This window comes from Chiloscyllium plagiosum, unplaced genomic scaffold, assembly GCF_037043375.1.
Source record: "Chiloscyllium plagiosum isolate Xiang-an unplaced genomic scaffold, Cpla_swu_hap1 HiC_scaffold_13, whole genome shotgun sequence".
NCBI lineage: Eukaryota > Metazoa > Chordata > Chondrichthyes > Orectolobiformes > Hemiscylliidae > Chiloscyllium > Chiloscyllium plagiosum.
The window spans coordinates 45129960-45274138 of NW_028270151.1; the positions used below are offsets into that span (position 1 = coordinate 45129960).

Consider the following 144179-nt stretch of genomic DNA (forward strand, 5'->3'; position numbering starts at 1 on the left):
CAGGACGGCAAAAAGGGACATGAGATAGCTTTGGCAAATAGAATTAAGGAGAATCCAAAGGGATTTTACAAATATATTAAGGACAAAAGGGTAACGAGGGAGAGAATGGGGCCGCTCAAAGATCAGTAAGGCAGCCTTTGTTTGGAGCCGCAGAAAATGGGGGAGATACCGAATGAGTATTTTGCATCAGTACTTATTGTGGGAAAGGATATGGAAGATATAGAAAGTAGCGAAATAGATTGTGACACCTTGCAAAATGTCCAGATTACAGAAGAGGAAGTGCTGGATGTCTTGAAATGGGTAAAGGTGGATAGATCCCCAGGATCTGATCAGGTGTACCCTAGAACTCGATGGGAAGCTAGAGAAGTGATTGCTGGGCCTCTTGCTGAGATATTTGTATCATTAATAGTCACAGGTGAGGTGCCGGAAGACTGGAAGTTGGCTAAGAAAGGTGTTAAGGACAAGCCAGGGAACTATAGACCAGTGAACCTGATGTTGGTAGTGGGCAAGTTGTTGGAGGGAATCCTGAGGGACAGGATGTTCATGTACTTGGAAAGGCAAGGACAGATTAGGGATAGTCAACATGGCTTTGTGCATGGGAAATCATGTCTCACAAACTTGATTGAGTTTTTTGAGGAAGTAACAAAGAGGATTGATGAGGGCAGAGCAATAGGCATTCAACAAGGTTCCCCAAGTGAGACTGGTTAGCAAGGTTAGATCTCATGGATTACAGGGAGAACCAGCCATGTGGATACAGAACTGGCTCGAAGGTAGAAGACAAAGGGTGGTGGTGGAGGGTTGTTTTTCAGACTGGAGGTCTGTGACCTGTGGAGTGCTATAAGGATCGGTGCTAGGTCCTCTAACTTTGTCATTTACATAAATGATTTGGATGCAAGCATAAGAGGTTCAGTTAGTAAGTTTGGAGATGACACCAAAATTGGAGGTGTAGTGGACAGCTCTGCCCTCATCAATCCTCTTTGCTACTTTTTCAAAAAACTCAATCACGTTTGTGAGACATGATTTCCCACGCACAAAGCCATGTTGACTATCCCTAATCTGTCCTTGCCTTTCCAAATACAGGTACGTCATGTCCTTCAGGATTCCCTCCAACAACTTGCCCACTACCAACGTCACTTGTTAATTGGATGAAACTGCAATCTGCCAGAGCAATATTCAAATTACAAAATAAGATGGAATTTCCGCATAACATGAAAAAAATTAGAATGCAAAGAGCAAATACTTTTATTTTTCAGTTTTAGTAATGAGAACTTTAATAAATATTCAAATAGGCAGGTAAACCATTCAGGAAATCACTTTACTAAACATGACATCTTTTCCTAAATAGTTGTGGTGAACAATGTGAGGCATTATTGCAATAAATAGATAAGGAAGAAAAGCTGCAAATAAGAGAACTAATGGCTAGCATATTTACTCAGCATAAATTGATGGCTAGTTAAAAAAAAAATCAATGCAAGCAGAAGGCTTCTCATTGAGATCTAACCTTGCTAACCTTGGGTGGCACGGTGGCACAGTGGTTAGCACTGCTGCCTCACAGCGCCAGAGACCTGGGTTCAATTCCCGATTCAGGCGACTGACTTTGTGGAGTTTGCACATTGTCTGCGTGGGTTTCCTCCGGGTGCTCCGGTTTCCTCCCACGTCCAAAGATGTGCACGTCAGGTGAATTGGCCATGCTAAATTGCCCATAGTGTTAGGTAAAAGGGGTGAATGGGTGGGTTACGCTTCGGTGGGTCAGTGTGGACTTGTTGGGCCGAAGAGCCTGTTTCCACACTGTAAGTAATTTAATAATTCATTATCTCTGGTGAGATCACAGAGTTGGATATTCCATCATAATTTCATATATTGTTCCATATTTACAAAGAACTAGATCTAACATATAGTACATTTAGGTTTATTTATGCTCCTCACATTCGTCTCCTCTCAACTTACTTCATCTAATCCAATCAACATATGCTTCTATTCTTTTCTCCCTTTGTTGTTTTCTATCTTCATTTCAAATACATCTATGCTGTACCCCTGAAAAACCATTCAGGGTTCTCTTATGCTCTTTTATGTTCCTTGGATACACAGTTCAGGTGTCACTGTAGTAGAAGGATTTTCAGATGACTGAGGTGTCTTTGCCTACTCAGCACTAGATTTACAAAATACTCTTGAACCCTTTATTTCTATATACAAGGGTGTCAGCCTATCTTTGAATGCTACTAAAACAAATTCATGTATTTGATCTGATCAGTCAAATGTTCGACCTCCTATGTATGTTGAAGGTTTCTGGAAAATATTGAGCACTTAATATACCTTGGTGGCCATTTTGTTGAACAGTTAGCATTAACAAGGAGATCTAATACTGAATCAGCTGTGCCAGCTCAGCTTTCTAAAGATCACATTAGGAAACGTTTGACAACAAAAACCTCTCTATGTCAACCCAATGTCTAATGTTTACAGCTGTTGTTATTACCACTCTCTGGTTTTGCACTTGGACTCACAGAAGTGTGAGGCATGTTATGCCCAGTAAAGGCAAATTGTGTAGTGGACTGTCACAGAATGGAGGTGTCATCATTATTGCCAGGATACCAAGTATGGATGTGCATGAAGCACTGCACATGGTGAACCTGGACATCCAGACAATTAAATCAAAGCTTTCCACCTGTGATACATCTGTAAATTCATGTGCAACTCACAAAAAGTAATGTTTGTGAAGTCAATAGCACCCTGCACCAGAGACTAGCTTGCTATCCTTGTCAAACTGTATGTTCCCTTCATTTGTTTCACTGTAGTATGGGGGAATGAAACGTATTTGGTTCTCTTGAATAAATGAGTCTCCGTGGCCATCTTTTACAACATTGAACAAGAACTGGGAGAACCTGCAAATGGACAGCACAGTGGCTTGCTGGTTAGCACTGCTGCCTCACAGCACCAAGGGCCTGCGTTCAAATCAAGCCTCAGTGACTGTTTCTGCAGCATTTGCACATTCTCCCCATGGCTGTGTGGATTTGTTGGGTGCTCTGGTTTTCTTTCACAGTCCAAACGCGTGCAGGTTAGTTGGATTGGCCATGCTAAATTGTTTGTAGTATCCCGGGATGTGCAAGCTAGGTGGATTGTGCAAGGTAATGTGGCATTACTGAGATTGGCTGGAATGTTCTTCAGAGGGTTGGTGTAGAATCAATGAGCTGAATGATCTCTTTTCTGACTGTAGGGATTCTATGAAAACCTCTACTCAGGATCACACTGTCACATGGCATGTCTTGCTAATGTTCGAAATCTGGGATCAAAAGTCAACTTGTTCCACTACATGAAGATCCATGGCAGAAAGCAATGATCCTGATTTGGGAGACCAGCATTTTTGATTGCGTAGCATACACTGAACATTGCATCAACTTCTTGTTCACAAACTGATTGGACATTAAAGAGTGGGGGAAATGGTCAGTCGTCATCAGTTTTCTATTTATTAAATTGAGTTTAATATAACATATGCAGCAGGCACAGATGAACCTCTCCTTACCTGCAACATGAGAGTTTTGGCTATTTCCCAGGTTGGGCATTCCCACTCAAAGTACACCTCAGGTGAAATTCTCATTTGTTCTTAAATGATATATTTGAACTGTGTATCCATAAAATGATGTACTGCTGCTGTTGTTTTCTTTTGCTACACTAAGCAGATGGAAAATCAACATGAGGAAGTAAATAACACCTTTTAATGCACCATCAAGTTTTCTATAGTAAATGATGAGTAACCACTAATTGTCATCTTTGCAGTTTGTTTATCAACATAATTTCCAATAAGTAGTTGATGATTTACAGGCAATTAACTCATAACCAATCAAACAATAAACCACAAAATCCAAATGGATACCACAATCTGTGAATGCATTTGTCTTGATTTTATTCTTCCTTTGATTTCCACGGTATCATTCTGCTCACTATCATTTATTTCAGCAAAAGCTTGACATAATTGTGTAAAATAAAAAAATTATTGGTCATTTGCATTCATTTTCCAAAAGCTTCAAAATGGTAGAAACTCAGACTATCATTTAATAAAGTCATTCTGTTAATTTTACTAAAGAACAATTTCAATGGGAAGACCTAATAACCCCAGACATTGTGGTTTTGGAGTATAAATCTTTAAGTCTTTTAGTATTAGTATGGTCTGTGTCCAACTTCTTGTTTTAATGGAGCTGTTGGTGGCTGATCCATTTGCATAAGTTGGGTATGCCCTAAAGATTGCAGAAATCAACCTAATGTGATACATATCTAAGTAAGACAGGACAACTAGGATACAATAGCATAGTCGACATATTCCTGGTATCCTAATTCATAATCCATGGCTGGTAATCCAGAAATATGAGTTCAAATTCCTCAACAGCAACTGGGAAAGTTAATAAATTGAGAAAATAACTTTTTATCAATAAATGGTGACCATGAAACAACTAAATTATTATAAAACCCAACAGGTTCACTCTACCCTTTAGGGAAGAGAACCCAATGTCTTTATGCAATCTGATTTATATATAAACCCAGCGTACAGCAAAGTGGTTAACTGTCCTCTTAAATACCTGAGTAACTCATACAGTGCTGTGCACGGTGGTTGAACTTTTCCTCTTCATTATACAAATGATGATCAACTCCATTAACATCCAAGCATGATGCAACCTATGAAGGTCAATGTTGCTCTTTCCATGGTAGTACAAGCTGAAACCAAATCAATGTCTGAATACTGCAGCATGAAGTCAGATTGAAGATATGTAAGATCAGCTTGCTATCTTGTAGGCTCTGACTGCTACTTCATGACTGTGGATTACAACATGTGGCTTGAAAAGTGTCCATGAAATCCATTAATCAATTCCCAAATGAATTAGTAGGATTGTTGAAGTGCTGCTGAGGGAGATGAAAAATGTGTTGCTGGAAAAGCGCAGCAGGTCAGGCAGCATCCAAGGAGCAGGAGAATCGATGTTTCAGGCATAAGCCCTTCTTCAGGAATTCCTGAAGAAGGGCTTATGCCCGAAACGTCGATTCTCCTGCTCCGTGGATGCTGCCTGACCTGCTGTGCTTTTCCAGCAACACATTTTTCAGCTCTGATCCCTAGCATCTGCAGTCCTCACTTTCTCCCTGCTGAAGGAGATGGCAGTAGCTTCATGCAGAATGAATCTGCTCTCCACACCTATCTGTCCTCCCATCATTACACCATTATCATGCCTAGTAAAGGCATATCACATTTATAACTTTAAACTGTGGACCGTATTTCATATAGAATTTTCTGGAATGGTCTTATCTTTTAAGTTGAACATTAAAAGATGGCTAATGTGGTTGCTGATTGTCAGGCAAACTGAAATTTCTCCATGGGCACAGAATTATCTCAAGTCTCTGAAAAGTTCCTCATTGGATTTACCATTTTTTTATCCCCTATTTATAAATACTGAAACATAGTTCACCATTTTTCTGACTTTTAACACCTACACTTGCATTATCAGAAACTCGGTAAACTTCTATCTTCATAGCATAAAGTTATACAGCACAGAACCAGACCCTTAGGTCCAACACATCCATGCCGACCTTGTTTCCAAACTAAACCAAACTAAACTAGTTCCATCAGCCTGCATTTGGCCCATATCCCTCTAATGCTTTCCTATTCATGTACCTGCCCAAATGTCTTTTAAATGCTGTAACTGTACCTGCATCTTCCACTTCCTCTAGTTGTTCATACAACATACAAACAACCCTTTGAGTGAAAAGATTGCTCCTCATGTCCCTTTTAAATTTCTCTCCTCTCACCTTAAAAATATGCCCTTGAATGTTGAAGTCCCCTATGCTAGGGAAAAGACCTTTGCTATTCACCTTACCTTTGCCCTTCAAGAATTTATAAGGTCGCCTCTCAACCTCTTGTGATGGATTGTGAATTCAACAACTCAATAAAAATATTGAATTAAAAGTCTACAGGTGATTGTCAATTGTTGGAATAACCTATCTGTTTCACTAATATCCTTTAGGGAAAGAAATCTGCCATTGCTGACATACGTAGGGAAGATGTGTTGGGTAGGCTAGAGGTTATTAAGGTGGACAAATCTATCCCAGGTTGCTGAGGGAGGCGAGAGAGGAAATAGCTGAGGTCCTGACAGATATCTTTGTGGCATCCTTAAATACAGGTGAGATGCCGATGGACTGGAGGGTTGCTCATGTTGTCCCCTGTACAAGAAGGGTAGTAGGGATATTCCGGGTAACTACAGACCAGTGAGCCTGACATCGGTGGTGGGAAAGTTGCTGGAAAAGATATGGAGGGATAGGATCTATTTATATTTAGAAAAGAATGGGCTTATCAGTGATAGGCAACATGGTTTGTGCGGGGGAGATCGTGCCTTACTAAATTAATAGAGTTCTTTGAGGAAGTGACCAAGTTGATAGATAAAGGAAGGGCTGTTGATGTCATATACATGGATGTTAATAAGGTATTTGATAAGGTTCCCCATGGTAAACTAATGGAGAAAGTGAAGTCATATGGCGTACAGGGTGTTCCAGCTTGGTGGATAAAGAACTGCTTGAGCAACAGGAGACAGAAAGTAATAGTTGAAGAGAGTTTCTCAAAATGGAGTAAGGTGCCAGTGGTGTTCCACAGGGGTCAGTGCTGGGACCACTGTTGTTTGTAATATACAAAAAAGATCTGGAAGAGGGCACTGTTGGTACGTCAGCAAGTTTGCAGGTGACACAAAGATTGATGGAGTAGCAGAAAGCATAAGGGACTGTCAGAGAATACAGGAGGATATAGATAGACTGGAGAGTTGGGTGGAAAAGTGGCAGATGGTTTTCAATCCAGACAAATGTGAGGTGATGCATTTAGGCAAGTCTAATTCCAGAGCGAATTATACAAAGAACGGAAGAGCCTTGGGAAAAGTTGATGGGCAGAGAGATTTGGGAGTGCAGGTCCATTGTACCCTGAAGGTTGCTGGACAGGTGGATAGAGTGGTCAAGAAGGCATATAGTATGCTTGCCTTCATTGGGCGGGGTATTGAGTATAAGAGCTAGCAAATCATGTTAACATTATACAAGACATTGGTTCGGCCACATTTAGAATACTGTGTACAATTCTGGTTGCCACATTACCAAAAGGATGTGGACGCTTTGGCGAGGATGCAGAGAAGGTTTATGAAGATGTTGCCTGGTATGGAAGGTGCTAGCTATGAAGTAAGGTTGAGTAGGTTGGGTTTATTTTCATTAGAAAAAAGGAGATTGAGGGGGGACCTGATTGAGGTTTATAAAATTCCGACGAGTATAGACAGGGTGGCTAGAGACAAGCTTTTTCCCAGGCTGAAGGATTCAAGAACGCAAGGTCACACTTTCAAGGTGAGAGGTGGAAAGTTTAAGGGGGATACATGCAGCAAGTACTTCACACAGAGGGTGGTGGGCATTTGGAACACATTGCCAGCAGAGGTGGTAGAGGCAGGCACGGTAGAGTCATTTAAGATGTGTCTGCATAATTGCATGAGTAGGTGAGGAATAGAGGGATACAGATGTTTAGGAATTGACCAGCAGGTTTAGACAGTACATTTGGATCGGCTCAGGCTTGGAGGGCCGAAGGGCCTTTTCCTAGGCTGTAAATTTTCTTTGTTCTTTGTTCTTATTCTTACTTGGTCCGGCCTATATGTAACTTCAGAACCACAGCAAGGTGGTTGACTCTTAACTGCCCTGTAGGCAATTAGGGATTGACAACATATATTAGCCTAGCTAGCAATGCCCACACTTTATGAATTAATAAAAACATGGAAGCTAGCGAACTCAGGAAATAAATATTGATATTGTGAAAACAGTAGAGGAAGTGCTGGAGGTTTTAAAAACTTAAAGGTGAATAAATCTCCAGGATGCTGTGAAAGGTTATGGAAGAAATTGAGGGGTTCCTAGCAGAGATATTTATAACATCTACAGCTGTATATGAGATGTTGAAGGACTAGTGGCTGCCTAATAAGTGATAGTGATTACAGTTTAATAGCTTTTTTTAAAATCCCAGATTTTTATTGAATTCACATTTCACCACCTGCTAGTGGGATTTGAACCAATATATTTGATTACTAACCCAGTGAAATTAGCACCAGGCCACTCAAGATCTTCAAATGTTGGGCCTTTATATAAGAAAGGCTGCAAGGAGAGGCCAGGGAACTGTAGATAGTTAAGTCTGACATCAATGGTGGGTAAGTTAGTGGAGGAGATTCTGAGAGATAGGATTCACATGTATTTGGAGAGGCTGGGACTGATTAGGGATATTCAGCATGGCTTTGTGTGCGTGACATCATGTCACATAAATTCGAATGAGTTTTTTTGAGGACATGACCAAGAAGATAGACAGGGGCAGAGCAATAGATGTTGCTTACATGGACTTTAGTAAAGACCTTGACAAGGTTCTGCATTGTATTCTAGTTAGTAAAGCTAGATCACACAGCATTCAGGGAAAGCTTGCCAACTGGATTCAAAATTGGTTTGATGGTGCAAGACAGGGTGGTAGCAAATGATTGTTTTTGGACTGGAGACCTTCATACTTCTGAAGCTTCTCTAATGTCCTTCAGGGAAGGAAATCTGCCATTTTTACCTGATTTGTCCTACATGTGACTCCTGAGCCACAGCAATGTGGTTGACTCTCAACTGCCTTCTGAAAAAGCCTAGCAAGCCACCCAGTTGTATCAATTGTTAGAAAATCACAACAAAAAAATGAAACCAGACAGACTACCTGGCATCGACTTTGGAACTGGAAAAGACAATGGCAAAAACACAAACAGCCCTGTCGACCATGCAAAGTCCTCCTTACCGACATCTGGGGGCTAATGCCAAAAATGGGAGAAGTGTCTCACAGACTGGTCAAGCAACAGCCTGACATTGTCATTCTTATAGAATCATACCTTACTGATAATGCCCCAGATACCACCATTACGATCCCTGGATATGTCTTGTCCCACTGGTAGGACAGACCCAGCATAGCTGGTGGCACAGAGGTATACAATTGGGAGGTAGTTGCCCTGAGAGTCCTTGAAATTTCATGTGGTCAGGTTAAACATGGGCAAGGAAACCTCCTATTGGTTGCCATGTACTGTCCTCCTTCAGCTGATGAAACAGTACTCCTCCATGTTGAACAACACTTAGAGGAAGCACTGAGGTTGGCAAGGGCACAAAATGTACTCTGGTTAGGTGGATTCAATGCCCACTACCAAGAGTGGCTCAGCAGCAGCATTACTGATTGATCTGGGAGGGTCCTAAAGGATATAACTGCTGGATTGGATCTGCGGCAGATGGTGAAGGAACCAACAAGGGAAAAATATACTTGACCTCATTCTTACTAATCTACCGATTGCAAAAGCATCTGTCCATGACAGTATAGGTAAAAGTGACCACTGCACTGTCCTTGTGGAGATGAAGTTCCGCCTTTACATTGAGAATAACCTCCATCGTGTTGTTTGGCACTATCACTGTGCTAGATGGGACAGACTTCGAACCGATCTAGCAGTTCGAGACTGGGCATCCGTGAGATGCTGTGCCATCAACAGTAGCAGAACTGTACTTCAGCACATTCTGCAACCTCATGGCCCAGCATATTCCCCACTCAACCATTACTATCAAGCCAGGAGATCAACCCTGGTTCAATGGAGAGTGCAGAAGAGCATGCTAGGAGCAGCATCAGGCATACCTAAAAATAAGGTGTCACCTGGCGAAGCTGCCTAACAGGAATACATATGTGCCAAACGGCATAAACAGCAAGTGATACGCAGAGCTAAGTGATCCTACAACTAATGGATTAGACCTAATCTCTGCAGTCCTTCCACATCCAGCCGTAATTGATGATGGACAATTAAACAACTACTGAAGGAGCAGACTCCACAAATATTCCCATCCTCAAAGATGGAGGAGTCCAACACACCAGTGCAAAAGACAAGACACTTCTCCCATTTTTGGCATTAGCCCCCAGATGTCGGTAAGGAGGACTTTGCATGGTCGACAGGGCTGTTTGTGTTTTTGCCATTGTCTTTTCCAGTTCCAAAGTCGATGCCAGGTAGTCTGTCTGGTTTCATTTTTTTGTCAGTCAGATGTACCGAGTGGATGATCCATCTCAGGCTCATCCAGTCGTTCCAGCATCACAGATACCAATCTCCAGCCAATTTGATTCACTCCACGCAATATCAAGAAATGACTGAGAGACTGGACACTGCATAGGCAATGGGCCCTGATAACATTCGGACAATGATACTGAAGATGTGGACTCCAGAACTTGCTGCTCCCCTAACCGAGCTCTTCCAGTACAGTTACAACACTGGCATCCATCTGACGATGTGGAAAGTTGCCGAGGTATGTCTTGTACACAAAATGCAGGACAAATCCAACCTGGCCAATTACCATCCAATCAGTCTACTCTCCATCATCAGTAAAGTGATGGAAGGGGTCACCAACAGTGCTACCAAGCAGCACCTGCTTAGTGACACCAAGTTTGGGTTTCACCAGGGTCACTCAACTCCTGATCTCATTACAACCTTGGTTCAAACATGGACAAAACAACTGAATTCCAGAGGTGAGGTGAGAGTGACAGCCCTTGACATCAAGGCCACATTTGACCAAGGAGAAAGTGAGGACTGCAGATGCTGGAGATCAGAGCTGAAAATGTGTTGCTGGAAAAGCGCAGCAGGTCAGGCAGCATCCAAGGAACAGGAGAATCGACATTTCGGGCATAAGAAGGGCTTATGCCCGAAACGTCGATTCTCCTATTCCTTGGATGCTGCCTGACCTGCTGCGCTTTTCCAGCAACACATTTTCAGCTCACATTTGACCAAGTATGGCATAAAGGAGCCCTGGCAAAACTGAAGTCAATCAGTGGCAGGGGGCAAGCACTCCACTGGTTAGACTCATACCTGGCACAAAGGAAGTTGGTTGCAGTTGTGGCTGTTGAGGTTCAGTCATCTCAGCTCCAGGACATCTCTGCAGGACTCCCTCAGGGTAATGTCCTAGGGGCCCAACAATCTTCAACTGCTTCATCAATGGCCTTTCCTCTGTCATAAGGTCAGAAGTGGGGATGTTCACCGATGATTGTACAGTGTTCAGAACAATTCGCAACTCCTCAGATACTGAAGCAGTCTGTGCTCAAATGCATCAAGATCTGGACAATACCCAGGCTTGGGTCAACAAGTAGCAAGTAACATTTGTGCCACACAAATGTCAGACAATGACTATCAGCAATAAGAGACACTCTAACCACTGCCCCTTGACATTTCATGGTAATACCATCACTGAATCTCCCACTGTCAACATCCTTAGGGTTACCATTGACCAGAAATTCAGCTGGACTCAGCACATCAACACAGTGTCATAACAGCAGGTCAGAGACTACTACTGTGGTGAGTAACTCACCTCTTGACACGCCAAAGTCTATCCACCATCTACAAGGCACAAGTCAGGAATGTAATGGAATTCTCTCCACTTGCCCGGATAGATGCAGCTCCAACAACACTCAAGCAGCTTGATACCATCCAGGACAAGCAATCTGCTTGATTGGCACCACAACTTCAAACAATCAATCACTCCACCACAAACGCTCAGTAGTAGCAGTGTGTACTCTCTACAAGATGCACTGCAAAAATTCACCAAAATTTCTTCGTCAACACCTTCCAAACCCATGACCACTTCCATCTAGAAGGACAAGGGCAGTAGGTACTTGGGAACATTACCACCTGCAAGTTCCCCTCCAAGCTACTCATCGCCCTGACTTAGAAATATGCCACCGTTCCTTCACAGATGGTGGTCAAAATCCTGGAATTCTCTCCCTACCGGCATTGTCGGTCAACTCACAGCAAGTGGACTGCAACGATTCAAGAAGGCAGTTCACCACCAACTTCTCAAGGGCAAATAGGGATGGGCTATCAGTGCTGGCCAGCCAGTGACGCCCAAGTCCCACCAATGAATAAAAGAAAATGTAGGCAGCTTTCACATAGAACTTCAGCAAAGGATTTCAAAAAGGCCAGTTCTGATGCATCATTGCACTTTATAACGTTCACTTGTGTTGCGTTCCCTTCTGAATATACACTTCTATTTTTCAGGTTATTTTATATTGAAGGTTAAAAGTTTGTGCCTATTTTGTTAGTTGTTTATTTCCTGGGTAAATCAGTTCATGACTGTCAAGATTCCATTTGGAGCTTTTGATTTTTTTTCTTCCATTTTCCTATTAAATATTTCATTGGACAAATAGATTGTATGCTGGAGAGCACACAAATGGGAACTTTAGCCACATCAATATGCTAATTTTTTTAAAAAATGGTTGTATGAACTATGATGCACTCATTGGAATCTGACAATATGGCAAAATAAGCTCTCAAAAAGTTTGGTATGTTTCATCATCTTTCAGGGATGCATTAGAGCAGTTTGCTTTATATGCTATATGTAAGGACAGTGGGATGGGCCTCATGGATTCTAATGACCATTTCTGTATTCACACTTTCTCACCTTTCTATGAAAATATTACAGTATGGCAAGTCATTACAAAGATTTTACTTCATGATTCTAGAAGTCTCATATTTCATGGTTATAATAAAACTGCTATATGTAATGGTTTGCCAGATTGTAACTGCTCTGTCACAACCTTTCTGAGCAATAACAATGGAGCAGATTTTTGATGTTGTTGAATGATTTATAATACATGTTCCTTAAGAACGTCAGTTCCATTGTGCATGTAATTCATTACCTTGTAGTTGCATGGATGAATTGGGCACTTTTGTTTTTCATTAATTTGGATTTACAGGAAGGAAGGAAATAAAAAGGAAAATCTGACAATTGAAAGATGATAAGTTGTAACACTGTGCTAAACTAAGATAGTTCAGAGCCATAACAATTTGAAATATTCTACACTTCTGGTTCAAGAATCAAAAAAGGTGAAGTGTTTCAGATGGTTTACCTAGATCTGTTAATCATCACTTCCTTGGTGGCGTCAGCCTTTCTCTGCTACTGTGAATATTATTCAACATGCTTCATTCTTTTCATTATTTTTCTGAAAGCTGGTGCTACATGAAACTTATCTATGGTATGCTGGGCTGCAGCCAGGTTTGTCTCTTATCATTATGGGCTGCTTTGCACCGGATGTATTAGTAAGCATCAGAGTACATTATTGAAGCCAACTTTGCCAAAATGAGAACACAAGAATGTTAATTCTGTACTATATTTTTCTATTTCTAATTGTGGGTTAGCAGTTTTGAAGTAATGGTGATTTAATTTTGTTTGGTTTACTAGCTTTAAGTATTCAGAGGTGAGAAGTGAGTGGTGAGAAAGAGTCAAATTTCTAATGAGATTTTTTTCCTCAAAAACATGTGTATGCAAATGCACGTTTTGTTTATTTGTCCATAACATGACAGTACTGCTTATGAGGACCGAATTCCTTTTTCATTCCTTACTTTCCTTGAAGTGGTACTGAAGATCCATTTATTGAACCACTGTAGTCCATGTAAGTACACTGAGAGTGCTGCATTGAAGTGAGTTCCAGTACTTTTACCCAGTGACAATAGGGAACAACAACATAGGTTCCAAGTTGCATAAGACAATGATTCTCAAAGACGTAATGTTGAAGTATTATTAGTTACAACCAATCTGATGATGTAATACCATCTCTAGGCAGATAAACAGTTAGTCTTGCATGTGATCCTGATGGAGACTGGTAGAACATGCCTGGCTTTTGATAGTTATAATTATGCCCAATGAGCCGATGTTAATCATACCTGTTGCTATCATGCAATAAACTACCCCTTGTCATGTATACAAGTGTGTCTTATTAAAACTCGCCAGTGGTCTATCCTCAGCCATTGTTAATTAGACAGACACTGTAACCTTTATTCCTACCTTCTCTAGTCCGTCAAATTTACTCCAGTTATCAATAATTCAAAGTAATCCTTAAAATAGTGTATAACCAACTGTTCTTTATTGAAGAATGGCAGATGAAAAAGTCTGCTGTAATTGTTATACATCAAAAGCTTATCCATACAATTCTTAGAATTACAACTGACCCAGTTTACATGAATGTGCTCAAGGGTCAGATTGAAATAGATGATCAGTCTGCTCTGTCCCAACCTCCAGTTGTTGATTTGATGACATTTATTCCTAAGCCAGCTAGCATTGATCTTGGACACAAAGTCTCTTACTTTCCTTTCCTTGGAAGCAGATCATGTGATCAATCCGTGACACTGTCTAGTCTTCAGCGATTGATTAGTTGAGGGATTTTCTTATGAGGGGAGGTTGAGTAGATTGGCCCTGTACTTACTGGAATTCAGAAGAATGACAGACAATCTTGTTCAAACATCTATGTTTCCTCATAGTAGAGTCTAGAACCAAAGGACATGACCTCAGACTAAAATGTCACCCATTTAAAAGAGATGAAGTACAATTTCTTCTCAGAGTCACAGAGATGTACAGCACGGAACCAGACACTTTAGTCCAACTCGTCCAAGCCGACCAGATATCCCAATCCAATCTAGTCCCACCTACCAGCACCTGGTCCATATCACTCCAAACCCTTCCTATTCATATATCCATCCAGATGCCTTTTAAATGTTGCAATTGTACTAGTGTCCACCACTTCTTCTGGCAGCTCATTCCATACACTTACCACCCTCTGCATGAAAAGGTTTCCCCTTAGGTCTCTTTTATATCTTTCCTCTCTCACCCTAAACCTATAGTCTCTAGTTCTGGACTCCCCCACCCCAGGGAAGAGACTTTGTCTATTTATCCTACCCATGCCCCTCACAATTATATAAAACTCTATAAGATCACCACTTAGCCTCGGACGCTTCAGGGAAAATATCCCCAGCCTATTCAACCTCTCCCTATAGCTCAAATCCTCCAACCCTAGCAACATTCTTGTAAATCTTTTCTTAAGCCTTTCAAGTTTCACAACATCCTTCCAATAGGAAGGAGACCAGAATTGCATGCAATACTCCAAAAGTGGCCTTACTAATGTCCTATACAGCCGCAACATGACCTCCCAACTCTTGTACTCAATACTCTGACCAATAAATGAAAGCATACCAAATACCTTCTTCATTATCCTGTCTACCTGCGACTCCACTTTCAAGGAGCTATGAACCTACACTCCCAAGGTCTCTTTGTTCAGCAACACTCCCTATGACCTTACCATTAAGTGTATAAGTCCTGCTAAGATTTGCTTTCTCAAAATGTAGCACCTCGCATTTATCTAAATTAAACTCCATCTGCCACTTCCCAGCCCTTTGGCTCATCTGATCAAGTTCCTACTGTAATCTGAGGTAACCGTCTTCGCTGTCCACTACACCTTCAATTTTGGTGCCATCTGAATCTGTGGAATTCTTTATTGCAGATGCCATTGGGCCATTAAGTGTAGTCAAGGCTGAGATAGATATAGAGGAAATCAAGAAAGGGGAAAGGCAAGAAAGTAGAGTTGAGGCTCATCAAATCATTGACTGGTAGACAAGATTCAATGAGCTGAATGGCTTTCTACTGCCTAAGTTCATGGTCTTGTGGTTCACTTCCGTTAGGTAATTTAGATCCAAGGAAGATTGCAATGCATTTGTCAATGTGTAACTCACTAGAAAACATGTCTACTGGGGAATACTCCCAGAGATTTTTGATCTGATAACCCAACCAACTAATCTGAATTTGGGTGCTTCTATGGAACTGAAGGTAATACCAGCAATCTCCAACTCAAACCAGATATCTCCAAGATCAAGCAGTAAATAGCACAGTGGTGGAAATGTCAACAATCAAGTTATGTCGCAAAGCCATTGAGCCTCCAAATCATCTCTAGAATTATGGATTTTTATAGCCTTTGTCATGCTGTCTTTGTTCACAATGATTGTTTTTGGCTTGGCCAAATACCACAGTGCTGTTTCTTTTGTTGTCTTGCAGCTCTTATTGTCAGCTTATGTGGAATGCTACAATCTTCTTTTATATCGTCACATCTTCAGTCACAATGGATCCCAATTTTGTTCCTTAGCGTTATGAATTTCATTTCCCCACAATAAAGAATGCTAGCAATGACGATAGCAACGTGGCAATTCTTAAGCAGCTCTGTGAACAACTTCCAAACTGAATATTTTATTGATTCTCTCAATGTGGCTATATGATTACAGCTTACTCCCTTGTCTCTTGCTATTAATCATTCTGCCTGAAATGAAAAATAGACAGTCTAGACAGAAATGGAAAATACGGACTGTATAAATTTACTGGTAATTACAAAGTATTAACAGTTTGTGTTGTGAAATTGTAATGGAATGTTTGGATAATATAAACATATATATCAGTTTCAATATGATTGGATGATATATCCATATGTACTAACCTGGAATGTGAACTATGTGAATGTGATTGGGCAGAGATAGGGGTGAGGAAATCTGTAACCTTTGATTGGTAGTTTATTATCTCCAAAATTAGTATAAAACCTTTATTCTTGCAACAAAATTTGAGCTGTATGTCATTTTCTTGATGTGCACATCTCCCAGAATGCGCAAGTAAATGTTTTAATAAAGAAATTTGAGTCTATCGGATCTAAGATGAAATAAAGGGTTGAACTCACCCTTTCAATGCTGAATAAGTTTCTCTTTGGGAACTGCATGTACGAGTGACAGACATCCAGACTGCCATCCAATACAAAAAGTGAGAGTTACTTTCGCCTTGGCAGAAAGCTAATAGTTGCAGATTGGCTGTACATCATACATCTCACTTGATCTCCATTCTGTTAAGTTGATGAGGCAAGGTACATACTAGTGGCAGATTTGCTATTGCCTGTCTTCTGCCTGCACTCCATATCAAAATTGTCCATATTTTTCTTTTCTCAGTCTACTTACTGTGGCAAGTCTAATCCCTACCTACCAAGCCTCCAGTTGTGACAATCAGAATCCGGGTATAACCTCATGACTTGAAAATTACAGCTTATTCAGAACTGTTATCCTTATTCTATTCTGCACCAGGCTTCACTTACTTGTCCTCACTTACTGATATTAGCTGCCAAGCTCGATGTTCTCAGTATAAAAATGTCATCCTGTTTTAAAATCTCTTCATATCTTGTACCTTAGACCAGTTTTTACTTTAGAAGGAGGTATTTTTGAAGAGCATAGCAGATTCATAGAGCTGAAGTTACAAAATGTTGGGACATTGACAGGTGCTCACTCACTATGGTCTTTAACCAGAATGCCATCTGCATTGACAAGAAACCCCCATGTGACAGATTTGTTGCAAAGTAGACATTATCTACTTCTTTAACCCTGAACTCTGACTTCAAGCTTACATAGATGGATTTTTCAAGTTTTCTGGAACTGGCCAAGAAAACAGTATGAGGAAACTGAGCAATCGATAGACTAAAATCCATTCGCTAGCAAGGTGTCACAATTGTTTCTTTGTCGAAAGAAAGGATTTTGCTCAGAGCACTGGTCTGCTCTGGAGGGGATTTCAAAAACTTTGGATGGAATTTCTAACACTTCTTCCTCTGATTTACATTTCTCACTCGTCAACATTCAGAACAGCATGGAGCTATTTAAGCAGCTTTGGATATGAGATAGCAGCAGCAGCAAGGAACAGGAACAGTTGTAGCCTTCACAACCATCTGGTGCTTTATTAACAAGTTCCATCTGAAACCAAATCAGAAATTACTGAAGAAACTCAGCAGATCTGGGAGCACCTGTAGAGACAAAGTAGAGGTCATGCTTCAGGTTCAGTGACCCTTCTTCAGAAGTCATGTTCAACTCATCTCAATTCTGAATAAATGTCCAGCAGTGGAAGGGCTGGAAGTGGAGTACTAATATCTATGAACCGTGTTTCTGTCTTTCCACTTGTGGCCCACCTGCACTCACTTATTAGTCAAAGACTGGAAAGAATTGTGTACTGTTTGCCATGTGGCAGTGTAAAATGTAGTTCTGTCATCCAGTAACTGGCCCTGTTGTGATTCACTGTGATACTACACTAGAATCAAGCCCTGCTGCTCCCAGACTCATCATGAAAGTTGCAGATTTTAAACTAAATACATAAAGATTCCCCAATTTATTTAACTTTCAGACCCAGGTTAATAAAAATCATGGAGGAGAAAGTGAGGACTGCAGATGCTGGAGATCAGAGCTGAAAATGTGTTGCTGGAAAAGCGCAGCAGGTCAGGCAACATCCAAGGAACAGGAGAATCGACGTTTCGGCATAAGCCTGAAGAAGGGCTCATGCCCGAAACGTCGATTCTCCTGTTCCTTGGATGCTGCCTGACCTGCTGCACTTTTCCAGCAACACATTTTCAGCTCTAATAAAAATCATGACCAGGTTTCTGTGCTGAACAAGAATTACTATCTATTGCAGGTAATCGAGGCTCTGAAAAGACCACTCCCTCCGTGACTCCCTCATCAGGTCCACAACCCCACCAACCCAACCTCCACTCCCGGCACCTTCCCCTGCAACCACAGGAAATGCAAAACTTGCGCCCACACCTCCCCCTTTACTTCCCTCCAAGGCCCCAAGGGATCCTTCCATACCCACCACAAATTCACCTGCACCTCCACACACATCATTTATTGCATCCGCTGCACCCGATGTGGCCTCCTCTATATTGGGGAGACAGGCCACCTACTTGCGGAATGTTTCAGAGAACACCTCTGGGATACCCGGACCAACCAACCAACCCAACCACCCCGTGTCTCAACACTTCAACTCCCCCTCCCACTCCACCAAGGACATGCAAGTCCTTGGACTCCTCCATCGCCAGACCATAGCAACACGACGGTTGGAGGAAGAGTGTCTCATCTTCCACCGAGGAACCCTCCAACCACAAGGGATGAATTCAGATTTCTCCAGTTTCCTCATTTCCCCTCCCCCCACCTTGTCTCAGTCATATCCCTCGAACTCAGCACCGCCTTCCTAACCTGCAATCTTCTTCTTGACCTCTCCGCCCCCACCCCCACTCCGGCCTATCACCCTCACCTTGACCTCCTTCCACCTATTGCATTTCCAATGCCCCTCCCCCAAGTCTCTCCTCCCTACCTTTTATCTTAGCCTGCTGGACACACTTTCCTCATTCCTGAAGAAGGGCTCATGCCTGAAACGTCGATTCTCCTGCTCCTTGGATGCTGCCTGACCTGCTGCACTTTTCCAGCAACACATTTTCAGCAATGAAAATTTAGCCCTATGTTTGTAAGGAGAAAATTATGGCAATTAATCTCCATCAGGATCTTAATCTAGATTTCTCCTTTCCCCACCCAGTACTGTATGGCATCATGAGACTGGGTGGAGCTTAATGCAGTCACCAGCATTAACTGTTTCAGAACCACTACTTTATGTAACAATTAGATTTATTCGTTCAAAGTCATAAAGTGCTTAATTACAAATTTCAATGCATTAAGTTTTGTTTTATCAAACTGGTTTTAATGATGCCTAAAATTATCTTTGAGAATATTAACTTCGTAAATGTACCATTGACGTGAAGTAATTCTGTTTTGCATTGTAGCTAACTATGCGATTAAAGTCCAGATTTCAGTTATGAAGTAAATCCCAGACAGATTAGTGTCACAAAGCATGTGTTCGAGACTATTCAAGGAATTTGCAAAGTATCATAAAGTATCATTACTGGACATTTTCTTAATCTGATTTAGTTGAAAGCAAAGAGAAAAATGCTTTTCCCACCCATTGTTTGTAAACATCTCTATTATTAATTATTTCTGTACTGCAAAAATACAGAGCTATCTCCAGGACCAATTGATTAGAGCTCCAGCCAGACAGGAGTTCAGCAATGTGAACATACTATTACCTGGCTGGAATTGGGAATCTGGTAGCTATTGTAAAAATGCATTTGTGGTTTTATCCTTTGCGAAGCATAAATGATCAATTTTAGAAAAACCATCTCCTGGAATAACTTCAGCCATTTTCTATCGCCTGAGATCATCCGACTCATCACCTGAAGTATGTGAGAAGCTACAGAGGAATTCCTCTAAATGTAAGAACAACAAGTCAATAATCCTGCAAAAATATTACGTGATAAGTTATGAATTACTTATTGTCATATATATCTTGAAAGACACTTTGAAAACTGTTTTGTCGCCATTTTGAGTTACAAAAAGAAGAAAATGAAATTACATGAATAGAGTTCATCTTCTGTACAAGGCATCTACAATCACAGCTCCAGGGTTGTCCTCGGTCTTAAGGAGTCCCCACGCTTTAGGCCAACCGCAGCCAGGAGTCCTCACACCAAGCACTGTCACCGCTCCCGCTGAAAACTGGCTGAGTCCCTGAGTCCACACCCCGGGCCACAAATAACGAGAAATCTTCACTCTGGGCACCGCCACTGCTGCAGCCAATGACTCACCAAGCACCTCTCTCGCTTCCCTATGATGTCAGAATATGAAGAAATTAGAAAAAGAGAAAGAAAATGACGAGAAAGGTGAGAAAAACACATGACTAGCCTGGAGTGGACGAGCTCATGAGGCCGAACATTATTGACTGTGCCAGCACCACAACTTTCCATTTGGTAAATAAGGAAAGATCTCAGAAACGTACTTTTCACAGGTACCAATTAACATAATTTTGACTCGTTCTGAGAAAAAAGTTTCTGGTGTAGAAAAAATCTACACCATTGCACAATCATCTGCATTACATTTCACAAAAATAATTAATCTATTCCTCATTTGTAAATAAATAACTACTTTACTTAATATCAGTTTAAAATGTTAACTAGAATTCCTTCCAGATGTAACAGAGGAAATTTCATTCCCCGTAAACAGCCGACAGCTTGGTGATATGTGTCATATTTGCTTAATTATCGTCTGTGTCTCCAAATGTTATTTTCCCAGACACTTTCACGCTGCAATCCATAAATTATGTCAGCAGCAGCATACAATTATGCAGAACTAGTGACTCATGTAGCCATTCACTTTTACTCATCAGCAGGTAAATACTCAACTGTGGTTTACAAAAAAATCTTTAATTCACAATTGAAGTTTAGAGGGAAAAGCAATCTATACATATAATAATAAAGATGCTTTTGATTGAAATGCTATTGTATTATGCAAAATAAGGTTTCTTTATTAGAGTTGTGCCTATAATAGAATAAATTACAGAAAAATATTCGAAACTATAACTAAAACATCACATGCCTGCTACCGGTTGCAAATAACAAGTTCATTCTGCATATTTCTCTAGATTCTACAGATGAGCTTTGTCTGAAATTAACTCCATCATACTAAGTGTATAGCTTTCATTGCTGAGAGGCAAGTGAAACTCTGAAAATTGAATGCTGCATTATTTGTTCGGGGTGCACTTCCTTGAGTTCCCACGTTACAGTGTACTAATGACTGAGTATATAACAAGGATAGCAATACTGTAAAGCAGATCGACTACTGTATAAACTATACAATTTAGACTTTCTTTCAAATAGATCTGCTAAATGTAATTTTTAAAAAATCTCAAAATGTAACCATTAAGGTTGCACATTTCTTCAAAGCAATCTGTTGAAAGCTAAACAAATAACTTGAGAGTGGCTTTTCCTTGGAAATATAACACACCAATACTCATGTTTTCAAACATATTTGCACCTGGAGAACTCAGTAAAGAGATTATAGATTAACAAGAAATTACAATGATCAAATTACAGAAAAGAAAACAGGGAACAGTTTGATTTTATAGGTGTACTTTGGAATATAGCCCAGGGAAATAAATACTGCAATCTGAGACAGTAACTCACAATAGATTTTACAATTCTTCATGCATATTAAATTATACAGCATACTTATGATGTTTCATCTTTTAATAAGATCTTTGTTAAGTACATGTGAGAATAATTTTACTTAACTCTGCAATTATAAAATAGTGATTCCCTGTTATCATCATTGATGTTCACATTTGTGTTAGTAATCTTAACTGATACAGGAATGAAGAATAAATATTGTCTATAAATTTTTTTTCTGTTCACCCATTTATCTGAGTGAATACTCAGTATTTGACAGAAATTATAGCCTCAACTAACAGCACTATAAAAGTACTGTAATTAAATTTTAATAATTCTAACTATATTAGCAGTTACTAAAACTGGATTGTAAAAACAAACCTCCACTGAGTGTGGAAGGTTACAAGAGGTGTGACATAGTCTAGAAACATCTGGGCCACGTTTGCTAATTCAGATACTGCAAAAATGGGAGCTTTGGGTGTAACAAAAGATAAAATTAATGAGGTGAGAGTCTTCAGTTGCAGAATAATAGATGGCCAGGAAGTTTCAGGCATATGCAGGGTTCCATGTTGGTTTTGGCTCATACATGCATTGACTGGACGTGGTGCCTTCTGTGAACATGCATCTTTCAAACCACTTTAGAATCAGCACATTGTGGGGCCATATTTGACAAATCATGAAAATCCAATGAGAATTGCAGTGTGCAAATAATGCTGACCTATTCACTGCAATTGCAAGCGTTATTTTAAATTCTCGATGTGAGCTACTTTACCAGTTTACTTAGTGTAAACAGCATTATCTGCACTGTTTATTGGAAGCGCACATGAATATCACAGTGACCTTATTTAACTTAAAGGCACCCAGCACCTCATGAAAGGGAACTACATTATGGCTGTAAGAAGTGGTCAGTGTCCTTGTCCTTGGACCTGTGCTGCAATATGGACTGAGAAATTGTTAAACATGCAAGAGAACATTTACCAAGTGCTCTGTCTGTAAAAATGACCATGAGCTTCCAGTTGCCAGCTGTTGACCACATCACCGTTTACTCATGCCAGTCTTTCTATCTTAGTCTTGCTGCAATGCTCCAGCAAAGGTCAACATAAGTTAGAGGAACAACATCACATCTTTTGCTCATGTACCTTACAGCCTCCAGCATTCAACACTGAGATTAACAATTTCAGAACTTGACCATCCACCTCCATGTTCATTACCCATCACCATTCTGGTGAGCCTTGAATTGATTCTATCCTGAAGTCATATAATGCAAACCACTGAGATATTGCTTGGAGCACAAATGTAGGTATGGAATGTGTTAGGCAGCCTTGCCACTGCTCACAATAGACAATAGACAATAGGTGCAGGAGTGGGCCATTCTGCCCTTCGAGCCTGCACCACCATTCAATATGATCATGGCTGATCATCCTTAATCAGTATCCTGTTCCTGCCTTTTCTCCATAACCCTTGATTCCACAATCCTTGAGAGCTCTATCCAACTCTTTCTTAAATGAATCCAGAGACTGGGCCTCCACTGCCCTCTGGGGCAGAGCATTCCACACAGCCACCAATCTCTGGGTGAAGAAGTTTCTCCTCATCTCTGTCCTAAATGGCCTACCCTATATCTTTAAGCTGTGTCCTCTGGTTCGGCACTCACCCATCAGCGGAAACATGTTTCCTGCCTCCAGAGTGTCCAATCCTTTAATAATCTTATATGTCTCAATCAGATCCCCTCTCAGTCTTCTAAACTCAAGGGTATACAAGCCCAGTCGCTCCAGTCTTTCAGTGTAAGGTAATCCCGCCATTCCAGGAATTGACCTCGTGAACCTATGCTGCACTCCCTCAATAGCCAGAATGTCTTTCCTCAAATTTGGAGATCAGAACTGCGCACAGTACTCCAGGTGTGGTCTCACCAGGGCCCTGTACAGCTGCAGAAGAACCTCTTTGCTTCTGTACTCAATCCCTCTTGTTATGAAGGCCAGCATGCTATTAGCCTTCTTCACTACCTGCTGTACCTGCATGCTTGCCTTCATTGACTGGTGTACAAGAACACCCAGATCTCTCTGTACTGCCCCTTTACCTAAATTGATTCCATTTAGGTAGTAATCTGCCTTCCTGTTCTTGCCACCAAAGTGGATAACCATACATTTATCCACATTAAACTGCATCTGCCATGCATCTGACCACTCACCTAACTTGTCCAGGTCACCCTGTAATCTCCTAACATCCTCATCACATTTCACCCTGCCACCCAGCTTAGTATCATCAGCAAATTTGCTAATGTTATTGCTAATACCATCTTCTATATCATTAACACATATTGTAAAAAGCTGCGGTCCCAGTACTGACCCCTGCGGTATCCCACTGGTCACTGCCTGCCATTCCAAAATGGAGCCGTTTATCACTACTCTTTGTTTCCTACCAGCCAAACCAACTTTCAATCCAAGTTAGTACTTTGCCCCCAGTACCATTCGCCCTAATTTTGCTTACTAACCTCCTATGTGGGTCTTTATCAAAAGCTTTCTGAAAGTCCAGGTACACTACACCTACTGGATCTCCCTCGTCCATCTTCAGAGTTACATCCTCAGAAAATTCCAGAAGATTAGTCAAGCATGATTTCCCCTTCATAAATCCACGCTGCCTCTGACCTATCCTGTTACTACTATCCAGATGTGTCGTAATTTCATCCTTTATAATAGACTCCAGCATCTTTCCCACCACTGGAGTCAGACTAACTGGTCTATAATTTCCTGCTTTCTCTCTCCCACCTTTCTTAAAAAGTGATACAACATTAGCCACCCTCCAATCCGCAGGAACTGATCCCAAATCTATCAAACTCTGTAAAATAATCACCAACGCATCCACGATTTCACGAGCCACCTCCTTCAGTACACTGGGATGTAGACCATCACGCCCTGGGGACTTATCAACCTTCAGACCTAACAGTCTCTCCAACATCAATTCCTGGCAAATATAAATTCCCTTAAGTTCAGGTCCTTCAGCCACTGTTACCTCAGGGAGATTGCTTGTGTCTTCCCCAGTGAACACAGATCTGAAGTACCAATTCAATTCTTCTGTCCTTTCTTTGTTCCCTGTAATATATTCTCCTGTTTCTGTCTTCAAGGGCCCAATTTTAGTCTTAACCTTTTTTTGCCTTTCACATACCTAAAAAAGCTTTTACTATCCTCCTTTATAGTTTTGGCCAGTTTACCTTCGTACTTCATTTTTTCTCTGCGTTTTTCCTTCTTAGTAATCCTCTGTTGTTCTTTAAAAGCTTCCCAGTCCTCCGTTTTCCCACTTATCTTTGCTATGTTATACTTTTTCTCTTTTAACTTTATATGTTTCTTAACTTCCCTCGTCAGCCACGGCCACCCATGCCTCCTCCTAGGATCTTTCTTCCTTTTTGGAATGAACTGATCTTGCGACTTATACACAGAAATATCCACCATTGTTCCTCCACTGTCATCCCTGCTAAGGTATTGCACCATTGAACTTTGGCCAGCTCCTCCCTCATAGCTCTATAGTTCCCTTTATTCAACAGAAATATTGTCACTTCCGATTGTACTCTCTCCCTCTCAAATTGCAGATTGAAGCTTATTGTATTACGGTCACTACTTCCCAATGGCTCCTTCACTTCGAGGTCCCTGACCAATTCTGGTTCGTTGCACAATACCAGATCCAGAATTGCCTTCTCCCTGGTCGGCTCCAGCACCAGCTGCTCTAAGAATCCATCTCTGAGGCACTCCACAAAATCTCCTTCTTGAGGTCCAATACCATCCTGATTCTCCCAGTCTACCTGCATGTTGAAATCCCCCATAATAACTGTAGTAACATCTTTGCGACAGGCCAATTTCAGCTCCTGATTCAACATACATCCAACATCCAGACTACTGTTTGGGGGCCTGTAGATAACTCCCAAGAGGGTCTTTTTACCCTTAGTATTTCTCAGCTCTATCCACACTGACTCTACATCCCCTGATTCTAGGTCCCCCCACGCAAGGGACTGAATATCATCCCTTACCAACATGGCCACCCCACCCTCTCTGCCCATCAGTCTGTCCTTACAATAGCACGTGTAGCCTTGAATATTCATTTCCCAGGCCCTATCCACTTAAAGCCACGTCTCAGTTATCCCCACAATATCGTATCTGCCAATTTCCAAAAGAGCCTCAAGCTCATCCATCTTATTTCTAATGCTTTGTGCAGTCATGTATAGTATTTTTAATTTAGTACTGCCCTCACCCTTCCCATCAACTCCTATTTCACTCAACCTTACAGCATGATCCCTTTCTGAGTTTTCTGCCTCATTGATACAGTTGTCTTTCTTGACTTCCCTTGTTCTAACTTTCCCTTCAATTTCCTTCTTAAACATCCAGTTTGTCCTCTTCCCCCGGCTACTTAGTTTAAACGCAGCTGTATTGCAGTAGCAAACCTGCCTGCCAGAATGCTGGTCCCTAACCTATTGAGGTGCAAATCGCCTCTCTTGTAAAATTTATGTTTACCACAAAACATACCCCAGTGATCCAAGAATTTAAATCCTTGCTTCCTGCACTAGTTCCCCAGCCACATGTTCAAGTCCATTATCTCCCTGTTTCTGGCCTCACCAGCCTGAGGAACTGGAAGCAAACCCGAGATAACCACCCTGGGCGTCCTGCTTTTCAGCCTTCTTCCTAGTTCTCCGAAGTCCCGCTGTAGTATGTTCCTCTTCTTCTTCCCGACATCATTTGTGCCGACATGTACCACCACCTCTGGCTCTTCACCTTCGTCCTTGAGGATTTCCTGCACTCTGTCTGTGATGTCTTTAACCTTGGCACCAGGAAGGCAACACACCATCCTTAAGTCCTGCCTGCTGCCACAAAAACTCTGGTCAGTTCCTCTTACTATGGAGTCCCCTATTACCATAGCTCTGTGCGATGTCCGACTCTTCCGCTCTGCCTCTGCACCAACTTTTGATTGACAGAGCTGGCTGCCTCGTGGACAGGCAATGTCATCTGTCTCTACTGTTTCCAAAAGATTCAACTTGTTCCTGACAGGTATTTCCCCCGGGGTCTCTTGCACCTGTCTCCTCTCTGTCTTCCTTAATGTCTGCTCTCTTCTGCTCTCTTCTGGTAGATTGGTGTAATAACCTCGCTGAAGGTCTTGTCCAGAAAGATCTTGTTCTCTCGGATGAGCCTAAGGTCCTCGAGTTCTTTCATCAGTGCTGCAATATGCTCGGTCACTGGCTGAACGTGCACACACTTTCCACACTTATACGAGCCAGACACACCAGAGTCATTGACCTCCCACATCAAGCACGTAGCGCACTGAACCAGCTTGGCAGTCATGTCTTCATCCTCTTCAACTGTGGCGTAACCACTTCACTCAACCTCCTTGTCAAAGACTCCTGAGCTAAAGCCTCACTCTTCAATCCACAGGAACTTCCTTGGACCCTCTTTTTGGGGCAAGTCTGTGGACTTTTAATTTAGGTTAGAGAAGGAGGGAGGGAGGGAGGCCCTACTTTGTAGGTCCTGGGGTCTAGAACACACCCACTCTCATAACAATCACTTACCTTCCCAACCAGCTTTGCACTCTGCCTTCACTTCTGCCCAGCTCCTGCCGCTCTCTGATGCGAAAGACACAAAACTGCAATTGATATTGTTAAAAAGACCAGGTCCCTAATTTTCAGGGAGGGTAATATGTTCACCAGCCAACATATTTTCAACTATTCACACTTCTCCTTAGCACCCACTCAACATTTATCTCCATCCCAGTTTACTATCAGCAATTCCTCTAATTGTCCCTCCTTTCTCTCTCTCTTTCTCTCTCTCTCTCTCTCTCTCTCTAGGCACCATCTCATTTAGTCTACTCACTCTTTCTCAACCAATTCCCTCAGTACACCATCATCAGTATAAATACCACCATTTCCAATTGCTTTCAGTTCTGATGAAGGGTCACTGGATTTGAAACATTAACTCTGTTCTTCTCTCTTCTGAGAGAGCTGAGGAATTGCTGGAGACCCGCCTCATTGTGCCAGAGATGAGGGTTTGATCCCAGCCTCAGGCGACTGTCTGTGTGGAGTTTGCACATTCTCCTCATGTCTTTGTGAGTTTTCTCTGGGTGCTCCTGGTTTCCTCCCACAGTCCAAAGATGTGCAGGTTAGGTGAACTGGCCATGTTAAATTGCCCATAGTGTTCAGGGATGTGTAGGTTCAGTCATGGGAAATGTAGAGTGATAAGATGGGGGAATGTGTCTGGGTGGGATACCCTTCAGGAGGTGGGTGTAGACTTATTGGGCTGCGTAGCCTGTTTCTGCACTGTGGGGATTCTATTGTTTCTGTTTTTGTTCCTTCGTCTCAATAACAGTTACACACATTGTTTTCTTTACTTTACATCAATATATATTTATGACTGTAGTTGAACAAACCTCAGTCATGATCGCATCGAGGAAACAAAGATATCTCATATGTTGCCTCTTGGTGGTATTAGGTAGAAGAATTGTCCCTTGAAGCTTTCAGTGGATATGGCCTCCTGATCATTCATTTAAATGGGACTGTTCCAAAGTATTCGAAAACAAACTACCCTTCTTGAAAATTGGGTCCTGGTCCTTTTAACAATATCAGTGCAGGGCCCATTTTGCAGTTTCATGCTTGATGTGAGCAGTGGCAAGGTTGCCTAACACATTCCATACCTAAATTTGTGCTCCAAGCAATATCTCAGTGGTTTGGATTATATGACTTCAGGATAGAATCAATTCAAAGTTCACCAGAATATGCAGCAGATGCCCATCTTTGTGTCCTTCTTAGGCCATGTGGGTGAAATTGGCAGTGAGGTTCAGACAGGTGGAGCAGTGCAATGTCTTCTTGGCAGCATAACACACAGCAGAAGGTGAGGCAGTTTTGCACCCAGCGTCTTCTGCTTTGGTTTCCTTTGACCTTCAAGTTTTCCATATCTTTTCATTAAAATTTGATTGTTGGACTAACATTTTGCTAAATATGTCCCAAGCTATCATAGTATTCAAATATTTACTATTCCATAGTGAGAAGCTTTTCATTTAAGGTTAACACCTTAAACGTTATCATTTGATTTTGTTATGTTTATCATGTAATTTATTGTACCTTGTTTTATTTGTTTTTGTGATATGTGTGTTGCTAAAGTTTATTTCCCATGCATCATTACCCTTGAGATGGTGGGTCACATCCTTGAAGAGCTGCTGCCTGGTAATTCCCATTATTTGACAATGGTCATAATTAGACTCAGAAATCCAGATTTTTAAAACTGAACTTAAGTTCCACCATCCATCATGGAATTGAACCCAGGTTATTAGTGTATTACCCAGGCCTCTGGTTTAATAGTCTAGCAATAATACCACGAGGCTATCAACTCATCTAAATTCACCATACTTCATATGAATGAATAATTCTTACTTTCAAAACAACACAGTGATAATAGGGTACATGCATAGCCTGATAAATTGTTGAAGCTAGTCCAATGGTCATCATAGGCTCCTAATTTTTCCCTTTTCTTTTCAGATGCTATAATTTTGGAAAGTTAATTACTGCAGTATTAGTAACTGAATAGAAATTTAATGCTACATCATAAATATTATGAAAAGCCTGTTTTTAAGAGACCCATCTGCCAACATCGGGTACAAGGAATAGTTCGGTTCAAGCACAACTCTTCCATATTATTGCTGAGTTTCCATCGGAACTGACATGTTTTGCAGTTCCCAGTTTCTTCAGAGACTTCTTGATATTACAAAGAGTGAATTGAATTATTTAATTGATGGGGACCTCATGAAGGGGGCGAGATGGTTGATTGACTTTAAGTGATTATGATTGAAAATATCTCAGCCTTGTCTTTTACACTCACACCCTTGTCTCTGCTGTCATTGAGGTATGATTTGGGTCATTGAGGTAAGGGTTTTGAAGGAGCTGCTTCTACCTGTTGGTTGTTTAATTGCTCATTTTGGCAGGACTGCAGAACATTCATCTGATCCATTGCTTATGGGATTATTTACTAACATGCATGTAGTCCAATTCTGTGTCTTCACGATGCTGACTCCTCATTAATAGGTACATCTGGTGCTGTTCCTTGTATGTTGAAATATTGAAATAGGATTGATCTCCTGGCTTAATAGTAATGCTACAGACTCTTGTGAAATGCAGTTCTCCTGCTGATGTTTCACAGTACCAGGCAAATAACCAGTCTTGAGTTGCAAGATCTGCCCTGAATCTATCCCATTTAGCACTTTGTGATATGTGTCCTCAGTACGAAGATAGAACATCACCTACACAAGGACCATGCAGTGGTCATTCTTATGAAAATGTCGTGGACGCATCTATGACAAGTAGACTAATGAGACGAAAGTCAAGTAGAGTTTTCCCTCATGTTGGCCCTCTCACTACTTGCTACATACCTTGTCTAGAGGCTGTCCTTCAGAATTCGGTCAATTCAGTCAGTATTAGTGTTACTAAACTAAACCTAAGCTGTCATTGTTGATGCTATGAGAGTTCATGGGGTTCACTTTCAATGTTGAGGACTTCCAGGATCTGACCTTCCGAGTGCATGAATGATGATGAAAGAATCTAAGATGTAGACTGAAAGGCAGGCTTTAGTGAGCATGACTGCATCAAGGTAATGGTCATTATGTAATACAGCTCTCTTCATTCTGTCACAAACCCACGGATGCTAGTGAGGAGGATTTTATAGGGTCACGTCCTTTGACTACAGCAGTTGAGAAGTCATTTGGGGTTGTACAGGACATTTGTGAGGCCTTGTCTGGAATACTGTTTCCAGTTCTGGTCACTCAGTTATAGGAAATATATTATTAAGCTGGAGAGGGTTCAGGAGAGATTTACCAGGATGCTGCCAGGTATGGAAGGCATGTATTATGAAGTAAGACTGAATAGGCTGGGACTTCTGTTTTATTGGAGTGAAGGAAGTTGAGGGGTGACCTTATAGACATTTATAGAATAATGAATGGTATAGAGTTAACGGTAGTTGTCTTTATTCTAGGATGGGATTTTAAAGATTAGGGGGCGTATTTTTAAGGTGAGAGGAAAGAGATGAGGGGCAAAACTTTTAAAAAGGGGGTGAGTCATTTGCGGAATGAACTTCCTGAGGAAATGGTGTATGTGGGTACAATTACAACATTTAAAAGACATTTGGATAAGTATGTGAATAGGAAAGGCTTGGAGGGACATGGGCCAGGAATAAGCAGGTGGGACTAGTTTAGTTTCGGATTATGTTTGGCATGGACTGGTTGGACCAAAGGGTCTGTTTCCAAGTAGTATGACTCTATGAGTCTGTAACTGGACTTTGTGTATCTTTGTTGTGTGTTCAAATCATTTCCTAATATTGATTGCAGGCAGTGCAGCCATTTTCATTCTTGTATCTTTGTTGTGGTTTGATGCAATCGTGAAGTTTGTCAGATTATTTTAGAGGACTGTAAAGGGTTAACCGTATTGCTATGAGTCTGGAGTCACACTTGGCTGATTTCCACTTTCTGGAAGGCATCTATGAAACAGGTGCATTTTTATGACAAAACAAATAGTTTCATGGTCAACATTACTGATGCTAGATCCAGCTTTTTCTTTTCATGAACTAAATTTAAATTCCCTTGTTGCCAATGTGGGATTTTAAACTCATGTCTCTGGAACATTAGTCCAGATGTCTAGGTTTCTCATCCAGTTATAAATCCAACGTTCTGTCATGCCCATCTGATTAGCACAGAGCAGGGAAAGGTGGGATAACTATTGATTAAATATGCCCCAATGATAGTTCTCTTTCAATAAGATTAATCTCTCTGGTCAATAATTATTTTAAAACATTTACACTGATATATCACTTGGAACTGAAATAACTCTACAGAGGCCAGTACCTCATCACCAAGTCACCCTTTATTTACATGTGTATTGGCCTGGCTTCATCAGACCCAGCTCTCAGAGTGAACAGAATCACTGACACTCCTGTTTTTTTAAATTCTCTTCCACCAGGAAGAAAGGAAACACCCAAGTGGCCAGTGACAAGCAATGCCTCTCACATCAAAGGGCAATGCTGTGTAATCAAACAGTGAAGGGGAGGGCAGGGATTAAATCAAAATAGAATTGGACGGGGAAATAATGCACTCCACTCCCTGCGGCGCCCACCTCTCCCTGAACAACTCCAGGGTGTTGGTGGTCACCGCGTACTCCTTCTCCAGAGACACCCGGGCTCTAACTTAACTGCCGAAGAGGGGCAATCAGTCAGCCCTAACCACCCCCTCCATGGCCCACTGCCTGGACCTATTTATGGCCAGTTTGGCCAGGTCCAGGAGCAGAACCACGAGGAGGTCTTCAGACCTGCCCTCCCCCCTCCATACCGGGTATCCAAAAATCAGGAGCGAGGAACTGAAGTGCAACCAAAAGCAGAGGAGAAGGTTTTTGAGGAAATCAAAAAGGAGTGCAAATGCCCACACCCAATATATACATGGTCCAAGGATTCCACAGCACCACAGAACAAGCAGTTGGGCTGGGAGTCCGTGAGCCACCGCAATCTGCGGTTGCAGGGGACCGCTGCGTGCAGCACCCTCCATCCCAGATCCCCGAGAGAAAGGGGGAGGACTCCCACGTAGAGAGCCCTCCACTAGGGATCCCCAATGCCCGGTGGCAAATGGGCATGCCAAGACGCGTCTGGGCGGTGGATGAAGGAGAAGAGGTGGACGGTGTGCAGCAGCAGTCGATACAGGGCCCGCCTTTTTACGTCCTTAAAAGGGTCAAAATCAAAAATTTCGGAGGCAGCTCAAGTTGTGGGGCACAGGGTTCCCGGGGGAAGTACGGGACCTTAGGGCCAATGTGAAACTCCATCCGGGCAGGGGTAAGCGCAGACGGGATTTCACCGCACACCTGAGCATCTTCCAACTGGTGCACTACATCAGGTCTGAGCACCATTGTTTTAAGGCATTGGATGGCAGTGCCATGTAGCAGACGTCTACCGCTGCCCTGCTTGCTATACCCTGTGGCAGCGTCCAGCCCAGGCCCCCGCCACACTCCTGTTTTTTTTTCTTTTTTTTAAACTCCTGTTTATTTTTTTTAAGCCCTACATTACCGCCTAACTGCGGTAGTGCTTATTGCTTTCCCCATCACCCATGTTGTATGTGTGCAGGTGTGAGACACAGTGAAAGACACAAAGTGTCCACCACCAGGAAGACAAGAAACACCCAAGTGGCCAGTGACAAGCAGTGCCCTTCACATCAACACACTCCTTTTTTCTTCATTTTTTATTCTTATTTTACCCCCACACTACCGCCTAATTGCGGTAGCATTTCTGTTTTTATCTGTAAGCCAGGGCTCCCTGACTGGACCATATTAATAGCCCCAATGAACTCAATGATGTCCATTTAGCTGACCTTGTTACAATCACAACAATGACCTTATGATATTCCAGTGTTTTACAGCCAAAAAAAAACTAGGGCAGAATTTTCTGGTCACAAAGGAAGCAAGAAGAATGATAGGCAGGGGTACTTAATTTGGTGAGGGATAAAAACTCTGATTCTCGCTAATGGCATAAACAACCCTGACTACAGAAAACCTATCTGCATGCATTTATATCTAATTAAAAGCACATATTGCTGTAATTAAGTGATCTTCCCTAATTAACTTCGATTCAATCAAGAAAGCTGATCTTTCAAGTACTTGACCACGTATGACAGGCATGTACCTGAGTGAATCTCATTTCTTCCTGGTCTTCAGGTATGCGTTTGTTGTTTTATTCTTATAATGATACATAGGTGAATGATCAATCCACTTACTCAAAACGGGGCAGGGTGAGGTGGGGGGTTGGTTGGCTGTGTCCCTGGATAGGCTGAAGCAAAAGCAACTATGTGGGGAGAAAGGCCAATGTTACAAAGATGGACCCCTGTCCATAGAAGGGGTAGAGATTTGTCTCAACATGGAATGGGAACTCTCCTGGCAGGAGTTGGGCAATCTCTGTTGAGGGGAATTTTATGTCCTTGATCAAAGCAAAGACCTTGCAACAGTTTCTGACCTTTCCTGAGGCAGCTTGTGTGATGGCTGGCAAGGCACATTGCTGTCTAGGACATGGCTCTTGGTATGAGAATCGCACACTTAGTGATGCGTCTGTCTTTATTGGGTAGCAGACAGTATGTTTACAGTCACAGTAAGGAGCTGGATCTAGTAGGGTGATGGTTTAAAGGTTATGTTTGGGGAGCATATGGTCTCATGCAAGGGGCACGGTCCTGACTGGTGATGGTGTAGGCGGTCTCAATGATGGGAGGGTCAAGAGAACTTTGGGATCTGAATCACTTTGGGTCAAGTGTCAAAATGGAGAAGCTAATGAAAATATGAATGACTTTGGTGGAAGATTGCAAGGTTTAATGGGTTACAAGGATTACAAGGTTCTTTAGGAGACTAACTAAAACATTAATGGGTGATGGGGAAGTGTCAAACATCCATTTTAACAATAAAAGTACATGTCCAAAATCTCTTCTGCTTTTGAAAATGCAATATCCAAAGTAAGAGGAGAGGAGTTAAAACATCGAATTTTTGGCTAACTGAAAGGGTATCCTATAACTTTGCAGTCCAGTGGATGGAAAATCTGATCAGCTGGGTGCTATTTCCAATGCACCAGCATAGCTCCCAACTCATGGTATCCATTTTTATGAGATTCATGAAATCATTATGCTAGAGCACACTGTGGGCTGTATGCAATCTCATGATGTCTGAAAAAATGGATGCACCTTTGGAGTAATGGAATTAGATGATATCCACAAGGGACAGCACTGATGCAGGGTAACCTTCTCAAATTCTGAAAGCTCTATCCAGTCAAGGGGAAGGATAGGGAATAATGGGGGTAGGCATGTTGGCAGGTCTGTCATGCTAAGCCAAGTTTACAAAAGCTTCCCTGCAACAATTCTGAAAGAAAGATATTTATTGTCCATGGAAAAGTGCACTGATGTGCTTTCAGTAGCACAGCCAATGAGCACTGACTCCATACACTTTGCTCACTCTGATCTGCTGCCAGCAATGGATCATTGGTAGAGGAGACATTGAGAGGCAGGAACACCTTTGGAAAGTGCTGAGATGATGTTTCTGGGCATCTGACTAATACTTCTCCTGCCTGTGGTGACACTTGGCACACTCCTAACACTTTGAGATGAAGACATGCCACCTGGAAAGAGCTTAAGGTGCCTCATTGCCTTCCTGGCCCCAGCTATTTACAATTTACAAATTACCTGGATGAGGAGAAAGTGAAGAAGGGCTCATGCCCGAAACGTCGATTCTCCTGCTCCTTGGATGCTGCCTGACCAGCTGCGCTTTTCCAGCAACACATTTTCAGCTCGTACCTGGATGAGAAACCAAGCACAAATATTTCCAACTTTGTAGATAACACAAAACTGGAGAATGTTGTGAGTATTGAGGAGGATCCAAGAAGGCTTCAAGGTGATTTGGACAAGTTAAGTGAGTGGGCAAACACATGGCATGTGCAATACAATGTGACTAAATGTGAAGTTATACACTTTGACGTGAAAAACAGGAAGATATACTATTATTTAAATAGTGAAATCTTGGGAAGTATGGATGTAGAAAGGGATCTAGGTGTCATTCTACAAATTACCTCATTCAAAGAGTAGAGAACCTATGTATTCTCTACCACAGAACTCACTGAATATATTCAAGAAACGGCTAGATACCTGTTGGATTTTAAATGAATCATGGAGTATGGGTCAAAACTGGGCATATGGCATTGAGATAGAGGACTAACCATGATCATATTGAATGGCAGAGTAACCTCTAAGGACTTAATGGCCTATTTTTATTCCTAGTTTCTACATTTCTGAGTCTGTGCCTTGCCTTTGATGCTGAACATCTATGGCTATAGTGATGGAGTACAGGTTCAGCACAAATCTGGCAGCCATCAAGTGATCTACTGGATCTTGGTATTAAAGAAGGCTGGCAACTTTTCCTTGGAGGCAGCTGAATGCTCGCATGCCGGAGAAATGACAGCATTCAGAACTTGAACAGTCTCCTCCTGTCTTTTGCTGTAATGTCAAGAGGGGCTCTGGCAGCACAACCTGATGGTGCCCTGTCTGTCTCTGTACGTATGTGCCTGTTATGGCTGAGTGCAGAGGCGTATGGGGCTTGTGGGTGCCTGTTCTTCAGCAGTCTTCTAATTGCTCATTTGTCAGCTGTGGACTCGATTCAGTGATAAACTAACCAGATTGTGAGTCTATTGTAGATAGAGGGCCGACAGAGTTGCATGTCTCTGTGCTGGTGGAGGTGCAGGTGAATCTGTGCCAGTGCTAGTGTGCGCTCTTAGGTTTCAGGGACATGATCTTCAGAGTTGGTGATGCCTTATGCTTTATCTCTAGTGGATGCTGGTAACTGTAGTGGGGAAAAGGAAGAATTAATTGCTGAACAATACGGTCTCTTATTGAGACAAATATTTGACACTGCCTGTATATCTGTGAACAGCAGAGTACACGTTTCCTCACTGGTTTCTTGTGACATTCTTATCTCACTATCAGCACAGAAATGGTCACAGGCCTCCCCTACCGACTCTAAAGTCTGCTCTTTGTATGGCATGAAAATTCATATATCCAGCAACTTTCCTCTGTTCAGCGGCCTCACTCTCCTGCTGTCCTGCAAACACAAAGATAAGGATTGAGTGTGATTGCGATAGGTATTTGAGTACTTTGAGAATGTATAACCATGCCAGCTCCTGAGCCCAATCCAATAAATGACTTGGATGTGCACTACTTGTGAAAAGCTGCAGCACTGACAGTGTGACATGACTGTCAACGTTTTAGCGCACATCATCCATGAGGTACTGAGGCTTGCAGGCAAAATGCCTGTGAGGTGTGTGTGTGTGTGTGTATATGTGTGTGTTTGTGCATGCGCGTGCACGCATGCATTGGCACAGTTAGACTGATGAGTGTCAGCTTGTATTGAGAGTACAACATCATCACTTACTGTGGTGGTGCCTAGGCAATTATGCATCCTCTTTCTGTACTTGAACTGAGTCCTCTTGTGTGGGCCAGAAGTGCTTGCTCCACACTGCCTACTGCTTCCTACTGCTGTCACTAGGGAAGACAGCCTCCCTTCTTTCAAGGGTAGCCTGAAGCAGACAGACAATCTAATGAGATCTTGCTGAAGTGGTGTACTGTTTCTGCATGTTGTGAACATCTCCAGGGGCTGAATGTGGGTGTCCAGCTATTCAGCGATTTTGAGGTACCCTTTAAATCTGACATCTGAACCTTCAATACTGGAAGGTTCTAGTTTGTTGTGGGACTCTTCTGCCTTACTGCTCCATAAAATATATCAGTCAACTTACAAACAACTGGTAGGTATAAAGTGATGAGCTGAAAACCACAGCATCACATGAGAAAACACACCTCAGACCTGAGTGTCACTAACAACCTCTAACGTGCCTGATGCAGTACTTAGAATCCATAATGGAACATTCCAGCTATTGTCACACTTGAAAGGTATGAACATGAAAGCCATTTTGCAGAAAAAGCTCCCACAAATGTCATGTGATAATGAACAGATAATCCATTTTAGTGAATTTGATTGAGGATTAATCCTCACTAAGCCACTCAGTATAACTGCCATGTTCTTCTTCCAAATAATGGCATAGGATCTTTTGCATCTGTTAAGAAGATAGGTGGAGTCTCGGATTATGATTCATCTGAAATATAGAACATCTATTATCTGTCATTGAATACCTAACTGGAGTAACAGTTTAAATTTTGTTCTGAATCCTTTGGAGTGGGACTTAAACCATAACTTTGTAACTAAGACAGCAGAGTATTGCTGACATTGTCATTGACTGATTAATTAATATTTAGGCCCTTTATTTTTGTTCTTAAGTTATTAACTTTGGCACCCTGATCAGCTTTCCAAAAGGATTAATATTTATGTATTGTTTAACAATATTTATTCATGCTGAATCAGCAAAAATGGAGAGCACTCATACATCTGTGATATGGAAGGAATTGCTATGTGTTTCATTTTCATGTGGATTCAGAGAACTGGAGACTACAAATTGACATCAATTAAAGAATAAAACCTGAAATTAAACAAAAACATATGTTAACTTGAGCTACCGGTCTTCCTGCCTAATGATCCAAAAAATGATCTCTCTAGAAACTTAAGTCACGACAGTTCAAATAATCACAAGAGCAGATTTCTTTTAATTGTAGTATTTGGCACTCTGCCCCAATGTACATTATTTAAAACAAATACCTAAGACATTGGGAACAAAGACCCCCCCAAAAAATGAACACCTCTGAAAGCAATCATGTAGGGAATGTACCTGTTCATATTGACTGGCAAACAGAGTATGTCTTAGATGTCCACAGAGAATCCCAATCCAATATGGTGATCTGTAGCATGTGATTCAGAACAGGTATATGCCTCTTTACCACCAAAAAATTTCAAAACTAAAGGCTTGAAGCCGCTACACTGCACAATTTGATTTCCCAATTCATGTCATAGAGTATAGAGTCATAGAGATGTACAGCATGGAAACAGACCCTTCGGTCCAACTCGTCTATGCCGACCAGATATCCCGAACCCAATCTAGTCCCACCTGCCAGCACCCAGTCCATATCCCTCCAAACCCATCCTATTTATATACCCATCCAGATGCCTTTTAAATGTTGCAATTGTACCAGTCTCCAACACTTCCTCCGGCAGATCATTCCATATACGTACCACTCTCTGCGTGAAAAAGTTGCCCCTAAGGTCTCTTTTATATCTTTCCCCTCTCACCCTAAACCTATGCTCTCCAGCTCTGGATTCCCCCACACCAGGAAAAAGACTTTGTCTATTTATCCTATCCATGCCCCTCATAATATTGTAAACCTCTATAAGGTCACTCCTCATCCTCCGACGCTCCAGGGAAAACAATCTCTCCCTGTTTAGCCTCTCCCTTTAGCTCAAATCCTCCAACCCTGGCAAAATCCTTGAAAATCTTTTCTCAACCATTTCAAGTTTCACAACATCATTCCAATAGGAAGAAGACCAGAATTGCACGCAATATTCCAACAGCGGCCTAACCAATGTCCTGTACAGCCGCAAAATGACATCCTAATCCCTGTATTCAATACTCTGACCAATAAAAGAAAGTGTACCAAACGCCTTCTTCACTGTCCTATCTGCCTGCAACTCCACTTTCTAGGAGCTATGAACCTGCACAAAAGAGTTTCACAATTGATTGAGTGACTGGGTGTGGGTGAGAGAGTGAGGCTGGGGAGTGTGTGGGTTGGGCTAAGTGAGCGAGTGTATGTGCATGAATGAATGGGGTTGAATGAATGGGTGAGTTGGAATGTGAATAGCATGAGTTGTTCAATGGATGGATGAGGTGAGCATGTCTGAGCTGGTCATGCATCCACACTTCCCTGTCCTCAGAACTCCACATTAACCTATCAACAAAGTGGGCTGGCTTTGGAGGAAAACCCAGGCTGAGAGGCAACCTGTTTCTGATCACTATTTTACAGTGAATTCTACCAAGGCCAGCTTAGACTGTGCCTTGCCAAAGGTAAACCAAGATCAGTGTTACTAAAATAAAATCTGAAATTGCTGGAGAAACTCAACAGTACTGGCAGTTTGTGTGGAGAGTCAAAAAAACAGTGTTAAGGTTTTGAGTCCACTGTAAGTCTTCCAAAGTTAACATTGGGAGGAGGGGTCAACATACCACTGTCAAAAAGACTCTTGCCATGTCTGACCTATCCAAACAAAAGAGCTGCCATGGTCACCTGACCAAACCTCCATGACTGACTGGCTCAACCACTGAGCAGGGTTAGTCCCAACGAATATACTGAGACTTAGTGGGATGGAGAGAAGAAGATGACCTATTGAGGGCATGAGCGCTAATACATTGTAATTAACTTTGCATTTTTGTATAAATGTCGCAGATTTTACCTTACATCTGGTTGTTAGTCTCTCTCTCTCTCTCTCTCTCTGTCTCTCTGTCTCTCTCTGTAGCTGAATGGCATTGTGACAGTATCAGGCATCTGTCCTGGCCACAGATGAAGCTCCATAGATGAAGGTCTATGCTGAGAGCCTGATGCATCCTCTGGATGCTCTGTGAGCTCTTTAGCCAAAGGCTTGCAGCCTCTTCCTTAATGTAACAGTCACCCTCCCAAAGATCCAAATCCTTTTCTTGTAGCTCTTTGCATAAACCCCATAGGCTTCACACTGCCTCATAGCCACACCCAACTGATTCATGAGTGCACACCTGTCCACATTTCTGCCTGCCCCCAGAGCACACATTTGAAGCAACCACACTAGGCGTGGTCATTCCCTGCCAAGGACTTCCATTGAAGCCAGGCTGTGCCTGACTGGACATAGGAGAAAGAAATTTACAAGGGACCTGAGGGGCACCTTTTTCATGCAGAGGGTGGTGCGTGTTTGGAACGAGCTGCCAGAGGAACGGGTGGCGCAGTGGCACAGTGGTTAGCACTGCAGCCTCACTGCGCCAGAGACACAGGTTCAATTCCCGCCTCAGGCGACTCTCTGCGTGGAGTTTGCACATTCTCCCCGTGTCTGCGTGGGTTTCCTCCGAGTGCTCCGGTTTCCTCCCACAATCCAAAAATGTGCAGGTTAGGTGAATTGGCCATGCTAAATTGCCCCTAGTGTTAGGTGAAGGGGTAAATGTGGGGGAATGGGTCTGGGTGGGTTGTGCTTCGGCAGGTCGGTGTGGACTTGTTGGGCCGAAGGGCCTGTTTCCACACTGTAATCTAATGTTAGGAAGTGGTGGAGGTTAGTATTATTACATTTAAAAGGCATCTGAAAGGATACATGAATAAGAAGGGTTTAAAGGGATATCGGCCAAATGCTGGCCTCTTCTGCATTACCCCCTTCTTATCATGCTTTACCATATCCCCTCCTTACAGATGCTGTTGCAGCACACCCCACCACCTTCACAATTGTCATTTCCCTTTCCCCTCAGCTTCAGGTGCCCAGTCCTGAATACTAAAGTGGAGAGTCTGATTCTTTTTCCAACAATAACCCTTGACTCTCACCCCTCACCCCTGATGTGCTGGTCCATTCTGGGATATCCCAGCAATTGCAAGTTAGTCTGTACACAGTAAGTAAGAGAATGAGGCCAGAATCAGATGTGAGAGGTATCACCAAAGAGGGTAAGCAGTTCATTTGGCAAGTTAGATAAGTTGTAATAAGAAAACTTGCTCAGCCTTATGAAGAGAAACCTTCCATGAAACTGCTTTTTAACTAAAAAAAATGTAAGATTCAGCCCAAAGTGATAATATAAGTTGACCTGTTTTTTAACATTTGTTCTCCAAACTAGGATGTCCAAACATGTTTTGTTAAAACCTTGCATCTACGGTAGAGTAGTATGCTTGAACATATTAGCTCCTGTGGCAAGAGGTCCAATGTGTTTGTGTTAACTGATGGTGTAAAACAAGGATGTATCGTAACTCCCCAACATTTCAATCCCTTGTTAGTGCAATGGTTAAGAATGCCACCAGAGACATTACATTCTCTTCTGGGAAGTTCTTTGAGCACCTCCAAAAACAAGGAATCTACCACTGGTAGTCATGGAGTCATAGAGGAAACAGACCCTTCGGTCCAACTCATCCATGCTGACCAGATATCCTAAACTGATCTCATCTCATTTGCCAACATTTGGCCCATATTCCTCTGAACCCTTCTTACTCATGTACCTAGCCAGATACCTTTTAGATATTATAATTATATCTGTCTCCACTACTTCCTCTGGCAGCTCATTCCATACATGCACCACCCTCTGCATGGAAAAGGTGCCCCTCAGGTCCCTTCCAAATCTTTCTCCTCTCATCCTAAGCCTATGCCCTCTAACTTTGGACTCCCCCACCCTGGAGAAAAGACCTTGTTTATTTATCTTATCCATATCCCTCATGACTTTATAAACCTTTATCAGGTCACCCAGATCTGAAACACTGACTTTGTTTCTGTCTCCACAAACTTTGCAGACTGATAAATATTTCCCACATTTTCTTTGCTATGCCAATACTTACCAACAAATTTAGGACTTCAGAAATATTATAAGTGAATGTTAAAAAGTCCTTACTGTTACATTAACATCAAATGAAGGAAAGAAATAAATCAAAAACTTAATGATTTTCAATTTACTTATGTCACAAGTGCCACATTGTGTAAATGCTGTACCTAAAGCACAGTCTGTCACACTGAAACTATCACAGGCAATAGATGAGTATAGGAGGAATTTCCATTCTGTTGCTCCTGACACTTGCATTATACTTTCACTATACTAAAGTGAAAAGAGGAAGTAGTAAATGATAACTCCAAACAGCATAAGAGACACATTAGTTATAGATAGAACAAAGAGTGACAGAGACCTTTGAAATTAGTGCCAAATTAATGTTAAATGAGACTTGCAATCCTTTTTCTTGCTGGTAATGTAGTACACGTAGTATCAGATTACAGATGACTCCACTAGTACACATTGGTATATATGGGAAACAAATTGTACCTGTCTGTCACTAAGTAATCAGTTATATCATTGCTGCACCAAACTCGATTTTGGATTTAGAAAGACTAAAGCAGGAACCTATTTCTAAGTAATTTAAAGTGATTCCACTGAACGCATTCTCAGATAAGTGCCTTTGCATTTTACAACAGATTAAGCTCAAAACCTGTCAGCTTGTCCCAGAGCAATATTCACAACTTCAGACAAGTAGAATGGTAAAACATTTGTCAATAGTGCAGCTGCTTTGTCGCTCTCCAGTGAACTGAAAAAGGCTCGAAAAACTTATTTCGTACCTGAATTATATCTGCAGAATTATATCTATGATTAAGTATGTGCTACCATTGGTATTCCAATTGGATTGATTTCCCTTCTGGATTTTCACCATGTATAATATAATTAATATTATTTTGGCCATCTGTATTTGGAACTATCTCACAGGATTAGAACTTTCAAATGAGAAAATAATCACTTATCTATTCGATTATAAAACTGATTTATAATTAGAATTATCTGTGCTAATCAATGAAATAGAATTGCCTCAGGAGTATCACCTCAGAATGATACATGAACAGTCAGTTTTGATGCATGAAATACATTTTTGACTTCAATCTATCTCTCCTGAAATACTTTCCAGCTTAAATGTATTGAGTTAATAGAGCACTCCCATGAATTAAAAACATTGATCAAGACTTTTGATCCAGTCCCTCAGAGTTCCCGACACATCCTCATCCCATGTACTTCTCGTATAGGCAATGTCTACTGCTTTCCGAAGATACACAAAGCCAATATACCAGGACATCCCATCACATCAGACATTGGGACCCTGTGTGAGAACCTCTCAGGTTATGTTGAAGGCATCTTGAAACCCATTGTACAGGGGATCCCCAGCTTCTGTCACGGCACTGCAGATTTCTTACAGAAACTCAGCACCCACGGACCAGTCGAACCGAGAACATTCCTCATCACATTAGGAATTTCCGCACATTTCCGCACTCTACATCAGCATCCCCCACAATGATGGTATTGCGGCAACGGCCTCAGTACTCAATACCAACAACTGCCAATCTCCGAGCACCGTCCCACAACTCATCCGCTTTATCCTCAACCACAACATCTTCACCTTTGACAACCAGTTCTTCATCCAGACACATGGAACAGCCATGGGCACCAAGTTTGCACCCCAATATGCCAACATTTTCATGCATAGGTTTAAACAAGACTTATTTTCTGCACAGGACCTCCAACCGACACTATACACCAGTAATATTGATGACATTTTCTTCCTCTGGACCCATGGTGAGGATTAATGGAAACAGTTACACAGTGACATTAATGAGTTTCATCCTACCATCAAACTCACCATGGACTACTCTTTACTATCTGTCTCATTCTTGGACACAGGCATCTCCATGAAGGATGGACACCTCTGCACCTCACTCTACGCAAACCTCAGGATAACCTCACGATGCTAAACTTCTCTAGCTTCCACCTGAAACATATTAAAACAGCCATCCCATACAGACAAGCCCTGTGTATTCACAGGATCTGTTCAGATGAGGAGGAACATGACGGGCACCTGAAGATGCTCAAGGATGCCCTCATAAGAACAGGGTACGATGCTCAACTCATCGACTGCCAGTTCCTACATGCCATAGTGAGAAACCATAATGACCTCCTCAGGACACAGACACAAGTTGCAACTGATAGGGTAACCTTCGTTGTCCAGTACTTCCCGGGAGCTGAATAGCATCTCGCCAAGACCATTCCCACGCCTCCACTTCTCACATTTAAACAACCGCCAAATCTTAAACAGATCATTGTTCACAGCAAATTGTCCAGCCTTCAGGACAACATCGACAACAACACCGTACAATCCTGTCCTGGCACCCGCTGCAAGACATGTCAGAGTGTCTACACGTTCACAATCATTAAATGTGGGATGCCTCCCACCACATACGTGGCAGATACTCATGTGACTCTGCCAATGTCATCTGTCTCATACACTGCAGGCAAAGATGCCCCGAGGCATGGTACAATTTCGAGACCAAGCAGACAAGGGATAAATGCTCACCGCACAATAATCGAGGTAAAAACAATGACTGCAGATGTTGGAAACCAGATTCTGGATTAGTGCTGCCTGAACTGCTGTGCTCTTCCAGCACCACTAATCCAGAACCACACAATAATCACCAGACAGAAGTGTTCCCTCCCAGTTGGAGAACACTTCAGTGTTCCGGGGTGACCATCCTCCAAGGTGGACTTCGGGACAGGTTGTCACGCAAAGTAGCCGAGCAGAGGCTGATAGCCAAGCCAAGTTCGGTACCCTTGGGGGCGGCCTCAACTGACATCTTGGTTTCATGTCACACTACAGATGACCCCACTGCACCAACACACACACACACCCTTTATCATACACAAGTTCTCTCCCATATGCACACTCATACAACCCCCACACTCACACCCACGCATGCACCCTCTCACAAATTTATACCCCACCACACTCATACACATACTTTACCAAACTTACACACACATTCTCTCACATGCACTCACACCCACACACATACACACATTCACTCTGTCTCTCTTGCATGCGCACACCTATAAGTTTATGGGGTGAAGCTGTACTTGCAGAATTATATTTTGTTCTGCTCAAAAATGTATAACATACAGCCAATCCATGTAAGATTCTGTAAATCCCACTTTAGAAATAAAACCAGTTTGACTCAAGATGGGAGTACAGATAGACTTTAACCTCACAACTTTAATGCATTGTCTGAGCTGAGGTGACACATTTTGTTGGAAAACCTGAAGTTATCTTGAGAATATGACTTAAAAGGAGTCCTGGGATTTACATGTTAATGAAACAAAACTAGCAAACCCATTCTAAAGGATTAATCTAAGTTTGTTTAATATATTTTAGCCACATGACACTGTAGCCTTTTGCTAAATTCTGTGTCTTATGGTCCTGCCCCACAACTGATGAAGAAGCAGTGTTTCAAAAACTAGCACCTGCAAATAAACCTGTTGGATGACAACGTGGTGTTGTGTGATTTTTAACTTTGTCCACTCCAGTCCAACACTGGCTCTTCCAAATCATAAATATATTGAGGCCGACACCCATGCTCAATCTATAGCAATGAAGCCTCAGTAGCCAGGTTGGGAGTGGTTGGCATTGTTAAGGGATGAAACTGTGTTGCTGGAAAAGCGCAGCAGGTCAGGCAGCATCCAAGGAGCAGAAGAATCAACATTTCGGGGATGAGCCCTTCTTCAGGAATGCAGTCCTCACTTTCTCCTAGAAGATTTTAACCTGCTGCGAATCGTCTTGCATGGATGCCTTCCTTGAAGAAGCTCTCTTCCTTCCTGAAGAAGGGCTCATGCCTGAAACGTCGATTCTCCAGCTCCTTGGATGCTGCCTGACCTGCTGTGCTTTTCCAGCAACACATTTTCAGCTCTGATCTCCAGTATCTGCAGTCCTCACTTTCTCCTATTGTTAAGGGATGTCAAGGATAATTTTCAGATGGCCAAACAGGTATGCCCTCAGGAATTGTAGGAAAAGCCATCCACAAGGATTATTGGTTCATGAGTTTGGCCTTTATTTCCACAACTATTTCTATTTCAGGCACACAACCTGTAGGATGGCTATCATCAAGCTGGTGACCTCCAGCAAAGTACCAACATAGATGCAAAACTGCACTAAATTGAGGTCCTAAAGAGAGCAATTGTCTATCTGCCTCAGTGAAGCAGGCATACGATCCACTTGCCAGCTTTTATCCGGGAAATTTCCTGGCACTGACAATGTGTCAGCAAACAATTCCAACATAACTCCCCCAGTTTACATGACACCCTTCCCCGCACCCCACTCTTACTGCCTCCACAGTGTAGGGAAAATTCAACACTAGGTTGTTAGAATCAACAGTTATAAAGGAATTAGTTTTAAAGAAAGTTTCCTCCAATAGGATAGTTTACCTATTGTATTAATGCTTATGTTATCTCTCGTAACATGGGGTATTATTGTACTGAAGAACCCAACTAATGTTTATTATAATGAACTATTATGTACAAACATTACATTCCTTGGCTATGTAAGTATCAGGACTAACACCAATCTAATAAGTTAAAAATCACACAACCCCAGGTTATAGTTCAACAGGTTTATTTGGAAGCACGAGCCTTTGGAGCGCTGCTCCTTCATCAGGTGGTTCAGCAGTGCTCAGAAAGCTAGTGCTTCCAAATAAACCTGTAGGACTATAACCTGGTGTTGTGTGATTTTTAACTTTGTCCACCCCAGTCCAACACCGGCATCTCCAAATCATGATTATTGTTCAATGGCTAGAGCGGAGATCTTATTTAAACGAAAACACAAGGTAACTGTAGTGAAATAAAGCAGTAAAATGTTTGGCCAATTTTAATACTGTTACCTGCATAGGTTTTAATTAGCTGATGAAGTTTACAATGTTTCATGTTAGAAACTTTTAAAGGTATAAAGAGATAATTTTCAGAACTTGAAAAGTATTTTGTGACTTTAAGGGTTTATTGGATTAATCTGCTGATTGTTTTCAGTTAGCTAGTGGACTTATTTGATAGATTGCTAGCATTTTATCAGTGAGAAATGCTGTAATTTGAAAATCTCCAATGTTTTCATTTGAAGGACTGAATCAAAATTCAACTACAATGGACCTTTTCTCAGAGATAGCATCATCTATCCCGATTCTAACATTTAAATTTGACCTTGGAATCAATGGATCATTGTTTGACATTATAACATAGACAGATTATTGTGCACTGGTTTCATGCAGGCCACACAATGTGAAATGTTTTCAATCAGACAGTAGAAGTCAATGGAAAACAATGTGGCACCTTTCTCCTGTTTATTTCAAAAGCACCTTTGAAAGAAGACCTTATGATCATGTCCAACTTATTAACTTACGTGAAAAATCTTAAGGTGTACATCTATGATTCATTCTGTTTCAATCTGCTTGTTCAAAAAAAAAAAGAATTATCAATTAGAGAGCAATATTTTCATCAGAAAGATAGCAACACTGTACAGTAGTGATGATTCGTTAAACATTTTGAATTTTAAATCCTGCACATTATTTTCAAAACAAACTGTTAAAATTCTCTTTACTTGTTGGTAACATTTTTGCTGCATGTTATAAATGATGGACAGTCTGTCAAGATACATCTCATGGTCAGTATGTAAGTGTGTCTTTAAGAGAAATGCTCACAATATCATTGCAGTATCCTCGTATGTAGTCTGAGGGTATAAAGGCCTTATATTCCATTTTTTTAGATTACATACAATGTGGAAACAGGCCCTTCGGCCCAACAAGTCCACACCGCCCCACCGAAGCGCAACCCACCCATACCCCTACCCCTACATTTACCCCTTACCTAACACTACGGGCAATTTAGCATGGCCAATTCACCTGACCTGCACATCTTTGGACTGTGGGAGGAAACTGGAGCACCCGGAGGAAACCCACGCAGACACGGGGAGAACGTGCAAACTCCACACAGTCAGTTGCCTGAGGCGGGAATTGAACCCGAGTCTCTGGCGCCGTGAGGCAGCAGTGCTAACCACTGTGCCACCGTGCCGCCCACCACATTGCTTCAAGAATCACTTGATGCAATGTTCTCTAAAGAATGCTTCTCAGTTGTTACCTATTAGGTTGGTCGTAATTTGGAGGTGCTGGTTTTGGACTGGGGTGGACAAAGTTAAAAATCACACAACACCAGGTTATAGTCCAACAGGTTTATTTGGAAGCGCACTAGCTTTCGGAACGACGCTCCTTCATCAGGTGGTAGTGCTACCACCTGATGAAGGAGCGTCGCTCCGAAAGCTAGTGTGCTTCCAAATAAACCTGTTGGACTATAACCTGGTGTTATGTGATTTTTAACAATAATCATGTGTTTGATATTACAATTTCTTCCATGTAATCCTAAGGGTATTAATCTTTTCAGTTCATTCAGAAACATCAATAATAAAAGATGGAAGGGTTTCACAACACATCTCACTCTTTGCTGCCACTCATAATTTCCATTTTCAAGCTCAGGGGATTGAAGTAGCAGCATTGAAGAAAGATAAAAACTGTAATGAGATTAATTTTTTAGTTAGATAGTGAAAGTTGCCAAAAGGAGATTTCTCATGAATTTGTACATTGTTGTCATTTTGTTATTAATATTCAAGCTGACAAATGTAAAGAAAGCATTTTTGCTGCTGAATAATAAAACAACACACATTTTGAAAGCTTCAAATATCTTTCAATAGTTAATGTTCATTCAGTTGTTTATGTTCATTCAGTAGGCACAAGAGGAGCGTATTACTCCAGGGGATTCCAGTGACAATTCTTCAATTTATCACAGCCAGTTCAGTGCACAGCACCATTGTCAAATAACTTCAGAATGGTAGGAGGCAAAAATGGTCATTATTTGCTTGTAATGCCTGATAGCTAAGCTTTGGAGTGAAATTAGTGAAGAGATAATTTTTCTGATATTGTGGGGAAAACTAGAAAATTTAATTTGCTAATAAGCAAATGCAAGCCATTATTTGCCTCATATCATAATATGGCCATTTAATTATTTGTATGTTAATGAAAGATAATGTACAGGTTAATGGGATAAGGTTTACAAAGCATTAATTTATGAAACATCAATCTAATCATTGTTTTTTTAAAATTTCCTGATAAACAAAATAGAATGTAATTATTATAACTGCGTTACGTGACACTGTTAAACAACTAATTAGTAAAGTGTCAGTTTTTAAAATAAAAACACGTACTCTTGTCATGCTTGCCACATGATGGTTATGTTTGCTGTTTAAATAGATCTACAAATCAATAAAGGGAAATGGGGTAAGACAATAGTCCAGGTCCTGTCTTAATTGAGAAACCAGTTCCACCTGGAATTCACTTGTTTCATTAATGTTACAATGAAAGTAATCCAATGATTCCTATTTTAAAATTTTCTTACAAATATAATATAAAGAATTTTGAAAATTCAGTTCAGAAGATTTCCAGCCTTTCTATTGAAAATTTTAATTCAGCAAAATGTGATGAAAACATCACTTATTAGGACATAATTGGAATCAGTGTATTTCACAGATGCAGTCACAGAGGTACTGCAGTGAGCACTGTCTGCTGTGCTGTTGCTATTGCAACAATGGACTTCCAAAGTGAACCAGCTGCTACATGGGTCAAAGTCTCTTATCCCTAGCTTATAAAGAGTATGCAGTTTTCCTTTATGTGTTTATTCATAATAGTGCATTAGGTCAATGCCAGTAGGAAAACAAATATTTAAATTCCTATAATTTCTAAACTACAGAACCCTATAAAATAAGGCTTTAAAACAACATAATTATTTTAAAATAAAGTCTTATTGCAATATTCCGTAACTGAACATGATATTTAGCATATTTGGATCACAATTGATTGACAACCTGAATAATTTTGGCTTTATCTTTTATTAACAAACATTTGAATCTTCTGCTCTACATTGGTTAGAGACTGTCACCCCATGAAATCTGTAATGAGTCTTTTTGGAAGTCCCAATCTAATGGCTATACAGGAATTACCCAGAAACATTGAACTTCTGATTGACAATTACTCTGCATCCGGAATATCCCAGAAAGTCTTCAACTCTGAGTTAGAGCTTGGCCCTTCTGAAGTTTCTGACTTATTCAATAGTTATGCAGGAAACATAAGACAGTTTAAAACCAGTTCTGAGAATATATATATACAACTGTATTACTGGCGCAGACACCCCCCCTGGACTCTTGACACTCCTATGAACCCCTGACCTTTCTCAATGTCTCAATTCACCTCAATCTGTCCTGACCAAACCTCACCAGCGGCACCACCCAAGCAAGTTGACATCCCAACTTCTGACCAATTTATACAGGTATACAACTGCATTTTCATCCATTGACTCATATTAATATAATGAGATGTTCTGGAGCATATACCTTACTTATTAGAATACAGTAGTTAGTGGTTGAAAGAGAATAAGTAATTTAGTTCCTCCTGGGCTGCATGGAAAAATGTCCAACTTTCTGAGATGGCGGCTCCAGTGAGCAACCAGCATCAGTGGTCTACCCTGAAAAGATGCTGGCATCTAAGAGCGCTTTTTTTTTCCTGTGACAAACAGCCATCAAAACTATACTACTGCTAATCAGAAAGGTTGGCCTAACATGATGCTCTGAAGTGGTTTTGAAAAAGTATATCTGAGACTCAGTTTTTACACTTGTTTCCAATGTTCATAAGATGCACTTAATTGCAAACAATCGTTATTCTGTAAGTTTTTGAGAGTTCACAGGATTGCAGATTATTGGGGTAGTTCATTTGATTTATCACTAACAAGCCAATGACTCCTGGTTATGAATAATATTTTAGCACAATGATATTGATATACACAAAAATTCCTGCTGAAACTTACTAACGTCAACCATGGTTTAAAATTACTAGTTAAAAATATAAGATTTCAATTGAAAATATTCTTTGGATACTAATTATAAGAGTGTTGGAAAGGTGTCAATGCAAATCACGTTTTTAAGTTGGCTGTTTGACAATCAGGAGTTGGAAATGCAGTTGAGTGGGGAAGAATAGCTAATTGTGACGTGCCTAAGGCAGTGTCTCAGTATGAAGGAGTACAAGTTGTAGGAATAAAAAGGAGAAGGACTTTGAATTGCCAAGTGACATGCGGCTAAGAACTACACCAATAAATGCATTATACTTAAAAATCCTTTAAGATCTAAAACTGACAAGTAACTGCCAAAAGATGTCTCCCAACCCTATATCCATTTTTTTCTGACTGCAGCTAAAGATCTCTTTAATTATCACTATAAATGGTAATCTTTTAACAAGTAGTACCAATGACTGGTGCCCAGAAATAAGAACTGATGGTGATCAGACAGCTAGAACAAAGATGATGTTGATGCCCTTTCACCCTCATTTTCATAAATGGATGGCCTCACATCTATTTCAAATCATAACTCTAACTATCCAAATGGAGGTCTATCTGAAAAGTGAGATGGAATGCAAAGTTATTATGGCCAGGATTTGAATACTTACGAAGATGAGGGCAGAAAATCAAACTTTTATTAACTGTTTACTCTATCAAAGTGATATAATCCAGTAGGACTTCATTAAAACTTTCTTCCCTCAGCTCTCAATTCCATGTGATATGACATCAGTGATGATGCACTCTGGCTATTAGTGTAACATCTAATTGCTGTTTGTAGTACAGAATAATTAATAGTACCAAACATGGCAGTCATAACACACAAATTTGTATTCTTTCATTATTGATCCATAAAGTTTACAAAATATATCTCTTTCCCATATATGCAATTAATTTTAAGTCAGGTAACAAGGCTGTTTGACCTTTTATTTTTTATTTTCTTTCAAATTTGCTTTCAGTGTAATTCAAGAAAAGGTGTAGTCATTTTATATGTTAAAGTTCAGACTCTGAATGCAACTAGAGCAGATTTATAGAATACACCATCTAACTTGAAATTCTATTATGGTTTCTTTTCCCCTTACAACATGCTTCGGTTTGACAACCTTGAGTGGTGTTTTGTGGATTTCATTTGTAATTAGAAAGTGAATTAACTTCCATTAAATAATGTTTGGAGAAAGATTGCTGAATCTTCAACATGCAGACCATAGATTTATAACTAAATGTTTAGGGTCTTTTGTTTATGACTAACTATTTATTATATTTCAATAATCTGATAAGGTACCATTATGTATAAAAATTCCCCAACTGTTTCCTTTCTTGAATGATTATAAATCAGGAAGTAAAGGATTTTTATGCAGTTTCTGTGTTTTTGTCCAGCAGTATTTCAGTAACAGGAATGTAAACCCTCTGGTAAAATTTAAAAACAAAACATATTCTGAAATGCTGTTATAATTACCTTTTAACAAAACATAATGGAGTAGCTTCAACAAAAGTAAGGTGACAATGTCTAGAAACAGTTTTATTCTATTAGTGTGTGACAATGATGTGACTGAACTTATCCCTCACAGTCTGCTTCTTGGCAGTTAATCATGCCTTCTTGGGTTGGGCATTAGATTCTTTTAATAAGATTATGTTGGATTCTTTCAGCACAGTGATTGCCATTTTTTAGAACATGCTGGATAGATCAACAGTCGTGCACACTCTGCTCACCAGCTGCTCAGCTGAAGATAGCCCTAGCCATGGCATTTGCAATTTATCTTTGTGGAATTGCCAGGAGAATCTCAGCCTCTTATTTTTTCATGTCGATGAAGTCAGATCCAGAAGGGTAGACCTTTAGGCTGCAGCCCCTCAGCTTGATGCTCATGAGGCTCAGGCCTTCTTCATGGACAAGCAAACTTTTTGACAGTCACATTCCACCAGCTGACTGCCCAATTTCCCAGGGTTTGCAAAATCAACCTGGAGTGCAGTAAAATTTATTTGTAACTGGCATGAATAGCTTTGAAACGTACTTTGGCAGTAGCTACGTTGAAAAGCCAACAGCACCTTCACAGCAGCAGGAGGTGCTCTAGGCTAAGTTTGAAAGTCAGGGCTTTGTGATTCGTTTATCTGCTTAGTTAGGTTTGGTTAAACACAACTGAGGAATTGCTGCACCCTTTTATCAAACATTTATTCATGGACTGAAGTACACTTTTAGATATCACAATGCCCAATTTGATTTACATTTGCTATCATTTTTCTTTGCCTAATGACTTGTTCACTTCTGTTTCACATTGCAAGGTCTTTCGTTCCCAATACATACTGAAAGCTGCGATTTCTTCTGACTATTTGAATTCAGAATTACGTTAGGAATCTGGTACTATTCACTACAGAACCACGTATATCTACTTTAAAAGTTCAACAGGTTTTGAAAAAGTACTTATTTGTAATCTGTATCTGCAGAAGATAGTGGTGAGGTTAAAAATGAAAGTAGAAATCGACATGAAAGCTATGAATACTAAAGAGCTTATCTAAATCCCACTAAAAAGCAGCTGCTTTGTTTGAATTAATGTTCTTTTATACTTTAGGCAAACTGAACTCCAGCTGAATCATCAGTGGTTAAAATAGTCCTGACTACTGAAAGTGGAGTAAAAGTATTTATAGCAAAAGAAATCCTACTTAGCTTCACTAACTGACAGCAAGGTTACAGTAAACAGGCACTGAGTGACTTTGGAAAGGATTGTGTAACCCCACAACTAGTCTTTATCAACAGCCAGAGGTACTTTGTCTCTGCCAGGTGAAATGTTACAAGAATTTTGGAAAATTATACAGTTTGCAGAGAGCGTTCAAAGCAAATTACAAACCAGGATCTTAGTTTTGTCATTCGTAGTTATTTATAGCATGGATGAAACATTTTAGATTTTCGAAAGAACAATCTTGGCCCCACTATTGCTGAACAATGTTAAGAGAAGCTGACATTTGTAAAAAGCTGTAAGTAAGGGTTATAATTATGTAGTAATTAAATAGTGGGGCTTCTACTTTTATCGTTTTAGTATAAATCTATTGTATTCTGAACTCAGGGCCAAAATATGACCCTTCTCTCGTCATTATGCTAAAATATAAAATAAGCAGTAAATGCCTGCCACATTTTAGCACATATGATTTTACATTAGTACCTCCTCTATTATGTCCAAACCTTCGCATTCATATAATCATATGAATTAGGTATAGAAGTGGGCTACTGAACCCCCCTCCCCCGCAAACCATTCAGTAAGATCACACCTGATCTGATTACAGGAAATGCTGTTTTAAGTGGCACCTTATGAACCTGATAAAGCAGTAAAAAATATTTACCTGAAATACCAGGAGTTTACTGTATTACCGCAAACTCTGCCATGTCCAAATAGACACCTGAGGATTTGAGTGAGAATGTTCTCCGCTGGTAGGTTTTGTTTAAGGTCAGGTTGCATTATAATTTAAGTGATTTATCCTGTAAACATAGCATAACGTTGGTGTGTATACCCCTTACTTGATATTTCTATTACTTAATGTGTCTTTTAACATTGGTTACATGGATATCTTGATCAACCGGAATACTTGATCAACTGGCACACTCCTGGTCCTATCAGTGCCCATTAATAAACAGTTTGCTGTACTTTACATTCCACCTCTAACTCCTTTATAGTTTAGCTAACACAAACCTAACTTGTCTGAACTATCCTCATAAGACCACCCACCCACCCATTATGGGTATTGGTTTGATAAACTTTCCTTGATCTGTTTTCAACATATTTATGTCCGCCTTAATCAAGGGGACCAATTCTGGACACAGCACTCCAATTATGATGTCACAAATGCCCCACACACTGAAACATAACTCCCCTACTCTTGAGATTAACGCCCTCTGCAAAACATGAGAACATTATGTTAGGTTTCCTAATCACTTGCTGTACCTGCGTACTACCCTTTATGACTCAAGCACCAGGGCACCCAGAACACTCTGCATTTCAGAGTTTTGCCATTTATCATCATAAATATTTTAATTTGTTTAATTTTTCCTGCCAAAATGGACGATTTCACACATTTGCACATTATACTCCATTTGCCTGATGCATACCTACTTTCTAAATCTACCTATATCCCTTTGTAGATTTGTTATGTTGTTTTAATAACTCACTTTCCTACCTACCTTTGTGTTATCAGCAAACTTAGCAACTGTACCATCAGTCATGTCATCAAAGTCAGTCAGATAAAATGTAAACAGTTGAGTCCTTGGTACTAACCCTTTGGTACACTGTTGATTACATCTAACTAAACAGAAAATGACCTATTTATATAGTTATTCAGTGTTTCCTGTTTGTTAGCCAATCTTCTATACATGCCAATATGTTATTCCCTACACCACAAGGTTTTATTTTCCAATATAACCTTTGATATTGTACCTTATCCAATGTCTTCTGAAAACATAAGTATAATGTCATCGCTGGTTCCCCTTTCTCTACTGCAGATTACTCCTCAAAGAAGTCCAATAAATTGTTTAAACATTATCATCTTTCCATAAAACCATACTGACTCTGCCTGATTATCTTGAACTTACCTAAGTGCCTTGCAAAAATGACTTTAATAACAAGTTCTGACAAGTGTGTATGTGGGGCTTTAATGATTAAAATGTCAACATTTCTAGAGTCAGGACTTCACCATTAACCTGATATGAGACAGGGAATTCTTGGACCAAAATTGGATTTTTTTATGTTTTAAAAGATCGATGTGCAGACAGAGTAAATATTAAAGAGTGGATAAGCATGCTTTCCATTGGGAATGATCAGGGTTTTCTTTTGAGTGGGGGAAAATACCCATAGCTTGCAAATCTCTTGTTGGTCACTTCAGAAAAATCCTGGTACAAGTTAGATATGTGAAACTTTTTGTTTTCTCCTGAAGAAAGATGATAGCTTTGAATTAATAGAAAATAAGTTCAGGATTTTAGTTTGAACCCCACTCTAGAAGTAAATGCTTAGAACCCTAAACTGATTATTCAAAATTGAGAAGACTATGTTTAGTTATGGAATCATTCAAGGTAGAGGCTAATAAACTCTCAAGACAGAAAATTGAGAGAAACAGTTAAGTTAAATCTACAGATTTGATAGATATTGACAGTGATAGATGGGATTGAATTTTTACCATGTGTTTCAAAATCTTTCAAGTCATGTCATGTAAATCACTTGATTTATTCTACTTTATCGCCTTTGTTTTTGTATAATACACTTCTGTTTTATTGTTAAAACCAAATCTGCAATGTTGTCTACTTCTATTTCAGTGAAAGACCAAGTTAAATTTTTGAAAACTCTATCAAGCCAGGTTTTGATCTGGTATCTGACTTGTCCAGTAAGACTACCAGCTGGAATCATAGTATTAATTAAATATCTGTAAGAATTCTTATAATCTGTTCATTTACTTCTAGCTATTGTTTCCGAATACTCTAATTTTCCATTGTTATATTTAGTCAATATTTACTGTGTTTCTATTATATTCTGGCCAGTTTTCTGACCTGCTAACAATCATATATATTCATATTAAATTTTGATATTATCTACAAATTTTTAGTTAACAATGAATGGTGGTCCATCTCTTGATGTTTTCTTTACATCAGATCATATAAATCCTGTGTATTCTGAAATATCCAATAAATGTCTGTCAACTTATCTCAACTGACATAGCCCTTAATCTAATTTGCCAGTTTATTTTTAGTTGCTTTTCTTTTAAGTGTTGATAAATGCCATTTTAAAGATTAAAATACTAGAATTAGACCCATTCACCTCACCCTCAAAATGAATGTAAATTTCAAATAATATTATGTTCACTGATACCTAGAGGGTAATTATTGTTGTACCAGTTCTGACAAGCTGACATTATTTCTGATTTTATATTCTATTCCACTGCATGGCTACTTTCATGTAGCCTGCATAACACTCCTACAAATGATTTCTCATCTTTCCCTAAATTTGTCTATTTCCTGGCTTCACGAAGTTAGACCATCTTGCTCTTGATGACAATATTAATTATCCACCTTTTCCTGCCCTTCCTAAATGCCACGGATGCTTCAATATTCAGCTCCCAATTAATGCCATCCTGGAGCTATATCTCTGCAATGGCTATATTATTTCTATTTGCACTGTATATTTTGTCCTTTCATTATTTTTGCATCACTAATCTTACCCATTGATTACTCACAGATATATATTCTCCATCCCTTCCTGCCCAGTTATGTTTATTATTTCTTATATCACTTTTTGTCTTGTCCAGATGCTAGTCTTTGGTTTAGTGATACTTCCCAAATTTAGTTGACTGTAGCCCTGGGATGAAGTGACCAGTTTAGGAGTGCAAAGTGTGGACTCGTTACCCTCATTCTTATCATTGTTCAGTGAAATTAAGGCATGTCAGGAATGTGGGTGATCCCTCTTGCAATATTTAAATAGTTGATAAATCCACCACATGTCTCTACCATTTTTGGAGCATATACAGTCAGTTCTGCTATAACGCAGTAATTATGTGCTTGTGCAACCTCATGTTATAAGAAAGTCATGTAAAGCAGCATCATTTAAGCTAATGGGGTCAGAATCACTTTATAACTAATACTCACTTTAAAAGTTCAGGCTTTAGAGACAATGTCCCCAGTTCGTCAATCATGTTGTAATGAATTCACATGAACGAAACACGTGCTATAGCAGAACAACCTGTATATAAATTTTGTTCTGGTTTTCCAGTAAATTTTCCTGTAAAGGCCCATCAATGTGTAGTTATTGTTATGATGTGCCCAAGAAAATATGTTGTGAGTGACTTATGATGCTGCATGCAACTTACCCTATCTTGTATTTCTTTTTCTATAGCACTATGGACCTTTGCCAAAATGTTCAACATTCAATTGTTATAGCTCTTCCCCCAATGAACTCAATGGTGAGACCAAGACTGTTGAATTCACACCATCATAATCACACATCTACTTTGACCATCAGAGAGAACCACTGGAGAACTCTGATTCAATGAGGCATTCAGATGTTCAGCAGATTGCCTGAGGATACCATTTTTTTACTGATGATCACTGAAATCTTAAACCTCAATTAAAGAACAAAATAGATTTTTGACAGCCTGGCAACTACTGATTTTCCCTTGACTAATATTACTTTTTACTAATATTAATTGAATATATGCACCAAGAGTGTTTTGCAATTAGTAATGAGATACAGCCAGGGTTTGCACTCATTCTGGAAAACTACATAAGAACAGAAGAATAGGGAGCAGGAGTAGGTCAAATCTTTTAAGTAAGAACAAATTGCAGATCAACTCTAATTTTTTGCCTGTTTCTCTATATCCTTGACTCCCTTAAAGCTGATCTCTTAGGTGGGGCAGAGAATTCCAAAGATTTATAACCATCTGAGTGAAGGAATTCCTCCTTATCTCCATTTTAAATGGTTGACCCCTTATTTTGGAAACTACGCAGCCTAGTTCTAGATTCTCCCTCAATGGGAAGCATTTTGTTATCTTCTCCCCTATCATGCTCCCTCAGAATCTTGCATGTTTAAATAAGATAACCTTTTCCCGTTTCAAAACTCCAATGGTATAGGTCCAACTTGCTTTATCTCTCCTCAAATGGCAATCCCAGGAACCAATCTTTTCTGAACATATTCTGAATTGCCTCCAAAGGAGATATGTCCTGGAGTAAGGAGACCAAAGCTACACAGAATGCTTTAGCCCTGTGAAGCTACAACAAAACATTCCTATTCTCCATCCCTTTGTGTTTCTGCACAATTTTGGGTTTCATGTTGAAACCCATATCCTCCTGGACCATAAATAGCGTATTGGGTCTGGTTTTCCAACGGTCAGGAAGTTGTTTCTGCAGTGCAGACAGGTCTTTGTACATCAGAACCCTGAACAATCCCAGACATGGCAGTCTTGAGGGAATTACCAGGGAAATTGAAGATTTAGATGGATAACTCTCCACTGCCTGGAACTTTATGAAAGTGTCCATTTATTCAGAGAATTTTGACAGTAGCACAACAATTCATTTAGTCATTACCTAGGAAAAATTAGACTATTAACGGTCACAGCTAACTCCAGCATGAGACTGACTCCTCAAAAGACCATTCCTCTCTTCCAATTACACCTTCTTGCACCCCTAGACCCTGACACTAACCATTTTCAATCAGACCTGACACCATCACCCACACTCCACTTGGAACCCAACATCTCCCTCATAACTCAAACCCCTCCTGCCCTGATTTTAAAAAAAATCTCTAACGCCCTGCAACCCAACATCCACATCACAAATTCTGCTGAACCCAACAGCCTCCTCTGCCCTGGACACAACATGTCCTTTGAACCCATGGAAATCAACAAACCCTCTTTGCCAGGTACCAATTACACACTCCCCCATGACATATGGCAGGATCCATTGTCACCCACTCCTCTTAGGCCAAAGCAGGTCCAACAACATCTCCCTGCACAACTACCCTGAAAGCCCCCCTTCCACCTCTGGGTCTAACATCTCCATCTGCCTCAGGTACCTGACACTCTTGTCTTCCACACATCCAAACCTGTCAAAGCCCCCCAACTAATGAGATCTGACATCCTACTTCTCTTAGGACCCAACAATCCCATCTTCACTCTGCATCTGACACCTATTCTTTTCTTGCCAGTCATAACCTGTCTTTTGCTTCCACCAGACCACATATCCCCCACTCTCCTCAAACTCCCTTAAACTCTCAATCACTTATTTGGTGCCTTTTCCACATTGTGCCATGCCACCCCACCCACCTGGCACAGTGACATGCAATCCACTTGCTACCTTTCTGACTTTACACCCTAATCTCACAATTACCTTACATACATACCCTGTCACAGGAGCTGTCAAAGTAGCTGTCTATCGTACTGGCTTAAGCAATATGACATTTTGTATAACTTGTAAGTAGGTTCACCTTTAGTTAGCATGGTTATAACATTTCATTATAAATAGATAACATACATAATTTTCCACCGTTCCTAAGCTGAGTTGAGAAAACATCTCTTTATATATTACGCTGCCTCTCATAAATTCCATACTACAAGGACGTCTACTTTATTCAGTAGGATATGGAAGAATTTCATTTTTTTGCATAGCAATAACAAAAAGAACATTCAGCAATACTTATTAGTATTGCAGACATGGAAACTAAATCATCAAGCTGAAACTTTTTTTAAAACCTCCTGTCAATGTGCTTGAATGTTTAACTTACACAAGGTATATGCCATGAAAAGATAAATTAAATTAATGACCTAAGTAGGTGAATAGCTAATTTTTCATCACTTCCAATAGCTACCTTGAAAAGCCTCATTAGTATGAATAAAGATCAAAATAAGCAGCTGGGAAATAAGATTTGTGCCAGGTATGAGTTTAACACTAGACCAGAATTCACGTTCATTTACATCTTCCACTGAAATGTCTCTTTATCATTTTATGATTAAGTTAAATTGGAATTTCAATGATCATTTGCATGAATCCTCTGTTTGCATGCTTTTGGAAATGTGTTGACCTAAACCACATTTTCTGTCAATCGATGGAGTTTCAACCTATGGCTTCCTTACCACTCCTGTGATGTCTCCTAAACAGGTACATTGTTTTCTAAACATTATTTTGCTTACTTAAGCAACATGACATTTTATATGACATACAACTGGGATCACTTTTGGTTTGTAATAGTAAGCAGATTTGCAACATAAAGAACATAAGAACTAGGAGCAAGAGTCAATAATTCAGCTCTTCCATCCTGTTCTGCCATTTGATCTCATCTTGCCCGCAATTCCATTTTCCTACCTGCTCACCACAGCCCTTCAACACGTTACTAATTAACAATCTTTCCATCTCCTTGTTTAATTTATTGCCGTCTAGCATAGTAAATTCCACATATCTGTGACCCTTTGAAAGAAGTAATTTCTCCTTAGATCTGTTTTAAATATCCTAATTCTCATCTTACAAATATAAACTCTCATTTTTGGTTGTTCCACATGAGGAAGCATTCTTCCTACGTTCAATTTGTCAATCCCTTTTAGCATCTCATATGCCTCAATTAGATCTCCTTTTAGTCTTCTAAACTCCAGAGGGTAAAGGCCTAAATTGAAGAATCTCTCTTCATAAGATAAACTTCTCATCCCTGGAATCAATCAAATGAACCTCCTCTGAACTGCCTCCAATAAAACTACATCCCTCTTCAAGTAAGGAGACCATAATTGTATGCAGTACTCCAGGCAGGCTCTTACCAATGCCTTGTAATGTCGCAGCAATACTTCCTCACTTTTACAGTCTATTACTTTAGCTCTAAATGCCAAGATTCCATTTGCTTTCCTTAATAACAGTTGTTCCCGCATACTTGCTTTCTGTGACTTAAACATGAGGACACCCAAATCCCTCTGCAGTGAAGCACTCTGAAATTTCGCACCATTTAGATAATCAGTTGTTTTTCTATTCCTCTGACTAAAATAGATAACCTCACACTTATCCACATTAAGCTTCATTGTTATGAGCAAATAACACCAGTATTCTCCACTGTTCCTATGCTGAGTTGAGAAAACATCTCTGCAAATATATTGTCAGTGGCATAGAAGTGCAATTACAGTTTCAATAAATGAAAAGGGATGGATGTCAGACTAAGAGATGAATGCCTTGAAAATTCAAAAATTAACCTCACTGTTTCAATGTTCTCAAATGATGATTTTAGGGTGACTAAAATGCCAACAAACTTTAAGTAAATAAAATCAGAAAGGAAAAAAAAACACTGCAGGTATTTTTCCACATAAATTCACACATTTCTCCCCACCAATTTTTGCAGCCAAATAGAAAAGTTTCTTCATGCAACAAAGTAGATAGTTAACTACTGATTTCATTTTACATAAGAACTTAAAAACATAAGAACTAGGAGCAGGAGTAGGCCATCTGCGCCTCCACTCAATAAGATCATGGCTAATCTTTTTATGGACTCAGCTCCATTTACCCGCATTTTCACTATATCCCTTAATGACTTTATTTTAAAAAAAAACGTATCCACTTTAGTTTTAAAAACGATTACTGAAGTTGTGTCAACTACTTCCCTGAGCAAGGAATTTCATAGATTAACAACACACTGGGTGAGGAAGTTCCTTCTCAGCTCTGTTCTAAACCTGCTTCCTCTAATCTTGCCCTAGTTTCATCTGCCAGTGGAAACATCCTATCTATTTCTATTTTGTCAATTTCCTTCATAATTTTATATGTTTCTATAAGATCCCACCTCATTCTTCTGAATTCCAATGAATATAATCCCAATCTACTCAGTCTCTCCTCATTAGCGAACCCTCTCAACTTCGGAATCAACCCAGTGAAGCTCCTCTGCACCCCCTCCAGTGCCAGTACACCCTTTCTTAAGTAAGGAGATCAAATCTGCACACAGTACTTCAGGCCTCACCAGCAACTTGTACAACTGTAACATTACCACTCTGCTTTTAAACTTAATTCCTTTAGCAATGAAGGACAAAGTTCCATTTAACTTCCTAATTACTTGTCCTACCTGCACACTAACCTTCTGTGATTCATGCACAAGGGCATTCAGTTCCCTCTGCTAATCAGCATGCTGCAACTTTTTACCATTCAAGTTATAATCTATTTTGCTGATACTCCTACCAAAATGTATGACATTGCATTTATTTACATTGTATTCCATCTGCCAGACCTTAGTCCACTCACTCAATGTATCTATATTCCTCTGCAAAATTTCACAGTCCTCTGGACATTTTGCTCTGCCATTCATTTTAGTGTCATCAGCAAATTTTGACACCGTACACATGGTCCCCAACTCCAAATGATCTATATAAATTTTAAATAATTGTGTCCCAACACCAATCCCTGAGGCACACCACCAGTCACTGATTGCCAGCTAGAATAGCACTCAGTTATCCCCAGTCTTTGATTCTTGTCAGTCAACCAATTCTCTATCCATGTTAATACTCTACCCCTAACACCGTGCATCCTTATCTTATGCAGCAGCCTCATGTGCGGCATCTTGTCAAAGGCCTTTTAGAAATCTAGGGAAGTCATATCCACTGAGTCCCCATTGTCCCCCTTGCTTGAAATTTCTTGCGAGAATTCCAAAAGATTTGAGAAGCATGACCTGCCCTTCATGAACCCATGCTGTGTCTGCACACTGGGACAGTTTCTTTTGAGATGCCTTGTTATTTCTTCGTTGATAACAGACTCAAGCATCTTCCCCACCGCAGAGGTTAAGGTTACTGATCTATAGTTCCCCATCTTTTGTCTACTTCGCTTTTTAAACAATGGCATCATATTTGCTATTTTCCAATCTACTAGGACTGTTCCAGAGTCCAGCGAATTTTGGAAAATTACTGCCAGTCCACCTGCTATTTTTGCCGCCATCTCTTTTAGTACCCTGGGTTGCATTCCATCAGGGCCAGGAGACTTACCTATTCTTAGCTCCATTAGCTTACCCAACACCAGCTCTTCCATAATAATAATTGTTTCCAGGTCCTCACCTACCTGCGTCTCTTTGTCACTTACTGGCATGTTATTAGTGTCCTCCACTGTGAAGACTGATGTAAAGTAACTGTTCAATGCCTCAGCTATTTTATCATATCCCATAACTAACAGCCCCTTCTCATCCTCTAAAGGACCAACATTTACTTTAGCCACTCTTCTTCATTTTATATATTTATAGAAACTTTTACTATCTGTCTTTATATTTTGTGCTATTTTTTTCTCATACTCTATCTTACTTTTCATTATAGCTCTTTTTGTGGCTTTCTGGTGACTTTAAAGTTTTCTGAATATTCTAGATTCCTGTTGTTTTTGACCAGTTTGTATGCCTTCTCCTTCACTTTGATAACCTCCCTTATTTCCTTAGACACCTATGGCAGGTTACCCCCTCCTCTTACAGTCCTTCCTTCTCACCAGAATATACTTTTTCTGAGCACTTTGAAAAATTTCATGAAGGTCCTCCACTGCTCATCAACTGTCACACCATAAAGTATCTGTTTCCTGTCTACTTTAGCCAGGTCCTCCCTCATTCTATCATAGTTCTCCTTATTCAAGCACAGGACCCTGGTATTGGATTTTACCTTCACACTATTCAGCTCTATTTTAAATTCAACTATACTGTGATCACTCCTTCCAAGAGGATCCCTGACTATGAGGTTATCAATTATTCCTGATTCACTACATAGGACCAGATCTAGGATATCTTGCTCCCTCGTTGGTCCCATTACATGCTGTTCAAAAAAAAAATCACGAACTCCTCCTCAAGGCTACCCTGACAGAGCTGGTTTGACCAATCGACATGCAGATTAAAATCCCCCATGATAATAGCCATACCATTTTTGCAGGCATTAGTTATTTCCTTGTTTATTGCCCACCCCAAGGTGATGTTATGATTTGGTGGCCTATAGACTACACCTATCAGTGACTTTTGCTTCTTGGAATTCCTCATTTCCACCCAAATGGATTCAACCTCATGCTCCATAGAACCTATATCATCTCTCAGCACCATCCTGATATCGTCTTTGAATATCAGAGCCACACCACTTCCCTTGCATTCCTGTCTGTCCTTCCGAATAGTCTGGTATCCCTGGATATTTAATTTACAATCATGACCATTCTGCAACCATGTCTCCGTGGTGGCTACCAAATCATAATCGCTCACACAGGTCGCTTATTAACCTTGTTACAAATGCTATGAGCATTCAAGGAAAGTGCCTTTATGCTAGCATTCTTACTGTCATGATTCACAACATCTCTAATTTCTCCTGAGTTATCCTTCATTTTTGCTTCTTTCGTAATCTGCCTTGAACTTAAACCCTCCTGCATACACGCTAACCTGCAGCTTACCTTTTCGTTTATCACCATACTTCCTGTTGCTTTCCCTTTCCCTTCCCCGCAACTCACAAGTGTAAAGTCCGAGTGACCACCCTATTTATCCTTTTTGCTAGAACACTGGTTCCAGATCGGTTCAGGTGGTGACTGTCTCATTGGTACAGATCCCCTGGTTCCAAAACTGATGCCAATTCCCTATGAAATGGAATCCCTCTTTCCCACACCAGTCCCTTAGCCACATGTTTAGTTCTCTAACTTTCTTGTTCTTAAACCAATTTGTACGTGGCTCGGGCAGTAATCCAGAGATTATGACCCTTGAAGACCTGATCCTTAATTTCCTTCCCAATGCTCGATAATCCCCAAACATGTCCTTCATCCTACCCTTGCCAATGTTGTTAGCCCCAACGTTGACCACAACAACTGGATCCTCCCTCTCCCACTCCAATATCTTTTCAAGCCAGTCAGAGATGTCCTGCACCCTCGCACAGGGTAGGCAACACACTCTGTGGGACTCCTGATCCGGCTTGCAAACAATGCTATCTGTCACCCCAATTATAGAATCCCCTATAACTACACTTGGCTTTTTGCACCACCCTCTTGAATGGTCTTCTGCGCCATGGTGCCATGGTCAGTTGGGTCATCCTCCGAGCAGCCCTTTTCCTCATCCAGACAGGAAGCAAGCATCTCATACCTGTTGGGTAAGGTCAAAAGCTGAGGCTTCTCTACTCCTGACCTCAAGATCCCCCCACCTGCCTCACTTGCAGTCACACCATGTTGTCCCTGATCACTAACTGAATTTGAATTACTTGGATTTTTTTTAGATTACATTACAGTGTGGAAACAGGCCCTTCGGCCCAACAAGTCCACACCGACCCGCCGAAGCGAAACCCACCCATACCCCTACATTTACCCCTTACCTAACACTACGGGCAATTTAGCATGGCCAATTCACCTGACCCTGCACATCTTTTGGACTGTGGGAGGAAACCGGAGCACCCGGAGGAAACCCACGCAGACACGGGGAGAACGTGCAAACTCCACACAGTCAGTCGCCTGAGGCGGGAATTGAACCCGGGTCTCAGGCGCTGTGAGGCAGCAGTGCTAGCCACTGTGCCACCGTGCCACCAAATCTACTTAATCTACCAGGTGTGACTGCCTCCTGAAACAAAGGGTTCATGTAACTCTCCCCATCCCGGATGTACCACAGTGTTTGAAACTCAGATTCCAGATCATCAACTCTGGGCCAGAGTTCTTCCAGCAACCAACACTTATTGCAGATGTGGTCACTGCTGTTCACAATGGGATCAGCCAGCTCCCACATCATACAGCTTGGCAGCTGAACTGTATTGAAATAGCTATATTTTGAAATACGAAATTTGGTTTCTGACAGGAAATGTACAGGATTACATATTAGTTAAAGGGCCTTGTCTGCATGTGTCTAATAACCAATCAGTTGCATGCAGAACAGTAGATTATGGACACAATGACTCTACTCCCAAATAATGGTGAATCGGTTAACAAAGCACTGCAAAAATAGAAAAATGACCAAATATCTCATCCAAAATTTTAACTGCAAGACAAAAAGCTCACTAGTGAGTGGTGAGAGACTTATTTGCATGTACTAATCTTACCACATTCATATGCACTTTGCTATTTTACCTGCTAGTGAAGCAAAACTAGAATGCAACAATTCCTGACATGCAAATCTGAGTGGGTAGTTGGTGGATCGAGCTCACCACTTGCTCCTCAGGTCTCCATTTTGCTCAGCATTTTCCAACATCTCATGATATATTCTGGAGATTTTGTCTGTGGAGATTTTCATGACATGTGCACCAAATCATCAAGCATTTCTTCAACTCATTTATTATAAAATTCCCAACTTCAATATTGCATTATGGAGTGCACCGATACCTGGCACAGGGCCAGGCAGCCATCTCATGCATTAGAATAGAGTCCAGGGCTCTTAGCTTGCTCTGTTAGCATTTACACATTTTGCTTCTATTTAGATGCCCACAACACCTCTGCCTTCTCTTGCTTTCTTGCCTTGCCTTTTTTTGCACTTTATCACCTCATGCAGAACTTACAGGCTCACAGTATTGCCTTGCCTTTTGCCAAGACACCAAGCCAAGCAGCTTGTCGTGTTTGCTAGCAGTAATCAGTCACAGGATGTTACATGTTATTGTTTGGCACTATGTTATCTCAATGTGCTGGCAGCTCACACAGCAACCTCACTAAATTTGCATATACCAAATAGCCATGGCTCAAAGTCCAGAACGAGTAGTCTCAGTCAGGTTCCGGGGAAATATCATAGTCAGGATGTCCTTCACAGGCAGTCAAAGACATCATCCAGTTCATGGGCTTGGACATGGTTAGGAATCTGGGTGGTTATGATCAGAGACTCTGTATCCTTACATTTCAGGGAGTAGCCTGCAGTCAGTTCCTGCAGGTCCAGAGCAACTAGTCCAGGCATTAATGGTAAGTCAGTGAGGGAGCTGCATAGAGATTAGTCAAGGGTCTTGCCACTCATCAATTGGGGCTGTCCTTCCAAGTAAATCAGGGCATCTGTTCACTGAATGTAATGAGGGAGTATCATGGGCCACTGCTGCAGTGGAGAGGTTAGCAAAATCAGTCGTGGATAATGAAGGAAGCACGCTTGATTGCAGAGGGGCAAATAGTTGTACAGGAGTCAACTCAATATATAAGGGTAGAAGACAACTTGGCCTGGAAGGGCAGGGGGACAATGAAAGTGGGAGTTCATTGACAATCACCCCCACCACCCCTGGCTTCAATAGAAGTAAGTGCATAATTATGTTTGTCATAATTAAGCTGTATGCAGGGCTAAATAAAAGAGTTTGATGGGAACATGGGGAAAATCAAAGCTGATTTTCAAAGGGAGGGTAAAACAGAAAGAAGCATGAAGTTTGAGAAGGTCATCGAGATGAAGAGATTCATTCCATGAGTTGGTCCCTGTGTTGGCTTCTGTCCTCATCCAAATTGCAAGTGTACAATCAGAGGTAAAAATACCTACCACCAAAAGGGGAGTGGGTAGGGTAAATTTTTTCATCTGCGATGGAGTGAACTTTATTTGTGAATATTGTGAGGGTCTTTCCAAATGTGAACAAGAACACACAATTTAAGTCAAAGACATCTGTTATCAGAAAGTTCTGAATGTAACCCTCATGCTCAAGCATTGCCTAACTGTCTCAACTGAAAATCCTGAACAGAAGCAATCTTAATCATCTTATTAGTCATTACAAATGACTTCTTGTAAAGACTGAGAAGCAGAAGTAAGGCCAGGGTAGCTATAAGGTTTTACCCAAGTCTACAATAGACAATCACCTTCTAAGATTTTATAACCTGCACAACCTGCACCTTAGGCTGTAAAGTGTGCACATATATATGCAATGATGCCTTTCTTGGGTATTATGGAGGTGAGAGGGATGGGGGAGCAGAATTTCTCATTCTTCCAATCACATCTGAAATCTCCTATTATATGTTGGTCAAATGTTTTGAGCAGCATCCATCTGAATCAGGTCAATGATGTGAAAGGTCCTCTCTGAGGCTTCCTATTGCATCCCTTGTTGGAGACCTCCATGGTGTTTTGAGGGTGCTATTTCTATGTCATTTGCATGTACTGTGACTGCTGAGTGATCACATTACTGAGAAGCTGCTTTGTTTCTGATATTGACCACAAGGGCTCATGGGAACGGTCCCAGGTGGATTCAGGCACAAGACAAAACTATTGTCCCCTCTGTGGCTGCTGCAACCCAGGCATGATTTAAAGATGCCGGTTTTGGACTGGGGTGTATAAAGTTAAAAATCACACAACACCAGGTTACAGTCCAACAGGTTTAATTGGAAGCAGTAGCTTTCAGAGTGCCGCTCCTTCATCAGGTGGTTGTGGAGTATACAATTTTAAGACACAGAATTTATAACAAAAGTCTACAGTGTGATGTAACTGAAATTATACATTGAAAAATACCTTGGTTGTTTGTTAAGTCTCTCATCTGTTAGAATACCGTGTTAGTTTCACTTCTTTCATATGTAGATCACAAAACGTTTTTTAAAAATTACATTCTCAGGTGAACTTTAACAATTGGTGTCAGCCCAGATAATGTGTTGAAGGTGTTAAGCCCCATGGGTGCTGTTGTCTGTGACGTACTGTTTAGACTGATTCTAATCTAAAAAAATGAGTTTACAGAGTTTTACATGAATTCATGCAGTTTTGAGCAAAGTACAAGTTCACCCCACAAATGTATATGTGTATGTGTGCATATGGGTTTGTGCGTGTGTCTGGGGTGGGGGGTTTGAGTGTCTGTGAGAGAGAGTGCGTATGTGTGTGTGTGATTGTAAAGGGGTCTACATCTGTGAGAGGGTGCATATGTGAGTATGGGAGTGTGTATGTCTGTAGGAGTGTGTGAGAGTGTCTGTGTGTAGGAGTGTCTCTGTGTGTGTGTATAGGAAGGCCTGTATATGTTTGTGTGTGTGTGCAGGAGTGCATGTGTGTGTAGGAGTGCCTGTGTGTGTGAGTATATAGTGCAATGGTGGTCACCTATACTGTGATATGAACACAAGGTCCCGGGAGCTGTGGAAAGGGTATGTACTTGTCATAGAGTCACACAGCACAGAAACAGACCCTTCGGTCCAACCAGTCCATGCTCACCACAATCCCAAAGTAAACTAGTCCCACTTGCCTGAGCCTGGCCCAGACCCCTCCAAACATTTCTTATTCATGTACTTATCTAAATGTTTTTATGAAACATTGTAACTGTAGCCACATTCACTACTTCCTCTGGAAGTTCATTCCCCACACGAACCTCTCTCTGTGTAAAAAAAAAATTGCCTCTCATATGTTTTTGAAACTTTTTTCCTCTCACCTTAAAAATAGGCACCCTAGTCTTGAAATCTCCCATTCTAGGGAAAATACACCTGCCATCACTTTATCAATACCTCTCATTATTTTATAAACCTCTATAAGGTGACCTCTCAACCTCCTATTTTCCAGTGAAAAAGTCCCAGCCTATCCAGCCTCTCTGTATAACTCAAATTCTCCATTCTCTGCAACATTCTGGTAAATCTCTTCTGTACCATCTCCAATTTAATAATATCCTTCCTATAATAGGGTGACCAGTTATTCCAGAAGAGGCCTCACCAATCTCCTGTACAACCTCAACATAACATCCCAACTCCCATATTCAAAGGTCTGAGCAATAAAGGCAAGTGTGCCAAATGCCTTCTTAACTATCTTATCTATATGTGATGCAAACTTCAACGAATTATGTACCTGAACCTCTAGGTTTCACTGTTAGAACTTTGTCTACTAAAGAGGGCTTGCCTCACCAGCTTTATTCCTGTGGTTTATATATGAAGCCAATGGCAGAAATCCTGGGAGGTTCCAGCAGTGGTGAATTATTTTCCATGCTGCTGGGTGCATGCCGTGGTGCTGTAGAGATGTGGTGCATATATAATGAGGTGAGCAGCAGAGTTTTACTTGAGATAATTAATTACACTTCATGAAATTCCACAAATTTAGCACTTAGCCAGGTTTTTTTGTTAAAATTCAGTCCCATGGTATTATTTTGTGTAGAACTTTGGTTTAACCCTCATGCTAACATTTGCAAACTCCACATTCTAGCCAATCCCATGTCTTAACACCAAAGCTAAACATGTTTGACAGATTATAGAACCTCTGCTCTAACCTGACCACCAACCAATTTCAATGGTTCATTGACTAGTTGCTCTGATGTAAGTATACATTTTGTTTTGGAAATTTTCTATCCATGGCAAAACTTAACTAGTCTGCAAAGAGTAGCTCTGACTGGTGTTGCAGATTTTTTGTTGTTGTTGCTTTTTGATCATTTAAATGCATCTGATCAAATAAGTTGCTTCCAGATAAATGGAGTAAACAGGCAGGACACTGAAAGAACACAGCAAGCCAGGCAGCATCAGGAGGTGGAGAAGTCGACGTTTTCGGTGTAACCCAATATATGCTCCAGATAAGGAATCTGACATAGCTTCCTCCAGAAATTGAACAGGATTCACAGATGAGAATTTAGAAATGGGTTAAAAGGAATTACAAGCTATGATAAGAGAGAGGAGGAATGGTAGGGAGACAAACTCTCAGTAGGAAACCATATGAAGTGAGAGCACATCAACCAAAAGATATTTCATTTCTTCAGTTTTCAGTGCATCATGTAGAATAGAGCTACCATCACTGTCACTTTATTCTGAAGCAATTCCCTGCTCTATCTCTAATTGAACCAGCATGGCAAATGAAAGGCTGATTATTTGGCGGCAAGGATTATTCACTCATGACAAGGCTCATGCTCAGTCCAGAACTCATACACAGTGGCACAGCAAGCTATGCTACCACTATTGGTGTCCTCAAACAACCCTTCTTTCTGGGCTGCACCTAAAGAATACTACAGTCCTCAGCTGAATAGGTACCAAAATACAGGTATGGTGCTGCAAGCTGCACAGTCTGATTGTATTGAGGGCCGATCAGAAGAGATGTTGGAGGAGGAAGAAATCAAATAAGAAAATAGAGGAATGCTATAACTTTCTGCTTGGGCTCTATGAAGATGACCATGCAATTAAGTATTTAATATGTGATACACATAATCTTAACCTCATCTCCCCATTCACCAACAGCCCCATTCTCCTTATCTTTCTTCTATCATGGACTTGCATGTTCTATGTTTTAGAATCATTAGATAGCTGATGGTTAGACAAGATCATTCACATCTGCCTTCTGACCATACTTTGTGCTATAGATGATATCCCTGTCCATTTATGTTGTACAAAAATGTAGCAGTCAATGCAAAAAATATGATTTTGTTGCTCAATACTTTATGATTGCTCATTTGATATTACATACCACACATTCTGCAAAACGTTTTGAGAATGAATAATGGGCGATGATGAGAAATGGTTCAGTCTTCACACAGGTAAGTCAATAGCTTTCTAGTGGCTTACACGGTCTGTTCTGGGATACTGAATGAACTTAAAATTGCTCTAATTGTGTCAGCTAAGTTTTTGAATAGTGAAGATTTAGAAAAGTAATCTGTCACAAGGAGTTAAACTTCCCCATGCACTGTGAATGGGTCTATTGCTAGTTTAGTGCAAGGAAGGGATGTAACATCATGTGGATGAACAGTTTCCCTCTGTTGCTGAAATTGATACATTTGGAATGCCTCACATGCATTCATGAATCCTGGATTATGGCTCTTGCTCAGCTTGTGAAATTTGCCTTTCTATGATATTATGATGTTGTACCAACTTGTGAGTCACTATGTCTTGATCTGGAGTCTGGTTTGGCCTTTGGAAGCAAACTTCCTGCAGATGCATATTCAATATCCTTTGGTGCCAGATGCTTTATTTACATTAAGAAAAGCTGGATAGCTTTTGGGTAAGTGCTACAAACTGCATCTGTTATAGATTCTGTTGGCTTGATATGAGTTGCTGATGGTAGCAATAGAATTGGCTATACCTAAAGCACGCAGTTATCGCTATGGCTTTGTACTTGCCTCTATTCATAAGTGACACATTGCTGGTAAGACCCATTTTCTTGCCAAGGAGTTCCTTCCAAAAGGCTTTAATTTTCGTGTTTGCAATGAATTCATTGGCTTTCTGTTTGTTCTTCATTGGAAAAGTCACATTCAAGCCTTTGCTGCAGTATCTTCCTTAAAAATGTGTTGCTGGAAAAGCGCAGCAGGTCAGGCAGCATCAAAGGAACAGGAGAATTAACCTTTCAGGCATAAGCCCTTCTTAAGGAAAGGCTTTTCTCCTGTTCCTTTGATGCTGTCTGACCTGCTGCGCCTTTCCAGCAACACATTTTTAAGCTCTGATTTCCAGCATCTGCAGTCCTCACTTTATCCCTGCAGTATTTTCCTGTCTGGACAATAGTCTCTTGGGTTGCTTTTTGCATGACTTGAGTTGCAGTCTTGTTTTACTGAATATTATTTTTATCATGATCTAATCTTCAAAAACCTTTCAAATATTTTGTAGATAATTCTAATTATTCATAGTACTGAGTGTATTAATTTTGCATAGCCTCCTCTTCTTGATGAGTAGCAAGTTTTTGTAATGCTTTTTCTTGGTATCCTCTGCCACTTGGTGTGTAAAATGGAACTACATGCATTGTTTACATGTCATAATGCAGCAACAGTTTATTGCATGCCCAATCTATATTTACATGTTCACCTCTCATTTCTCTTTGCAAGTCTTTGGTTTTATTTTGGAAGGAGAGTGCAGTGCAGCATTTGTTTATTTCTTTTATTGGTTTTGTTTTTCTCTCCTCTCACCTTTCCAGTTTTTGGTTTCCTTTTTATGTTGCTGCTTCTTTAATCATCTGGGTGATTTTCTAACTAAAGATCGAAGAAGCATGGGCTTGTAGTTTAATGTTTGTAGTTGCCAATTTCTGCCTGTAGTAGCATTCACAACAAGAAGTGATGGCATCACACTGACTTCCTTCGACATGTGTGCTGATTTTAAGGTAGAAAATATTAACCAAGGTCTGACATAGATAAACTTTCTAAATGTAGAAAGTTGCTGTTCATTTATTTTCTAAATTGCATTTTAGAGACGTGCTGTCAGGACCATTTAACTGTCATCTTTTAAAAAATCACGCCAGCAGGCTCTTGGGCCTTTTTAAAGAGAGAAAAAGAGAGGCAGAATGCTATGTATCTGTACTAACTTTGTACCTTTCTTTGTATTCATAAATTCAGCTTTTTTGGTTTGAAGTAAAGGGACTATTAGATATTTATTGTATCTTGAAACAGTTTTAAATTTAAAAAAATGAAGTTTGTCATTTGAAAAAAAAAGAATTATCGATGCTGGAAATCAGAAATAAATCAGAAATTGCTGGGAAATCTCAGCAGGTCTGGCAGCATCTGTGGACAGAAAGCAGAGCTAATGTTTCAGGTCTAGTGACCCTTCCTCAGAACCATTGTCTTTGGTTAGTCAATGCCCTATCTAAAGATCTGTATAGCTATCTGCACCCAGCTATCTGTACAAAGCTGGTGTTCAGTTAATTTTCAGTTAGTTATTCAAAAGTCTGCCATAAAGACATTGAGTCATTTTCTTTTAAAATGGCCATTGCTGCTGACCATGATATGGGGTTGCCTAGGGAATGTATTTTACCTAATATAGCAAAGCTTACATTATTACTCACAGCATATGAAAATAGGTATGGATATCAAAGTACTGAAGAATCCAAAGATATTTATTACAACTGGCTATTCCATACATGGACATCAATGTCTGGGCTAATATTAAGCTATTAGGCTGTATACAGAACAACATATTTCTTGGAGCATGTCATATTTTTAGTGATCTGATGTAAAATGCTTATGAGACATTTATGCTCTTAGATTACATGCTGTGATATGGTAATTATATCATGAAATGTCTCGTAAAGATATCGTGGCATATTGTGTCTATTAAAGGTCAACTGCCATATTGACTATGAGGCATAGCACAAAATGACACACCGCTTGCAGCCACAGGCTGAAATATTTAGGATGTCTTTAAGTTGTTCTCGATTTTTAACCTCCAAAGACAGCAGATGCATGAGAATACCAGCTGTATGTTCCCCTCTAAGCCATGCATCATCCTGACTTGGATCAATATTACCATTCCTTCACCATCACTGGGTCAAACTCTCTCCTAATAGCACTCTGTGTATATCTATACCACATGGAGTGCAGCGGTTCAAGAAGGCTGACTACTACCACTTTCTCAAGGCAATTAAGAAGGGAAACAAATACTGACCTAGTCAGCAACATAAATATCTCATGAACAAATATAAAACATATCTTCATGGCCTGTTTGTTGATGTATGCACTGCACCGACTAAACTACAATAATTGTTGAAAGACATAGCAAGCACTGATTTAAACTCTTTGGCTTTATCTCATTTAATCTTCAGCAGGTATACAAATGCAATACTGATGCTAAGGAGTTACATTATGAAGTCAGGTTGAAATGAATTTCTTTGAATACAGTATGTTAAAAGACAATTTAACTGATCATTTACAATCATTAAAGTATTTTGTAGTGTAGATAGAGGGAAATTATTTCCTGTGGCAGAAAAGTGCAACTTAACCATAAAATTAGAGCTGAAGCATTCAAGAGTGATTTTAAAAAGCATTTCTTTGTACAAAAAGGTTGGCATAAATGTGAAACTGTTTCCCCAATAAAACCACCGAGGGTGGGTCAATTGAAAATGTCAGAACAGAGATCAATAGATTTTTGTCATATTCAAGAATATTAAGAAACAATTGGTAAATGGAGTAGGACAGAGATCATCCAATGTTTAATTGAAAGCCTGAGATGTTTAATTGCCTACTCCTGATCCTAATTATCCATGTGAGCAGGCTTGTACTGTTGGGACTGTGCCTGTGCCATGCTCTTAAATATTGTTTGCACTTCACTCTTGCTGTAATGAACTAAACGTTAATGGAGGTGGATTCTTTAGGTGGGTGCCATGGAGTTTGGAGATAGAAGTTTCCTAGCATGTTTAGGTTTTGGCAGGTTCCCAAAAAGATGCCAACATGATTGGCAGGTTAGCCTTTAAGTCAGATAAGGAGGAATCTGGAGTAGGCTGCATGACCAATTAGATGTGATCCTTAATTCCGTGGAAGGTGCTAATCTGAGTTCTCAAATTCCAGTGGGTAGAAAGGGGTGCCCACCTGATCTCCGACTGGGTAATTTTTGCATGGGATTTAAATTAGTGGGGACCCTGGTCAGCTTGCAGTAAGTGCCCTATTCCTCTTTTCCTAAAGGCATTGCTGTCTTAACCTTTCTCCAGCTTCAGGTTTTCTAAGGTTTGACAAACAGGTCAAATCAGAGGCTGGTCTCAAAACGTTAATGTGAAGCTCAGGAAGCAAATGAAATGTTGTCATTTATTTCAAGGCGAGTGGGATATTTAAATAAAATATTTTGCTCTATGCTGGGCCTTAGTGAAACTACATTGGGAGTACTGTGTGCATTTTTGGCCTTCTTGTTTGAAGATAGAGTTTTATTAGAAGTAGTTCAGAGAAGGTTCATTTGATTGATTTTTGGTTTGAAGCGATGATCTTATGTGGAAAGATTGAACAGGTCTAGCTTTTAGATGTTTGAAAAAGGTACAAGGTGATCTGATTGAATTATTGAATGGACTGGACAGGATGGATGTTTTTTACTATGTATGAGACCAGAATTAAGGGACATAGTTTAAAAATAAGAGGTCTCCTATTTAGTTCAGAGATGAGAGATCTTTCATTCAGGGTTGTGAGGACGTGAGAGTTGCTTCCTCGTAAATCAATGGAGATTGGGTCAGCAAACATATTGAAGGTTGAGTTAGATAGATACAAAACAGAAATTGCTGGAGAAACCAGCAACATCTGTGGAGACAACGCAGAGTTAACATTGCAGGTACAGTGATCCTTCTTCAGAATACAGCCTTGTACATCACAAAGGTACTTGGGATCTTCAGTGGATTTAAAATGTGAAGAATGAAACTCCAATGGGGTAAGTCTGAAGAAGGATCACTCGACCTGAAACGCTAACTCTGACATCTCTCCACAGATGCTGCAGATCTGCTGAGTTGCTTCAGCAATTTCTGTTTTTGTTTCTGATTTCCAACATCCACAATTTTTTGTTTTTATTTAGTTAGATGCTTGCTAGTTTACAGTGGGTCGGGGGTGGGGGAGCTGGGAGACGTGAAAGTAGAGTGGAATCCATATTCCACTCAACCACGATATTAACAAATGAGAGAGTAAACATGCAGGTCCTGAAGGCCCATTCCTTCTTCTAATTAGTTTCTTAGAAATTGTTTTCATTAAATTATTTAAATTGACATCTCACTTGCTGAGGGCCAACCTTTTTGTCTCATCTCCATTTAATCCAGAAATCGATGGGTTAGTGTATGGTAAAGTTGCAGATTAGATTTTTACATTGTTAAATCAACCCCAACCTATCCTGTTTTTTTTTGATTAGTTGTTAAAATTCAGCCAAATCATACACTTGGGAAACACTGTGTACCTGTTCAACATGGGACTTGAGTGAATCAGAAATCTTAATACATACACATTTACTGCAATTGAATTAAAATTTTACTTCTGTGTAAAAAACCAGCTGATTGATCCTGTCAGTAGGTTTGCAGAAAACTAATTTCACTTTGCCAATTATCAAGCTGTCAAAAAAAAGTTCCCTATGTGACCCTTATGACTGTGCAGTAGATGCAGACTTGAATTCAAAACAATTTGAAAAATGTTGCTGTAATTTCTTCAGTAATCCAAATCTGAATTCTTTCCACTTTGTCTATAAATATAAAGCATTCTTCACAATGATTTATGAAATAGATAACAAAGGTTGAATGTTGTCCTGTCATAAAACAAATTTCAGTGCGTTGTGCAGGTAGCAACTATCTGCCTTCAAAAAAAAACTGATAAGAATAAATTTCCCGTGCAACAGATATGCCTCCATCAGTGAACTCAAGATGTAGTCATTGCATTCATGAAAAGGTGACATAAAAGCAAAATTTAATTTCATTTTATTTCAAAATTTGCTTCAAAATTTTAAGGAAGATTACATCAACATCAAGTTACAATCCACGGCCAGGACCCTGACGCCCAGAACATTTACAAAGTTCTACCCTGTGTCCTGTTGCTGACTTTAAATACAGTGTTGAAAATGTGTTGCTGGAAAAGCGCAGCAGGTCAGGCAGCATCCAAGGAGCAGGAGAATCGACGTTTCGGGCATGAGCCCTTCTTCAGGAATGAGGAAAGTGTGTCCAGCAGGCTAAGATAAAAGGTAGGGAGGAGGGATTTGGGGGAGGGGCGTTGGAATTTCATAGGTGGAGGGAGGTCAAGGTGAGGATGATAGACCGGAGTGGGGTGGGGGCGGAGAGGTCAGGAAGAAGATTGCAGGTTAGGAAGGCGGTGCTGAGTTTGAGGGATTTGACTGAGACAAGGTGGGGGGAGGGGAAATGAGGAAACTGGAGAAATCTGAGTTCATCCCTTGTGGTTGGAGGGTTCTCAGGCAGAAGATGAGGCGCTCTTCCTCCAACCGTCGTGTTGCCATGGTCTGGCGATGGAGGAGTCCAAGGACCTGCATGTCCTTGGTGGAGTGGGAGGGGGAGTTAAAGTGTTGGGCTACGGGGTGGTTGGGTTGCTTGGTCCGGATGTCCCAGAGGTGTTCTCTGAAACGTTCCGCAAGTAGGTGGCCTGTCTTTCCAGCAACACATTTTCAGCTCTGATCTCCAGCATCTGCAGTCCTCACTTTCTCCTCTTTAAATACAATGTGCTGATTACCTAAGGAGTGAACTTTATGCTCACATAGCAACATGAGGTAAGGCCTGAGTAGGGGGTGGGGGGCGCACATATGAATTAAGAAACCTTTGAAAATGCAGGAGAAAACCACCCAGGACATGTCTTTCACTGAGGTGATGGGAGAAGAAAGTAACCCAACAGCCAGCATTTGAATATGCTGGCATCCATGGGTAGCTACAAGGTTTTTGGTGCTTCTCTGGTGGCATTAACTAAGGCAATGTCTGACAGGCAAAGAGATATTGTTCCTGGCGTCCAGCAAAAGAAATCCACTCACAGAGACCAAAGAAGTGTGAATGGAGGTCGCTACATAGATCAGCAGAAGAGATTGTCCACTGACACGTGAGTCCAGTGTTGTAAAAAAAAGTCAATGAGCTGATAATATCTGGAAAGGTGAGGGGTAAGCAACATCCAATTGACATTTACATTCAGTATGCAGCAGCATTCACATGATCTGAGCAGATAAAGGGCCCATTGTTCCCTTACGTTGCCAAATTAAGTGACTAGTTGAATCTCTAAAAGGTTAGGAAGCTTAACAAATGGCTAGAAACTGAGAATGGAGAATCACTGAAGGACATCCCTGCTCATGTCAATGTTATGTTGGAAGAGGTGAGGGAGGACAGCCTATTTAAACATCATTCATTCCTCATCCTGCAGGTAAAGACAGCTCACCGCATATGTGGTGGCAGCCCACATTCTCATCATGAATTTACAGTGTTTCTAATGTCCTTACCAAGGAGGAGGATGAGGGTGTCCCAGCTCGGCTCTATCCAGTGTCCTCAGCAAGCAAGGATTTCATACAGGGCCGTGAAAGTGTTTTTGTTTCAGATTTCCAGCATCCAAAGTTTCTTTGCTTTATTATACCTTATAACTGTTTGTCATTTATTTTTAATCTGATGCAGTTTAATTAACCAAAAGAAATGTGAAAAATCACACAAAAAGCACTAGTGTGCTTCCAATTAAACCTGTTGGACTATAGCCTGGTGTTGTGTGATTTTTAACTTTGTACACCCCAGTCCAACACCGGCATCTCCAAATCAAAAGAAATGTGATATGTGTGAGATTAAAAAAAAAGTTGTGTTGAGCAGGGGATTAAAAAGAGAAAACCCTAAGACCACGCCTCACCCCCATCGTAATGAGTAATACATGCATCTGAGAAGCATGAGAATCGATGTTTGATTTATTCCTGATGAAGAGCTTATGCCTGAAACGTCGATTCTCCTGCTCCTCGGATGCTGTCTGATCTGCTGTGCTTTCCCAGCTCAGTCTACTCTCGACTCTGATCTCCAGCATCTGCAGTCCTCACTTTCTCCTTGAGGATTTCATATAGCCTACATCATCACACCATTCTGCTATACATTTCTACCAGCCCAGACATAATTACCTTGGTTGGGTCTAAACCTAGCTGAAAAAGGGGAGCATTATGTGAGCAGCCCATCACAAGCAAACAAGAGGAGTCTTTGAGCAATCCCATTGTAGAGCCAACAACATATCCAGTGATACTTTCCTCAATTAAAATGTTAGGACCTGAGAGTCACAAAGACTTGGATCAACCTGGAGCATCTGAGGCAGATATGTTTCTGAATGTCAGATATGCCTAATTCATTGAGGGGCTTTCTGTGGTCAATGGAGGCCAAACTTCTGAGGTAAAACTTCTAAGGTTAAACTAGTCACCTACTTTGTGTTCCATGATGTTTCAGGACATTAAGCAGATGAATTACTCATTACAATGGGAGTGAGGAGTGGTGTTAGGATCTTCTCTGTTTAATCCCCTGCCCAGAACTTTTTTTTAATGCTCACATCTATCACATTTCTTTTGATTAATAAAACTGGTTAATTGGTCAGATTAAAAATAAATGACAGACAATTATAAGATATAAAAAAACAGAGAACTTTGGATGCTGGAAATCTGAAACAAAAACAATAATTGCTGGAGAAACTCAGCAAGTCTGGCAGCATCTGTTCTGAAGTTCAGCACACCTGCATGCTCTTGTACTTTATATCTGTAATCATGAAAACTAAAAGACTTTATGCCTTATTAACAGCTTGTCCTACCTGCTCCCCTCCCCCACCCCAAATGACAAATGACTTTTAACTGATTGGATGTTCCTCACTGTCACTGTCCTGAAATTCCATCCCGAAGGGAAGTGTGGGTGTACCAATACCACAAGGATTGCAGCAAGTCAAAAAGACCCAAATGTTAGGAATGGATAATAAATGCTGACTCTACCAATGAAACCCCTGTCCTGGGGGGAAAAAGTGCTGTATGGTTTCTGTAGAATTCATTGTATGAATTCTGATCCTAAAGAGTATTAATAGCTCAAAATCATTTCTGGGGAGTTTCTGAAAGGTTTTGGATTCCTAGCCCAATGCTCCAAATAATAATGCAAAGTTTCTTTTGAGGTTATCACATGGGGCATTTTAAACCATGAAGACATCCAAATGCAATCTCTCTCCAACTCACTTTTACACACGTTGTTAGAGACGGTTTATTTCAAAAATAGTGAAGTAGTTTGTAATGTCACAATTCATAAGTTTTAAATCTGAGGATGAAATAAATTCTCCAAAGTCCACCTCGATACACATTCTCTTTCCTTCATTCCATTCTCTCTTCACCCGAACACTAACTTTCCCAGCTCCCAGATGCAGTTCCCCCCTGTGATATTCACTTAATTTCCAAGGACAGTGTGTCTCTCTGACCTTCACCTTCCAGTTCACCAGAGCCAACCTGTCTCCAAATTCACAGAAACACTTGACTTCTGTTATTTTGTTTGCTCATGTGAAGAAGTGACTGAGCTATTTTCCTCATGACTTATAGTAGTTTTAAGCAAAGAAAACACTCAATAAGCTGAAAAAATAAAAGCTAACTTTTCCACATTTTATATCAATTCTAAAGGCAAGCCTCGTTAGCTCTTCCTATTTTGAGCTTCTCAAATTCGAACAAAAGATCTTTGTCTTGTCTTGAGCTATCACTACCAATTCAACATCTCTTCTGCCAAATGACGAAAATACAAGCCGCAATAAAATAACAAATGCTTTGCTCATGTGTGGTACTTTAGTAGTTGTGCACTGAACTTGAAATATAGAGGTCATGAGTTCAAATGCCGCCATGGTAAATTTAAAATTGAATGCAGTCAATCAGGTAATTTGTGGACTAGCATGTTACCTTGGTCATGTTTGGAAGAGGCATTTTTCTTCCAGGCCCTCCACTTCATCATGCTGTAGTCCACTTTGTATTGCCATTTTGTGCAAGATATAGCAAACATCCAAAATGAGACACTCCGTCTGATTCATACCAGAAGACATGATCCAAACGGTGAAGTATATCTTCAAGATAGCAGTGATCTGCTCAATGAGCAATGTATTCTTGGTTGGGTGTCAGATGGGCACCTTCTCAGCCTGTCCCCAGCAGCCATCCACAGAATATGAATGGTGACCTGAAGAGGTGCAGCACTTGGACTCCTGCAGGATGAAGGAATCATAAAGCTGTATGGGACTGAGCTGACAGCTGAAAGATACACTTTCTTTTGGTCACTGATCAACTGGACCTTCATTGAGTGGAAACTTTCTTTGACCAGGAATTTGCCTGGTTAGCTATGAAGGCTACATGGGTACAGTTGATGACCCTTTGGACCTCGCTGCCTGGTTACCACGCTTGGCAAGTTATTGGCTTAGCACAAAGAGGAAATGAGTCCAATCAGTACCAACTAACCTCTAACTTTATTAGTACAGTTAAAACAGATATACAATTCACACTGTTTGATTAAGAAAAGGTTAACGGCAGGCATGCAATTCATACAAGGCTAAAATGCATGTGCACACCCATTAGGTTTCTCTGACACTCCCTGAACAGTCAAAGAATTTAAAAGCTATTACCTGGAATAAGAGCTCATGCTGCCCAGGAGATCTCTCCAAGGTCTTCGATGTAATTTCCATGCTTCCGAGCATGGAGTCTTCAACTTGCATGAATGTTGACCTCCCAAGGTTTTGCTGCTGACACTTCTAAAATCCTTCATTTTTATCCTTATCTTCCCGAACTGTGGTGCTTTTCCTTGTTGTTTCTTAGCTCCTCTGACGAGCCTGGATCTTTGAGGAGAAAGTGAGGTCTGCAGATGCTGGAGATCAAAGTTGAAACTTTATTGCTGGAACAGCACAGCAGGTCAGGCAGCATCCAGGGAACAGGAGATTGGATCTTTTCATTATTGGCTCACTCCAAGGCACCATTCAAATAAGTTCATTACTCTTCTGCCAAATAAGGATTTACACTTTCTATCATTCCTCTGAGCTGACCCTGTTCAAGCCAGCACATGACAGTTGCTTGGGTTCAGGTTACTTGAGTTCACAAGCTTCTGTTTTTATGTAAGAGCAGCCCTTGGCTAACAACCTGAAGGAATTTGGTGATGGTGGAAAACCTAGCACCTTTGTGCCAATGCTGGCCCAAATGGATATAGTCACACATCCTCAAGTACAAGTCATTTGTGAAGTGCCCGATGGTATGATGAGCTGCCAAGTATAATATTCCACACAGTCCCAAGGTTGTTTTCTAGAATGAGCTGGACACAAATGTCATACTTCAATGTCATACTATCATGACTGTAGGTTGGAGAGCCATGGGGATAGTGAGTCATCACCTCATTTTGGGCCAGGCGTAAGTGTTTAAGATCATCTTCCTGGAGAATGCAATCTCTCATGACATTGGCACTCTGTCATTTGAAAGTACCTTACTCATGGACAGTACGCCATTCTGGCTCCTCACTGTCATTCTCTGGTCTCCTCATGGCTAGGAGGATGTCTCTACTGAATCTGTTCCTCCCTTTTCAGGGAAAAAAAACATAGTGTTTAGTCACGCTGTAAAGTGCAAGAAGCTGCAGCAGGCACCAATGGATGTTAAATGGTGTAATTTGGAACTTGTAATTGGAATGAGTCCAGCTTGCAGATGATCATGCTTGAGCAGTCAAGCATTCAAAAGTGATCACAGCTTGTTAACTTTGTGTATTCACACATACAGGCATCAAATGCAGCTTCCTACATGTTATGATACAAACACAAATAAACAAATCCTACTGCCTATTTTCCAAAAAGTGCTCCCACCAGTTTCCATCAACCATTCTCTTTCATCCGGTTTGTCCTCCTTCCTTCTGATCACTCTGCAGCCTCTATGTGGTGTCTCTGTACCCACTCTGGCACAGACTCCAAACCTATAGAATAAAACAGGGATGATCTGCAAGAGGAGTTGAAGTGGGGGGAAGGGATGATAAATTCTGTCGATAACGTAAATGTGGCAACATCGCAGAAATAAAAGTACAGTGGAATTATAGTTGAACATATACAATGAAATTTGAAAACTAGTAACTCACCAAGGCTCCTTAGACATCACTGACCAAACCAAAAAACTCTACTGCCTAGAAAAACAAGGGTAGTAGATATTTGGGAAGCCATCACTTGCAAGAGCATTTTGGCTTGAATTAAATTGTTGTTTCTTTATAATTGTTGTGTCAAAATTCTGATGCTATTTTCCTAATGCTCCCACCTACTTCTCCGCTGTTCTGGAGTACCTGACCATAGTGGGACCAATGTGAGCATAGGGTGACAAAGAAGAACCTTGCCAACTGCAATTCTCACCACCCACAATGTGGAGGAACTCACAAGGCTGCTGGCAGTCATCTCTATAGGACAGACTGTATCCTGTTCAACATCCAGGCCACTGTCTCAGTAAGCTGGACACCCAGCATGGTTTGCCCCTAAAGATGCAAGATGAGACAAACGTAAAAATGTATTTTGAATAAAAAAAGTTGAAATAAATGTTTTATGCTCTGATGAATGTCTCAAAATAACAACCTTGCCTTTCTAATTCTCCACTGATCTCCTTTCTTGTAATGCCAGGTACTGAGAGCACCCAAACCTGAGGCTAACCCCTTCAGGCCTCTGGGAAATATATAGAATTGTGCGCTTGGGCCTAAATCCACAATGCAGAACTGGAGCGGAAAGAAAAAATGGGTTGGTGAAGTGTGGAGAACAAGAAGCAAAGGAGCAGAAGGATTGTTTGAGGTGTAAAGCAATGGGAAGAGAGAAGGATGGAGGTGTAAGCAGGAAGGAGAGGGAAGTGTGAAATGTCCCAGATAGGGGATTGAAGGATACAGATGATGGGAAAGAACAGAGTGGAATGGAGGGATGGTTAAAATGATCTTGAGTTAGATGGGAAGGAAGTAACAGGATGAGAGTCAGCTGTAAGGAGAGGAGTGTGTGGAGGAAGGAGAGCAAGCTTGAAGAGAGAACTGGGGAAAGAAATGGTCAGTGCTATAATAATATAACAATAAAAATGCTCTATTACTTTGTAATAGCTAATTATTTTATTTACAACAATCAATATATCTAACACTAGTAACAAGATAATGAATTATGCAATAATCATCTCCCATAAATGATCATACTTGCAACTGGGACTTAGAAAAAAAATCAGAGATTTTTCGGAGTTCTTCCTTTTTATCTTAAATAATTATGATATGCAGCTAGGACTTAGAAAAAAATTTCTCTCCAAGATTATCGTTCTCCTGATCACTTTAAAGCTGAGCTCACTTGCTTCAGCTTACTGTCTTTTCAGTTGATTTCCAATTATTTAATTGATCACGGTTGAGCATTTTAAGGAAAAGTAATTATTTGCAATTAATATATTTGGGACACTGTGATTTCATTTCATGATCATTCATTTCAATAGATCACTACTAGAGTGAATGAATGCTCTTAAAGAAAGATTATCAGAAACGAGTGAGATTAAACTCAGTTAAGTGCAGAATGATGTCAATCATTTCTGGTCAAGTTGGTATTCTCTGTAATGTCAGAACCACCTGTTCCTATTTCATCTCCATCAAACTATCAGTTGTATGTTCACTGCAGCTTCCTCTGCCACCAGTACTGCCAAAGTAATGGCAGCTGCCTCACATCCCTTTCAAAGATTCCCCCCAGTCACTGTTCATTAGTACAAACCTCTCAGCCTCAGTTGCAGGAACTCTGTGCTACTGGTTGAGAAATTGTGCATTATTCACTGTTCCTGAGATATATTGACTAGTATATCCATTAGCCCTCAAAGGTCCCTGTTGTGTTTGCAACAGCTGCACCCTGACATGTTCCAGACACTATGGAGTCCCATGCCTCCTGGTTGAACAGTGCAAACCTCAAACATGCTAATAATTTCATCAATGAATTCAACTAGCAGTTAACTGGAAATGTGGGAGTTCTTGGCTTCCCAATCTCTTTGGTAGTCAGATTACATTCTGGAAATGTTAAGAAACAGTGAAGTGCTTTAGGAGTGCAATTTTCACATCATGCCTACAATTGTCCAGACCCCATTGTTTTTCAAAACAGTATGCATCAAAATGTTAGTAAACTTCATAATTTGTACGTCTCTTATGACCAATACTCAGTGAAAACTGTGAAATTACTTTGCTGATGCTCCACACTAACTTCTTCTTTCATTGAAGACTACCAGTGGAATGTCAATTCTGAATTGAGAGTGTGGTGTTGGAAAAGCAGCAGGTCAGGCAGCATCCGAGGAGCAGGAGAGCCGATGTTTCAGGCCAGAGCCCTTAATCAGGAATGCCTGTCAGTTCTAAATATTGAGTACAAGGATCCTTGTGACCAAAGTGTTTGAAGGAGCAGCACATGAGCTACACAATTGATTTGAGCACAATAGTTTGCCCTGTTTAAGAACTTCTGTTTCATCCTGGAAGCAAATATTTTTAAAAAATGAAAATTAAAGATACAACTATTGGATATTTAATCCAATACTGCCAGCTTTCTGCATGTGTACATCGATTAAAATCGCTCTCTATACCTTTCAGAAGTGTGATTAGTAAACTATTTAAAGAACCTCTAGATTTTGTAGCTCCAGCAATTTTTGTATCTGGAATAGTTACTGGTATAAATACAATAAATACTTAATTTACTTACATACTTTTGAAATGTGCATTTGAATGCAAACATACAAATTTAAAAAATAATAATTTTATTAAAAACCTTCTTAAATCTTTTACAAAACATTTATATACAATAAAAAGAATAACACCATCAAAACAGAAAACAAAAGCAGTACAACAAAGCCATAACACAGTACTATTGTTAATGAACGAGCTACCTTTCTACCAGAATAAACATATCTACTTAACTTAATACTAACTTAAACTAAATTCAAATAACTTAAATTAAATAATATCTCACTACTTTATTCTATCTCGCTCATCACACCTCCCGTCCCCAGATTCTTTTTACCCCAGTCTCCTCCTCCTGGGGCCCCACAGGCACCCGTACTGATTCCCACGACTATACAACGGCCCTAATTAATATTGCTGATAAGTCAGCATCAATACTTTAACAAACAAATGTATGTTGGATAAATTTAAAAATCACTGCTCTTAACAAAATAAGCATAGTGACATGATTTATTGATCGTTGACATACAGTTGAGTGTAACAACATTATGAAGAACAATACTCTGCAAAGGAAAGTTGAAGAAGAAATTGATATGTGTCAATAATGTTGAACAATTGACTATACATCTGTATTCAGTTCAAGCTAGGGTTGTCTCTCAGTACCTTCTTTCAAAAGGTTTCAACATGATACTAAAAATCAATATATAAAATAAAAATTATTTTTGAAATGCTGTATTGTTTGAAATTTATTGTTCCAATTTCAATAGTTTTGATAAACTGCAATCAGGAATAAGCAAACTTGAAGTGTGAGCTAAGTCGATAGGAATCAGAAAACAATGTTCTGTTTCAAGACAGGCAAAAGTGTTTGACTGCTTACTAAATGATTCAGAGCCAGAAAAAAAAAAATAAAAACTATGCCCATAGCTTAATGTTTTAGTAATCGAAACAAACTGAACAAAACCAGTGCAAGTAATTTTCCCATTTACAGTTAATGTGTTACGCTGAGTCACTTTCATGGCACTGGGTCCATATGGCCTGGAGTGACTTTTCTGATGCGATATTCTGCTCTACACCTCAGTAATAACACAGCAGAGTTTGGGCCCCTTTTTTGGGAATTAAATTGCTCTCAGGGTACTGGCGAGACAAGTCAGTGTACACACCTCTGATGCTAACTGCTCATCACTTCAGATGCAGAAAGCCAAAGCGGACACCTCACATTGTGGTGCTTAACTGTTCTCACTGAAGACATGGATCAGAAGAAAAGCAAGTTAGTTGCCCACTTCACAGACACGGCCCTGAATGTCTGGGTGTAAGGAGGACAATCCCATTCCCAGTGGGCCATCACAGAGGGTCATGCCACCAGATTCAGCTGCGCTGGACATAGATTGCAGCGTGGGTCAGCTTTGTTTCCTGGATGGAAAAGGACAGCTAGCAGTGTAGAATGAAGGTGTTTGTTCTTCTGCACTCTCCAATGGTAAATCCTACCATCTTTTTCTTGTTTCCTCACACTCACAGGCCCAGCACACAAACTAATGCTGCCATTGCCATACAGCTTCACCAAGGAAAACTATTTCGTGCAACATGGCAAAAGCCTTATTCCTGATGAAGGCCTTTTGCCCGAAACATCAATTTTTCCTGCTCCTCGAATGCTGCCTGACCTGCTGTGCATTTCCAACACCACTCTAATCTTGACTCTATTTCATGCAACACATCCACTCAGCTTCTCTCACCCACCTGTCCTTCTAAACTATGAACTCCTCCTGCCCTCTGTACTCAATGCTCAATTGCTGGGGATATTTCACCACCACTCCTGCTCCTAACTGCTGTTTTATCCATTTCCATCATACTCAATCCCTTCTTTTGCCTCATTGGAAATCTAGCTATAGCTAAACCAAGACATCAAAGGAGAAGTTGCTGAATATTAGGGTCTTCACTCTGAGGAGAAAATCATTGGGATGGCCGAAGAAGAGCAGACCACTTCTGTGGGATTGGAATAACATTAGCGAACAATCAATCCTTTGAGCTGTGTTGCGCTCCTCTCCCATTAACATCAGTGTGCATTTATTCTTAATCTAGATAAGCTTTTATGCGTCTTCCACTGCTAATTCACTTCCTTCTCTTATGCAGGCATTAGTGACTCCCAGTGAGCATCCACAAAGAGGTGCTCGAGACTCTCATCTTTACCTCAGTCTCTGAGGAAACGCACAATCCCAAAGAATGCACTGACAAGCTTTCACTCAAACCTTCTATCAATGAGAGACTATCACCTCAGTGAGTACTCTTTCTGGATTAGATTTGACTGCGTATTTGGTGAGCACATCATAGACAGATCTCTGCAGCTGAATGAGGAAGAAATGCCCCAACTCTCAGACACTCAAGAGGACTGCCAGAGACCAGACAGTTGCTCAGCCCCAGACAGAAGATAGGTTCCTGTTCTTGGCCATTAATGGACTAGGACAAACATCAGAGGTAAGCAGAGAAATATCAAGCAGGTTGGAGGCATAGTAAGCTGGATTGTAGGATGAAAGGGTCCACCAACATTATCAGTCCTGTGCTGGCTCTGACATGCAAACAGCTGACTGTTTTCATTGACAGCATGGTGACTGCCATGGAGACTCAGATCCAAAACAGTCAATGACTGTATTATATGTATGCAGCCAAAGATGGTTAGTATTAACAACAAGGTCAGATGGTGATAAAGGACCTTGACCTCACTCCAGGTTTGCCTTTCCCTCAGAGAGAAAGAGTGGTGCCTACAGGGATCTAAAGAGAGGAGGATCAATAGACAATTCCCTAGGAGCTTTCTCTTAGGTTACTCCATAAGTTTCCATCACCCTCATCTTCTCCCTGTGTGTATCCCAAAGCCTGTAGCAGTTTGAAGGTGAACCTGCATCTGAGCAGGAGATTCCCAGCAGATCTGCACCAACAGACTATAACCACCATGGGACAACTGGCCAAGTTTACTGGCTAACATGGCCAACTATAGAATGTTGGCACTGCACTTTGATCTGGGGAAGGGAAATGAAAAAAATAAAGTGCTGTAAGCATATAAGTGGCACACTTCAAAACCTTTTTTCAATTTAAACTTTAACTTTTGCAAATGCATATGTTGATTTGTACTGTTAAATATCCTCTGATGTAGTTTTTGTTGTCTTACTTGGTGAAGTCACACCCAGCAGCCTCTTCTGACATCACAAGGATGAGCAAAGTTGTAATGGCAAAGCACTGCTCATCCATCATAAACAACTGATTCTGACTGAAGATATCCTAAAATATCAGGAATCCTTGAACTGTGACATTGAGGACAACAGCCAAAGTGTTGTATCTTAATATGATCAACACTGAAGCTAAATGCAATGTTATTTGGATTCTGCTATTACTTAGCCTGCACACATTTGCACTCACCATGTGAGACAACTTGCAGAATCCACACATCTCTGGAGGGAAAGATTTATTCTATGTATCAGTGTTTCAAGAGAGGGTAAATGCTAGGAGATGTAAAACAAACAGTTCACACATCCACACCACCTCATCTCGCATTGTTCTACCTAGAGAAGCTGCACAAAGCTCCATCTCTCACACATACTCTGTCTCTCTCATAGTTGCAATTCTGTCCAACAGGATGCTCAAGGATTTCAGGGCAATTCAACAGCCTTCAGTCACATAGAAACACTTAAATATGGCTGATGATGGAAGGGTTAAAACAAGATTTCCTAGGATTTCTTTCAACCAGCAGTCTGTTGTGAGGAACTTAACTACACAATTCCTTTTCACTAAACAGGAGTTGCATGCCAAATTACCAATAGGATCTGAAACAATTAGACAATGTTCATTCATCCTGGAAGCAAGTTCTTTTTAGGTCCTTTCAGGTTTTCAGGGCTCCGCACTGCATTGTTCTGTCATGTTGGCTTGAATGGCCAACTATCAATGTCCTGATCCACATTTTTATCTTCATTCTTAGAAGATGGCTGTCATTCCCCATTTCATCCACATCAAATCCATACCCCAGTTTTTTGCGTCTAGTTACGAAGAAGACAGTGACAATGATGTAGGATATCATTTCTCGGTTATACTGTAAAACTCTGCCAGAGAGTCAAGTATCTAATGCTCATCTTAATGAGGCCAATGTTCTGTTCCCACCGTGGTTCTGGTTGAAATGTGAGTCACATTGTAGCAGTCTGGGATGTCCCCTTGGCCATTAATTGGCCATCATGTGGAAAGATCACTAGGAATGAATGTTTTCCACACAGTGTGGGCTTCTGACCCACGTTTGAGCCTGATGGTAGAATTAAAAAGTCCACAGGAAAACATTCCTTTCCATGGCTTGTGTCTTATTCTTAATTCATATATTTAATATGAGGCATTACAGAAGCTAACTCATCTAATGAGTTCATTTTATGACTTAAAAATGAGCAAATTTGCATAATATCTATCTTTTCCTCTGCATTTGAAAACTGCTATTAGTGCACAAAAATTATAAGCAGTATGAGATTTGGCCCTTGCACAACAATTACTCATACAGTCTCTGAGGCTTTCATAGGACAAGTTTCAAATGCTGTCAATGTATGTAATTTATGTCTGAAAATACTTTTTGTTTTCTTGAGCATCTTATGCCAAATGGAATAGTTTCTGCGTCTAGACACCATCAGGAGTTCGCGGCCAGCAGTATTCCCTCAGGTTGATGGGATGTGCTGGCTGCATCAAGACTCTAAACAGCGAAGTTAACGCATGTAGTGTGAGGTAACTGTTCCAAGTGTTTGAATAAAATAACAGATTAATCAAACAAAATAAAACAGCGAATAGATGATCCTTACTTTCCATGTGGAATTCCAATCAAACAAATATCAAGATTGAAATGAACTTAAAACTAGAAGCAAAGTGGTAGATTTGCTGACAGTATAAAACTGGGGATGGCGGTGAAATTGGAGGAAGCAGATCAGAAATAACAGAGCGATTTATATTAAGTATGTGCTCAGATCAAGGCAGACGAAATTTAATGCAAGTAACGCAACTAACTACACATTGGAAGTAAAAATGGTCAACACACATACTTCATGAATAGTGTTGAAATAACAGCGGTTGAAGAAAAACGGGACCTTGGATTCTTAGCATTCTTGTTGTGAAATAAATGTCACAAGTGCAACGTAGCAGTGAAAATGGCAATAAAAATTGAACTATATAGCCAAAATAATAGAATATAAATCAGAGATATGATTAAACTATAACATGTTATCATCAGATTGTAGGTTCAATGCTGTGTTTTGGTTTAGTTGATTCACAAGGGAAAAATTTATGACCGAAAGGCAGTGCAGACAAGTTCCATAAGGCTGAAGCTTGGGATTGGAGACTGAGTTATGGCAAAAAAACCAAAGAGACTCAGGACTCAGACTGGGAAGGAGACATCTGAGAGGTGTAAAATGCTAAATGATGTGAAAAATGTAAAACAGAAATGTTATTTTAACTTAAATTGTGAGTGTAGAAGAAGGAGACAAGGGAATCTTGAACAATCTATCTGCCCAAAGTTTTGGCAAGAAAACTCTGAAATTAGGGATGAAGCAGTTAATTAATTACCTCATTTCAGGGAGAATAGTGATGGTTTGGATGGATGGATTAATAGGGACAGAAATATCTTTCTTCCCTGTAATTTTCAAGCAATCTTATAATCCTGTTCAGATGCATTTTTCAGTATTCTGTGAAAATGTGTTTTGCTTGGGGTTGTTGAAGGAATTGAAATGTGTCTTGTGCTGCAGCTTTTTATTACTGGCACCCATTTCATTTTGCATTGGCCATCAGTTCAATGTGAAAGCTAATGGATACGTAGTGAAAATACAAAAAGCAGTTTTCACCATTTTTGTTGTACCCAAAGGATACATTAAAATAAGTTATAATAGTTACAAAAACTGTTTCCAATCATCTTTCAATTAGCCACTACTACAACCAAATTGTCAGTACTTGTTGTTTTCTTTGAATTATTTGTTTAAATTCTGTGTCGTACATCTACAAACAGATTTAACCCATGACCACTTTCTTTGCCATTTATAGTCTATGCTCTCCAGTTTACTTTAACAAGATTAATTTAAATATACACCATTTGCAGATGTCCTTGGTCGGGTGGTCAAACGCATTCTTAACCACAATATATTATTAAATAAATGGCCTAATATAATCGCATTGTTAATTTAAAGTGATTTATTTCTGTGTGATTCTCCAATATTACTTTTGTTGGTTTCTCTCAGCAAGTCAAATGTGCATTTTGCATTTGCAGATTTGTATTTGCAGATACATTCTATTTCGGTCAAAAAGCATGCAATCTGTAGACAGTCAGTCGATGTGACATTTTATAAATTCCGACAATGGAAATAGAACCAGTCTGAGTCAAGGGTGGGATACAGACAGACTCTAAACTCACACCTTTAATGCATCATCTGTGCTGAGATGTCACTTTTTAATATAAATTGATAAAACCATCAGTTATCTAGGGACTTTGACTTGAAGGAAATTCTAAGATTTACATATTAATCAGTTGTAACTTGCATTCCCATTCTAAGTGATTAAAGACTTAACAGCAGTCTAGTTTTATTCAATACATCACATTAGTTGTATGACACTTTGATCTTTAACTATAAATTCTTGTCTTATGATCCTGCCCCACTAGTCACCTGACAAAAGAGCAGTGCTCCAAAACACTTTATAATCCCTACAGTGTGGAACCAGGCCCTTTTGTCCAATAAGTCCACACTGATCCTACTAGGAGTACCCCACCCATATCCCTTCCCCACGTTTACTCCTGACTAATACACTTAACCGACACATCCGTAAACAGTATAGGCAATTTAGCATGGCCAATTCACCTAACTTGCGCATTTTTGGATTGTGGGAGGAAACAGGAGCACCCAGAGGAATCTCATGCAGACACGGGGAGAACATGCAGACTCCACAGAGACAGTCGCCGGAGGCTGAAATTGAACTCAGATCCCTGGCACTGTGGGGCAGCCATGCTAACCAGCGAGCCACTGTGCCACCCACAATGAAAGGGCTTATAGTTACAAATCTTTTACTTACAAATAAACCTGTTGGAACATAACCTGGGGTTGTGTAATTTTTAACTGAATTTATTGAGAAAATACAAGTTTGCACATTCTCCCCGTTACTGTGTGGGTTTCCTCCGGGTGCTACGGTTTCCTCTCACAGTCCAAAGATGTGCAGGTTAGGTGAATTGGCCATGCTTAAATTGTTAATTAAGTGCATTAGTCAGAGGGAAAATGCGTTTAGGTGGGTTACTCTTCGGAGGGTCAGTGTGGGCCTGTTGGGCCGAAGGGCCTGTTGCCACACTGTAGGGAATCTAACCTAATACCTCATTTTCACACACCTGGATGTGACACTTTCCTTCCTTTGTCTCCTGCAGGCACAACCAGGGTGTGCATGGTGACCTTGATCAAAAAGGCCACCCTGCAAGACATGACTTCCTCCAGCTCTGAGGAAGAGAGCACGAGACCTCAGAGGAAGACACTGGCAATGTTGCTTCTTAAACCATCCGCGAACCCAGATACTAACATCTCAGTGAGTACTTTATCTGGATTAGATTTGGGAGAACTTGTTGGTGAGCAATCCACAGTTGGCTGAAGGAGAAATACCCTAGCTCAGTGGACTACGTAAAACTAGCTACCTGCTAAATCCCGGGAAGGAGAGCATTCTGTGGTGTCAGCAATCAGGGAGTTCAGAATAATGCACAATCAGACACATGAGCAGCAGGCAGGAGATACTGGGAAACCTGACACTAAGGCTGCAGGGGACTTTGCAGCAACTTGGCTAGCACCCTGCTGCCTCAGACATGGGAGTGTCCAGCTGCATCAATGGACAGATTAGTGACTGCCATGGAGAGCCAGGTCCAGCAGTCTCAGAATCCACTGCACGCGTTCATAGACCTGCATTCCATTGCTTGAGCCTTGCAAGGTAATTTAAAGCTTAGGGACCTTGACCTCACTCCATGTATCACTTCTTCACAAGGAGACATTGTGGTGCCAGTAGGCACACAGCAGAAAGAGGAACCACATATAACGCCCCTGAGAATTCTCCTCACAGGACACTCCAGAGGTGTCGTCCAATTCCACCCAACCTGTCACCCTCAGACCTCTGGAGTTCAAACTAAGAAGGATGCTCCTGCTTCTGAGCATGTCTGGGCCTCTCGATAAAACATTCCTGGGGCTACTTGTCCAAACCTCCATGGCCAACAGGCTCCACTGTAATGCAGCCTCAATCTGCCTCAGCTGCAGTACCCAGGATTGTACTGAGACAAAGTGGGAGGGAAAGATGGAACAAGACATTGTGAGGACACATAAGTGACAAAGGTGAGACTTCACTGTAAATGAGTTCCATTTCTGGAAATATATATTCCATTCTCACAATCAGTTCTGTGTGCATCTCTGTCTACAATACTTCAGGTACAGAGACTAAACATTTTCACACTACGCAATGTCTAAAATGTGAAGTGAGCAGCTCCTACTGGTAAATGGCAAGTGATTGCTACTTTGGCACTCCATATTTACAGGTAGACAAACTATTAATCACAGGTATGAATGACATCCATTTGTTATCTTGCAAGGTATGATCAGGAATGCTTGGAGCAAGGATTTGGAATGCTTGGAGCAAGGTAGGGTAGTGCCTAAGCTTCAAAAAGCACATATGAGTTGCTGGCAGTTTTCAGCTTTGGTATATGGGTGTCTGTGTAATGATGTTGCCCTTTGAAAGGTCTCATATAGCTGGAAATCAAAGCTCTTTCCCTCTTCCCCCACCAACCCTCTCTAGGTGTGGTCACATTCATCTTCAGCTTCATTGCACTCTTCATTGCCTACACAATGGCAGGCAACAGCAGCTCCTCAAACACAGAGTCTTATACTCAGGATCTTTCTCTTAGTGAACACCTAATTATAAACATCTCCTTCCTGGTAGCCCTCCCCATCAATCCCAGAGGGTTTGCACTTCCCCAAGTCCGATCGCAACTCATCTACCTGAGCCTTTATCTGCCCACTTTAAACACTTCCCCAGGCACATTAAGGAAATAAAGCAAGTCTAGTGGTATATTTTCCCTCCTAAATTTCTCACCACAGACTACATATTTCAGAGTCTGGGAAGGTTTTACCTTTAGGTTTCAAGCCTCTATCCATTGACATCAGAACAACATGTTAAAGGATATGCAATCGTAAAAGTTTTTCAATTATTATTGCGGCTCATCTGCATACCCATAAAATGTATTGATAGAAGAAGAAAATAAATAATAGGTCTGAGTGAGGATACATCTTTAAAAATCACTGAAAGAGCAGGAAAAAAATACACTGGACAATTAACTTCCATTTCCAGGTGCACCCAAAATTCTAGGCTTAATTTTGTAACATTTCAAACAGAGTAATTGCAGGAAATTCTTTACCCTGAGGCGGTGCCACTATAATGAGCTGAGATGTATTCAGGGACAGAAATCCTGTGAGCATAAAAATGAGAATTTATATGTACAGTAAAATTATGCCCAACTTTTCTTGGTGCTTAATCCTGGGTACATGTTTTAAGCCCTGATTACTTATGTCACTGTGTGCAAATATATAGGTGGATGTCAGGGGTTTTTTATAAACATAACCAGCCTGCTCTGATTGTTGCAGTTGCTCAAAATAAGTGGTTCTGGTTGAAAAAAGGATATTGAGTTTTTTTAAGTGTAGATATTAAACAGAATTGAATTTCTTTTTTAATGTATGTCATTTCATTCATCATAAAATGTTAATAAACTGCATCATTCAGTTCCAATTATGTTCTTGTAATGATTGCATCTGTAGCTATTTTGAGCTAATGTGAACTGTATGACCTCCCTGATGAAGTCAAATGAAAAGTCATAGCACTCATGACCATGTGAGTATTTACATTATTACTCAAAGCTCTAGCTCGGGACTACTTGGCTGAAGGTGTTTTAAAGGAACAAGTTCATGGGAAATCTGGATACGCTGACTCCCTGATTGCCCAAGCAGATATTTTAATGTTGACTATTATGCCCATCATCAGGAATGGCAAACCAGGCTGGTGCTATGCTTTGTCTGAGCAGCTCTTTCTGCTGGGAATACTGTTGGCAAGTGACCTGACATTGGTCTTTAAAATTATGAAATTATTTGATAAGGTAGACATAAAATGTTTCTACTTCTGTGTGAGTATAAAACCAGGAACCATAAATATAGAATAGTAACAAATAAATCTAATAAGGAATTCAGGATGACATTGATTAGTCAGACTAGCGAAAGTAGCCAGGCAGTGGCCTAGTGGTATTATCACTACACTATTAATCTAGAAACTCAGCTAATGTTCTGGGAACCCAGGTTCAAATCCCACTGTCAGATTGTGGAAATTGAATTCAATAAAAGAATCTGAAATTAAGGTATTATCAATGACCATGAATCCATTGCTGATTGTCAGGAAAAACCCAACTGGTTTGCTAATACCCCTTAGAGAAGGGAACTGCCATCCTTACCTGGTCTGACCTACATGTAGCTCCAGACTCTCAGCAATGTAGTTGATTCTTAATTATGAATGGACAAAAAATACTGGCCTAACCAACAAAGCTCACATTCTGTAAATGAATTTAAAAAAAGAACTTGCTACCAAATAAATTCTTGAGCCAAAGAGCACAGCTTCATTGAACAGGAAGCTAGATGAATACATGAAGGTGAATGAAATATGTTAGTAGGGTGAAGTAAACTGGACAGTATTTATTCAGAGTGTAAAAACTTGTATTTTCTGACAGGAAAATAATCTTTTTTCTGTAATGTACATTCTTTGTGATTCTCTGTAATATTGTAAGCTCTCAAAAACATCCATACAATTTTTTAAAAAAATCATAATTGAAACAAGATTTTAAAAGCTCTTGAACTGTAGGCCTGTGATGAAGTCAATGCTCCGTGAAAAGATAATCAGCCAGCTTTTAATCCTTGAAGTGGGTTATGAGAATTGGATTTACACCCCAGCTTCAGAAACTATCACCTCTGGAGGCAGCATTTTCATCGCTGGGAGGGATGGGTGCCAACTGAAGTCATGCCAGAGAACCTGGAGAAAGTCTGGATGCAGACATAGAGGCTACTGACTGACGAGATGGATTGCTTAAAGGCCTGTCTCTGTGCTGTGGGAGTTTATCTGAGCTGTAAAAGAAATGAAAGGCCCTACAGCCCTCACCCCTCACATCCTCTCACACCCATACCCTTCCCATGGCCCATTTACTGAACCTGATGATGTAATCAAATCACCCTCTATTACCTATCATGTCCCCAAGGTATGGTATGCCCATGTTTATTCACCCACTACACACAGTTTGGAAGTAATGAACCCAAGGGTATAAGTTCGAAATGTAAAGAAAAGCTTTAAAAAAATTCTATAACTTTACATTATGTCTTTAAGTCTTTGCTGCAGTCAAATAAAAGTGTCAATCACATTAAAGTTTCAGTGGCTATAATAGCAAGGCACTTAAAGAGTATAATCCTGTAAATCAAACATTCCAAAATGGATGGAGATCCACAGCCAGTGAGAGCATTCAACTAAGCTGGGGCTCAGGTGTTTCAGGAGAGCAATAGTTCTCTGGGACTTCAGCCAAGAATATAAAAGGCTTGGTTGAGAGCCCAGAGAAGCATTAAGGAACTGTGAATTCCATAATCAAGAAAAAACCTCAATTTTTAAAGCATTCCTAAGTCAACTCTATTGATTGAAAATCCTGTCTAATCAGGTGCTTAATTTTATTGGTTAGAATTTCAGAATTGTTCTTGCATATTTTATGTTAAAAGTTTGCAATTACAGTCCTCTTACCAATAGAAAGAATCCTAAAGATCTTGTGTACAAGGTGATTATGCAGCTAACGTATACAACAGTTAGTTGGATTCTTGTTGAGACAGACATCTTAAAGTGTATTTAAATCACTTACTATAATATCACAGACTTAAACAGTTTGGATTTTGTGTTTCCTGATCTTAGCCTATAAACAGCCCTAGTTCCTTCCTAGACCCCTCTACCCTTGATTTTTGCAGTTAGGCCAATATGGACTGATGTGGCCCACACTCTTGAGCCCACACTAACTGGACAGCACCAACCAGAATTGCCCAAATCCCTGACTGGTGACTGGAGATCTCCTCTACCATGTTAGCCCTATCCTCCAGAGTGGTTGCTGTGGAGCCACAGGACTGACCACAACAAATCAAGACTTCACACTGCAGAGGTACAGACTCCAATCATCAATATTTGACACCTGTCCGTAGCCAGTCTCCTGGGCTGGTATGGGAGGCTGATTTTGACTTTCTGTGTCAAGATCCACTGACTGGGTCTAAACCCACTGACTGGGTCTAACCACAGGCTATCCCTTCCACATGCCTTCTAAAGACATATCAGATTGTATCTGACTGACTTAGCTTACACCTCAACCTAGGCCTGGGCACACTCTTTCTCCAACTCCACCAAGCCCAGAGCTTCAATCCCACTGATTCTCCTTCTCCTCTTTCAAAGATTTGTGTGCCAAAACTTCACACTCATCTCTTCTCCCATTACCTTGAGTCTCACTTCCTTTCCCCTCACTCCCTTTCCCAAAACTCAGGGATATCCACATGCCCCCCACTCACCTCTTTCATGGGTGGGTGAGGGATCAAAAAGTGAGAAAGTAGAGGAAAGTGGAGTAGATTTGAATGAAAGGAGCCTGGAGCAGAATGGGTAGGAAGCGAGGAATCTTTAAAAATTGCAGATGTGCTCTTGTGTAGATGACATTATCAACAAGAAAGAAGCATTGATAATATCCCACTTTTATTTCTTTGTCAATGAACTTTATTTAAGTGGCAAGATGGTGGAACTAAGCGAGAGGTGTGAACAAGCCGATCTTTCTGATATTTCAGATATGTTTTCTTGGTATTAGTTTTTTCTCATTTTTTTTAGCCAAGAATCAGATTAAGAGGTTGGGGTTATCCTTTCAGCACCATTTAAAAACTTGTGTTTTCTATATTTGGACAGGAGCAGCTCGTGTTCATATTTTTTAAAGAGAGGGCTGAAGGTGAGATGGGTATCCTTATACCAGAATATCACATGACAGTGCTGTAACTGTTTGAAACAGACAGGTCTGTCTGGTCTTGAATATAAACCATAATACACAGGACATATGTCCTGTAAATTACAATACACAAATATCCAATACTTCATCACTTCTGGATGGTGGATTTAAAATATGTATGAAGGGGACATTAGTATTCAAGACAGTGGTAATTTCCTAGGAGACGAAGAACACACCACTTGCAGGAAATGCCAATTTTATTTTGTTTTGTATATTCCAGAACTTCTATTGTACTATAATTTAGTATTTGAAGCCAAAATAGTTCCTTCTCAAAGTCACAATTGTCACAAATCATGATCGAATCTTATTAGAAGGTAATACATGGTGAAGCAGAATATGGCTAATATTAACATAAGAATGATTGAACTAATACAGAGGAACCTTAATTATCCGGCATTCGATTAACCGAATTTTGGATTATCCGAACAAGATCGCAAGGTTCCGACACTTGGCTAACTATGATACCCGGCATTTGATTCTCCAGCGTTCCATTAACCAAACAAAATACTCCCTACCCGTGTCCTTTGGATAATTGAAGTTGATCTGTAATAGTATCTTTCTTGTCTTGCTGATTAATTAAAAAAAAGTCATGTGGATGCTAATCCCCTGACTGCTACTGAATAATTGAATGGAGCTAACATGGGTTCTCACATTTCACATTTTCTGCACACGTGCACAAACTTTTGACTTTTAGAGATATGAATCTTTTAATAACTTAAGCAAATGCAAATGCCACTGTGTGTGTATAGAATTTTATTATTGACACATACAGAACTGCACAAATTTGCACAAATGTTTAAAAAAAGCATTTGAGGTAGCATCATTAAAAGTGCCTCAGGTGGTAAAAGTTATCAATTTTATTTGAATACTGATGTGCTAATACTTCTGGGAAAAAGAAATCACTGTGAAACACTGATAAATGACATGCATAATTAACAGAAAGTTGGCAACAAATTTACAGATTTGAATGGTCTGGGAAAGATAAATATGACAAAAATGCTGCAAGTGTCCTGATGGCAGGCCAGGTCATGTTGGTTTGCTGTGAAGTTTAGCAAGCATCTGAAACATGTTTAATCTTTCAAAGCCTGATGCAGGAAATAGGCTGTTCTAAAAGAAAATTCCTCACAATTGGCATTTTAATTTGTCCTGTTATGATAATCACAAAAATCTTCAACCATATCAAAAAATTCTGATGTAGTATGACATTACAGTTTGGTGATGTAAATATAATATTAAAAATTCCAGGTGGCATGGTTAGATTCCATCAATACTGTTTTCCCTTTTCTCAGAGACTCAGGCTAGAACACACAAAACATGTAAATTTTCTTTACATTTTTACCACCAGCCAAAACCAGTTTAGAAGTGCATTGACATGATAGCAGAAAGCTAATTTTGGACTTAAGTCCTAAAGATTTCCAATTTTAAATTCAAGAGATTTTTATGTAAAACCCATTTTCAATAGCGGTGTTCTAGAGAATCTTTCACTTTTTTTCTATTGTTATAGTTTTGTTTTACATTCTTTCTTGTGTTCATGTAAGTTCATAAACAATAGATAGTTTCTGCCCCAAGCACTCAGAATAAATATTAAAAAGAAAACAAGCAACTTAAGTGCAAAGTTTCACAATGCATCATGGAATATAATTCTCCCTGGCAAGTAATTAGGGATAGAGAGATCTCCTTCTTGTTAAGCTCAATGTGTAAGAACACAGGAGAAGGAACTGGCTATTCAGCCCTTCAAGCCCGCTCGATCATCCTAGTTCATGCCTGATCCTTTACCTCAAAGCCACGTTTGCACACTTATAATGTATCACTTGATGTTATTAAGATCTCAGCATCTAGTAATCTCTATCTTGAATATAATCATTGGCTGAGGTTTCACAGTCCTCTGAGATGGACAATTCCAAAGATTCACCACAGTCTGAGTGAAGAAATTCTTCCTCTTCTCAGTTCTAAATGGTTTGTCCCATATTCTCCTGGTTCCAAATTTTCCAGCAACAAACCTATCTGGTCCAATCACCAACATAATGCTGTTTTGCCAAATGAACAATAAACATCATATGTATCAAACTGTTTGAATATACTCTAAAAATTTCTCTCTGTTCTATACCTTACCATCATGAAGGAATTCCTTAACACCCCAATTGACTGCCTTATTGCAGAAAACTTTTCAAATAGTATACCCTGAGTTGCCAGTAGAGTTTAACAGGAGAACACCCTGAGGAAATTAATTAGTAGAATGGTTGGAAATAAGTTGAACTCGAACTAGAAGCAAATGAAAATAACAGATTTTTTTTATCCATTTGACCATATTTCATGCGGAAATAATGTTATTTCTTTTAATACAGGTTTCCATTGATAACTAAGTGCCATGTTGTCCAGAAAAATAACACATAGCTCTTTATGCAGCATGGATAATCACTACTTAAGCTTCTGAAATCAATTTAGGGAATTTAAACAGCCTGGATTATTTCACTAAAAGCTAAAATTTGGACAATTAGCTGGACAGGTTGTCCTTTGTCTTTTAGAGGAAATGGAAGAAAAGAATTGACCCGAGTCAGCAAAGCTAACTTTTCTCTGCATATGTTTTTCACTTTCCTCATTTTGTTTTCTTTGAAGCACTTCCTGCACTGCCTCTGTTTTGTATATTCTATATATCTCAGAGCAATGGAGAAATGACACTAATTTCTAAGTGTACAACAAACTTATCTACAAGAGTTTTGCAATATCTCTGCCAACACAAAACGTCCACATTTTTTCTTACAACTCAGCATCTAGTGTGGTGGCTATTTATCTCTGAGTTCATACCCAGACACAACCAATCAAGCACTGTGGGAATGGATCTGTTACCAGACTCAAATAATCAAACACAGAACAATGAAACTCAGGATTTCTGAATTATTTCCCTGAAGCAGATGTACAGTGTTCACCAACTTAGGTGTGCTTTGAAAGCCTGGTAGCATGGCTGTATTGCATTTCATAGAAAATTCATTTTTCATAGCTTAGAAGCTGCAAATTTGTGGGCGGCACGGTGGTACAGTGGTTAGCACTGCTGCCTCGCAGCGCCAGAGAGCCGGGTTCAATTCCCGCCTCAGGCGACTGACTGTGTGGAGTTTGCACGTTCTCCCCGTGTCTGCGTGGGTTTCCTCCGGGTGCTCCGGTTTCCTCCCACAGTCCAAAGATGTGCAGGTCAGGTGAATTGGCCATGCTAAATTGCCCATAGTGTTAGGTAAGGGGTAAATGTAGGGGTATGGGTGGATTACGCTTCGGCGGGTCGGTGTGGACTTGTTGGGCCGAAGGGCCTGTTTCCACACTGTAAGTAATCTAATCTAATGTAAGTAATCTAATCTAATCTAAAATTAGCACAGCCTCACTTTCAGTGTAGCATTTCCTTGTAGCATCTGGCTGATTTATCATAAATAGTTTCCCAGAATTGTACAGATTTCTAATCATGTCAGCAAATTTGAAGTGAAAGCTATCAATAAGATTATAATGAGGTCCAGGAATTATAATTCCATAAAGCTGTATTTGAATGAAGTAGGAAAACTAATTGACACAAAATTGATGCAGAGTAAAAGTTGGACTCTTGTGTTATATGAATTTATGTCTGTAACATCTTTACAATTTGAATATACATTTGCTATATGTTCTTTAGCAATATAAACGTAAACCCTTGTTTCTTTGTCAATTTATAATCTGCAAAACCAAACAATTCTTTGCAATGATTGTTGGTAGAGATAAGTAAATTTTCAATGTATAGTCTCTTTATATGACAAACTTCAGCTAGCCATACAGATTGCAATTTTATTTACCTTCCGGAAAGCTGATAAGACTTTTATCATGCAACAGATGTTGATCAGTCAATGCATTCATCAAAAGGTGTGTTTTTTTCTTATATATGAGCTACATTTAATTTACAATTCTCAAGATTTATTTCTGCCATTTAATTAAAATTCTAAAGAAAATTACACATCAAACATTGCTTTTACTGACTACCTATTTATTGCTTGAGCTATTAGTGCTGAGAAAATATCAAAAATTCTATTTCTCAATTCATAGAACATAGAAGATTACAGCGCAGTACAGGCCCTTCGACTCTTGATGTTGCACCAACCTGTGGAATCAATCTGAAGCCCATCTAAAATACACTATTCCATTCACATCCACATGCCTATTCAATGATGATTTAAATGCCTTTAAAGTTGGCGAGTCTACTACTGTTGCAGGCAGTGCATTCCATTGCTCTACTACTCTCTGAGTAAAGAAACTACCTCTGATATCTGTCCGATATCTATCATCCCTCAATTTAAAACTATGTCCCCTCGTGCTAGCCATTGCCATCCGATTAAAAAGGCTTTCACTATCCACCCGATCTAACCCTCTGATTATTTTATATGTCTCAATTAAATCACCTCTTAACCTTCTACTTTCTAACGAAAATAGCCTCAAGTCCCTCAGCCTTTCCTCGTAAGATTTTCCCCCCATACCAGGCAACATCCTAGTAAATTTCCTCTGTACCCTTTCCAAGTTTTCCACATCCTTCCTACAATGTGGTGACCAGAACTGTACGCAATACTGAAATGTGGCCACACCAGAGTTTTGTACAGCTGCAGCATGATCTCATGGTTCCAAAACTCAGTCCCTCTACCAATAAAAGCTAACACACCATATACCTTCTTAACAACCCTATCAACCTGAGTGGCAACTTTCAAGGATCTATGTACCTGGACATCGAGATCTCTCTGCTCATCTACACTACCAAGAATCTTACCATTAGCCTAGTAATCTGCATTTTTGTTATTCCTTCTAAAGTGAATCACCTCACACGTTTCCACATTAATTACTATTTGCCACCTCTCAGCCAGCTCTGCAGCTTATCTATGTCCCTCTGTAACCTACAACATCCTTTGCCACTATCCACAATTCTACCGACCTTCGTGTTATCCGCAGACTTACTAACCCATCCTTCTATGCCCTCATCCAGGTCATTTATATAAATGACAAACAACAGTGGACCCAAAGCAGATCCTTGTGATACCCCACTAGTAACTGAACTCCAGGATGAACATTTCCCATCAACCACCACTCTCTGTCTTCTTTTAGCTAGCCAATTTCTGATCCAAATCACTAAAGCAACTCAATCCCATGCCTCCATATTTTGTGCAATAGCCTACTGTGGGAAATCTTATCAAACACTTTACTGAATTCCATATACACCACATCAACTGCATTACTCTCATCTAAAGTGCATGTGCTACAGAATAGCAGCTTCAAGTGAAGAGCAATAGAGTCCAATAGAAGTGAGTCAGTTCTTGCTGTAGTTTAGTTTCAAATACAACGTACCTCAGATGTCAAACATAGAACATAGAACAATACAGTACAGAACAGGCCCTTCAGCCCACGATGTTGTGCCGAACATTTGTCCTAGCTTAAGCACCCATTCATGTACCTATCCAATTGCCGCTGAAAGGTCACCAATGATTCTGACTCTGCCACTCCCACAGGCAGCGCATTCCATGCCCCCACCACTCTCTGGGTAAAGAACCTACCCCTGACATCCCCCCATATCTTCCACCCTTCACCTTAAATTTATGTCCCCTTGTAACACTCTGTTGTACCTGGGGAAAAGGTGTCTGACTGTCGACTCTATCTATTCCTCTGATCATCTTATAAACCTCTATCAAGTCACCCCTCATCCTTCGCCATTCCAATGAGAAAAGGCCTAGCACTCTTAACCTATCCTCGGACGACCTATGTCCATGTAAAGTTTAGCATTTATTAGCAGAGGGATTGAATTCAAGCATCGTGAAGTGATGTTGCATCTGTACAGGACCTTGGTTAGGCCACATTTGGAGTACTGTGTGCAGTTCTGGTCGCCTCACTTTAGGAAAGATGTGGAAGCTTTGGAGAGGGTGCAGAGAAGATTTACCAGGATGTTGCCTGGAATGGAGAATAGGTCGTACGAGGATAGGTTAAGAGTGCTAGGCCTTTTCTCATTGGAATGGTGAAGGATGTCCATGTAAAGTTTTGCCATTGTCACTCTTCTAAGAGCAATGAAGCTATCAGAAAGTTGTTTCGTGGAACAGAACTTGAATATTGTTAAGAAAATACTCATTTTATCAACGCATTTCATCTTACACTCATAAGAGCAGTTTGCAAGAAATACCAATGTAAAGGGAAAATGATAGGAATATTGTATGATAGAAAGTGGTAACTGATGAGCAAGTGGATTCTGAGAAGGAGAGGAGAAAGGCATGCAGAAAGCACCAGCTGGGTAACAAGTCAAGAGTTCAAGTCAACTGTCAAGCTTTATTTAAATTTTCAACCAGGAAAATTGAACTCTTATTGGTGAAGGCATCACCAGAGAAATGAACCAGAGAATAGTTGTTATCTATTTTCTTAAGTTGTTTCATTATTGTGTGTACATGTTATTTCAGTTTCCGAAGAACAGGGCCTCTGTATTAATATATGTAGCTTCCAATACATGCAAGTGCAACACATTGTGAACACCTCTATCAATTCTTTGCAGACTCAGGATTATTTATTTTGTTCTACTTGCAAAATCACATGTAATGTTGGACACTGTGTTTTCACTTTTACATGTATGGGCAGGTACCTTGCAAACAGCTGTCGGGTTATGCAGTTTGATAAAATCTACCATAATTGGGACATACGGCTTAAATATTTGGCACTGTAATTAATATACTGCAGTTGGACTCACATCATGGTGCTCTTGCATGATTTGGAAGTTACATATATGACTACACACAAGAGCAAGATCTTTGCAGGAAGGGAGAACATGTGCATATACTGCATCTATTTCAACTCATTTGAATGGTGACAGTCATTCTGTCTTTCACTTCTCAGGGCCATGTTTTCTTAAAGCTGCCTAGTTTAAAATATAAACATAACTTGGCAATTACCTGTCAGTCATTAGCTGAATGGGGCATTCTACATGGTAATGCTTCTACTCATCTCTCCACCCTGCAGGCACTCTGCCTCTAATCCTGATGAAGGGCTTTTGCCTGAAACGTCGATTTTCCTGCTCCTTGGATGCTGCCAGAACTGCTGTGCTTTTCCAGCACCACTCTAATCTAGAATCTGGTTTCCAGCACCTCCAGTCCTTGTTTTTACTCATCAGAGTCAATTTGCCAACCAATCAGTATTCTCCTCTCATACAGTATAAATTTGTTTTACCTTTACATTAGTATTTCTTGTAAATTGTCCTGAAGAGTGCAAGACAAAAATCTTCAACAAAATCATTTTTTTTTCTACAGTAATGTTTGTAACTTGTGAGATATTTTGTCATGACTGATGATTAGCTAAAATAATTCCATTAAATCCATAACAAAAACAGTGAGCTGGAAAAAGGAGTGAAAGGAAAAGAATCTGTTAGCAGTTCTTACAATTTATGATCTCCTATTTACGTTGATAAGCAACTAATAAAACAATGATACCTTTTCTGTGAAAAATAAACAGATATTTTGTACTACACATGAGCAAGCACACTGAAACTTTACAATGGTCACTAATCATTCAACTTATATTTAAAACATGTAAGTATCAATTCATTGAAAACTTACTTTCCAAAATGTGAGTTATTCAGTTAAATTATACCTTATACAGAACTTGGCTATTTTGATTTTAATCTTCAAATTTTTTTTGTAGATGCTTGGATAGCCATTATCATAATATTCTATCCCATTTTATTATCTGCTCAGAGAGCAAAATGTTTGTAATATATCACTGCAATCATTGCTATCTAAGCAGTATGATCAAAATAATAATTGCAGACTCAAGTGGAAACAAAATTAAACATTTATGCATTTCTACATTAGTAAAGTGCCAAAAAAGCCATTGTAAGCTGAAGTTGAAATGTTTATTGCAAGGGGAAACTAAAGATTACTTTCCAGATTTTAGAATTTTGTAACTTTAGCCAAAAAGAAACAACAAAATGATAGGTAAAATGATATACAAACTTTGTAAAATCCAAGCCTGTCTGTACATGACCTTCAAAGAGTTCTAAAAATTAGGAATGTTAGACAACAATATTGTAAAGTAGATGAACTTCGTGTTTTTTTTTCCATATTTTATCTTGATTGGAATCCTGCCCAAAGCACGAATAAATGACAAAAATAATGATACCATCGGTCTGAGAAAGATAATGTTACAATGATTAAAGGTATTCTACATCTGAACACTTTAAATATTCGCCAGGACCTTCTGATAAGGAATTCTACATCCATACATACATTGAATGAATCAGAGCTTTGTTTCTGTGCAGTCAAAGTTGCTGATGATTTTCTTCAAGGCCTTTCTGTTTGGGCATTACAACATTAGAAGATCTTTACCTCAGGCAGCATTTTCATCTTTTTAAGAATAACTTTACTTCCAGTTGTCTGTGTAAATATGACAACCCTGTAAAAATTACTAAAACGTAGTAGTATCCCACTTAAAAGCTGCTGCAAAAAGTGATATAAAATGAGGGAACATAACTTGTGTCAGGCCAGTTTTGTGGTTGCAATCTGGTGGAAGTAGTTGTGTGTTGGATTTTGACTGGGGTACTCCCTTAAATGGCAGTTATGGGTGATGTATGTGCTCATGATGCAAGAGGACTAATCAGAGGCCTTACAGCTTCAGAAGAGCCCTGCAGTTGCAAAGAATGCTTCATAATTCTCATAAAAAAGAGGGGAAGAGTAGACCGGTCTACTTCACCATTTAATAACATTGCAGTTGATCTATCTGTAATCTTAACTCCACATTCATAAATGCTCCTCCATCATTCACCATGCCCCACCTTCCACACAAAATGATCACTTGATACTTTTGTGGATCTGAAATCTCCCTAAATTTGTCTTGAATATGCTGAATGAGCCATCCTCTACTGATCTCTGACTGAGAGAATTCAGAAGGTTAATGAACATCTGAGAAACTCCTCCTCAATTAAGTTTCAAAGGGGCAATCCCTAAGTTTTAAACACTGGCCCCTGATCTTGAGTCTTCCATGGAGGGAAAACATCTTCAACCCTATTAAAGTGCACAATGCACCACACCCACTCCCCACTCCCAAACTTCCCTTCTCCCTGAATCTTATGTGTTGCAATTATAACATTGCTAATTCTTCTAAATTCCAATGAGTATAAATCCAATATGGGTACACTTCCTTCAAAAAATACACAATTGATCCCTTAATTTCAGGAATCTACCCAATAAACCTACTCTGAATTGTATTCAATGGAAGTATGCACATCCTTAACTAAGAACACCAAAGCCTTATATAGTACTTATGGTACTGTCTCACCTGTGCCCTGACCAGTTAATATCAAGATTAGTTTACCTTTATACTCCATCTACTGTCTCATAAAGTTCAACATTTAATTTGCCATTCTACTAAGTTCTATCTATCTGAATGATAACATTTTTTGGTTCATCTACAAGGACTCCATATCTGTTACTATTGTGGCATTCTATAGCCTCTCTCCATTGAAACAACACTCACCTTCTCTATTCTTCATGCCAAAGTGGACAACCTCACCTTCTTGCACCATCCACTCTATCTGCCAAATTTTTGTCCATCCACTCAGTTCATCTATATCCCTTTTCAGTTCATATACTCTGTGAAATCTGTCCTCTTATCTATCCTTATATTATCATATCATATTGTATGCAGTTGAGGCATCAGCACTGATTGCTGTGGGACCCTATCAGTTGCAGCTTGCCAACTTGAAAGTTATTTATTTTTTCCAAATCTTTATTTGCTGTTAATTGGCCAATCACTTATCTATGCTAATATACCACCCCAATACCATGAGCTTGAAATATGAGCACTAACTTTTTATGTGGCATCTGATGTGAAGATGTGGGTGTAAGCAGGTTAAGAGCTAATAGAACTACCTGACAGCACCAAGTGTTCTGGAAAAAAAGTATAATGTAACATTTGGTCAAACAACTCAATTAGCTGGTTGCCTCAAGACAAAAACCGATTTCAATTAGGCTAATCAGTTTAAATTATACCCCCAAAAAATAGTTTGAATTTAGTATATTGACAATCTTAAAAGCCAATGACACAATCTCTTGCTTTGGGGGTATAAGACCGGAGAAAATTGAACAGCTGAGAGGAGAACTGCCGAGCAACCAACATGTAGAGACTGCCCGAAAAATAGCTCTCTTAAAGGTACCTTTATCGATCTGTAACCTGTGAAGTAGAATCCCCAAGAGGAAGAAAAGAAGACAGGATTATAGAGAGAACCAAAAGCTGCCTGGTTTTGAGATAAGAATTTTTGTTTTGTAAACCTTAATCGGGATTTTTATCAGTATTGAAGAGGGGAAAGTAAAACATAGGAAGGAGTTGTAAATAGTTGTTAGAATTACTCTCTGTTATACTTTAAGAAATAATGTTGTTTTATTTTTACTTTAAATAGTTCTTGGCCTCTTGAATTTTCACAGATTACTGCATGGGATAAATCTTTTCTGTGTTGTTGGTTTAAATTAAGCAGGAGGGTTTACTCTGTGTCATAGCACACCTTAACAAAGGAACATTCAGAAGGAAATTTGAATTTCCATTTAACATTTGAAAAAGATGATGTTATTAAGTTGCATATTTTTAGCCTTTGACTGTAACCAATAACTAAAAGTATCACTGACCAAACACTTATTTCATTTTGGCAGCAACTTGCATTTTAAATACAGAATATTTTGATTTATATGGAATTGTAATGTGAGTAGTAAATGGTTCACAGCTCATCTCAGTTCACAATGGATTTTTATTTTCCTGTAATAAGTCCACAAGAAATAGAAAAAGACGTAGGCCATTTGCCCGCTTGAGCCTGCTCTGCCATTCAGTCAGATCATGGCTGATTCGACATTCCTCACATCCCCTTTCCTGCCTTTTGCCCATAACCCTTATTCCCTTTCTGATCAAGATCTTATCTGTCTCAGTCTTAAATATACACAAGGACTCTGCCCCCACAGCTCGCTGTGGTAAGGAGTTTCAAAGATTCACAACCCTCTGAGAGAAGAAATTCCCGCCCATCTCAGTCTCAAATTGGAACATCGTTATTCTGAGACTTTGCCCTCTGGTCCTGAGGGGAACATCCTCTCAGCATTTTCACTATCAAACACCTTAAGGATTCCATAAGTTTCAATGAGATCACCCCTCAATCTTCTAAACTCCAGTGAGTATATTCTCAACCTGTTTAATCTTTGATCATTTGACAATCCCTCTATACCAGGATCATCATAGTGAATCTTCTTTGAACTGCCTCCAATGAAATGATATATTTTCTTAAATAAAGGGACCAAAACTGCTTATGGTACTTCAAGTATAGTCTCACCAGCATCTTTTACAATTGCAGTAAGTACTTCCCTCCACTTAGACTCAACTCACTTGAAATAAGGGATAGCATTCCATGCGCCTTCCTAATAACTTGCTGCATCTGTGTGCTAGCTTTCTGCATTTTGTACACAAGTACCCCCAGGTTCCTTTGTGTTGTAGTTTCTATCCATTTTAATAATATTCTGTCCTTTTGTTCTCATTTCCATCTTTATGCTTTCCCAAATCATACTTTATTTGTCAATTCTTTTTTCATTTACTTAACCTATCAATATCTCTCTGTATACTGTTTGTATCCCTCTCACAATCTGCTTTTTCACCTATGTTAGTGTATATGCAAATTTGGCTACAGTACATTCATTTCCTTTAGTTGCATGATAATTTCAAGTCACCACCTCCCAACACTTGCCTTAGTTTCTTTGAGAATTTCCTAAATCTTCTTAAAAGTAAGCTGCCATAGACATACTGGACATTAGAAAGAGACGACTGGTGTGGTTTCACTGAAGAGTCACCATGCCTTAGGTGATGGGAGAGAGGTTAAGAAGGAGAGTCCTTCATGGTAACCTCAGTCAGTGCAAGAATTGACTGTTGACATCACTCTGCATCATAAAACCAGCTGTCCAACCAGGTAAGGTAACTGACCCATCTATCATTCCTAAATCCAGTGCCAGCAGTAAAGACTGGCCTGACAAATCTTCTCCTCTGTCATCAAAGTTGAATCTTCCAAAATCCTTAGATTGCTACTGTATAAATCACTGACCAGAAACATCCCCCTCCTTCATCTGACAGTGGCAATTAACAAAAGCAAGCAGCAACTTATTTTTGCTGATCACACAAACAGCTTGTTTTATAGAGAAGATTGTAATATGCTCTCAAAAATAACTTCCCCATAGCAATGTGAAACACATTGTGTTATATCTAAGTAGAAATGCTGATTACCTATTCTTGATGTCAACCCTCTTTTATATGAGGTGTGAATGGACAGTTTATAGCCCAACTGTTTAGAGCCTGATACTTTGAAAATCTTTTTACAACATTGTGAGACTCAAAATCTATGCATTGTTAACTCAGAATCTGATGCTGTAGTGTCTGGTTATCAAGGTTCCTTGCACCATTGTCCCAGAGCCACCCTTTGATCTATAGTTGCTTTTTGACCAAATGGGGAAAGGTCTTTTAGCTATCTTCATTTAAGCCCTCTCTTGTGACAACTGTGACAATTTTTAAAAAAATGTTTTTTTTCTCTCACAGGTATCACACTTCACACTTCACACTTCAATTAAAATGTAGCATGAGACAAAATGAAACAGGATTTTTATTTTCGACGAACCCTGAGAAAAATACAATAGAGACATAACAGCAAACACACATAAACACAGGTAATAATTTTAAAGGAGAGAGTGGATGACAGGAAGAAAAAAAAAGTTTAAAAGTCCTTAGCATCCCTATGGTATTAGATGTTTAACCTGAAACAATGATTGTTTATTTGTTACTGTAATTGGTGAATATTTATTTTCACCTTTGCCTTAGATTGATTCAATTCCTCAATTACTGTTTTACACTCAACTTGCTTTCAGTGGCAAGTTGCAGGAATTCAGGGAAAACAATGGATTCAAATTCAATTGTCTATCTCAGTTTCACTCTGGTTGAGTGATTAACATGTTAACTGGTGGTCCACTTCTCCAAAAGGGATGATACATTTGTTGCTGTCAGAGCTGGAGTAAAACTTGTAGGCCAGCATGTTGATGCCAGCTTTGTGAGGTACTGCCCATTTTCCTCATTTGAACTTTGCTCCTACACACAAACTTCACTTGTTCTACCACATTAACGTTTATCCCATACTTCAAAATGAACTTTGCACTGAACACCAGATTGGTTGCCTTGTGAAAGTGAAAACAACAATGTAAATATAAGTGGATTCTTTGTTTATTTTACCTTAGAGATATATCTTTATCTCTACATCTAAAAGATTGAAACATGCTAACAATGAAAACTCCCATTGCATTGTTAATTCCATTATATGGTCCAACTAAAGAAGCAATTAAAACAGGAAACTATTTCGGAAGAAAATAAGACTTTACATGAAACTGCATACTTTGACGATCCAGGACTTCATACTTATCACAGTAATTTTACAACAATAACGGATAACCGAATCTATTACTTGCCTCGCGTCTCAGCATTTTGACTTTGCTGAATGTTTCATACTCAGTTAGGCAATAAGATCATGAGATTTTTGGTAAACCTCTGCAGTGGGAGAAAGTGAGGACTGCAGATGCTGGAGATCAGAGTTGAGAGTGTAGTGCTGGAAAAGCATAGCAGGTCAGGCAGCATCCAAGGAGCAAGGAATGTGGTAGGGCTTATGCCTGAAACGTCACTTTGCCTGCGCCTTGGACATTGCCTGACCTGCTGTGCTTTTCCAGCATCACACTCTCCACTCTGAACTTCTGCAATGCCTCTTGTAGACGATCCACACTGCTGTTACTAGGCATTAGTGATGGAGAGAGTGGATGTTTGTGGTTGTGATAACAATCAAGTGGGCTACTTTGTCCTGGATGGTGCAAAGTTTCTTGAATGTTGTTGGAGATGCACTCATCCAGGCAAGTGGGGAACTTTCCATTATATTCGTTACTTGAGCCTTGCAGATGGTGGTTTAACCTAAAATTTGCTAGGCTAGTCAAACTGAAGAGAGAATAGAATAAAGTGCAAAGGAGAAGCATATGAAAATTGTCATGACCTAATGATGATTGCATTAGGCTGGAGGAATGGCAATATTTATTTACATCAAGCACTAAACTCAGCAATAAATACCTGAACTGTCACAGTAACTGGAAAAGCTGAAGTTGTGAATCAGATGTGATAATGTGGATTATTTATCAACTGAATTTGTGATTGTCATGGAATTGTGCTGCGTCAATTGCACTGTGTAAAATTGATTGGATGACCCAAAAGTGGTGAACAGTGAGCGCAAACTAAGGTTTAGATCAAAGTTCATTAAAGGCAAGCGATAAGCATTTTTCCAAAGAGATGCAAGCAAGGCTTGAGGAATTAATTAAGGCTTAAGCAAGGATCAAACGTATGTGGAACACATGACACATTTGTTATGTTTGCAAATCATCAAACTGATCATTTGATGGAGACTGAACAGTATCAAACTTTAATTGTGTAGATTCTTTGTATGTGAAGCAGCTTGCCTCACGCAAATATTTCGATAGCTTGGGGAGATCGATTGATCAGACTTTGGATAGAGGATTGGCTGGCTGGCAGAATGCAGACAATAGAGGTAAAGTGGTCTTTTTCAGAATGACAGATGGTGACTTAGTGGAGTTCCGCACATTGGGACCACAACTATTCATTTTATACGTCAATGATCTTGACAAAGGAACTGAAGGCATTGTTGCTAAATTTGCAGATACTAATTAGCAATCATATCAAAAGATTGATTATGTATGGAAATGCAGATGAACAGGATTGAATGGAGTCAGCAACAATGAAAAAATGGAAGTTGTCTTTCGGGAGAATATAATGTAGGTAATGGAATATAGCACAAAGGTGTGAAAATTATTGGGAAACAAACATTATCTCTGCAAGCGATGTCCCACACCGCATAAGTACAGTTCATCACTTAATTATGTGGGATCCCTGATTTTGGCTATTTAAGGTGGAAATTCCACCCTGATGATCTGCTGGCCAATCAGGGAAAAACAGCTGTACATTACATATGGTGCCACTGGAGGTCAGTGGATGCTGATGAAGATTCAGTAAGACATTCCCCACAGATTATTGCTCAAAAAATGTAGACAGGTGTGTGGAGCAGGTTAGTGCTTGCCTGGACAGAGTTGCTGGCAAGGTGGGGAGATGATTCTGGTGCAGGGTGATGTGTTAGCAACTTAAAAGTCACCCATTGGTTCCATCTGCCCCCACCTTCAATGCCACTATCAAGGGTCTTATAGTTCAATATAATATTTCAAAAGCTGAAGTTATTGCATAAAATTTGTGTGATGAAAAATTGTATGATTTTTTTGGAACTGACATCTGAGTTATTATTTTTTTCATTCTATCATGGGGTTTGTTGGAAAGGCTGGCATTTGTTATGTATCACTAGTTGTCCTTGAGAAGATGGAACTGATCTAATTTTTTTAAACTATTGCAGGGAGTCTAGTGCAATATAGTTCCAACTGCAGTTAAAGAGAGTTCCAGATTTTGATCCAGCAATAGTGAAGAAGCAATATAGTTCCAAGTCAGAGTGTGACTTTGAGAGAAACTTGCATGTGAAGGTATTCTCACAAATCTGTTGTCCTTTTACGTGACAGAGATTGTGGGTTTTCAAGGTATTGTCAAAGGACTCTGGCTGACTTACTGCTATAAATTATGTATATAGTATACACTGCTGGCATTATGCACAATGGCAGAGGAGTGAACTTGTAAATTTGAGAGTGGAATGGTGATCAAGTAGGCTACTATGCCCTGGAACATGTTGAGTTTCTTGAACGCTGTTCGAGTTGCACTCATCCAGATGAGTGAAGAGTACAAAACCACTCTCATGACATTGGAGAGAGTGAATAGGATTTGGGAATTCAAGAGATGAGTTTGTAGCCTGTGAATTCCCAGCCTCTGGGCTGCTCTTGTTACCACACAACTTAATGATTAATTAAATAATTGATTTTTTTTCCAATTAATAAACAGAAATTATGTAATTAATCCTTTTCATACATGCTGAGGAATTTGAAGTTTTAAGAAATCTGGCAATTAATATGGAATCAATTAAACGGTCCCTCCTGGTCCACCATCATGATATACTATTGTAATCTGTCAGGTGAATCATTGCACAAAAACAAATTTGAGAAGGTATTAAATGCTTTTGTAATCCAAATCAAGTAAATTCCAAAAGCTGATATAAAATATTTTCTGAAACTTTCCTTTGTGGTCCAGCATCAAATTATTAATACAATTTATTTGAACTCAATTTTAGTTTTGCCTAACCATTTTTAGCCATTGAATTTCAAAGTAACACAACTGTTCATAATCAAAATTAGAGCACTTCGGAACAGCAAATTGACAAGGCAAGACAAATCAAAAGAAATTCATTCAGGACGTCTCTCATCAATTCACCAAAAGGAATGCCACATTCTTAAACTCTGACACTTATGATATTACTTAATCTATAAACATGCTGGTACATTTGCTTCTACGAATTTATTTGCAGTGTGCCATAAATCTCATATTTTATGTATGGACGTAACAGAGAGGGAAAGACATATTTTAACAGCATTTCGACATTCATGGAAATTTATTTTTCATAAAGACTACATGAAGCAATTTTCTTCCCTGAAAAATGCTGGGCTAGCAACTGCTGAATCGCATGTTGAAGGGGATTCTCGGATGCCATATGAATGTCAAAGATCCACCTGGTGGCATGTTATGGCAGACCTGTACATAGGTGAGCACCAGACTTTCTTCTTAAGGGGGTAAGCTACTTAAATATGCAAATTGTGATCCTATGATTACACAACTCCAGTAATGGCTTTCAATAGGAATGGAGGGAGCAAATACCAGGCATAGTGTTCCTATTTGTACTGAATATTGAATAGGGTCTAATCAATACTCTTTAAGGGACCACTAGAGTCTGTTCAAGGCAAGATCCTAAGTTTAACTTTCTTTTCTTTATGAAGCCAGGAGGAGTAGGAGAGCTCCTATCTATTCATGCTTCACCACCTATGTGAATGCCTCTTCTTCCCCCTTAGCCCAATATACTGGCCAGCTCAGTAAAGGAGCTGACCAATTCCTCACCCTGCCACAATTAGCAAGCTGCAGTAGTGAGGCCTGAGGCATGAGGCTTGAACCTGAAAATAGTTTGGAACTCCTGACTGTACATCTGGTAGGGATGCTTCTGGAATTCTGATGCAGTCCAAGGAATTTATTTTAGAGAATTTTGCACTCAAGATGACCATCTCTAATCTATTAGATTTTTAAAAAAAGGTTTAGGTCAGAACTGTAGGGAATCTAATCTAATCTACTCTAAAAAAAAATGGGATCTGGTGGTGGAAAAGTTCTTTTGGAAGAAAAGGAGTTGTCAGACAGTTTTAGACAGTTATTAATGTGCAAGAGCACAATGTGTATTTGGAACGTGATGGTTGGGGAAAAAAAAAGCAAAAGCAATTTAGGCCCTCTTTTCCCAACAAAGCTGTTAAACCTGATACTCTCCAAATTAGCCAGGCTCCAGTAACTCCCAGCACTGCTTGACTTTGGTATCTTTATACTTTGAAAGCTACTACTTAGTTTTGCTTAAATTAGGATTCAAGCTTCCCTCTTTACTCAGATTCTGAGACACTATCTCGATACATATTAATGCCTTGATATAACTTCCTGTGCTTCTTGATTCTCAGCAGCACCAACAATTGTCCTCTCTAAGATGCCACATTCCAGGACCTGATCAATGTTCATCAAAACTGTTTATCGCATGTTCCTGTGATCTGAAAACCACTCGACACTGCTCCCTATTCATCACCCCAGTACCCTTTTCCATTACCCCCAAATTTTCTAAGTATTGTTTTGGTCCATGGCTTTCTATGCCAGAGCCATTTCCAGTGTCCCATAATCAACCTGCATAATTGGTGAGTTGGTTTGTCTTGAAATAGGATTTAGCATAAAATTTTTGTTAATATAAAATTTCCAGCCTACCATGAGCAACACTATGACAATCTGTTGGTAATTCAGCAAACCTGGTGCATGGTATCAGTTTCCTTTTTGAATTGAGATTGAATCCACATGGCAAATAATTCAGAATGTGATCAAGACGTGCTCGAAATCTATTGGGCTGAAATACCTGGGAATCAGAGCCTTTTAATAATAGTTAGCATTGAAAATGAAGAACTAAAGGCAACTTGATGTATAACTTACAATAATTATACATGGAAAGCAAGTTACATCCTAGAAAAAGAACACATATAATTACAGGATTCATTGCAGAGATCATCTGGGTGCAGTACAATTACCGTTTTTACTGAGGAGTTATAAAGGGACGGTAAATCAAAATGTACTTTGTAACCTCTTTTCATAAGTATTGCACTTCTCATTACAGCAGGAGATGAGAAACACCCTTCAGCAAATATAGATTTCAATGCAACAAAGATAGCACTATTTCTTGTTTTTTTTGGATCAACTATTTGTGCAGTTATTGAATTAGAAAAATGTTTGATCTTTTACAAAAGGAAATAAACATGTGATATATGTTTGCCAAATCTGATTCCGCTTAAAATTTGTGCATGAGAAATAAAGTATGATGTTTGCTTTTCTGTTGAGCAATCTATTATAATGCAATGTTTTCATTGAAGTACTCAGCTCTATTTCTGACATAGCAATGCATTGGAAAATATATGGAGGAACGATTTGGAAGAATAAACTTGATCAGTGAAACACGATTGTTCATGAACCTTACATTATGTTCCATTTAGGATGTTGAGAGGAGTCAGATCTTTATGCTATGATCTAGTCAAGAATCTGAAGTGCACGTTAGAATCACATGTGCAACCTCCTTATAAGCAGGCAAACAGATAAAAATCATGGGAATGAAACAACCAACTCATTCATCAAACCTGCCCATACAATTTTCGTAACATCTAAGCATCATGATCCTTATGGGATTTCGCCCAACAACAGACATGTGATAAAATCGGAGATCCAATAACCTGAAAGACACTCTAGGTATTAAGATATCAAGCTTAGCTCAGTAATCACACTACTTTCATTGCATCAGAAAGTCATGGGTACAGGCCCTACTCCATGTTATGAAGATGGAATTCCAATGCAATTTTGGAGGTTCTATTTCCTGGATAAAATGTTAAACTGAGACTTTGTCTGAATTTTCATGTGATCCTAGATACTATTCAAAGAAGAGCAGACTAGTTCACATTGGTGTCCTGATATTTTATAACCAACCTGTTCAGGTATATTATTGAACATCTCTGGAGCACATGGGTCTTGAATCCAAGCCTCCTGTCTGAGAGGTAAGGACACTGGCAGTATCCCCATGAGCTCATAAGTGCCAAGCTGAAACATTTCAAACATTTGATGCAGATGTGATAGTTCTGAATCTCAATGTTATTCAAGAGTTCCCACATGCTGCAACTTTGACACATCACCTGAACTGCCATCCTGAATAAATTTCAGTTATTTATTCATAGAACTCACTGACTTGTATTGCCTTTTACATTTGCAATTAATGTAACAACCCTTAATAATACCAATTTGGATACCAGGTTAACATTTAAGAATTGAAACATCTTAACATCGAAACATTAGAAGATAGGAACAGGAGTAGGCCATTCTACCTCTCGAACTTGCTCTACCATTCATTATGATCATGACTTATCATCAAGTTCAATGCCCTAATCCCACCATCCCCCAGATGCCTTGAACCTTTTAGTCACACAAACAATATCAAGAGATTTACCAAACAGCTAGCTCATTTCTTGCATGCCGGTTTCCTTCTCTGTAACTATGGGCTGAATGTTGTGATTTTTGGCTAAATGCAAGTGATGGTGGAGTGATAATTGTTGTTAGGCCAATTGAATTTTCTCACTGAATCTTGCCAAACTCACCCCCTTAATCAATTCTGCTGTCCAAATGGTGCCATATCTATTTTTGCCACATCTTGCCACATGCCAGTTCCAAGAAAACCTCACCACTTGGCAGAGATCTTACAGTTGACCAGCATCCCTGGGTGCTGGTGCCATCTTTACTAGATCATTGTGCATCTGGAACATCAGTTCAGAGGAGCACTGCATGGTTCCTGGCATTTATCCCAGATATGGCAGACAGAAGAAATTGGGGTTTTGCTTTATAGGCCCGGTTCTGAAGCTCCTGCGAGTCAGGATGGTGAACAGCCAAGAATTTCTCTTCCCTCCAGGACCAGCAGTGGAGATTTCAAGACTAGAATGTGGCAGGCTGATAGAGCTATCTGGAGGAATGGCCAGCAATGTAGGAAGAAGGTCAATGTCTCGCTCCATTTTGTCAGCTTGAAGACTACCATCTTCTTTCACTGAATCTACATCTGCTACCACCTCCCAAGGCTGATGCTTTACCTCTCTCATTATTGCCTGCAAAATTTTTTCCACTCACCCTAATCCATCACAACCCTTAATACCACTAACCCTGCATGCCCTCTGTATGGACTACTCATTCACTTGGAACACCTCTCCAACTGCACCAACATTAAAGGTGTGCCACACACTTTCATCTTCCATAATGATTACCTCTCTCTCATTCCAGGAGCAAAACAGTCCACATTAAGGCAAGAACAGTCAAGATGAATGATGTGTTGCCCATCTATTGGCTCTTTATGCCTTATGAGCAGAATATCCTGACCCTGACTGACCTAAGCAGGGCCCCGATTGGAATCAAAGACTATCATTGGCTTGCTGTGCTGGAATACCCTGAGAGAAGGATTTTCCCCTTGCATGCACCGAGAGCTGCTTACAAATGTGACAAGCTTCCTGGCTTTATATCTGCACAAAAAGACTTGATGAGACAATAGTAATATGAATCTGGTAGCTCTGTTTGAGGAAGCAAAGTGAAAAAAGGCAAGACAAGTATGCTGCAAGCTAGGCTTAGAGTGAGTGAGTGTTGTGACAGGGAGTGAACAGCCTGGAGATATGGCCTTGACTCATCCACGAACTGGGTGCATGTCCCTGAGTCTGCAGTATCACAACATGGATATTACAATCGGTGCAGTTTGAGTTACAGCATTGAATTACAGAAACATCCTGTAAGTGGATTAGAGATGTCCCGTGAGTGTTCTTAAAAGTTGCCACACTTCAGATCCCACAGTCTGCGGTTGTAGATGCATGTGGCTGATGCCCATGGAGCACACCCAAGATGTTGCTGCCTATCATCCAACATGGCAATCTTCTGGAACAAGCAACAAGTTTGAATCTGCCACATACCTGCTCTGGTTTCCATGCTGAATTTTCCTGACAGCTACTTCTCACATTTGCTAAGATTGCAATCAGAATATTATTGTAAAGAGTTGAGCTAATAAAAATGCATTTAAGAAGCAATAATGGGTGTTAGTTGGCAACTTTCTGCTGCCTCCCAGGAACGTCACCACATCACTAGCGAAAATTGTACAAGATGTATTGAGATTATCTTGAGATCAAGTGGGACCTGTTGATCAGCTCACCCAATTCTACCATCCATCTTGCCCATGTCGCTAAAGCTCCTGTAAGATTCTGCCCTATATTCTGAAAGAACAAACCACTGTTCAGAATGCCCTAGAATGGCTGGCCTTCTTTGGCAAGGTCTTTTTCCATCATTTCCAGTTTATGTTTCCAGAGAAATGAGGGCTTTCCCCACATTCTTGTAAGGCAAGGAGTTAAGTGTCTTCAGTATTTTTTAATTGGAGGTTGAAAGCTATATAAACAGCTCCACTTATAAGAAAAATTGTAATAATTAATAAATCATCTTCTTCTCTGACAGTGCCTCAGGATGAAAGTTGATTTGCTTGTTCTTGCGTGGAAATCTCCACTGCTAGTGTAAGGCTCTGCAGGGGCTGAAAATTGTGAAACTAGAACTATAGATTCTGCCACAGGAGTGCTGGGGGTGATTGAGGTGGGTGGGTGGGCTGTTCTGGATTCAAAATGCTTTTTCCGCTGCTTGTGATTGTTGTCCACCTGCTCCACTTGGTAATGTGTCAGCAGAACAATCAGGAGATCCAGGATCTCTTTGTCCACAAAGACCAAGTGTTCCTGAACTGGCAACTCCACCAAAACCCGAGCAAGAGGAAGTAAGCCGACAGGCAGCTGAAGGCCAAGGTGCAACCAAGACCCTGTGACCTAAACAACAGGCAGTGGGTGGAAAGTACATAGGAGACTTAACAACTCACCAGCAATCACAATGTATGTGACTTCTTCAGCATGTACTTTTCAAGAACACAGTGACCTACACTGCTGAGAGTTAAAATTGGAGAATCACTATTCTGTGACTGTGAGGCAGTCAATGCCCACTGGAGAGAGCACGTTGAGGACCTCCTCAGCCAAGACATAGTCTTCAACACAAGTGGTCTCAACACCATCCACCACCTGTTCCCATCTTAGCATACTTCCAACCCAGAAGGAGGATGGAAACATGGTCTAATCTGATAAACCTAAGGCCTCCTGTACAGATGGAATCCCCGCTGAGGTACTAAAATATGATGCAGAGGCCCTCTTGACATGAATCCACCACCTCATGGTCTTTATCTAGAAGGAGCAGAGCTTGATGAAAGATCACAGAGATGCCAGAATCTTCAAGAAAAGAGACTGATCTGACTGTGGAAATTACAGAGGAATTTCCTGATTGTCCACCATGGGAAAGCCCATTGTCAAAATTCCCCTCAGCGGCCTCTTCTTATTGGCTAAAGAGTCCCTCCCTGAGTCTTAATGTGACTCCTGCCCATCAAGAGACTCAATGGAGATGATTTTAAGAGCACGACAAATTCAAGAGAAATGCAGGGAACAGTACCTACCTCTGTTCATGGCCTTCATTGATCTCACAAAGGCCTTTGACTCTGTCAATAAGAGAGACTGTGGAATATACTCCTAAAGCTCAGCCATCCACAAACATGTGTCATCTTTCTCCATCTGCTTCATCAAGATGTGTAAACCGTAATCCTCACCAATGGACCTGCCCCAATACAAGTGCAAACTCAAGCAGGGCTCTGTCATCATACCAATGCTCTTCTCCATCGTACTCGCCACAACACTCCAGTCCATCTCAATGCTGTTCCTTGCCAAAGTGGATCTAATCTTCAGGATATGCGGGAACCTGTTCAAACTTCAACACCTCCAGACCAGAATCAAGACCAACCTGACTTCTGTCATCTTGCTTCAGTACACAGATGATGCCTAGTTGTATGCGCACTCAGAGGCCTAGATACAAATTATCATTGACATGTTCCCTGAGGCATTTGAGAGAATAGGCCTCTGATTAAACATCCAGATTAGGAATTGTCTAGAAGGTGTCCACAATCTTATTGACAATGTAGTGATGTGTGGTTTTCCTTTGGGCTCTTACACTCGTCTGAGGATTCCTGGCCTCACTGCACAAGCTGCCAATTATTTCCAAATGTGAAAGGCCCTCAGCAAAAGTGAAACCTTATGATATCTGACATCTAACCTAGACCGACATTGCCTAACTCATAGACACATTGTATCAAATTCAAACAGTTTACTTGCAAAGAAAGAATTTCAGCTTGACATTGCTTTTTGAAACATCAAGCAAGTCTCCCCAAAGCCCTGACTTCTTCAAAGACAATGTTTGTAAGCCTATCTTGTTACCTGAGGATGCTTAGAAATCAATTCATTCACCAATCTTGTGGTCCTCCTTTGAGCATTTTTCAAAACTTCTGCAAAAGATCATTTGAAGGAGACAAAACTGGGTAGAGTCTCGATAAGGCTTAAACAATACCTGAAACAAGAATGGAATAATGCTTTATGTTTTGTTTCGGTGCTTGTAATATATCCTGATGTTTGTTGGTTTTTCTTATTGGTTAACGGGATGCATCACGAACCTTCAAAAGTTAATGTACAAGAATATTTTTTTTCCCCACAGTACACAGCAATGCGCCGGCACCTAACCTCTCTACAGTCAGCCCTGCCTCAGCTGAGGGCCACGCTCTCTCAGAATTGCAAAGGACCCACTCTGTACGACATCCTCAGTAGAATTCATACTCTCAACAAATAGTATTTCAATTCCAACTCAAACATCAAAAACTGTAAGTACAATAAACTTTTATCTACCCACCTCCATAACCAGCGCTCCTCAAACATTCCAGAAGATTCCCCTGGGCTCGGAATCTACTCAGACGCCATTAGCCATGCAGCTGATGCAGCTGCCATCCCCACGCTGATTGATGATGTCACTTCAGCCCCCATCATGGCCACTCCCACCCCTCACAATTCCTCATGCATCACACGTGACACCACTTCCGCCCCTCACATCATCACTGATGCCACATGCTCAGTGACTTCCGCCACCCTTACTGCCGTGGTCACCACCACTTCCGCCCCCACCAGCGCCACTCATCTGCATTCTGCTGACATGCCCCCTACAAACCCCACTGTCACTATCCCCACCCCCCAGAACCCCGAGGGGAACACTACCCCTGCTCATGACTCCACCCCCATTCCCCCCACCATCACACCCACTCCAGTTACAGGTTCCGCCCCCATTCCCAGCTCTACATCCACACCAGAGCCCAGCTCCCAGCCCTGCCGAGTTTTCACCATCCCTCAGACCTCCCCCTCACTGAGGACGAATGATCAGTCCTCAGCAAAGGACTCACCTTCATCCCCCTCCGTCCACGCATCAATGAATTTAATACACGCCGTGACGTCGAACAATTCTTCTGTCGCCTCCGCCTCTGAGCTTACTTTCACAATCAGGATTCCCGCCCACCTTCCAAGGACCCCTTCGCTCACCTCCAACACACTGCATCCACTAGGACACCCCGCGCTAGCCTATTACCTGCCTTCGACCTCTTCATTTCCAACTGCCGCCGGGACATTAACCGCCTCAACCTGTCTACCCCCCTCCCCCACTCCAACCTCTCACCCTCACAATGCGCAGCCCTCCAATCGCTCTGCTCCAATCCCAACCTTACCATCAAGCCAGCGGATAAAGGGGGCGCAGTGGTAGTCTGGCGCACTGACCTCTACACCGCTGAAGCCAAATGCCAACTCGAGGACACCTCTTCCTACTGCCCCCTCGACCATGACCCCACCCCCCATCACCAAACCATCATCTCCCAGACCATACAGAACCTCATCACCTCAGGAGATCTCCCACCCACAGCTTCCAACCTCATAGTCTGAGAACCCTGCACTGCCCGGTTCTACCTCCTTCCCAAGATCCACAAGCCTGACCACCCTGGCCGACCCATTGTCTCAGCATGCTCCTGCCCCACTGAACTCATCTCTACCTACCTCGACACTGTCCTATCTCCCCTAGTCCAGGAACTCCCCACAAATGTTCGAGACACCACCCACGCCCTCCACCTCCTCCAAGACTTCCGTTTCCCCGGCCCCCAACACCTCATCTTCACTATGGATATCCAATCCCTCTACACCTCCATCCGCCATGACCAGGGCCTCCAAGCCCTCCGTTTTTTCCTCTCCAGACGTCCCCAACAGTACCCTTCCACCGACACTCTCATTCATTTGGCTGAAATGGTCCTCACCCTTAACAATTTCTCCTTTGAATCCTCCCACTTCCTCCAGACCAAAGGGATAGCCATGGGCACACATATGGGCCCCAGCTATGCCTGTCTCTTTGTTGGCTACGTAGAACAGTCGATCTTCCATAATTACACCGGCACCACTCCTCACCTCTTCTCCCGCTCCATTGATGACTGCATTGGCGCCACCTCGTGCTCCCGAGAGGAGGTTGAGCAATTTATCAACTTCACCAACACATTCCACCCTGACCTTAAATTTATCTGGACCATCTCTGACACCTCCCTCCCCTTCCTGGACCTCTCCATCTCCATTAACGACGATCAACTTGACACTGACATTTTTTACAAACCCACCGACTCCCACAGCTACTTGGATTACACCTCTTCCCACCCTACCTCTTGCAAAAATGCCATCCCGTATTCCCAATTCCTCCGCCTCCGCCGTATCTGCTCCCAGGAGGACCAGTTCAACCGAGCACACACCAAATGGCCTCCTTCTTTAGAGACCACAATTTCCCTTCCCATGTGGTTAAAGATGCCCTCCAACGCATCTCGTCCACATCCTGCACCTCCGCCCTCAGACCCCACCCCTCCAACCGTAACAAGGACAGAACGCCCCTGGTGCTCACCTTCCACCCTACCAAACTTCGCATAAACCAAATCATCCGCCGACATTTCCACCACCTCCAAAAAGACCCCACCACCAGGGATATATTTCCCTCCCCACCCCTTTCCGCCTTCCGCAAAGACCGTTCCCTCCGTGACTACCTGGTCAGATCCACGCCCACCCTACAACCCACCCTCCCATCCTGGCACTTTCCCCTGCCACTGCAGGAACTGTAAAACCTGCGCCCACACCTCTTTCCTCACCTCTATCCAAGGCCCTAAAGGAGCCTTCCACATCCATCAAAGTTTTACCTTCACATCCACTAATATCATTTATTGTATCCGTTGCTCCCGATGCGGTCTCCTCTACATTGGGGAGACTGGCCGCCTCCTAGCAGAGCGCTTTAGGGAACATCTCCGGGACACCCGCACCATCAACCACACCACCCCGTGGCCCAACATTTCAACTCCCCCTCCCACTCTGCCGAGGACATGGAGGTCCTGGGCCTCCTTCACCACTGCTCCCTCATCACCAGACGCCTGGAGGAAGAACGCCTCATCTTCCGCCTCGGAACACTTCAACCCCAGGGCATCAATGTGGACTTCAACAGTTTCCTCATTTCCCCTTCCCCCACCTCACCCTAGTTCCAAACTTCCAGCTCAGCACTGTCCCCATGACTTGTCCGGACTTGTCCGACCTGCCTATCTCCTTTTCCTCCTATCCACTCCACCCTCTCCTCCCTGACCTATCATCTTCATCCCCTCCCCCACTCACCCATTGTACTCTATGCTACTTTCTCCCCACCCCCACCCTCCTCTAGCTTATCTCTCCACGCTTCAGGCTCACTGCCTTTATTCCTGATGAAGGGCTTTTGCCCGAAACGTCGATTTCGCTGCTCCTTGGATGCTGCCTGAACTGCTGTGCTCTTCCAGCACCACTAATCCAGAGTCTTTAATTCATGCCTCTTCATCATACATGGCTTAAGATCAAAACCAATATTACACTTACGAGACCAATCAGATGCTGGCACATTTCCTTTTACATCTGATTCTGATTTTAATTGATATTTCTTTCTCTCATTTAATGTCTTAACACCTTCACAAATCTTTGGATCATTAACAAACTTGTAGATTGCTCCTTCAATTTATACAGATCAATAATAACAATTACAATGAACAACAGTTCCACCATTGATCCCTTCAGCCTTCTGCTGAAGCTGATAAAATATATTGGAAAAAAAGAAAGAAAAACAGCAAAAAAAAAGTAATACTTTGGAAAGGAATGTAGCAATCATACTGGAGCTTTATTTTGAAGGATATAAAATGAGTCAGACCCAGAATGTGTCATTCCCATCCTTGCCTGTTTTTCTTCCTGGGAGTCCATCACTCAACACATTTGCTGACCAATCTCCTTGATTCTATTAATACATAAGGTGAGGCTTTGTCTTAGTGCCCAAAAAATGCATTGAGAGATGGATATCTGGTTCAAACCTAGCAATCCTTATTAAATATAAGCACACAAGTGAAGTCCTATGTTCATGACTGATCATGGGGGTTTGATAGTACAATGTTTGAGTATTTAATTTGTACTGTTACAGAGGTTTGTTTGATTGGCTGTTTCTTTAATTACATCTCCCCACCTTTTTGTCTTTCTTGACCTTTGTACAGCTTGATTAGATTATTCATTTTATTCTATGTGCCTAATTAACAAGCCAGGTATCCCATGCTCCTAATATGTCAGACACACCTTTGTTAAGAAGTTCACTGTGCAGCAACATGTCATTTGTTAATTATATTAATGATAAATAACTCTTATGAGACATTAGGCTCAGTGTAAGCGCATGTTCACTTTACAGCTCATAAAACATTCTCCCACACAGATTGATAACAAGCACACAAATCCACTGACTCAGTGGAGACTCTCATCAGCCCCTCTCGGGGATGGTCATTTTTTTTGATTGGTGGAACTTATCTTGAGATCTTTCTGAAAATCCAGGTTCCGTATAAAATATTGATTATGCTGTTGACATACATAAAGTAATAACACAGGATGTGGCCATCATTGATGAGGCCACCATTTATTGCCCTAATTGCCCAGAGGGGCAACCTGTTGGCCTGGAGTCACATCTAGGCCAGACGGTAGGGCTGGCAGATTTTCTTCCCTAAAGGATATCTGCCATGGATTTGGAGGGGTTTTTAATGGAAACTAACATGGTTACATTGCCATTAGTGCTTGCATTTTTAAAAGTATATTGCAGAATTATTTTTATATTGAATTCAAATTTCATCTGTCATGGTGGGGCTTCAACCCATGCCCTCAAAACATTGGTTTGGGCCTGTGGCTTGCTGGGTCAGTCATAATTCCATGATGTCACCATCTCCCCAGTTAGTACCTGGAAGGATTAACTAACATCTCATGATAAACATGACATATCAAGATATGAAGAACTGTTCCTTGAGGGAGTTCGTGAGAAATCCTTGAAAGTTATTACAGTCCTTTGCTCATGACCAATACTATGTGAGAAAGATTTAGTGATTGTATGTGAATAAACACTTGAACCCAATGTCTCACAAGAGGTATATTAGGTGGAATGGAAGTAGCTATTAAATAGCATGTAATAGCTATGTACTAGGCCACACCACTCAAAAACTTCCTAAGCAGGCAGCCCCAGACCATAACTTTGCAAATTATTTTGGTAAGTGTACAGTGAAAATTACCCGGAGTAAGATAGCAAGGTTGACTACAGACAAAAACTTATTCACAAATTTACACAATGAAATACAAAGAACAGAATGAAGAACCCCTACAGATCTCAGCCTATCCAACTAGACTTACTTATGCTGTTCTGAATATATATAACAGTCCCAATAAGCAAGCTCCCTTTGTAAACCAGCAAAAATGGAACACATGTTTACAAGTTGAAGTTGAAGGGCAGAAAGAGAGAGTTTCCACACAGCTCCCTTTTGAACTTCCAACCAGTTTAAGACTGAACTAAAACTGCTCAGCTCAGCTCAGCCAGAGAGCTGACCACTCGCCTCTTTTTTATACAAGTCACTTCTAAAGCATGACCACTTTGGCCTGAGGTCTCATATAAACAAAAGGCCTCTCAAAATCCTTTTCATCTCTGTACCAAACCAGACTGATCGGAGCCCAGCCTGATTTATTACTCCTCTGAAAAAAATCAAGGACAAAGTCTCCTTGAGCCAAGGGACAGCTTTTAGAGAAAAAGGGACTAGCTTTCTGACATCTCCCCCTCCCCCCCTTTAAAAAATGAACCATCAATACCAAAAGATGGCTTCATTTGTAACCCTTCAAAACCTGGTTAGGAGTCTAAACACACCTCTACACTGTACTAACTATAAACATTCAAATGTGCACAACCACATGCAATTTCAGGACACGGCACACCTGCCACCGAACCCCCCCCAACCCCTCCCGCATCTCATTTGAGTCTCAATAATGCATCAGCAATCACATTTTCGCGACCTGCCACATGCACAATTGTCAAATTGAATGGCTGCAACAACAAGCTCCATGGCATTTTTGTCCTTCATCTTTTCCACAAATGTCAATGGGTTGTGATCAGTGTATACAATTGTCTCAGATGCATTGCTGGTAATATAAACACTGAAATGTTGTAATACCAACACCAAACTTAAAGTCTCTTCCTCCATCATTGAATATTTCTGTTAATGAAGGTTCAACTTCCTGGAAAAATACATGATGGGTCTTTCTATTCTCTCATCATCCTCCTGCAGGAGCACCGCACCAACACCAACACCAACAACCACATCACTGGCATCGATGTCCACCTTGAAAGGCTTTGTGTAATCTAATATGGCTAATACTGGAGCGTGGTTAACACAGACTTTAGGCGAACAAATGCCTTTTGACAGTTCATTGTCCACTGAGACTTCTTGCCCTTTTTTAACAATTCGGTGAGTGAAGCAGCCACACTGCTAAAGTTTGGCACAAACTTTGGTCAAATCCACTCAATCCAGGATCTGTAGTACTGTTTTTTTTTCATCGATGGTGTGGGAAATTCCCCAATTACTTAGACAATAGACAATAGACAATAGGTGCAGGAGTAGGCCATTCTCCCTTCGAGCCTGCACCACCATTCAATATGATCATGGCTGATCATCTTTAATCAGTATCCTGTTCCTGCCTTATTCCCTTGATTCCACAGTCCTTGAGAGCTCTATCCAACTCTTTTTCTTAAATGAATCCAGAGACTGGGCCTCCACTGCCCTCTGGGGCAGAGCATTCCACACAGCCACCACTCTCTGGGTGAAGATGTTTCTCCTCATCTCTGTCCTAAATGGTCTACCCCATATCTTTAAGCTGTGTCCTCTGGTTCGGGACTCACCCATCAGCAGAAATATGTTTCCTGCCTCCAGAGTGTCCAATCCTTTAATAATCTTATATGTCTCAATCAGATCCCCTCTCAGTCTTCTAAACTCAAGGGTATACAAGCCCAGTCACTCCAGTCTTTCAGTGTAGGGTAATCCTGCCATTCCAGGAATTGACCTTGCGAACCTACGCTGCACTCCCTCAATAGCCAGAATGTCTTTCCTCAAATTTGGAGACCAGAACTGCACACAGTACTCCAGGTGTGGTCTCACCAGGGCCCTGTACAACTGCAGAAGAACCTCTTTGCTTCTATACTCAATCCCTCTTGTTATGAAGGCCAGCATGCTATTAGCCTTCTTCACTACCTGCTATACCTGCATGCTTACCTTCATTGACTTGTGTACAAGAACAGAGGTAAAAACAATGACTGCAGATGCTGGAAACCAGATTCTGGATTAGTGGTGCTGGAAGAGCACAGCAGTTCAGGCAGCATCCAAGGAGCAGCGAAATCGACGTTTCGGGCAAAAGCCCTTCATCAGGAATAAAGGCAGAGAGCCTGAAGCGCGGAGAGATAAGCTAGAGGAAGGTGGGGGTGGGGAGAAAATAGCATAGAGTACAATGGGTGAGTGGGGGAGGGGATAAAGGTGATAGGTCAGGGAGGAGAGGGTGGCGTGGATAGGTGGAAAAGGAGATAGGCAGGTAGGACAAGTCCGGACAAGACATGGGGACAGTGCTGAGCTGGAAGTTTGGAACTAGGGTGAGGTGGGGGAAGGGGAAATGAGGAAACTGTTGAAGTCCACATTGATGCCCTGGGGTTGAAGTGTTCTGAGGTGGAAGATGAGGCGTTCTTCCTCCAGGCGTCTGGTGATGAGGGAGCAGCGGTGAAGGAGGCCCAGGACCTCCATGTCCTCAGCAGAGTGGGAGGGGGAGTTGAAATGTTGGGCCACGGGGCGGTGTGATTGATTGGTGCGGGTGTCCCGGAGATGTTCCCTACATCGCTCTGCTAGGAGGCGCCCAGTCTCCCCAATGTAGAGGAGACTGCATCGGGAGCAATGGATACAATAAATGATATTAGTGGATGTGCAGGTAATATTTTGATGGATGTGGAAGGCTCCTTTAGGGCCTTGGATAGAGGTGAGGGAGGAGGTGTGGGCGCAGGTTTTAGAGTGCCTGCAGTGGCAGGGGAAGGTGCCAGGATGGGAGGGTGGGTTGTAGGAGGGCGTGGACCTGACCAGGTAGCCACGGAGGGAACGATCTTTGCGGAAGGAGGAAAGGGGTGTGGAGGGAAATGTATCCCTGGTGGTGGGGTCTTTTTGGAGGTGGTGGAAACATCGGCGGATGAGTTGGTTTATGCGAACGTTGGTAGGGTGGAAGGTGAGCACCAGGGGCGTTCTGTCTCTCTGTACTGCCCCTTTACCTAAATTGATTCCATTTAGGTAGTAATCTGCCTTCCTGTTCTTGCCACCAAAGTGGATAACCATACATTTATCCACATTAAACTGCATCTGCCATGCATCTGACCACTCACCTAACTTGTCCAGGTCACCCTGTAATCTCCTAACATCCTCATTACATTTCACCCTGCCATCCAGCTTAGTATCATCAGCAAATTTGTTAATGTTATTACAAATACCATCTTCTATATCATTAACATATATTGTAAAAAGCTGCAGTCCCAGTACTGATCCCTGCGATTCCCCCAAAGGTCACTGCCTGCCATTCCGAAATGGAGCCATTTACCACTACTCTTTGTTTCCTATCAGCCAAACAACTTTCAATCCAAGTTAGTACTTTGCCCCCAATACCATGCGCCCTAATTTTGCTCACTAACCTCCTATGTGGGACTTTATCAAAAGCTTTCTGAAAGTCCAGGTACACTACATCTACTGGATCTTCCTTGTCCATCTTCAGAGTTACATCCTCAAAAAATTCCAGAAGATTAGTCAAGCATGATTTCCCCTTCATAAATCCATGCTGACTCTGACCTATCCTGTTACTACTATCCAGATGTATCGTAATTTCATCCTTTATAATAGACTCCAGCATCTTTCCCACCACTGAGGTCAGACTAACTGGTCTATAATTTCCTGCTTTCTCTCTCCCACCTTTCTTAAAAAGTGGTATAACATTAGCCACCCTCCAATCTGCAGGAACTGCTCCCGAATCTATCGAACTCAGGAAAATAATCACCAACTATCCAAAAATTCTCGAGCCACCTCCTTCAGTACACTGGGATGTAGACCATCAGGCCCTGGGGACTTATCAACCTTCAGACCTAACAGTCTCTCCAACACCAATTCCTGGCAAATATAAATTCCCTTAAGTTCAGATCCTTCAGCAACTGTTACCTCAGGGAGATTGCTTGTGTCTTCCCTAGTGAACACAGATCTGAAGTACCAATTCAATTCTTCTGCCATTTCTTTGTTCCCCGTAATATATTCCCCTGTTTCTGTCTTCAAGGGCCCAATTTTAGCCTTAACCATTTTTTTGCCTTTCACATACCTAAAAAAACTCTTACTATCCTCCTTTATATTATTGGCCAGTTTACCTTCGTACCTCATTTTTTCTCTGCGTATTTCCTTCTTAGTAATCCTCTGTTGTTTTTTAAAAGCTTCCCAGTCCTCCGTTTTCGTACTTATCTTTGCTATTATCTTTGCGCTTATATTTTTGCACTTATATCTTTGCACTTATACTTTTTCTCTTTTAACTTCATATGTTTCTTAACTTCCCTTGTCAGCCACTGCCACCCATGCCTCCTCCTAGGATCTTTCTTCCTTTTTGGAATGAACTGATCTTGCAACTTCTGCATTATACACAGAAATATCCACGATTGTTCCTCCACTGTCATCCCTGCTAAGGTATTGCACCATTGAATTTTGGCCAGCTCCTCTCTCATAGCTCCATAGTTCCCTTTATTCAACAGAAATATTGTCACTTCTAATTGTACCCTCTTCCTCTCAAATTGCAGATTGAAGCTTATTTTATGGTCACTACTTCCCAATGGCTCCTTCACTTCGAGGTCCCTGACCAATCCTGGTTCGTTGCACATCCCATTGTTGTCGCATCCCGTGGGGCCATTTGTCCATGTCAAATAACATGGCCCAAGAGGCTTTGGCAAATTCCCTTATAGCTAGGTTTACTACCAAGCCTGCCTTCCGAAATCGATCAAACAAGTCCGGTAAATGCTGTAAATGTTCCCTCCATGCGTGACTAGAAATCACCAGGTCATCAATATACACCAGAGAATTGAGTAACCCCGGCAATGACTTTATTAGTCAGTCTCTGAAATGTGACTAAAGCGTTTTTCATACCAAATGGCATGACTTTGACCTGATATAGTCCATTTGGCATTATGAAAGCTGAAATTGCCTGTGCTCTCGCTGACAGAGGTACTTGCCAGTAGCCTCTGAGAAAGTCCAACTTAGAAATGTAAGTTGCTTATCCCACTTTTTCAACACAGTCCTCCAACCGTGGAATTGGATATGCTTCAGTCTTTGTAACGGCATTGACTTTGCGATAGTCCACACATAACCATTGGTACCATATGGCTTTGGCACCATGACTATGGATGAGTTCCAGTCATTGTAACTCACTTTGATTATGCCATCTTGGAGGACGTGCTCTATCTCCTTCTGAACCTGTGCCAACCTTTAAAGTGTTATGTCGATAAGGATGTTGCTTAATTGGAACAACATCTCTTATATCTACATCATGCACAATTAGGTCAGTGCTTCCCAGTTTATTTCTGCATGTGAGAGTAATAACTCTTTCAGGTCATTTCGATTTTCTTGTGGAAGGTAACTCAATAATTTATCCCAAGTTTTGACAACTTCTTCTTTGTCCAATTTAATTTGAGGAATGTCCAATTCAGAATCCTCTGAACTTGGTTCTTCTCTCTGTGCTGTAATCATTAACACCTTCTCCTCTTGCTTTCCTTCCCGATCAAAATACCTTTTGAGCATAGTCACATGACACATTCTGTGAGATTTCTTCTGTCTGGAGTCCTTATCATTCCTGATGAAGGGCTTTTGCCTGAAACGTCGATTTTCCTGCTCCTTGGATGCTGCCAGAACTGCTGTGCTTTTCCAGCACCACTCTAATCTAGAATACGGTTTCCAGCATCTGCAGTCCTTGTTTTTACCTAGTAGTTCATCTCACTCAATTTCCTCTCAATTTGATAAGGTCCACTAAACCTTGCTTTTAAAGGCTCACCTGTTACTGGAAGTAACACCATTACCTTATCCCCAATTGCAAAATTGTGAATTTATGATTTCTTATCCACTTCCTGTTACATTGTATGCTGTGATACTTTTAAATACTGTCTAGTCAACTCTCCAGCTCTATTTAATCATTCTCTAAAATTTGACAAGCTTTGTGACAAGATCTATTTACTGTTCATTAAGATTGACCCTATCATCTGGCTAAAGTTTTCATTGGAACGCAAGAGGTTATGGCGCAGCCTAATAAAAATTGTAAATGACATGGATAAAGAGGTAAGCATGAGGCTTTTTCCCAGGGTGGAAGGATCAATTACTTGGGGACACAGGCCCATGGTGCAAAGAGGGAAGTTTAAAATGGATGTGGGAGACAAGTTTTTCACACAAAGAGTGGTGAGTGCCTGGAATGTGCTGCCAGAGGAGGTGATGGAAGCAGACACAACAGCTGGATTCAAGAAGCACCGAGGCAAATACATGAATAGGAAGGGAATAGAGGGATACAGATCCTGTAAGTGAAGACAGTTTTATTATGGAAGGGTAAAATGTGGCAGCACAGGCTTGGAGGGCTGAACGGCCTGTTTCTGTGCTGTATTGTTCTTGTTTTAAAGTGTCAAATTGGCCTTCTTGCCCACTTGGTATAAGCAGCCTGGATTTATACAAATTAAAAGGATTGGTAGCAGTGAATCAATCCAAGTTATCCTAAATCATATGCAAAATTATAGGAAGGTGGATAGCAATGAGGACTTCAGTAATTATAACATGCAATGGGCAATATACTAATGGGTATCATTAACTCGTGGATAGGATTGTAGAAGAGGTGTGAAGTTTGGAAAAAAACAGTGCTAACGTGAGAAAAAAATAGTTCCACAAAAGCAACAGCTATCTGAGGAAAAAACACCAGAAAATATGCAAGTCAGAGAGTTGTGAGTGTAACTTTAAATCATTTGTAGCTCAGGTTGAGGTTCTGGATATGGGTTTGCTCACTGAGGTGGAAGGTTCATTTTCAGACGTTTCGTCACCATACTAGGTAACATCTTCAATAAGCCTCTGAGTGAAACTCGGCAGAGTGGGAGGGGGATATGCAGGTCCTGGGCCTCCTCCACCGCCACTCCCTCACTACCCGACACCTGTAGAAAGAACGTGTCATATTCTGCCTTGGAACACTTCAACTCCAGGGCATTAATGTGGACTTCACCAGTTTCCTCATTTCCCCTCCCCCCACCTTACCCCAATTCCAACCTGCCACCTCAGCACCATCCTCATGACCTGTCCTATCTGTCAATCTTTCTTCCCACTTATCTGCTCCACCCTCCTCTCCAACCTATCACCTTCACCCCCACCTCCATCAACCTATTACACTCTTAGATACCTTCTCCCCAGCTCCACTCCCCCTCCCATTTATCTCTCCACCCAGAGTCTCCCAGCCTCATTTCTGATGAAGGGATCCTGCCAGAAACTTCAATTATCCTGGTCCTCAGATGCAGCCTGACCTGCTGTGCTTTTCCAGCACCACTCTCACCTTGAATCTGAGGTCCAGCATCTGCAGTCCTCACTTTGGCCTCACTGAAGATGTACCTAGCATAGTGACGAAACATCTGAAAATTAACTTTCCAGCTCAGCGAACAAACCTACATCCAGTAACTTTAAATATTCAACAGAGTCAGATTTTCCTGCAGCAACTCAAAGAGAGGGACTGAGTCTGATGATAGGGGTTGAAAAAGTTTAGTGATGGTGCAGTCAGAGGAGAAGTGGTGAGGTGTCCCAAGTGGGTGAATCAGAGACACAAGGAGCAGGAAGGGTTATTCATTTGGGATAGTCGTTTGGGAAGATAAGGTGGGTGAAAGCAATTACATGGACATAATGCAGTAATGAGAGTTATAGTCCACAAGCCTTGGTGAGATGCATGTGCAGTGGCAGAGTTCAAATGACTGCTAACCCAGCGTGTGTGAGGTAGCAGAGATGATGGTAGAATTTATCCTTCTGGAATCCAGAAGTTCATTGATCTTCCTTCTGAGCCATTGTGCATTATCTTTCATCTGGGACATAACACTGACCCTCTCCACTATTTGGGTCTAGGCCGACTGTGTCTGGTGATATTGTCAAGAGTGTGTTGCTGGAAAAGCACAGCAGATCAAGCAGCATCCGAGGAACAAGAGAATCGATGTTTCGGGCTGGAGCCCTTCGTCAGGAATTTCTGACGAAGGGCTCCGGCCCGAAACATCGATTCTCCTGTTCCTCGGATGCTGCTTGATCTGCTGTGCTTTTCCAGCAACACACACTCGACTCTGATTGCCAGCATCTGCAGACCTCACTTTCTCCCTGTGTCTGGTGATATGGCCTTTCCTGGTGGTCCATAGGTTACAATATTGCATCTCCAAGCATCCCATCCATTAGCACCTCCAAGTCCCCGAGGGCAAACTGAACAGCAAATTCCCTTAGCCATTTTCCCAGAGTGCAGCACCACAGTGAGAAGCCTCTGAAATGCTGTGGAGCTGGGGTTTAGATATGGTAACGTCCTGGCAGTTGTGACCATATCTGCCTCTCCTCGCATGCGATTTCACAAGATAGACACTGAACTGGCCAGTTGCATCAGATGAAGGGAAGAAGATTCCAGAAGGAAAGTCACCCTTAGGCCATGGTACACTGGATGCCATGAATCTCACATGAAAGAGTTGGCAAAATTCAACTCAAACTATCTCAATCTTTTACTAGAATTGAAGAATGTCATTAGAAAAAAAAGTTAGCTCAAGCACTGTCAAGATTTATTATGTCAATATAAGAAAGTGGGATATTTCCAGAGAAGATGCAAGATTCAAAAACAATTATTCCACCACTGTTTAATAATGCTAGTGTGCACAACAAGGTTATCATCTTAAAGCAAGCATCTTTGGGAGAAAGTCCAGAATACAACGACCTACCTTCATTAGATACACAATAATTTGCCACACCTGGAAGATACAAGTCAGCCTTTCTTTGGGGGAATTGATGACTCATCAGAAGTAGACATGACAGAAATAATATAGGATAATTTTCAATCCAACTAATTTCAAACCTGACATACATTATTATTGACTATACTGTTTTATCTGAAAAGAATCCTTTGTTGAGGTAAATTAAACTACCATCTTCTGAGAGAGAACTACATAGTGCGGAGTGAACACTGCTCAAAATCAAGGGAATTCTGAGACTTTAAAACTTTTAAAATTTTAAAACTTTGCGACTTTTACTAGGTGAAACAATATAAACCCTGGGAATAGTTATTACAGCTGAACAGAAATGCATGCTTTGGTTTTTGTAATTTTACAGCGACTGAGAGCAAGTGAGGATGCAGATGCAGGAGATCAGAGTCAAAATGTGCGGCACTGATGGTGGACTTATGCCTGATGAAGGACTTATGCCTGAAACATGAATTCTCCTGCTTCTCGAATGCTGACTGACCTGCTGTGCTTTTCCAGAGCCACACTTTTTGACTCTTAGAAGTTTACAGTATATCAAAGACCTTCAATTAGCTCAAAAGCTAAATATCAGTGATTAATGTAACTTTAGTCAACAAAGGAAAGCCTTTATAGGTCTGAAAGGATTGTTTGTTGAACAGCAAAACATCGCCGGTGAAGATTAATTATGTTAGTGTCCGACAATCTTTCTCAATTGAGAGATCAGATGACACAGCTGATGCCACCGGTTTAGAGGATTTGTTGATTTATTATCCAATACAGATGAATCTTCAGAATCTAGTCATTGGACATCCTTGACATGACAACCACCATGAGTTAAGGGTAGATTCTTGATGCAATTAATTCAGCTGTTTAAAGAAAAGCAATACCAAAACAGCACAGTCATCTTTACTGTCAATGGTTGAAGGTGAGAACACAATGATGTTATTGAAAAGAATGTGAGCAAGAATAGAAGTATTACACATGAGAATACCTCATTACATCATCAAAAAGAGAAGATTAATTATTTCTGAATTCAACTATCTTCTTTGGCATGATTTGACAGAACTCGCATGATCCCAAACCAATGTACCTGTTGGATAAGTCAGACAGCAGACTGAATTCTAGCTTGACAGAACTTTATTTTATTTTTTATTTGATCAAGTGGATTTTCACTGAAATATAATCACAACATCAGGTTTGGTTTTAACAATAAAACAAAGGTTTACTATGAAATGATGATAAAATAGAACAAACTAAGCTATTTACAGAGAGCAATGGCATGGTGGCTCAGTGGTTAGCATTGCTGCCTCAGAGTGCCAGGGACCTGGGTTTGATCCCAGCCTTGGGTGACTATCTGTGTGGAGTTGGCACATTATCCCTGTGTCTGCATGGGTTTCCTCTCACAGTCCAAAGAGACCCAGATTAGATGAATTAGCCATACTAAATTGTCCAAGATGTTCAGGGAGGTATAGGTTAGATGCATTAGTCAGGGGAAATGTAGGGTAATAGGTCTGAGTGGGATACTCTTTGGAAGGGTGGTGTGGGCTTGTTGGGCTGAAGGGCTCGTTTCCACACTGTAGGAATTCTAATTCTAATATAACACCATTTGAAAGGTCATAAAGCCTGCAGCAAAATAATCCTATCTACTCTCAACACAACTTACAATTTTGTAAAGAACTTAATAACCAGGCCAAAGTCTGGGAAAGATATAAGACAGTCATTGCTTGAAAGAGTTACTTGACATCTCAAGTTCTACTTATCCGAACATAAATTACTGTTCCTGGGAGGTGCTAATGAGAGTTTCCAGTGAATTGTTTGATTTCTGTCCTAGTTATCAATATTATGGGAGAATGTTTTAGTAGCTATAGAGTGAACATACACTTCAGTTGAATCTGATATCTCAGAGGAGAAAGTGAGGTCTGCAGGTGCTGGAGATCAGAGATGGAAATGTGTTGCTGGAAAAGCGCAGCAGGTCAGGCAGCATCTAGGGAACAGGAGAATCGACGTTTCGGGCATTAGCCCTTCTTCAGGAATGAGGAAAGTTGGTCCAGCAGGCTAAGATAAAAGATAGGGAGGCTATCTCAGAAACAAACATGTATCTCAGGTGGAATGTTGTACTATTAATAATTAATTAATTAGCTCTTTACTGTTCATCAAGATTAAGACTATCTTGTGGCTCATGCATTATAGGGGTATCCTTTTCCACATGTTATCAGCATTCTAGACTAAGTAGAATTGGTAGTAGAATTTCTACCCACAATATCCCAGAACATATCCATAGCAATAAGGTGGTGACAGCAATGTGGGTTTTGCCATTCCAAGAGTTTGTTGCTATTGACTCTGTAATAACCCTGACTGCATGCTGATGGTCGAATACTCACTAATGCTTCATATGAACAATTTGCCTGTATCCATATCTTCATCTATAACCAGGTGTTGTGTGATTTTTAACTTTGTCCAAAACCTGGTATTGTGTGATTTTTAACTTTATCCACCCCAGTCCAATACCAGCACCTCCACATCATATATCCAAATTAAACCACCGAATTTCTGATTCCTCAGTGTTACCTTATTGCTCTTTTTGAATATTGGACCTCCACGGTTTAATCTTAATTGGTTTCTGGGCAATTAAGAATGGGCAATAAATGCTGGCCAAGCCAGCGATGACCATAATCCTGTGAATGAATTTTAGAAACAGGCTATCCTCCAGTTCATGTGAACAATTCCATCTATAGCTGATCCAAATGTGTTTTTATTCAAAACATTGGGGGGGTGGGGTGTTGGAGTATTACTCTACCTAGCTCAGGCTGCACTTGACAGGAAATATGTTCTTACTACAGAGTTCAGAGGGAACGTTACTCTTTTTCCACCAGCTATGATGGAATTGGAAGTTGTTTTTTAAGGGACCACACAGAGAAAATAGAATACAAATAAGAGTCTTCAAAGAGCAGTTGGCTCCTAGCACATTTATATTTAACATCTTACAAGGATCTGGAAATGTTTACAGTGTTTTTAGGGCAATTCATAAGTCAAATCGTCAAATATGCACCAAGTTAAATGGACAAAATCCTACCACTATTAACAATTGTTTTATTATAAAACCATTTGGTACATGAGGAATAATTCACCTTTTGAAATGGGTTATAGTTAGAGTAGAAGTTTTTTTATTTAAACTAGTTGGAGTTTTTCAGCTAAAATAAACATCTTGGAAAAAGATGACTCTGATCATTCACAAAGGTAATTTTCAAATTCCATCCTCTTCAGTTTAGTTTACTCTCAACACTGCACAACTGAAATTTGCAAAGTTGTTTATTTTTATGAAATGATTTAGTATCTATAAGAATTAGTGGTTTAGTAAGTCAGAATGTGCTGATCAGTAGGGAGTTGAAGTTGAGGTGCATGTAGAGTTTCAGATGTCCAGGTTTTAACTCCACTGTGTGCGTCTTTTGTGTTTCACAAACTCACCCTCTGGAAATAAGCATTATTGTTGACTTAGCTTCCAGTTAGGCACAAATGATCTCCAGAGTGGACTGGAAAATCAAGTGGATTCAAATCACATGCTGGGGACAGAGTGTCCCAACCATTAGGGAAAGTCTAATCACCTGCCCAAGGGAGAGGGTTCAACTCAACACTCCAGGAGTTTATTTTGTATGAAATCTAACAAGATACGAATTGCAGACAGGGATGGGGAAAGCAATTTTGTTCATGCTGGCTCATCAGCAGTGTTGTAAAGGCACATGTCTTCTTCTGAAGTTGTCCTTGTATCCTACTGCTGACAGGTTTTCCAAAATGGAGAAATGCAACTTTTCACATTTAAGCTGCTTCAAAAAAAAGGCTGTTAACCACGTTAAAATATTTAAATTGGCAATGTGCCTGGAAGTGGGTCGGTTGGGTCAGTTCTTGGATTCTTAACATTTCCTTCAACTCCATCACCTCCATTTTATAGGCATTAGAATGTAGCGCAGTGCCTCATATTTCCTGCATGTCAGTTCTATTTGGGAAATCTTGATTATTTGGATTTATATTTATGTTCCTCCTCATTTAACAAATCAAATGAAACTCAGAACTCCTGGATAGCCTTTGAAACAGAATATTTAACTTCCAAATTAATAAATAGCCAACTCTATAATAATGTCTTTTTCATTTAACTATAATTCTGGAATGGGGTTTAATTCCAAGAATGTTAATTAATGCAGAACCTCATTGTCTTGATTAAGTTATAGATTCAATGTTCACAGGTAACTGGATTGAGACAATTGAAAAGAGGATTATGTCTTGAAGTCTCTAAGGGATTTGTTCTTTTCCCATACGTTGATATTATAATTGCTGAAGAATCTTTACATTGTAATTCAAACATATACAAGCATATTTTGTCTCTAAGGTTTAATGTAGTCTAGGTTACAGGAGGTTGTGTTTTGTTCAATTTACCTTGCAATATTTTTAGACCTTTCTGTATTTCAATGTCACAATACAATACCAACATAAACCCACTGCATACACAGTCAAGTTGGATCCACTGAAAATCCTTGGTACAATAGCTGAAAACTCTTCAGTATATATGCGCTGCTGATGTATTCCAGCAGTCAGAAAAAAGATTTACTCCAATTCCACGATACATTGCCCCTTCCCATCATTGCATCTCTGTACTGGTATAAACAGATTGTCTGGAGTTGATCTACAAACATAGTCAATACATGAGCTTGACAATTAATTTATTACCTCCTGACAAACTAAAAGACTTGGTAGCAGCCAATGTTATCACTGATGGATTGCATTCAGTGTGGGTCATCCTGACATGAGCTGAATGCAACCATATGGAGCTAATAGCACAAACAGGCGACAAGTGTTTGAACAAAGCACAAATTTTATTTGACTTTCAACTCTCCAATGCAAAGTAGAAATAAAAAAAAACATAAAGAATATAAGCATGAATAGAGCAATGAAATGGTGAAAATAAATGAAAATGAAACGAAGGGAATAAACAGTAGCTTTACCAATTTGTATTTCTGAACTAGAACCAGTTTTTCCATGTTTTTCTATCTATGGAGAAAATCATATGAATAGTAGATCATCTTTCTTCTTTATTATAACATAACAAAAGAAAATAAAATGCATGTAAAAGCCAACATCAATACAATTACACATATAAAGTAGCTAACTTCTTCGGAATCTACAAAGTATGCGGTGTTTATTAGTTTCAGTAACGAGACTTAAGAAGTGGCTTTTAACAAGATGTAATTTATTGTATGATTGCAAGTTACATTAATTTATTGGATATTGTTACTGCAAGATTACAAGTACACCTGTAATTTAGAGACCCAGGCTAATGTAATGGTGATTCAAATAGGTTCTAATAAGGTCTAATAGATCCAAACAATTTGATTGTTGGAAAACTTTCCTTTAGGGCTCTTGCAGTGCTACTTCCCTATCTCTGAATCAGGAGGCCTCGGTTCAAGTCCCATCAGTTCTAGAACTGTGTTGTAACAAGTCTGAACAGGTTGATTAAAAAGATCTTAAACTTTGGGATTTTGTTATAAAGTGGTAGTGTCCTTTCCTCTGAGCCAGAAGGTCTGGGTTCAGGTCTCACTGGTTTCAGAAGTGTGTCATAACATGTCTGAACTGTTTGATTAAAAGTACCCATAAGGAGACCTGTGGATTTAGGTCTTCACTCCACAGAGTCCTAAAATGTTTTCCTTATCTACTTGGCATCATCAGACTGAGTGGTGCTTAAACAGCCTAAAAACATTAATATTTTAATTAATGCTTATATGTTACCTTGTGTAATGCAATGTTGTTCCTCTGATTTGATGGTGATGGCAAAATTAGGATGTGCCTGACTATTAAGTTACAAATTGTGCTGGAATAAAATTCTGCTGTTGCTGATTGCCCATACATCTCTTAGACACTCAATTCTGAGTTGCTAGATCAGTTATGTTTCTATCTCATTTAGCATCGTGGTAGTACTATACAGCACAATTGAGCATGCCCTCAGTCTGAAGAAGAGTCTTTGTAACCACACGGATCCTGTGTTAGTCACTCCTCCCAATGTCTTCATGAGCAAATGCATTTGTGACAATTAGATTGGTGAGGTCAGGTAGATGTTTTCCCTCTTTTTTCTTCCCTCACTACTATCACAGTTTGATACATAGGTCCTCCTGTACTCAGCCAAATTGATCTAGCGCCTTGCTTCTGAGTCTCGCTGGGTGATGGACATTAAAGTTCCCCACTCAGAGACTATTCTCTGCCCTTACCACCTACAGTGTTTCTTCTCGATAGTATTCTTGAAGAAGCACTAATTCATCAGTTGAGGGAGGGCAGTAAGTAGTAATCAGTGGAAGCTTTCTTGCCCATGTTTGATGGAATGCCATGAGAATTTATGGGATCTGGAGTCAAAGCTAAGGACTGTGATGGCCTCTTGTTTCCAATTGCATGCCACTGCCGTGATGCAGGCAAAAGTTAAGAAGAAAGAACAGAAGGAGATCTGTGATAAGATGGGACAGTTCTAAACAAGGGCCCAAATACCTGAATTGTTAATTGCATTTCTCTTTCTATAGATGATGCTAGAGAATTTTCCAGCATTTATTTTAGATTTCTAACATCTGCAGTATCTTGCTTTTGCCTTCAACATCTATTACTATATTAAGTTTTTTTCATTGATTATTTCAGAAAGCTTCTCAAAACAAAGCCAATTATTTTTATGTAGTCACTTAAAGAATCACTTTTGGTGAGTTCCAGTGAAAGCAGTCTCGATATTTAAGACTCAAAATTCCAAAAAATTAAAATGTGATGCTGCAGGAAATGTGGCCAACAGCAATGTTCCCTATAAGCAGTACAACAGCAGTGACTATGGGGGTCTGCGCTCAGTCATCAGCACGGTGACGTTGATCACAGTATTGACTTCCAATTCAGAAGTTGCTACCACACACTGTCCTTGGAGGTTTACACAGCCAAAAGGAAGTTAGAGGGAAAGCTAGACATCACATGTCCGAACATACATATTCCAAATTCTAGTTACATAATTATTAGTTCCTTTTGTGTTGAAGGAGTTGTTGAAAAGGACTACTGAATCTAATGGAAAACACTTCTAAAATGTTATTTTAGTTCTGCTTTCCAAGCTATAAACAATTGCAACAATGTAAGCTCCACCTTCAGCAGTATGCAGTGTTGTCATTAACTGCCAACCTTTGTATTAGGAGTGAAAAGAAGGGAGGTGTGTTATAAGTATTGGAGAGTATCTCCTTCACAGGAGGCTCAACTTTTCTATTACTTACAAGCATTGAAAATGGATACATGGAAGTAGATACAAGGGGGCATCTGAAATTTGTCCTTCAAGGCACGATATCCGTCATAACTTTGAGTTACATTGCCATTCCTTCAATGTTGCTGAGTCAAAACATTAAACTTCCCTCCCCAACAATGCCATGGATTAATGTATATCACATTTACTGAAGCAACTCAAGAAAGCTGGTCACTACCACCTTCTTAAAGGCAGTTTGAGATGGATAATAAATGTTGGCATTGTTAGCAATGCCCACATCTATGAATGAACAAAAAAAAATCTTTTCCACTCTAAGGAAGATCAGAAATTGTGCTAAATTATTTTGATAAACTCTTCTATTCATTCTCTTATTCTTCTGATGTAAATGTGTATAAGCTGGTGCTAGATGCAATGTAGGTGATGGTATATAATATTACATATAATGGGACCATGAGTTCTTCCTCAGGAGATAAAAAAAAAT

At 40.5% G+C, this 144179-nt stretch overlaps 2 long non-coding RNA genes across 2 annotated transcripts; one reads left to right on the top strand and one right to left on the bottom strand.

The window, feature by feature from the left end:
* Positions 1 to 19297: 19297 nt before the first annotated feature.
* Positions 19298 to 81784, bottom strand: LOC148148312 (uncharacterized). The gene is made up of 3 exons (XR_015759028.1): positions 81634 to 81784; positions 34874 to 34984; positions 19298 to 20334 (listed from the first exon to the last, which is right to left on the bottom strand). It is a non-coding gene; the product is annotated as an uncharacterized LOC148148312 (long non-coding RNA).
* LOC148148313 (uncharacterized) lies at positions 53358 to 57693 on the top strand. Its single transcript, XR_015759027.1, has 3 exons — positions 53358 to 53559; positions 55883 to 55991; positions 57453 to 57693. It is a non-coding gene; the product is annotated as an uncharacterized LOC148148313 (long non-coding RNA).
* Positions 81785 to 144179: the final 62395 nt, after the last annotated feature.